Below are 144179 nucleotides of genomic sequence, written 5' to 3'. Positions count from 1 at the left end.
GGCCATACCATAAGAAATAGTAATGTTTATCGTTAAAACCCGCCCAGATGTTGTTATTCGCCAAAAATACGCTACATATCGGGCTTGTTTGGATGGTCTTGAGATATGGAAGCCAATGAGTGGGGCGGATTTTTCTGATGAGGGCCCCACCTGTGAAAACCGTGAGAAAACGGTATTTTAAAAAAAGAAGCAATGTAGCAGCAGCGCTGCCACTGTCAGTATGCGCAGGCAGCGCCTGCGGCTAGCTGGCGGACGGTCTGGCAGGGCCTTACGGCCCCAGTTGTGGGCCCCACCCTGATGCGTTTTGACCATCAACTCCATGCATTGGATGGCCCCCCTCAGACCAGGAGGTCACCCCAAAAATCAGCCGTATACGGAACTCAGGTGGGCCACGCCATTTAAAATCATGTGAAGACATGCCTAAACATACAAAAACACTTAGTGGGGCCTACCTGAAATTTGGATGCGACTGAAACTTGGTCTGGACCCTCAGCCAGGTGGGACACACATAATGGGTGGACTGGATTTGTGGACCACATCACAGTGAGCTCCCTGTCCATGTGACCTAATCAACAGGTTGGGTGGAAAATAAATATCACGGTGGGCCCAAGGCCCACGTGACCTTATAAACAGGTTGTATGGCAAGTAAACATTGCCGTGGGCCCCTGGCCCATGTGACTTTATCAGCAGATTGGATGCAAGTAAACATTGCAGTGGGTCCCATGATCGTGTGACCCTATCAACAGGTTGGGAGAAAAATAAATACTGTAGTGGGCCCCAAGTCTGTATGACCTTATCAACAGGTTTGAATGGAAATAAACATTACGGTGGGCCCCAGGTCTATATGACCTTATCAACAGGTTGGATGCAAATAAATATTACAGTGGGCCCAAGGTCCACGTGACCTTATGAATAGATTGGATTGCAAATAAATATTACAGTGGGCCCTAGGCCCATGTGACCCTATGACCAGTTTGGATGGAAAATAAGCATCATGTTGGCCCCAGTCTGGATGGACAGTATGTTGGGCCCTAGGTTGGGTGTAAAATAAACATTTTGGTGGGTCTTACTTGAGACCCATTTATGTATGTGTTGTGTCCACAATTATGGACCTCCATCACGGAATATGTGACTTATCTATACCTTCCATCCCTATGGGACCCACTATGATGCATGTGTTTCATCCAATTGTCCAACCATTTTTGGAAAATGGTTTTTAGGTTTGGGACGAAAATAAGATAGATTTATTTATCAAGTGGACCATAGTGCACGGTGAGGATTGAACGACTACCTTCGAAATCCTTGAGATCTTATGATTTGATTGGAAGGGAGATAAATGTTATGGCGGGCCTAGGAAATTTTAGTAGTAGAAATCATTATCACCACTTATATTTGAGTGTGGCTCATTTGATATACATGTGGCCCATGTGGTGTGGCCCACTTATCATATTTATGGCCCATTGTTAAGGCCCACCTTGTTATGTATTTGAGGCCCATGTGATGTGGCCCATTAGGTGTATTTGGGGCCCATGGGTCGAGGCCCAATATGATGTATATAAGGCCCATTTCAATGTGTGATTTCTCCATGATAAATGTATTGTATATCTGCACCATTTAGCCCGCTAGATGGTGGGACTCCCCCCTCGATGTATGTATTTTATATCCACACTGTCTACCCGTCTTGATGGCACAGGGCCCGCTTGCTGCATGTGCTGGGCCCACCTACACTGTACAGGCCCACCATGCTATGTGTACTTCACCCATACCGTCCACTTCTGCGGCCCGCCTAGATGTACGTATTTTGTATCCACACCGTCCATAATGTTGGGATAGTGCTAGACAATGTTTGATTGGCGCCGATTTACATGGATATGTTTGGACAGTGCTGATCATCATACGTGGGCCATGAGTGGAGTAATACACATGTTATACCTACAATGATTGAAATGATTTTTTGTGCGGCCCATATAATGAGGCCCACCTTGATAAGTATATACGAGACCCATGTATGAGGCCCATTTGATGTACTAGAGGCCCATGGGTCAAGGCCCAATAGGACGTACATAAGGCCCATTGTAGTGCGATTCCACCATGGTAAATATGTTGATTTTATAGTGGACTATACCTTGGGAGCAATGATGGTTTGATGTCCACATTGTAAGGATGATGTTGGTTTAATGTCCGCATTGTCACTCTCTCCCTAGAGCTCATTAATAGGCCCATACCTGTAGCATATAGTCCGTCTAGGCCCATATTCGTTTTGATCAGAGCCCACCTCATATGTTCCACCCTAACCGTCCAGGTCATATAGGACTAGCCTTGATGTATGTTTTATTCACACCGTCCGTGGGATGTGTGACCCACTAGATGTATGCATTCTATGTCCTCACTAACCATCTGGTGGGGCCCATCTGCTGCATGTGCAGAGCCTACTATTGTGCATTTGTGCGGCTCATTAATGTGGCCCACTTGTTGTATATGAGGCCCATTGGTACGGCCCAATGTATCGACCCGTCGTGATGTGTAGGCCCATGTGCTTCATGTGTAAGGCCCACCTGTGATGACTAATTAAGGCCACTTATTGGATATTTGGGCCCACCTTATGTTTGACTCTATGCGGACCACTGCTTGGGAGCAGTGTTGGTTGAATGTCCACATTTTTAGATAATGATAGTTAAACGCCCACATGGTGACCTTTCCTTAAGCCTAGTTAGACCCATTCTCATCGATACCAATTGTATAAGCCGATTTATTGAGGTCGATTCTGATTGCCAAGGCCAAGTATCGAGGCCGGTTCCGAGTGTCAAATCCGATTATTAAGGCCGATTTCGATTGTCGAGACCTTATGATGTATATGCGACCCGTAGTTGAGGCCCAATGAGATGTGTATTCGGCCTGCGTAATGTATATGCAGCCCGTGTTTAAGGCCTAATATGAATAGGAGGTCTATGTAATAAGGCCCATTGTGATGTGTATTAGGCCCATGATGCATGGCCTATTTGATGTATTCGAGACTCATCTGCAGGGCCCATATGTCATGTATTTGAGACCCATGAGCAGGGCCCACTTATTGCGTATATGTGATGCTTGAGTAATGCTCATTGTGTTGTATATTAGGCCTTTATGTGAGGCTATGGGCCCATTATATGTTTGGCTTTATGTGGGCCATTCCTTGGGGGACAATGTTGGTTAAATGTCCACATTGTTGTGATTGATGGTCGATACCGATTATTGATACCGATTATGAGTATGTGACAGCATAACATCATGATACATGCCCATACGCATCATCTGCATGTTGGTTATGAGATGTGATTGATCATTGCATATGTCATTGAGCATGTTGTTATGAGACTCCTTGGTAGGCGGAGGTTATCTCACTTGAGCATGCGGTATGCGCAGGATTGATGCATGACTGAATTGTATGACTCATGCATCTCACATTATGATTACTGTATGCCCTAGCGACATCAGGGCAGTAGCCTCCACAGGCATATCGTGGATGGCCAAATGGGACACCGAAAATGTTTGGTTCTAGCATACGGGCGTCATAGATGTCCCTGGGTGAAAATCTCTAAACCTCCGTGGCCAGGAGATGCCCTAACGTCGAGACCAAGTGGATATATGAGCGCATGAGGGCCGTATACCGGTAGGCCGTATCTCTCACTGTGTCGTGGTCGGTTGGGAAGGGGAGTGACCTTACCCGCCTGAGTGAGGGGGCAATGTCTAGGTTGAGTTTGACCAGCTTGAGGAATGGGTCCGCTATTGACGAGCCAGGCCCGATATTGGCAGGTGGATAGTGAGGTCTCTTCCACTTACCCAGTTGTGCGCTCAGATAGGGGCGACAAGCTGGCGTAGAGTGTAATAGACCCCGGTGATGATCCCAGAGATGAACTGCACTGATATGTGGATTTAGTGAGTAGGAGTTGCATATTCATTCATGCATTCATTCATTCACTATCCACTCGGGTTGGTGGTGCGCAACTATTTGTTATGTGTGCCTTCGCAATGGCCAGGATTTCGGTTAGGGCGCGCGACTAACCTGAGATCAGGAGTTTACCACATTGAGTCTGACTATCCAAATTTAGGTATGGGACTGGTTTGGATAGAAGTCCCTTGTGATGGACCCTATAGCCTGCGATACTACGTATTATCATCTCGACTTCACACTCCAGTATGGTCATTCCATTCGTATCGCATATTGCATAATATCCGTGGCATACGACATTTTGGGTTATTGTGTCTCTGCATTTATATGGCCTAGGTACGGCTGACGCTACTGTGTCACTCATCAGGAATGTATGTTGTATTGCATCTAATATTTGGCTATCTATGATTCATCATTTGTATAGTTGTTCTACATTGTATATTTTGACATTGATTGATTTATGGACTTGTCCGTATTTTCGCTTACTCTGTTATCGTATGATATATGATCTTGTCAATATTCCGTTTCCTATGATAATTCATGCTCTTGTCAGTATTTCTTCTTATTTTGACATTATACAATTTATGGATTACCATTACTTTCGATATTGTGTGATTTATGGTATTGTATTCTCGGCATCTAATATTTGGCTCGCTTTGACTCCTCATTTGCATAGTTGATTTGTATTGTGTACCCTAATATTGTATGATCCATGGACTTGTTAGTACTTCCACTTAATCTGATTACTCTGATATTGAACACTTGGCACATACCTTGTGCACACACTCACACCACCCCTCTAAGCTTTCTACAAGTTTATGCATGATAGATGCGTGTAGGTGATGTTAGGTTGCAGCAGTGTTGAGCTTGGAGCGTGCGGTGGTCTTCTGGTGCTTGATTTTAGATTTATGTATTTCCCTTTCGGCATTGTACTCAAATGATTATATTAGTGGATGTATGATGATGATGTTGTTTTTATAAATTGGGTAATCTTGTGGTTGTGCTTATTACGAGTTAAATGTACAAAAAAAAAAAATTCTCCTTGTAGGATCCCAGGATCGAAATCCGGCGTATGAACACTAGGAGCCGAGAATGGGTTACTACGGAGGCTGTCGGCACCGGATTCGGCAATCGGGATTCGTGTGAGTCCGATTTCTGGGTTTGGGGCGTGACACAACGTCTGTTGCATTCATTTTTATTATTTTTTTTGAAATCGGGTTTTATCACGGTTTTCCATACATGGGGCCTGTTTAGGCTGAATCCACCCCAGCCACTGGATTCCATGGCTCGATACCATCCAAAGGAGTGCAATATCCAGTATGTTTTGGCATATAAAAATGTCAGGGTGAATTTCAACCGTGAAAAACACTGTTTGTTATGCTATGGCCCATCAGAAATTCGGATCAGCTTCATTTTTTGGCTTAACGCCTAAAATGATCTAAGGAATGAAATGGATGGCTTGGATTACAAACATACATCAAGATGGAGCCTATACAAGTGTCCCTTCCCAAGAGCTTGAAACAAGCTCATATTTGTGTTTTCATTTCAACGTTTAAGGATGTCCCTGGACGTGGACGGTCTTGCAGAACACATATAGCAAGGTGGGTCTTGCTCAGGTGGGCCACCAAATGATGAATGGTGTGGATACAATACATATAAAGTGGGCCCTCACCTATGGATCACTTGGATAAAATACATGCCTCATCGTCGGGTCCATCCGGGTGGGCCACACGGCCATATCATCACACGAAAACATGAAAAAGAGGGGGAGAGAGAGAGAGAAAGAGAGACACGTGATGATGGAGGGACCCCGGCACTATGGGCCCTCCCTTGCATGATCTATTACATACATCAAGTGGGTCCCATTTCAAATGGGCCCACCGATCAAAATCAACGGTGGAGATCCTTTCTCCACCGAAATAGAAGGTCTAGATGACCCTTATTCAAGCTAGAAAGTAAACATCATGATGGGGTCCATGGAGAATGGCCCCATCATGGAATGATATCGATAATCAAGGTGGGCCGTCGGCCACATCTTAGGGTACAAAGAGAGATCCATACCATCGATTGGTAGGCCTCACTTGGCCCATCATAAGAACATGACAATCTAGCCTATAGAAGCACCCACTGTTTGATCTTCTCGGTCCGTTGGAATGCCGGTCTCCTTGTGTTCCTCTTTGATGGTGGAAGATGAGAAATGAGTGGTTAGGATGAAGATTTATGAGATGGGAAGGTGGGCCACCAAAATCACTTTTCTCTCCATGGGAAGCTTGGACGTGAGCTCATTTTGGTGCTTGGAAAATGTGTTGAAAAAATGAGAGAGAGAGGGTTGTTGTAAGAGGAGTGATGGTTGATGAATGTGAGATGATGATGTACTTGACTAGCATAGGTGTGTAAGAGAGAGGGTGAGAAAGAGTTGACTTTGGGGTTGCTTGACTTGAGGAGAAAGAAAACATTGATTGATTGATTGATTGATTGATGGGACATATTATAGAGATTCTCTTTGGATTGTAAACGCGTGGCGTTTTCTTCGAACTGAATGCCGGCCCACATCTCCTTGTCAAGGTATCGAATTGGTGTACAAGACGCGGCGCTGGAATCGCGGCGACGGTGTGGTCGCAATGGTACATATCTCAAATTATGTTGACCCAAATCTACAGGATACGACTTAGGGTCGTGTGCAAACGTCGATCATAGGTCGCAGGTTGTCGGAATTTGATAGGAAGGATCGTGGGAGTCGACGGAACAGTATGGATTAGGATACAGGTCTTACAGCTCTCTTCACTTAATAAAAATTTCATCCTCAAAATTTAAAACACGACACGATCAATACAGACTTCATAAGAGAGGGAAATCCTATCGCTATAGATATAATTATCAAACACCTAAGAGATGGGGACAACGCCCATGAATTTCAGCCTCTTACTCCCAAGATGCCTTGTCAGCACTATGATGATCACATTGAACCTCCGATCCTGGAACAGAAACGATCGAAACTACGCAGCCTCACAATCTCAACGGTAGGGAGCTATATCAGAAAATCTCTAAGTTATTCGAACTCGGGGATCTTATCATTCTAAGTTTTCAACAATCATCGAGTGAATGATAGCTATCAGCAGATATGTGATGTTATCTTCAGGTATTCCCAAGTTATACTCTAATACCAACATCTGTCACGCCCTAAACTTGAAAAATGGGCTCATAAAATTCTCAATTGCTGAATCCGGCCTCGACAGCCTCCATAGTACCCCATTCTCGGATAGTGCCACTTACATGCTAGATTCTGATTCTGGGATCCTACAAGGAGGATTTTCAGTATGAATTTTTTTTTGTAATGGAGCATAACCACAAGCATAACCAAGTCACAAAACAACATCACCACATATCTACTATATCAAAAACTTTAAGTACAATGCGGTGCGAATGAAATGACCATGTTGGAATGTGAAGTCGGGGTGATAGTACGTAGTATCGTGGGCTACGTGGTCCACCACAAGGGACTTCTATCCAAACCAGTCCCATACTTAAATTTAGGTAGTCCGACTCAATGTGGTAACTCCTGATCTTAGGTTAGTCGCGCGCCCAACCGAAATCCTGGCCATATGAAGGTACACATAACAAATAGTTAGCACCACAAGCCCAAAGTGGATAGTGAATGAATGAATGAATGGATATGCAATTCCTGCTCAATAAGTCCACATATCAGTATGGTTACTCTCTGGGGAAATCACTGGGGTCTATTACAATCCACACCGACTGCCTCCTCCCTAGCTGCACAACCTAGTGAGTGGAAGAGACCTCACTATCCGCATAGTCAGTAGTCTGTCAATACCTACTCGGCTCATCAATAGCGGACCCATTTATGAGCTGGTGATACTCAGCCTAGCTTATAGGCCCCCTCACTTGGGCGGATAAGGCCACACCCCCTTCTAACCGACTATGACACAGTGGGAGACACGACCTCATAGTACAGGCAACGATGCTCATATTCCACTTGGTGTAGACATTGGAGTATCTCTTGGTACCAAGGAGGTTTTGAGATTTTCACCCAAAGACATCTTACGTGCCCATAGTGATAGAACCAACCATTTTCGGTGTCCCATTTGGCCATCCACGATGTGTCTGTGGAGGCCATGGCCCTGATGTTGTTAGGGCCTCCAATAATCAAATCACATATATACGAGATGCATGAGTCACACTATCTAGTCATGCAACAATTCTGCGTGTACGGCGTGATAATGTGGGCACTCCGTCTCATAAGGAGTCCCGTAAATAGTCTGCCCAATGGCGTATACTATGATCAAACATCCCTCATATCAGGCATACATATGATGCGTATGGGCATGAATCATGGAGTTATGCTAAGCATTTTATATGGTGATGAACTATCCTCACAACGAAGATGGGCCTTGATGGCCTACATACAACAAGTATGGGCCTATCAATGGGCCCTAGGGAGAGTTATAATGTGGACATTTAAACAACATTATTCTCACAATGTGGACGTCAAACCAACATTGCTCCCAAGGCATGGCCCGCTATAAATATCATTACATAACCCATGGTGGAATCACACAATGCAATAGACCTTGTATACATCTCATTGGGCCTCGACCCATGGGCCTTAGAATACATCAAAATGTGCCTCATCATATGGTCCTCATACACATCACGGTGGCCTCAACAACGGGCCTTGAATACATCACAATGGGCCTCAACCCATGGGCCCCAAATATATCACAATGGGCCTCAACCCACGGGCCCTAATACATCACAGTGGGCCTTACCAAATGGGCCGAAAATATATCACAATGGCCTCTACCCACGGGCTCTAATTACATCATAATGGCCTTAACCCATGGGCCCTAATACATCACAATGGGCCTTCACCCATGGGCTCCAAAATACATGATAGGTGGGCCCTGCACCTAGGCCTCAAAACGTACAACAGGTGGGCCCCGCTCATGGGTCAAAGATACATCCTGATGAGTCACATGTATATTAAAGTGGGCCCCTCGATTGGGCCATAAAAATACATCAAAGTGTGCCTGACGGATGGGCCATAAAGTACATTAAGGTGGGCCTCACAGATGGCCATAAAACACATCAAAGTGGACCTCAATGGATGCTCATATCACGGAGTGGCCCATCATGATGTGTTTGAGATCCAACCAATTCATAAGTTAACATAGAGCTAGATGAAGTGGAAGCAAAATATAAGCTTCATTGGAAGCTAATGTGGCTCTTAAGAAGTTTGAATGGTGGATGTCACTGTCCCCACTATTTCAATGATGGGGTCCACTTGAGCCTTAGATCTGACTCATTATTAGTCTCAAGCCTGTTAAGAAAAGCTCGCCAAGTGGTTGGACGGTTTGGATGCAACACATGCATCAAGGGTGGGGTCCACATGAACTATGGATCTGACTCAGTCTTTAGCTCATGCCATCAAATGAGCTTTCAAAGAGGCTGGATGGCTTAGATGCATCACATGCATCATGGTGGGGGTCCACATGAAGGCGCATCATCAAGTATACATTATATATAACATAATATATAATCTACATATAATATATATAATATATACAATATTATATATAATATAATACAATATTATATCTAATATAATATATATACATATATATATATATATTTATATACACACACACACACATACACACACACTGCACACACACACGCATACACACAGAGCACACACACACACACACACTGCACACACACACACACCACACACACACACACACATACACCGTCCCATAGGTGGGGGTGGGTCCCACCGTTCAGTGTGGATGGTGTGGATAGAACACATAAATCGGGGAGGGGGTTCCACCATCCACAGTCAGTGGAGGTGTGAATGAAACACATACATCACTGTGGGTCCCACGTGGGGCCCACCATAATGCTTATTTGCAATCCAAACCATTGGTAAGGTCACACGAACCTGAATGAAAAGGGAAAACAAATCTCATCTTGATTCAAAGCTCCTGTGAACCAGAAAAATGGTTTCAATGGCAGCCGTTCAATCTCACTATTTTCTATGATGTGGGCCACCTGAGTCTTAGATAGGGCTGATATTTGGGGATGGCCCACTGCCCTAAGGGGCCCACAGAATGGACGGAGTGGATATACAACACACATCATGGTGGGGCCCACGGCTGGGACCGTGGGTCCCTGCTCGTCCTCCCGCCCGTTAGCGCAGCAGCGTCTGCTGCATGCATATTTTTTTTATTGAAATCATGTTTTATCACGGTTTTCCATACGTGGGGCCCACTTAGGTTGAATTCACCACAGCCACTGGATTCCATGGCCCAATACCGTCCAAAGGAGTCCAATATCCTGTATGTTTCGATGTATAAAAATATCGGGGTGAATTTCAATGGTGGAAAACACTGTTTGCTATGTTATGGCCCATTAGAAATTCGGATCAGCTTCATTTTTTGGCTCAACGCCTAAAATGATATAAGGAATGAAATGGACGGCTTGGATTACAAACATACATCAAGATGGGGCCTATACAAGTGTCCCTTCCCAAGAGCTTGATACAAGCTCATATTTGTGTTTTCATTTCAATGTCCAGGGACGTCCCTAGACGTGGATGGTCTTGCAGAACACATATAGCAAGGTGGGTCTTGCTTAGGTGGGCCACCAAATGATGAATGGTGTGGATACAATACATATAAAGTGGGCCCTCACCTATGGATCACTTGGATAAAATACATGCCTCATCGTGGGGTCCATCTGGGAGGGCCACATGGCCATATTATCACACAAAAACATGAAAAAGAGGAGGAGAGAGAGAGAGAGAAAGAGAGACATGTGATGATGGAGGGACCCCGGCACTATGGGCCCTCCGTTGCATGATTTATTACATACATCAAGTGGGTCCCATTTCAAATGGGCCCACCGATCAAAATCAATGGTGGGGATCCTTTCTCCACTGAAATAGAAGGTCTAGATGACCCCTATTCAAGTTAGAAAGTAAACATCATGATGGGGTCCATGGAGAATGGCCCCATCATGGAATGATATCGATAATCAAGGTGGGCCATCGACCACATCTTAGGGTCCAAAGAGAGATCCATACCATCGATCGGTAGGCCTCACTTGGCCCATCATAAGAACATGACAATCTAGTCTATAGAAGCACCCACCGTTCGATCTTCTCGGTCCATTGGAACGCCGGTCTCCTTGTGTTCCTCTTTGATGGTGGAAGATGAGAAATGAATGGTTAGGATGAAGATTTATGGGATGGGAAGGTGGGCCACCAAAATCACTTTTTCTCTCCATGGGAAGCTTGAACGTGAGCTCATTTTGGTGCTTGAAAAATGTGTTGGAGAAATGAGAGAGAGAGGATTGTTGTAAGAGGAGTGATGGTTGATGGATGTGAGGTGATGGTGTACTTGACTAGCATGGGTGTGTAAGAGAGAGGGTGAGAAAGAGTTGACTTTGGGGTTGCTTAACTTGAGGAGAAAGAAAGCATTGATTGATTGATTGATTGAGTGATTAATTAATTGATGAGACATATTATAGAGATTCTCTTGGGATTACAAACTTGCGGCGTTTTCTTCGAACTGAACGCCGGCCCACATCTCCCTGCCATGGTATCGAATCGGTATGCAAGACGTGGCGTTGGAATCGTGGCGACGGTGCAGTCACAATGGTACAGGTCTCGGATTAAGCTGACCTAAATTTATAGGATACGACTTAGGGTCATGAGCAAATGTCAATCATAGGTCGCAGGTTGCCAGAATTCGACGGGAAGGATCGCAGGAGTCGACGGAACAGTATGGATTAGGATACGGGTCTTACAGTTGGCTTATTTATGGATGAACCAAAGAGCTCACATTGCATCATGCTTTTTCTTCGCCTACAATATCTGACACATTCACGGAGGGGCATTTTCTCTCACCCATCCCCATGGCGCTGCCAGAGAACTATATATACGACATTGGTCTCACGCGTGGTTGGCCTTTGTAGACTTTTGGTCGCTTAGGGCTTTTAACCGCTGACTCTCTCCGCAGCTCGCATGAGTCTAAACATGTGATTGCCTTAATGGGCTTTTTAGGGCAATTGGCTTTTCATTGCTACACGCATGATATTTGATGAATTAACGATATAATAGGTCTTATGCGTGGTTGGCCATTATAGGCATTTAGTCGTTGGCGCTACTAGTGTCTTAAATGATAAATCACAATCACTAATGATATTGGGCTTATGTATGGTTGGTCATTATAGGCATTTAGCCATTGGTGCTTACCGCTGCCGTAAATGATAATAATAAGATCAATGGTATAATTAAGGCAATGTATCAGCGTGGCGATAATATCAATTTGGTGATAACCGGTGATAATATCGGTCTGTCGATAATTAGAGATAATATCGGTGATATTGCTTTGGCGAAGTAATTTGCAATAATGATGATAATGACTATCGGATGGCGATATCGGCTCTGATAGTATTGCTTTTGGCTTTGGTAATATCACTTCCCTGATGCTATTCACTCCAATATATAATGATGTCCAAGAATTAACTGTGTCTTAATATGTGATTGGAGATACTTTGCAATACTCTGCAATTAATAATAATTTCAAAATCGGTGATAATAGCGATAATTAATGATGTCTTTCAGTTATTGCTTTTATCATCAATTATTGATTCAAAAGGGTCTTTATGAAGCTTTAGGGGTGATATGTTCATGAATCTATTTTGGAGTGATATAAGGAGAATATAGGAAATACATGACTCTTAGCCGCTTTCCAAGGAAGGAATTCCTTACTACTCTAATACTATACTTGCCTTTCCCTCTTTTGATCGGGATAGATTTCCTTGGTGATTTTCTTGATTAAAATTGCTTGTCCTTCAAGGATGATATTTCCTGGTGAAATCTAACCCCTAGTCCGCGAAAGGCCGCGAAACTACCGATTGATGTAAATCTTCAAGAGGCACCTGTATAATGTCGTCATGCACTTGGAATTCGTGACATCTCTTCGCATAGGCTATTGCATATTTAAACATTAAAGGTCAATAGTATCCCATATGATGTACGTGGTGAAACAAATTTCGACCAGCCTGATGAGTTCCATATTCTCTTGAATGGGCTTCTTGTAATACCTAATATGATTATTTCGTGTCCAGGCATCATAACATCATCTTGTTATAAGATCTTCTATATTCATTATGCATAAGAAACCTCCTTGACCTCTAGTTAACCTATAATTTATGTGACTGATCTTTTGGGAGAATGTCATATTTAAGATAATCAATGAAGGATTATTGCCAATCATCTACAGTAACCTATAAGCAACACACCAGTAGTGCTTTGATATTCTTGTTCAAGAGTTTTGGTGACGGTAAAAATCTCCGTTCTTCAATTGTTATTTGGAGTAGACTCCTGTAGGGACAGGATAAAGCCGCAGCTAGACTAGCCAGTGCATCCGCCCTTGCATTCTCATATCGTGGTATATGCTTGATTTCAACATTATAGAAACCTTCCAACAATTTTTGTGCTCATCGACAATAAGGTAGCAACTCCATTTTTCTTGTTTAGAATTTCGTCGTCAATTGATTAATCCCCAGCTTAGAGTCCCCAAACATTTATAAGATTCGCACATTCATCTCATGCGTTATTTCTAGTCTTATAATGAGAGTGTGTTACTCAACTTCATTGTTAGTACATGTCATGCCCAATGTAAACAAATACGATAACAAATTTCCTTAGGGACTGATAAATATTATTCCAGCGCTTGCTCTTAATGTTTGGGAGCCACCATCAAAATACATTTGCCATGAATTGGGTGATTCAACTAGCATTACCTGTTCATCTGGTAACTCATTAGAAATTCCTTCATCATCAGGAATGGGGTGAGCTACCAGAAAATTCACGATTTCTTGTCCTTTTATCGCCTTTGATGGTTCATAAGTGATCATATATTCAGAGAGAAGCAACATCCATTTAGCTAATCTTCCAGATAACATTGGCCTCATTATTAGAAATTTATCAGATCTGCTCGGGAGGTCAGAATTATTTCATGGGATAGGTAATAATGCCACTACTTCTGTACTGCAAATACTAAAGACAGACATACTTTTTCGATAAGCAAGTAATAGACTTTACGCCTGTAAGGTTATGCTTAAATAATAAAGAGCGTTTTTCTTTCCTTGTTCATTATATTGGGCTAATAGGGCCCCTAAAGAGTTTTCAGATGTAACAATATATAAAAGTAGGGGTTTACCCTTCACAGGGGCTGTTAAGACACTGGACTGGGGTTGCTTCAATAACTTCTTAATGGAATCGAATGCATTCTGACATGCCTAGTCAGATATAAACTCTGCTCCTTTCTTCATAAGGTGAGCAAATGGTTGACATCTTCCGACTAAGTTTGATATAAAACGTCGTATATACCCCAATTTTCCATGTAAACTCTTGAGTTCTTTCAACATTTTTAGAGGTGGCATTTTTTGAATAACCCTGATCTTTCTTGGATCCACCTCGATTCCTCGATGCCTGATGATAAAACCAAGAAATTTACCTAACGACACACCAAAAGCACATTTTGTTGAGTTCATTTTTAGTTGTTTCTTTCTAAGCTGATGAAAGACTGAAGATAGATGTTCGCGATGTTCTTCGTGGTCATTTGACCTGACAACCAAATCATCAACATATCACTCCACATATTTGAGCATCATGTCTTGAAAAATATTTTTCATTGCTCTTTGATACGTGGCGCAGACATTCTTAAGACTAAAAGGCATGACCTTATAATAATATATTCCCAAAGAGGTCCTAAATGTCGTTGCTTCTTCATCCTCTAGTGACATACTTATTTGATTGTACCCAGCATAACCGTTCATGAAGGATATGACTGCATATTTTATTATGCTATCGATCAACAATTCTATCATTAGTAATGGAAAATCATGTTTCAGGCATGCCTCATTTAGGTCTCTGAAGTCAACACACACCCTAATCTGTCCATTTTCTTCTTTATTAAAATAATGTTAGAGATCCATTTGGGATATTTGATCTCCCTTATGAAACCGACTTTGATAAACTTATTTACTTCTTCCTTTATCAAAGGAGGTTAAGATGGAATCGCCTCTATGCTTGTTTGACCGGTCTTTTATCTTTAGAGATATTAAGTCGGTCCATTGCTACTGACCATTCTAGACCTGACATTTCTGTATATGTCCATACGAACATGTTTTTATTCTTTTTCAACAATTTATTGTATTGGTTAGACTCCCATTCTGATAATCCTGCGCTTATACACACACACACACACACACACACACACACATCGAAGTTCTTTTTCTATTTCCAGATTTACTTCTTGTAGCGCATTAATAGTCGGTTGCCTCCCATCTTCTATTTTCTTAGGAGTTATTTTAGGATGTCTAATTTCTTCACTATAATTTCCAACTGTTTCTAAGCTTATTTCTTGATCAACTAGCACCAGTCATATTCACTTATGCACATGGAGGAGATATCTTCAGAGCCTTTTATAGACTTAAGTGTTCTTCACCTTTCACGAACTTAACCAATCTCATCGATTGCGATCTTTCGGGTACAGACTCACATGATGATGGTATTTGCGACGAAATGACTGTGACAGGCCTTTGAGAGGATAATTTTCTGGTCGTAAGGGACTTTCTTTTCTCCTTTTTGATCCATTGGGCAGAGATGACCGGGAGAGCTAGAAAGTCTCACGGAGTAAAAGAAACAACTTTATTTTTCCCCGAATATAATGATAGTGGGGCTGGTGCGGGATTTCGTTTGGTTGCATTACATGTTACTGGCCCCTGAACTGTCTGTAATGGTACCAGGCTCATGGTAATGGGAGATTGAGTCTTAGATCTCCTTGGCGATATCACAGTCCTTCCCTCCTCATCATCATGTTGTATCGGTGATGCAGAGATCACTGCAGTCATGACCGGCTGTTCATTGCTTACAATCGAGATCGACAGGGTATAGTTTGTGACAAATCCAGTTCGTGTGAAGTAGAGGATTGTTTGACTGGAGAGAAAAAACATTGCAATCAAAGGAAGGTTGTACTTCCTAAAACAAACAACGACATGTCAGTTAAACTAATTAAGAATACACTTTGTATCAAATATGAGGAGAGGATATTCCTGTTGAGAGTCGCCATTTTGGCGTCATTATGACGCCAAATAATGATAAAAGTTCTTCAAATAATTTTTGAGTTAGCATTAAATAATGATAATTCCCAGTGGATTCACCATTTTGTTTCAACAATAAACAAAAGTATTTTGATTGGAGAATTTCATTCAATAATAATAAAGAAAAATATGAGAACAATCATCATAAGATATTCTATTAATTCAAAGGTTTATTTACATTCCCATATTTTCCTTGATTCCAATACAAAGTGCTTGTAATGAATGAAATGAAATTATATGGCACACTCCGGATAATGATTTCGTCAACATTCTGGCTTGTAGCGTGCTCTTTATAATGAATGAGAGTTGTGTGGACTTGGGAATCCTTTATTTCTCCTCCTGTTTGCCTAAAATAATGATCTTGAGAGATATATTGGATTTCCATGGCGGACCGCTGCGAATAACACAAGAGTGAAAGAATACATATGGCCCTTGGGGACAGACTGTGCGCAACAAGACTATTGCGCGGTGCACAATGTCCCACTATTGCACGCCTTTGGCGCAATGGGGAGTCCCTCGGGACTTTTTCTTCTCCTTCTTCTTCCCCTACTATATACCTGAAGTATTTCTGGCAGAATCCCAAAGGTCTTTGGAAGTCTTCTGGAGCTTGACACCTGTGAATGAATGAAATAAGAAGGGTGAAGGGATATTTATAGGCATTTCACATGTGTGGCCTCAATTTTCATGCCACTCACCTTCATTGCCTAACCCTAAGTAGGTGCTCATTGCACTGCATAGTGTCCGGCGCAACACACCCATTGCGCATGCGCAATATGTCTCTCTTCTTCTTTCCTTAAAAAATCTCTCTCCCCTCTTTCTTTTATGCTTTATTTCTTTTACTTTTTCCACTTATTTTTTCTCTGATTTTATGCCCCAACAACAACATTAGCTTTGAAGTTGAAATGTAATAGAATAAATTGAAAGGCTAGAAGTAATCGAGAGAATATAAGAGACCCAGAGAGCAGGAGCCTCTCTCTCAAACTCTCCATCTCTTTCTCCTTGCCCTCCCTCAATGTGAGGAAGAAATCCTCTTTTAGAGGCATTTGAGGAAGAGACGCATGACTAGATGGTAAGGTTCGGTTGCTCAGAGCCTGAGCTTTGGAATTAATACCAGGTTGGGCAGACCAAACCACTATTGAAGAGAGACAAGCAATCGAGCCTCAGAGGAAACCTTCGCGAGCTTGGGACGGAGCTTGTGTGAGCCTAAGACAGAGCCTGTGGTCTTGAGAAGGAGTGTCATATGCAAAAACACCAAAGCCAGAGCTGACATTACTGACTTTGTGTAAAAAGCCGACACTAAGCAAATATAACACTTAGCCTCTTGTGATGTGCGAATTCTAGCTCAATCATGACTGTTGCCTTCCTGTGGTGATTTTAGGTGCTCAGATTGAAGACTCACCAAAGTTATAAAGCCAAGTCATCATATTTTGATTGCCGGGTGTTTATAGGTTACCGACCACTGCTCCCTGTGTTATGGTCCACTTGAAATTTGTATCTAGATAATTTTTTAAGACCATGCCCCAAAATATTTGGGCTAAATGGATGGACATCGTGGATCTATAATACATACGTCAAGGTGGGTACCACGGTCAAGGTCCTGTCACATATCTGGTTTTGGGATCGTACCTACACATCCAAACTAAAAGGGAAAACCACTCACGCGCTTTCCCCAAAGGCACCACAAACTATCCGATCTCCAGTCACATCATCGATCCATGTCGCTTCATGCTGGATGACTGAGCACTTTTAAAGTTTTCATCCCTATTTGTCTTCTTCCTCTGATTTTTTTTTTTTTTGGAAATTTGGATTTTCTATATTTAATCCAAAATTTCATGTCAACTTCTTCATCTCTCTCTAAACCCGTGTAGAGAAATCTCGCTGAAAAAAATCCTCATTCCTCTCTCTCTGTGGTAGTTAGAGCAGGGCATTGGACCGAGTCGGACCGGATTCAGTCCAACTCGATTTGGCCTGAAATCTACATATGCGGATCTGAATCCGATCTGATCCGGAACCGCGTCCGAAACATCTGACTCGAACCGATCCGAAGCACGTTTAGCCTGACCCAAACCAAGCCCGACTCGGTCAGAAAAATCGGGTCGGATCAGATTGGGTATGATCCTCATCGAATTTTTTTAACCGTGAAAATCATTATCCTCGCTGCTATTTTTGGTGTGGTCCATTTGAGCTTTAGATATGATTCATTTTTTTTCGAAATGCTCTAAAATGATCATGAAAAATGGATAAACGGTATGGATATAATAAATACATCATTGTGGAGGCCCAGTTGATCTTGTTTAAGCAGTTCATATAAATTGGATCTCAAGGCGCTTACACCTATTTACATGCTATGAACGGCGTGCACTATGATGTGCTGTGCACGAAAGTGCCATGCACACTGGTGGTGTATAATGTATTGATGTTAGCAAGTTAGGTGGGTTTGATTATGGTGTATATGTTATATCAAAACCGTCCATCCATTTTGTGAGCTTGTTTTAAGGCTTGAGACGAAAAATAAAATAGATTGAACTATCAAGTGGGCCACACTGAAAAAAGCAGTGGGGATTGAATGTCTATCATTGAAACCCTTTTTGGAGTCACAGTCTCACAGAAGTTTTGGATCGATTTCAAATTTGTTTTTCCTCTTAATTTAGGTCTTTGTGACCTTATGAACAGATTGGATGGAAAATAAATGTTATGGTGGGCCCTACTAATTGTTTAAAGGTGAAAATCATTCTATGTTGCTATTTGTGGTGTGCTCCAGATGATCTTTGGATGTGATCCATTTTTTTGATAATGCTCTAAAATGATCTCTAAATATATATGAATGGTGTAGATATAATAAATACATCACTGTTGGGCCATATAACTTTGATCTCCTTTGGACCGTTCGTACAACTCGCAGCTCGAGGAGCATCAGTGCTCATCCTGGCACGAAATCGGATTGCGTAATGAGTTACTCAGTACGCTCTTATCATACTGAGTAAACTTAGTTGGCCCCACCATGAATGTATGTAGTATATCCACGCCATCCATCCGTTTTTCCATATAATTTAAGGCGTTGAGCCCAAAATTGAAGAATATCCAAAGATCAAGCATATCATACTACAGGAAATAGTGGGAATAATGATTTCCACCATTGAAACCTTATTAGGCCCCACAGTGATGTTTGTTTGTCATCCAAACTGTTCAAAAACTCTTACAAACATGGATGAAGGGAAAAAATAAAAATAAGCTTAATCAAAAACTTCTGTGGCCCCCAAGAATTTTTCAACGATATATCTTTAATTCACATTGTTTCCTGTGGTGTGGCCCATTTGAGCGTTGGATATACTTTATTTTTGGGCTAGAACTCTAAAATTATCCCATAAAATGGATGAATCGAGTGGATAAAATACATAAGTCATGATGAACCTTACAAAGTTTACTCAGTACGCTAATTGTACTGAGTTACTCAATACGCAATCTGCTTCATCTTGGCACGACACGTACCTACAGCTAGGCTCCTGCAGCCCGCTACATAGTTGTGTGTGGTACACCAGGAAATCCTCTTCCTATTGTACACCCTCAACTCTATTGGGGCCCACCTTGAATGAATGTGGTTTATCCACGTTGTCCATTCATTTTTACAGATCATTTTAGTGGTTGAACCCAAAATTGATGCATATCCAAAGCTCAAGCGGACCATACCATAGAAAAAAATAGAAGTATCAATAAGAAGTACTCCGGATCGGGTAGGATCGGATCGGTCCGGATCCATTCGGATCAGGTTTTTGGGTCGGGTCAGGTTGGATCAGGGCCAATCCGAACTCAACTTGAAAATATTTCAGATTTGGATGGGGCTACCTGATCCGCACCGATCCAGAACATCGGTTCGGTGCTGATTGGGTCGAATCGGGTTGGATCCACCGGATCGGGTCTGGTTTGCCCAACTCTATTGGTAGTTCTTGGGTCAAGCTTGGGCTTGGGTTAGGCCCTACATATGGACGTCGGGCTGGTCTTGAGCTGGACTATTTCAAGCCATCACAGGACCGGGCTTAATTTGGACTTACATTCAATATTTCGGACCGAGCTTGAACAGTTAACCGTGCCCATTGATACTCTTGGTCTGGATCATCAAAAACAATGGCTCACTTGTTGTAAACCGCGTATGATCATAGGATTCCTCTAATTTGAATGCCATACGACAGTGTGGATCATCTATGTCGAAGGATAGGAAAATTCAATGGCGTGGCTTCTCATTGGTCCATGTCATCACCGATGACATGAGGTTAGAAACATGCCTATTTTCTCTCTTCGAATAGATTGCATACTGCACAAATCAACTTTTATCATGTGGAACTTTTCTGACTCCACAATGATTGATATTCTAGATCCACACCATCTATTAATTTTTAAAGATTATTTTAGAGCATGAGCTCAAAAATGAGGTACATCAAAAGCTCAAGTGAACCATGCCACAAAAAGCAGAGGAGATTGAACGAAGGACTCCACTCTGAGGTTTATTTGCCATCTAAACTCTTCTTAATGTCACACAAACCTAGATAGAAGGAAAACACAAATATTAGCTTAATTAGAGCCTTTTGTAGGCCCAAGAAGTTTTCAATAGTACCAGGCGTCCAATTCCCACTTATTTTGTAATGTGGTCCACTTGATATGGAAAATGAATAGACAGTATGGATCTGATACATATGTTATTATGGGGCACATGGAAGTTCCTCATGCCGGTTCTGGCCGCAACAGCCTCCGTAGTACCCCATTCTCGGCTCCTGAAGCAGGTTCCGATCCTGGGATCCTACAAGGAGGATTTCCATAACAATATAAACATTTCCAATACGAGCATACCCAATATCACAACAAGTAAATCTGAGAATAAAAAAGGCACTTATCACAAAATTCACTAAGAATTTGAACTTTTACAAGCTTACATGAGGTCCAAAAGGACATACATAAGATAATAGAAGAAAGAAAGGAAGGATGCAATACTGGGTCCTCAAGCTCAGCTCTAATCAATGCCCCACCGCTATTGCGCCGACTTAGGATCTCCTGCACGCATCAATCGTGCATAAGCTTATAGAAGCTTAGAGGGTGGTGTAAGTGTGTGATAATAGTGCACAGAAGAATAATAGGAGATACAGGAAGGAGACATGCTCAATGAGAATATCACTAGCCTTACCAAGGCTTATCATGAATATGATGCAATGAGTACTGGACGCCATACCAAGGCAATGCATGAAGGGGCTTACATAACCAATACTAATGCGATGCAAGTAATGCCAATGCTCATAACCAAACCAAATGTCAAGTATATTTCCAATCATAAGGAAATCACCGGGGTCCGTTACACTGCTGGATGATTGCCGCTCTACAGACCCCGCACAGTCAAACGAGCGTAAGAGACCTCACTACCCGCCTGTGGACAACCAATCACCAGCAAGGCCTGACGGTAGCGGACCCATTCACGAGCTGGTCAGACTCAGCCTAGCAATGCCCTCTTACATCAGGCGAGTAAGGCCACACCCCTATCCAACCGACTACACGACAGTGGGAGTCGCGGCCTAATAGTATAAGGCCCTCGTGCGCTCATATATTCCACTCGGTCATGGCGTTGGAGCAGATCCTTGGTACCATGGAAGTTTTGGGAATTTCACCCATGGGCATCCTATGCACCCAGTATGCTCAAGTAACATTTTCGGTGTCCAAACATGGCCATCCACGATGTATCTGTGGAGGCTACAACCCTGATGAAGCAAGGGTGATAATGCTCATATATTATGCAATGCCAGATGCATGAATCACACAATCAACTATGCATCAATTCCAAGCATCCAACATGCTCAAGAGGGAATATTACGTCCCTCGGGAAGACAGCATGCAATGCCCAATGGCACAATCATAACCACACACAGTGTCATCCAAGCATACAATGATGCACATGGGTCATGAAGATGGGTCTAGGCGCATCATGCGGCGATATACAAAGTAAATGACATTCCTCCTATCCAAGAAGGAACCAAGACTAGGTACTTAGACAATATCCATAAGGAATCCCACCTCTAGTGGGGGCCCATTTACCAGGGTAGCCCATAAGACTAAGCATACAACTACGGGTCTAAGTAATATAGAAATGAGCTTAACAACCTGTCTAAGATAAGTATCCAATCACTTTTAAATACAACCAGACCTAGAGGGGTCCATAATGGGGACATTTAACCACCATTCCCCAAAAAGGCATATCAACCATGAACTATATGGATAAAAGGCCCAAGGCCTACATTTAAGATAAAAATAAAAGTAACCACATACATATATTCCTCATAATAGGCCATAAAAAGATATAATACCACTTTTAACAACATGGGCTCTAAGAGGAGAATTAAGGCCCAAGGCCCAATTCCCAATGGCCATAGAATCCATGCATTAAGTTGGACTTGGTGGGCAGCCCGCGTACACAATATACGGCCCAAAAATAGGTTTAAGTTTGGATGAAATGGGCCCCACTACATCAGCCTAATAATTAGTAATTTAAGTAGGCAACCGAGGGCCCAATACTATCCTTACCTCAGCCCACAAGTCCATCAAAATGGTGGAAGTCGGCCCAATGTATGGTTGGGCCAAGTTGGGATGTCCCTGCCCAATCTGGGCTCACTGGATGTCCCAAAATTCTGATCTTAAGATGGGGTCTTCATAAGATCACTAAAAGTGACCTAAAAGAATGCACTGATTAAGCCCAAGGATTATAAGAAAGCATAAGCATGTAACACGTACACAAGTTCTCAATATGGTGAGCCCCACCAAATAAAGTTGTAACCATAAAATTGTACATTGAAGGCCCTTTGATAAACTTTTGGCCCGTTTGACTTCCTGGGCCTGCTAAGGTCCAGAAATTAGTTGAGTATGTGGAAATAATCTCATGAAGGCCAACTATACTCTCTGGTGGACCCCACCAGATTGATAGTGTGTTTTTATCAAGAAAAGATCAAGTAGGCCTACTACTGGATTGTGAGTCCAGCAGCAACCCAAGGCAGAGAGTGCTTCCACAATCGGGCGATCCAAGGCTTGGACGGCCTGGACCAAACATGCATTAAGGTAGGTTCTACATACATGCATATTGAGCCTTAAATAAATAGCCTAAGGTCTATGGCGGGCCTTTAACCACCCATAGAGAAACCTATGAGCTTACCTTAGGATCACCCAGAGGACATCCAACCTCAACTGGTTTCCAAGAGGTAGCTCACCACTACCCATATAATGAAAGATCTAAGGCCTAAGCAATGTGTGGACTAGTAGGCCATACACCAAGCCCAAATCATAAGCCATATAGTGGGCCCTTAAGTAAGGTTTGGGCCCAACCACAAAGGTCATAATTCCACATATTGTGGTGGGCTTCATGGGCAGCCCAAGAATTCATTTACATGGGCAAGTTTCACATTTAACACAAGTGAGTTGGGCCTCACTTTTGGCCTAAGTACTGGGTCAGTTTAATGGGCAGCCACGGGCCCGACGTCTTGTGTATCATTGCCCCTAAGCCCCTCACAATAGATAGGAGAGTATAGGCTCAAGATCGATGGACCTATCCAAAAGAACTGAGTCCACAAGGCCTACTTGCCAACACAAACATGCATATACTATATCACATAATGGGCCCTAAAGAAATGGCCCAAAACAAAAGTCATCCAATTCATACATTATGGTGGGCTTGAGGGCAGCCCATAAACCCAAGAATATATATAGGCAAGGCCTATACTGATAGTGTGGGCCTTGCCACATCAGCCCAAAAACTTAGTAAGGCCCTCCACAATATACATTTATGTGGGCCCCGCAAGTCAGCCCGTAATTAAGCATTTCATGAGGGCATCACGGCTAATAAATACACACGGTCAGCTGTAGACGGCCCGTTGGGCCCGTGAAATAATAAGGTCAGGCCCTACACAATCTTGGGCTCAATAAATAAGTTTCCAGCACATTGGGCCTATAAACTACCAAAAATCTGGTTAAGGCTAACCCACAACATCACCACAAAGGTGAGCCTTAAGAGCCACTAATTACGGCCAAAAATATCTAAGGAAATAAGGCAAGGAGTGTGTGCAATACTCCCTTAAATCTGGTGGGCCACAACAACTCCAAAACAATCCACTATGGAGCAAATTTGGGCCCCTTGTTGGAATTCCAGCCCACCCACTTCCTGGGCCTACTGGAATCCAGAAATTTACTTAATTCAGATGGGTTACTGGCCCATGGTGACCCACACATATCACAGTGGGTCCCACCAGATGAGAGGGGAATACACAACACACATTAGAAGTGGGCCATGCCGCTGGAATACAGGCCCAGCAACAGCCCAAGGTAGGGGCGTCCCGTGATGGGTAGTCCTACGGGCCTGAGTATCTGGCCCAAAACTGACCCAAGTTTGCAGCCACACCACGATCAGTACAGGGGCCCGATGGCCATGAAAATTTACAAGATGGTTCTCCCATAGGTGGACCACGAATTCTAAAAATTTTGTGATTTTTGGACGATCAGAAGTATTTTAATTAATTTAAATAAATCAGACCATTAAGAAAATCTGGTGAATCGGGACACCTGGACGTGGTGAGCCATTCCAGCACTTTTCACGGTGTACACAGGGCTCCATTGGCCCCAAAAATTTGTAGGTGAGTCCCACCATGGGTGGACCACCTCTCTGTAAATTTTCATGATTTTAGGATACTCAGAAGTATTTAAATTAATTTAAAGAATACAATCTATCCAGGGTGAAATATTGCTGGAATATAACTGTCCTGAATTTGGGCCATCCAATGGGTGGGTTCTGGGCCTCTAAAATTCCTGAAATTTGGACCCAAGGTCTTTCATCAAGCCTACAACAATGTGGGACCCAGAAATATAGCCCAACTTCTTAGAAAGTATTTTTAAAACTTTATTTTTCATGGGACTATGCTGCTGGACTGCACAACAGAAATTTCTTGCAGTCCAGTATGTTGGCCCACCCTTTTGGATGCCCAAATAGGATTCCTTGGCCCTGATATTTTGTGGATAGGTCCTACTATGGGTGGGACACCTCCCTACAAAAATTTAGGATTTTTGGGATAGTAAAAATATTTTATTTAACTCATGCAATTTATGGACAGCAAGGTCCAGATTTTTATTTTCCTGCTGCAGCAATGCTGCTGTCCCTGACTTTAGCACCCCATTTGAGTGGGCCCAGGTCTATGTAAGTTTGGAAAAATACAAGGCCAACCTTCCTATACAAGTATACATTAAGGTGGGGTCCACAAAGGTGGCCCAGCATTTCAGAATCAGGCTGATATTTATGAGTTTCCAGCAAACAGTGTAGCTGGACAGTCCAGAAAAATCTGGACCGTCCACCCTCCTTGGCCCACCCTTTTGGGTGATCAAATAGGGACATTTGAAGCTGAGGTTTAGTATAATTTTAGGTGGGGTCCATACCTCAAAGAGAAGTCTAAGAAATCAGGAAAAATGAGACCACAAACAAGGCCTACAACACATATATTACAGCATAAAAAAAAATTCCAGCAATCTGGACAGCAACATGTTGCTGTCTAGATCAGCCCAAAAATTTAATAAATGGGAAATAAATCATAGATTCCATAAGGTGGGGTCCACCCTGATGTGTCACACAACTCCCAAGCCCAGCACCTCCCCAAGAAAATCCATAAAATCAGGCCCAAAGGCTTTCCAAATCAAGCAGCAAAACTAGGCAGCACAGTTGGGCCTGGGTGTCCAACAACTTGGGCCTGGATGTCCCAAAATTTAAAAATTCTGGTTGCATGGCACATCAGGTGGGCCACATAATCATTACATCCAAACCATAGAAAGTGGAGAAGAGAGGAATAAAGGAAATCTCATCAAGATGGGGTCCATGGAGAATGGCCCCATCAAGATCACATGCATGCAAGTGATGGCTAAAAAGACCTTATCCAAGGAGTGGTGGACCTTCACCATTGATGTGGTGAGTCCTACACTCTCCATATGAAGCAACAAAAGATCTATGAAAAATAAGAACCATGCAATCTATCCTACATGCTCACCCACTTGTTGGATCTTCAAGATTCTTCAACCACCATGCTCCTTAAGCTTCAAGGAAGGAGGTTCAATGGTGATGATGGATCTTTGATGGTTAGATCTAGGGGAGAAGAAGAGGATAGAGGGCTGGAAAATTTCAGCAATGGAGGACATTTGCAAAGAGGAGAAGAGAGAAATGAAGAAAGAGAGAGGGAGATGAGAGAGTTTCTAAGGTTGAAATGATTGCTTTCTTAGAAAAAGATGAGTTTTGAAAAGAGAAAATAATCATTGCTCATGGGATAGGGTGGCTCATCATTGCCTAGAGAAGCCAATCTCATCATGGTTTTCTTGAGAAAAGAAGCCATTATTGCTAGCCTAAAGGTGGCTTACATTGGGAATAGTGCACATGGGGAAATGTGCAATCAGGTGGGTCCCACCAAAAATGCAATCAACGGTCCAAATAATGCGCGGCCCATAACTTTTGATGGACATGCCGGATTTACACATGAGACGCGGCACTGGAATCGCGGCGACGATGCGGTCGGAATGGCATAGGTCTTGGGTCAATCCGAGTTGGGTCTACATGACCAAACTCGAGGGTGACCGCAATCACTATCCGAAGGTCGCGGGTCGTTGAAATTTGACCGGTAGGACCGCGGGACCAAAATACATGAGATGCATACTCACACACACAAATGCACACATGCGAACTCAGGTCAGGATCTGATACATATGTTATTATGGGGCACATGGAAGTTCCTCATGTCATTACTTCAGGTTTTCTTCTCTCGACTAGGAATGTGCTAAACCACGCATCAAGCTACTGAATTTCTTGACGTGTAAAATTTATAAGAGCCACACAATGATGTATTTCTTAGATTCACATCATTCATCCAATTTTCAGGTCATTCTAATGATACATGCCCCAAAATAATGTAGATTAAAAGCTAAAGTGGACCACACTATAAAAAAGAGTAGGAATTGATGCTACCATTGAAAAATTCTTCAAGCTACAAAAGGCTTTGATAAAGTTGATATTTATATTTTAAGTTCACCCAGGTATGTGATCTTATGAATAGATGGAAAATAAGCCTCATGGTTGGCCCTAGAAAAACTTCAATGGTAGTTTGTGGTGTGATCCACATGAGCATTGGATGTACCTCATTTTTGGGGTCTTGTTCTAGAATTATCTGAAAACTTTGATGTATAATGTGGATGAAACATAAAAATTACCTCACCTTTGGGGCCACATTCTAAAATTATGTGGAAAAATTAATCGACAGTGTGGATGTAACATAAAAATCATGGTGGTGTTGTTGTTGTTTTCGACACTAGGTGCGCGGGCATGCTAGGATTGAAATTACAGCTTCAATTCAAACCGAACAACAATGACCCTAGGCACCAAGATAGACAAACACTTAGTGTATGATCGGGATCTAAGGAGATTAGCTGCCTATTCAACGACTCACTCAATGTGTAAAATTGGATCAAGCAATATTCAAAGGGTGGGGTTCATCTTCTGATGATGGGTTGCACCTTTGCCTTCTATACAAACGGATTTTTCAATACAAATAAAATGTAATGAGAAAAGATATTCTTATAGTTGGTCGCAAAAGATGGCTATAAAACGCCTTTCCGAAGGATAAACTGAATCCAGTGCGCAAGTTTAAACTCTAATTACAGCTAGAGATTATCAGATACTCGGTTACTACTACGGATTACACTATGGAATGTAAAATATAAGCTGAAAAGTAAAGATTACATTAAGAAATGTATTTTGCTTAATAAAAAAAGTAAATGATTACACTATGGAATGTAACTGGGCTAGATAATTGAAAGGATAATTTGAAAGATATATATATATATTTTTTGGGTTGGTATGAGATGATCTTTCTTCTTGCATTCATATTCTATTTATAGTTTTGATCTAGCCATTTAGATCTTCTCATGTTCTGATGGTTACCATAACCATAACCATTCTCTATTACTGCTCTCTGGATGCTTCACACGTTCTACCTATAACTGCTTAGCACTACTACTTGATTTCCTCTACTTGTCCTCTTGCTACCTATCCTGTAACCGTTCACGCATGATTGCTTCTTCACCAACCGCTTAAGCAATATAAAACATCTTACACTTCCCACCTACACTTATTGAGAAATATCCTCTATACATATCTGCAAATTTTTAAATGTACCATGTAAATCTGTACAAATAACATGCAACTCCCCCTGATTGGTTATTGTAGGAAATGGCTATAATGGGGATGAACAGGTGGGGCCAGGAAAAATTTCACACCTTAAAAGTTATGTTGTGAAGCACGAAATTTATTTGGATAAAGAAATCAGGTATATCTTGTTAGTTGAAGTCATCGAAAATGACATGGACCAATGAGAAAAGATGGCATAGGAATTTTTTTTGCCTTCAACATAGACATCCATGCTCTCACGCAATCCTATCCATCGCACATGACCTTTAATAATTTTTGTTTTCCATGGAAGCAGATTCTCTACAAATGCCTTTCATAAGAAGTTCCTCGTTTAACCTAGGTGATGCCTACTTTGATGTTTGTGAGAAATCCACGTCCATCCACTACAAAAAAGAGGTTTTTTGCCAATGACACTTTTAGCGACAAATTTTTTTTCATTGGTAAAAGTTTACTTTTAGCGACGAACTTTTTTTTTCATCACTAAAAGTAACTTTTAGCAATGGAAATTTTTGTCGCTAAATTCCTTTTAGCGACGAAATTAATTTAGTAGCTAAAGGTGGGCTTTAGTGACGGAATTGTTCGTCGCTATAGGGCGTTTTGAATTTTTTTTTTTATAAATTGAGACGCTTCCTTTTAGCAATGAAATTAATTTTGTAGCTAAAGGTGGGCTTTAGTGACGAAAATTTTCGTTGCTAAAGGGCGTTTTGAATTTTTGAAAAAAATAAAAAATTGAGAAGCTTCCTTTTAGCGACGAAATTAATTTCGTAGCTAAAAGCTGGCCTTTAGCGACGACGCTAAAGGACGTTTGAATTTTAAAAAAATAAAAAATATAGAAGCTTCCTTTTAACGACGAAATTAATTTCGTAGCTAAAGGTGGCCTTTAGCGACGAAAATTTTCGTCGCTAAAGGGCGTTTTGAATTTTTGAAAAAACAAAAAATGAGAACTTCCTTTTAGCGACGAAATTAATTTCGTAACTAAAACTTGGCCTTTAGCGACGATAATTTTCATCGCTAAAGGACGTTTGAATTTTTGAAAAAACAAAAAATCGAGAAGCTTCCTTTTAGCGACGAAATTAATTTCGTAGCTAAAGGTGGCCTTTAGCGATGAAACTTTTCATCGCTATAGGGTGTTTTGAATTTTTGAAAAAAACAAAAAAATCGAGATGTTTCCTTTTTAGCGACGAATTAATTTCGTAGCTAAAGGTGGCCTTTAGCGACGAAAATTTTCGTTGCTAAAGGACGTTTTGAATTTTTGAAAAAACAAAAAACAAGAAGCTTCCTTTTAGCGACAAAATTAATTTCGTAGCAAAAAGTTGGCCTTTAGCGATGAAAATTTTCGTCGCTAAAAGTCTCTTTTTTAAAAAAATTTATTTCAGCACAAATTCCGCACAAAATTCCTCATATACACCTGTTAAAATATATTTCATCATATTCATCTTGATATACACCTGTTATATAATATATTTCATTATATTCACATTCACATCCATCTAAACCCAAACTAGTAAATCCATCCAAACATAAACTACATTCATTCAAACATTAACTACATCCATCCAAACAGAAACAATCTTATCCACATCACATTCATCCACGCATCGAGGTTATAGGTTTTGGTTAAGGTTTAGGTATAGGTTTAGGTTATAGGTTATATAGGTTATAGCTTTAGGGAATTGAGAATAGGTTAAGGTTTAGGTTTAGGAAATCGGGTTCGCGTTCGGGATCGGGTTTAGGTTTGGGTTTTCAAGTTTAGGCTTAGGTTTAGGTTAGGGAGTTGAGATTAGGATTAGGTGTAGGTTTAAGTTTAGGGATTTGAGAATACATTTAGGTTTTAAGTTTAGGTTTAGGTTTTAGTTTATAGGTTTAGGTTATAGGTTTAGGTTTAGGTTTTAGGTTTAGGTTAAGGTTAGGTTATAAGTTATATGTTTAGGTTATATGTTATAGGTTATAGGTTATAGGTTAAGGTTTAGGTTTTAGGTTTATGTTAAGGTTTAGGTTTAGGTTTAGGTTATAGGTTATAGCTTTAGGGAATTAAGAATAGGTTAAGGTTTAGGTTTAGGAAATCGGGTTCGGGTTCGGGTTCGGGTTTCGTATCGGGTTTAGGTTTCAGTTTTCAAGTTTAGGTTTAGGTTTAGGTTAGGTTATAGGTTATAAGTTTAGGTTATAGGTTAGGGTTTAGGTTTAGCTTATAGGTTATAGGTTATAGGTTATAGCTTTAGGGAATTGAGAATAGGTTAAGGTTTAGGTTTAGGAAATCAGGTTCGGGTTCAGGATCGGGTTTAGGTTTGGGTTTTCAAGTTTAGGTTTAGGTTAAGTAGTTGAGATTAGGATTAGGTATATGTTAGGTTTAAGGATTTGAGAATACATTTAGGTTTTAGGTTTAGGTTTAGGCTTTAGGATTAGGTTAAGGTTATGGGTTTAGGTTAGGTTTAGGTTTAGGTTATAGGTTATTGGTTATAGCTTTAGGGAATTGAGAATAGGTTAAGGTTTAGGTTTAGGAAATAGGGTTCGGGTTCGGGTTTAGGTTTGGGTTTTCAAGTTTAGGTTTAGGTTTAGGTTATAAGTTTAGGTTTAGGTTTGAGGTTTAGGTTAAGGTTAGGTTATATGTTATAAGTTTAGGTTATAGGTTATATGTTAAGGTTTAGGTTATAGGTTTTGGTTTAGGTGAAGATTATAGGTTTTGCTTATAGGTTATAGGTTATAAGTTATAGCTTTAGGGAATTGAGAATAGGTTAAGGTTTAGGTTTAGCAAATTGGGTTCGGGTTTAGGTTTAGGTTTAGGTTAGGGAGTTGAGATTAGGAGTAGGTGTAGGTTTAGGTCTAAGGATTTGAGAATATATTTAGGTTTTAGGTTTAGGTTTAGGTTTTAGGTTTAGGTTAAGGTTATTGGTTTAGGTTAGGTTTAGGTTTAGGTTTAGGTTATAGGTTATAGGTTATAGCTTTAGGGAATTGAGAATAGGTTAAGGTTTAGGTTTAGGAAATCGGGTTCAGGATCGGGTTTAGGTTTGGGTTTTCAAGTTTAGGTTTGGGTTTAGGTTAGGGAGTTGCGATTAGGATTAGGTATAGGTTTAAGTTTAGGGATTTGAGAATACATTTAAGTTTTAGGTTTAGGCTTAGGTTTTAGTTTATAGGTTTAAGTTTAGGTTTTAGGTTTAGGTTATAGGTTATAAGTTTAGGTTATAGGTTACAGGTTAAGGTTTAGGTTATAGGTTTTGGTTTAGGTTAAGGTTATAGGTTTTGGTTTAGGTATAGGTTATAGCTTTAGGGATTTGAGAATAGGTTAAGGTTTAGGTTTAGGAAATCAGGTTCGGTTTCGGGATCGGGTTTAGGTTTGGCTTTTCATGTTTAGATTTAGGTTAAGTAGTTGAGATTAGGATTAGGTGTAGGTTTACATTTAAGGATTTGAGAATACATTTAGGTTTTAGGTTTACATTTAGGTTTTAAGTTTAGGCTTAGGTTTAGGATTTAGGTTTAGGTTAAGGTTATAGGTTTAGGTTAGGTTGAGGCTTAGGTTATAGGTTATAGGTTATAGGTTATAGCTTTAGGGAATTGAGAATAGGTTAAGATTTAGGTTTAGGAAATCGGGTTTGGGTTTAGGCTTGGGTTTTCAAGTTTAGGTTTAGGTTTAGGCTTTGGAGTTGAGATTAGGATTAGGTGTAGGTTTAGGTTTAGGGATTTGAGAATACATTTAGGTTTTAGGTTAAGGTTATAGGTTTAGGTTATAGGCTATAGGTTTAGGTTTAGGTTTTAGGTTTAGGTTAAGGTTAGGTTATAGGTTATAAGTTTAGGTTATAGGTTATAGGTTGAGGTTTAGGTTTTAGGTTTAGGTTATAGGTTTTGGTTTAGGTTAAGGTTATAGGTTTTGGTTTAGGTTTGGGTTTACATTTTAGTTTAGGTTAAGGTTATAGGTTTAAGTTATAGGTTTATGTTAGGTTTAAGTTTTAGGTTATAGGGTATAAGTTATAGGTTTAGGGAATTGAGAATAGGGTTAAGGTTTAGGTTTAGGTTATAGGTTATAGGTTTAGGGATTTGAGAATACATTTAGGTTATAGGTTTAGGTTTAGGTTTTAGGTTTAGGTTAAGGTTAGGTTATAGGTTATAAGTTTAGGTTATAGGTTATAGGTTATAGGTTAAGGTTTAGGTTATAAGTTTTGGTTTAGGGTTAGGTTTAGGTTATAGGTTATAGCTTTAGGGATTTGAGAATAGGTTTAGGTTATAGGTTTAAGGTGTGGTTTAGGTTAAGGGTGTGGTCCCTGCAAATACAGATATAAACACAGCCTGTCCAAATGGCTAGACCCCTCCAATGCTGCCATAGGAAATGGACAGCTTTATCATGGTCATAACAGCAGTTCCCACCTTCTAGGAACCTTGCTCATCCGGATTGCTCCGATGCATATCCGGGTTTTCTCCATTAATTTTGAGCAAATACAAAAACACGGCCTGTCCAGATGGTCAGGCCCCTCCAATGATGTCCATAGGAAATAGATAGCTTCATCATGGTCATAATAGCGGTTCTCACCTTCCACGGACTCCCGCTCATCCGAATATCTCCGACGCACATCCGGGTCTGCTCCATTAATTTCGAGAAAATACATAAACATGGCCTGTCCAAATGGTCAGGCCCCTCCAATGCTGTCCATAGGAAATGAACAGCTTCATCATGATCATAATAGCGGTTCCCACCTTCCAGGGACCCCCGCTCATCCAGTTAGCTCTGACGCACATTCAGGTCTGCTCTATTAATTTCGATCAAATATATAAACACGGCCTGTCCAAATGGTCAGGTCTCTCCAATATTGTCCATAGAAAATGGACATCTTCATCATGGTCATAACAGCGGTTCTCACCTTCTAGGGACCCCCGATCAATATCTAGATAGCTTCGACGCACATCCGGGTTTGCTCCATCAATTTCGAGCAAATACATAAACACGGCCTGTCCAAATGGCCAGGCCACTCCAATGCTATAATAGTTGGACATTGAATGATTAAAAGCATTAACCACTTCTGTTACTTTTCTAAATATACACAATATTCATAGGCTGAAAAATTACCATTGAGTTCGTGTTTTATGTTCGGTTAGTAGAGAAGGACAAGCTCTTTATACCAGATGACCTACAGCTGATGAAAATTTCTAAGTAAATTGTACAAGGTTTACAGTAATCTATAAGTGTAGAAAATTTTCAAGTATGTGAATTTCAGTTCGAGTTATTTCTCTAATCACGATAGCTTTGGGAGGGTTAATACGAGGGATGAGTTGATTGCAAAAGGGCTGATTAAAACTATATTGGGTTATCTTGCCAGACATAATGATTTCAGGACCAACAAGATAACCCAATATAGTTTTAATCGGCCCTTTTGCAGTCAACCCATCCCTTGAATCAACCCTCCCATGGCTATCGTGATTAGAGAAGGAACTCGGACTAAAATGCATAGACTTGGAAATTTTCTACACTCCAAGATTACTATAAATCTCGTACAATGTATATTCAATGATGTATATAATACAATGTATAAAACATGAAATGGTACATGAGTGAGACAAGACAACGTAACCTTTTATATAGAAGCCAGAAATTGATAGGTTAAGATTGTCCTATCGAGAAGATTCTTAGGCGTAGTCCAAACAGGCATGGGTTTAGATGATTGGACCATGGACCCCACCTGTCATTGAAAACCAAGGATTAAAATCAGTGTATTAGGTATCATATCATTCACCACCGATAAGGCGGCCAATACTTTAAACCTTGTTCAAAATTATTTTATTTTGTACAAAGATATAACATTGCTACATGATACTTGTGATTGTGGCTTAAATCCAATGTTTGTTGCTATGAAGTGCTAAATTGTGCAGCTCATCCATGTACATAGACACCATTATAGATGCTGAAATTTGGGCTGTTTGTTGCTAGTTTCAGGGGCTAAATGTCAGATACTACATTTACTATTTTGGAAGATAGGGGCCTATTTTGAAGATACAATTGTTGACTCTATGAAGATTTTAAGGATTACTTAATTTTCTATATCTGTTCTTAGGCCATTATAATATGGCTAAATCTTGGTAGGTAGGATGGTTGTTATCGTAAATACATCAGACTCATCAGATTGATTTGAAATCAATCTAATAGTTAGGGAGATCCTAATTGAAGATCTGTAGAGATTTTATCTTGTCTTTAGAGCCTATAAAGGGGGGTGGCATAGGAGGTAAGGCATTCCAATTTTTTGAGTTTTGTGAGTTTTTACGCAAGTATTTGTAAGAAGAAGCTTGAAAATCAATAAAGTTGTTTGTTCCTCTTCTCCATTCTTATGGGTGTGTGATCTCAATGATTAGATCAACCAGGCTGCATCAAAAGGGATAATGGTTGCGAATTTTCAACTCTGAAAAAGCATGTTCTAATAACTTTTCGAATGGGGTGACACAAGAAAAGTTTGTGCAAATAATCCAATTAATCCACGCACTCACAAAGTGAGTGAGTAAACTCACACATATGGTAGGCAATCTCACTAATCAAGTAGGAAAACTCCAGCGTAGGTAGAATCCAAAGAATGAAGTTGGAGAACAAAGACACATAGGAGAAGATACACACTAAGGTCCAGCTAGTGAAGAAACCAATGACAGAACCTTCAATTGTTGGAGTGTGACAAAGAACCCAAAATTCTGCTAACACATTAGCATAATGGGGCGATCTCGGAGCCGAACAAATCCATCTAGGTAAAGGAGAAAGTCACGTCATAGGACAAGATGAAAAAGAAAGTTCCTACTAACGACTTGTGGCCGTGAGGTCCATGACACCTATCGAAGATGTCACAATCTACATTATGGGTATCATTCAGTGAATAAATAAGTTGAGGAATTACATATCTTAAGATTTCAAGATGTCTCAGAGCCAAGTTCCCATCGATTGGATGGTCTAGCATACAAAAGTTCGGAAAAAGAAGCCCTTTGCTCATTTGAGATAGTTTGGTTGATGCCAGGGTCAATCATTAACTTTTTTTCCTTACACGGAATTGGAGAATCAATGTCAAGAGGAGCTTGTGGAGATTTTTTTGTCGGGGTTTGGGGGTTCTATTCAATTTGGAAGGAACAAAATATTAGAACTTTTAACAAGTGGAATCACCAAAGAGGTCTTCTACAGAGCAAGAGTAAAAGTGATAGATTGGGTGTTGGATCTTGAACTCTTATGACATTCATTGGATTTAGGTTGTGAAGTATAGGTTCTTATGGGCAATGTTATAAGACTTGACGACTCAAACCGACTTGTCAATTCTCGAGTCAAGTTGCAACTCACCTAACTTGGGGGTGAGTCGGCCCGACTCAATTGAATTGGCGGTGAACATCTAGGTGACTCGGGGTATTGAACCAGATCCAGTCCAACTGAGTCCAAGTTGACTTGAGTCATGTGGTACGTATCCAAGTTTTCAAACCATGCTTCTAGGTTGGATGATTTCTCACCATCCTTTTCCTTGTTTTCCCTTGGGTCTGTTGCTCTCTTTTGTTTGGTTTCTAATGAATTTATTGTTACCATTCAGAAAAATAAATAAATAAATCACACACCAAAACATAGCAAAAAAAAAGAGCATATAACAACAAGCCATGAATTATTTTTTTCCCTCTGACAAAGAAGCTTGCAACTATCTCAACTGTACGCATGGCGATCGGTCTAGGGAAATTGTCCTGCATCAGGTAGTGGGAATCCATCAAGAATTTCAAAATGGATTTTCAAATGCTTGTCAAGAATCCTATTCACCGTTAGTGAATGATGGGAGATGTGCACACAAAGTCTTGGCGCACACGGCGCATACAATCTTTTCCCAAAGTTATAGTCTCACTTATAGACATTGTTCAAGAACTGGAGTTTTAACTCAAATGTTTAGCCAGATCAAGTCGACTCAACAAATATTTGATACTTAATAATGAGTAATGATCTAGTGGGCTAAGCGCATAGAAACCTCGCCATGCACATAGTTGCATTTAGCCTTGTTGCCATCCATGTCACCTATCTGAACTGTCCATTAGCTTCAGTCCCTTTTTTGCCCCTCTGATTGGCAAAAATCACATCAATTAGATGGTTCTAAACACAACAGACAACGATTTTAATTTTTCTTTACAATTGCTAATATTTTTAATTTATACATTACTGCATATAGAGATTTAATTGGCATCCAACCCTAAATCCCCAAATACCAAATCAATAGTATTGAGATTGAGAGAGAGAGAGAGAGCGAGAGATATACCTTTACAGTCAACTGAGCTTCAGAGATAGAGAGAGGGTGTGCGTGGGTAGGGCATCCGGCAACGGTCCGCGAGATAGAGGAAGAGAGATAAAGAGAGAGGTGGTAGAGGATGCGAGAGAGACATGGGACAGGGTGGAGAGATCAGAGAGAGAGGAAGAGAGAGTCGGCAAGAGAGAGGAGGGAGAGGAGGGATAGAGCGCTGGAGGAAGAGAGAGTTAGCGATAGAGAGAGGGAGAGGCGTTTTGTGAGTCGCTGCAACGAGTAGCGTCTCCTCTGTTTGACGTCGGCATTTTCTGTGGGCCCACTATGATGTATTTGTTATATCCACACCGTCCAACCATTTTAAGATATCATTTTAAGTCATGAGCCAGAGAATGAGGCAGTTATAAATCTGTAGTGGACCCCACCACAGAAAATAGTGGGGAGAGTGATTCCCACCGCTGAACCTATCTGAAGGCCCATCGTAATGATTATTTGAAATCCAACCTATTCAAAAGTTAAAAAATACTTTAAATAAAGGAAAACACAAATATCATCTTGATATAAAACTTTTCTTGCCTTTAAAAGTTTTTAATGGTGGGCGTCACTGTCCCATTGTTTTTTGTGTTGGGGTCCACTAGAGCTTTGGATTTAACTCGTTCTATGGATATTGCCCTAAAATGAACTCTACAAATGGATGGAAGGTGTGGATATAAAACATACATCATGGTGGGGCCCAAAAAATAAGACTATATAAATATCAGGTGGACCATACCACATGAAAACAATAGTGATTGGATATCCATCATGAAAGTTTAATTGGATTGGATTTCACCTTAGGTGATCTTATAATTGGTCACATGTCGAATGGCTTTGATGTTTTCCAAAAGCAATATCGATATTGTAATTACATTATAAATTATTTTATAAAGAGATTTTTATTATTCTTAATAATATTTTCTTTTTTTAGAGAATTTTTTTTTAAAAAAAAATTTGTTACCATGTGGATTTTGGGCCTATTTGGTTTTTCAATTAGAACGGTAATTGACTACAAATGGATAATGGTTAGTTGTGGTGATATGATCACTAGCATTTAACTGCAATTATTATATTCGTCTATTGTTTGTTTTGTAAAATAGTAATTTTATAATGTAAAAATCTAGTGATTGCAGTTTCACTTGCCATTTATTTTATAAGGTGTATTTGACTTCAATTTTTGTGTCATAATTCTCTCTTAAATAAACACTTGAAAGGATAATTATCGCTCATTTATTTTGAATTATACTACAAATTAGAAAACCAAACATGCCCTTAAGGTTTGAGGTTTACCAGGAAGAAGATAGTGATAACTTTCTCTTCCTTTCCACTACCCATCTGCAACATTATGTATAGTTTATGATAGCCCAAATTAGATCCATTTAAAAATTGAGCCGGGGTTGGGGTTTGGTTGGGTTGACTTTTACAGGTTCCAATACTCAATCTATTTAGTAATTTAAATCAAAAGGAATCAGGCTCAGTGGGCTTAAGCACCTTTCTTTAAGTTAAGATGGACTTAAGTTTGCCAAAAATTACTCTATTTTTCTCAATTTTATGTTGGTTGGATGTAGCCTACTTGCTTAGGTGTACACTCTCCTCAAATGTACGAAGACCTAAATAATCATAAATTCTCAGAACCTCAGAAAATTCTGAACCCGTAATTTGAAATATATTGAAATGAATTACCACTCAGCATGCACTAGTTAGAGAGTGGCGACGGAGGCGAAGACGATATTGTTACGGACGAGTTCTGCTAATGAAGTGACGCCAACAAGTTTTAAATGCCCCACCATGATGTATGTGTTGTATCCACACCATAAATTCATCTATATATATATATATATATATATATATATATATTTATATATATATATATATATATATATATATATATATATCATTTTAGGGCAAGGGTCAAAGAATGAGGCAGATCAAAATCTCAAGTTGACCCACCACAAAAATAAATAAATAATAATAATAATAAATGTGGGGATTGAACGCTTACTAAAAAAATTTTCAAAGAGCTACAGAAGTCTTGGATCAAGCTGATATTTGAGTTTTCTCTTCATCCATGTCTTTTTTTTTTTTTTTTAACTTATTAATAGGTTAGATCTCAAATAAACATCATAGTGGCCCTAGGAAAGTCTCAACGGTGGGTGTCACTGTCCCCACTGTTTTCAATGGTGGGGCCACTTGAGATTTGGATCCGACTCATTCTTTTTATCATCCCATAAAATGATCTCTCCAAATGAATGGACAGTGTTGATACAATACATACATCATGGTGGGGCACACAGATCTGACTCCTTTTTTGGATCAACGGTTAAAATAATTTGCTAAAATGAATGGATGAAGTGGATAAATAACATACATCATGGTGGGGCCCACAAGACTTAAAAATGGAAATCGGATTGCGTACTGAGTTACTTAGTACACTCTTATTGTACTAAATAAACTCTATTGCGCCCACCGTGAATGTATCTGGTCTATCCATGCCATCCATCCATTTTTCCATCTTATTTTAGGGGCTAGACAAAAATTTCAGCATACCCAAAGATCAAGTGGACCATACCACAGGAAACAGTTGGAATAATGATTTCCACCGTTGAAACCTTTATAGGGTCCACAGTGATGTTTATTTCTCATCCAACTATTCATCAGATCACAAAAACATGGATGAAGGGAGATCACAAATACAAGCTTGATCCAAAACTTCTGTGGCCCCCAAGAAATTTTCAATGGTAGATGTTCAATTCACACTATTTCATGTGGTGTGGCCCAATTGAGGTTTGGATATACTTCATTTTTTGGGTCAAGCCCTAAAATTATCAGGTAAAATGGATGAACAGAGTGGATAAAATACATAAATCAAGGTGGACCCCACAGAGTTCATTCAGTACGCTTAGTGTATTGAGTTACTCAGTACACAATCCGCTTCCCTTTTTCATTCTAGCGCCCCCATTTCGCGCCCGATTTTCATTCCAACGCCCATTTCTCTCTATCTTCTCCCCACCTCTCTCTCTCTCTCTCTCTCTCTCTCTCTCTCTCTCCATCTTGACTCCCCATCTCTCTCAATCTCTCTCCATCTCGACTCCTGACAGACATAACCCCGTCCTCGACTCCCCATCTCTCTCCCTGCTGATCCTCGTTTGGCTGAGCGGTGGTCCAAGGCCCTCCCTGTCCACACACCACCTTCATTCCTCTCTCATTCACGACCTCCTTTCTCTCTCTGAAGCTTGATTCAATTACATTCACGAATGCGAGGTATTTCTCTATCTCTCTCTCTCTCTCTATCTCTCTCTCCCCCTCTCAATCTCTCTCAATCTCAATGTTGATTTATGAATTGGTGATTTAGTAATTTGTGGATTTCCAATTCGAATGTGGACCCTCATTTAGGGATTTGGGGATTTTAGGGCTTACATATTTGAATGTGGACCCTGAATTTGGTTTTTCTAATTTTACAAATTGGGGATTTGGGGATTTTACGATTTTGGGAATTTGAGAATTTTAAAATTAGGGATTTCACTTGAAAAATTTAGATTCGGTAATGAGAAATCGGATTACGACTCAGTACACTCTTATCTTACTAACTTTATTGGGCCCGCCATGAATGCATGTGGTTTATACAAGCTGTTCATCCGTTTTTTCAGATTATTTTAGGGGTTGAGCCCAAAATTTAAGTATATCTGAAGCTCGAGTGGACCATATCATAGGAAATAGTGGGAGTATTCATTTCCACTGTTGAACAGTGATGTTTATTTGTCATCCAATCTATTCATGAGATTACAAAGACATGTACAGAAGGAAAACACAAATATCAGCTTGATCCAAAACTTCTGTGGCCTCCAATAAATTTTCAATGGCAGCTGTTCAATTCTGCTATTTCTTATGGATGGAAGGAGTGGATAAAATACGTGAATGATAGTGGGCTCCACAACTTCCTAATAATGAGTGTTGTGGGCCCACAATGATATGTATTTTTTTCCATGTCAGCTCATTTTAGATTATTAAACCAAAATTGAGTAGATCAAAAATTTCATGCAATTAGACCACATCGTAGGAAACAATGTTCATTGGGCACCCACCATTTAAAAATTTAGCAAAAGTCAATGATCATGTTGATATTTATGTTTTTCCTTGATTCACGTATGTATGACTTAATTAAGAGGTTGGATGACAAATAAATATTATAATGAGCCTAGTAAAATTTTAATAATAGTATATGAGAAATCACCCAGTCCATCCATTTTGTCAACTCATGTTAGGACATGACCTCAAAATGAGACAAATCCAAAACTCAAGTGGGCCCCATGGTAGGAAATAGTGGGACTTAATGCCCACCGTTCATACATTCATTGGAGCTATAGAAGTTTTGAGTTGAAGTAGTTGATTAAGTAAGAACCTTCTCCAAATAGCTGATTAGTTTTGGTAAATGTTTAGCATTTTGTTCTCAAGGCATGTGTCACCTGATGAGTGGATAACTTGTTTTTTTGGATAAGGACATATGGACTCGTGGGATCATATGATGGACTTTTGAGATCCCAAATAGCACACATCCTAAGTGTGTGTTGCATATGTGCTTGGCATTAAATATATTGAAATGAATATATTTTTTCTAAGGCCCAAAAAAGGGATTTCCTTATTAAAAAATGAATAATACACAACCATAACCAATGACTTTATTGCATGAGACTATTACAACGTGAATGTTTGTAGACAACTAAATAATGAGCTTGTCAGATGGGAATCCAGGTGGCAATGGAGCTGCCATACACCTATACCATTTAGATGGCCAAGGGGATTCATTAGTATGTCAGTTTCCCATGAAAAAAGAAAAGAAAAATAAGAAAGATCACATCTTAGATCACAACATTTAGTGTTATCCCTAGATTAAGTGAATCATAATCCAAACTTAATTACACCATACCACTGGAAATAATAGGAATTGAAGGCTTACTGTCGAAAACTTATTGAGGCCGGTAGACTTCGATCAAGCTGATATTCGCTTCATCCATGTCCCTCTATTACTAATGCAGCTTATATTGTTCCATTGCCTTCTGTTGCCTATAATTGTCCTTGCAAACCTTAATGAGCTTATATATTACATTTTTTTACCTTAAATTATTATTGTGATTAGTTATTTTGTAGCTGTGACTTGTAAGTTATAGATTTGTAAGTTAGATAATTAGTTACTTGTTTGAGGATTTCTATGGGGCCATACATAGATATGGTGTATTTTTGGTGGCATAAAGATTGATCAAATTGTCCCATTTTCGACAGTTCAAGATTAGATGGATAGTACGCTTTCATATAATCTATTTAAATATTCATGCCTGATCCGCGGTCCATCTCCTCGTTTCTCTCTGAATATGTTTCTTCTGTTTCATATCCAATGCCAAATATCTTTACATTGCTTTAGATTTTTGGCATCGAAATGTAACGTAAGATCAACTTATCTGGAGAGGCATGGGGAGATGCTGCCGAATTTTCGGTGTGGACATTTAAGTAGGAATATGAAAGTATTACAATCATCCAACCTTGGATTAGTAACTAATTTAAGATTTAATTATATTAGCTCGAAGTTGATAGAGTAGACCCGGATGTGCATCGGAGCTATCTGGATGTTGAGTAGGGGTCCTTGGAAGGTGGGAACCGCTGTTATGACCATGATGAAGTTGTCCATTTCCTATGGACAACATTGGAGTGGCCTGACCATTTGGACAGGCCGTGTTTATGTATTTACTCAAAATTAATGGAGCAGACCCGGATGTGTTTTGGAGCTATCTGGATGAGTGGAGGTCCCTGGAAGGTGGAAACCGCTGTCATGACCATCATAAAGCTGTCCATTTCCTATGGACATCATTGGAGGGGCCTGACCATTTAGACAAGAGATGTTTATGTATTTACATGAAATTAATGGAGTAGACCCGGATGTGCGTCGGAGCTATCTAGATGAGCGGTGGTCCCTAGAAGGTGGGAACCACTGTTATGACCATGATGAAGCTATCTATTTCCTATGGACAGCATTGGAGGGGCCTGACTATTTGAATAATCCGTGTTTATATCTGTATTTGCAAGGACCACACCCTTAACCTAAACCACACCCTAAACCTATAACCTAAACCTATTCTCAATTCCCTAAAGTTATAGCCTATAACCTAAACCTAACCCTAAACCAAAACCTAAGCCTTACCTTATAACCTATAACCTATAACCTATTCTCAAATCACAAAACCTATACCTATAACCTAAACCTATACCTTAACCTAAACCTATAACCTAAACCTGAACCTGAACCTGAGTTCCTAAACCTTAACCTAAACCTATAGCCTAAACGTAAACCTAAACCTATAACCTAAACCTATTCTCAAATACCAAAACCCATAACCTAAACCTAAATCTTAACCTAAATCTATAACCTAGAACCTAAACTAAAACCTATACCCTAAACCCGAACCGAAACTCGAACCTGAACCTGAACCCGAATTCCTAAACCTTAACCTAAACCTAAACCTAAACCTATAACCTAAACCTATCCTCAAATCCCAAAACCTATAACCTAAACCTTAACCTATAACCTATAACTTATAACCTATTCTCAAATCCCAAAACCTATACCTATACCTAAACCTATACCTTAACCTAAACCCAAACCCGAACCCGAATTCCTAATCCTTAACCTAAACCTAAACCTATAACCTAAACCTATTATCAAATCCCAAAACCCATAACCTAAACTTAAACCTTAACCTAAACCTATAACCTATAACCTAAACCAAAACCTATACCCTAAACCCAAACCGAAACCCGAACCCGAACCTGAATTCCTAAAACTTAACCTAAACCTATAATCTAAATCTAAACCTATTCTCAAATCTCAAAACCCATAACCTAAACCTAAACCTTAACCTAAACCTATAACCTATAACCTAAACCAAAACCTATACCCTAAACCCAAACCGAAACCCGAACTCGAACCCGAATCCGAATTCCTAAACCTTAACCTAAACCTATAACCTAAACCTAAACCTAAACCTATAACCTAAACCTATTCTCAAATCCCAAAACCTATAACCTATAACCTATTCTCAAATCCCAAAACCTATACCTTAACCTAAACCTATAACCTAAACCCGAACCCGAACCTGAATTCTTAAACGTTAACCTAAACCTATAACCTAAACCTAAACCTAAACCTATAACCTAATCATATTCTCAAATCTCAAAATCCATAACCTAAACCTAAACCTTATCCTAAACCTATAACCTATAACCTATAACCTAAACCAAAACCTATACCCTAAACCCGAAGCGAAACCCGAACCTGAACCCAAATTCCTAAACCTTAACCTAAACCTATAACCTAAACCTAAACCTATTCTCAAATCTCAAAACCCATAACCTAAACCTAAACCTTAACCTAAACCTATAACCTATAACCTAAACCAAAATATATACCCTAAACCCGAACCGAAACCCGAACCCGAATCCGAATTCCTAAACCTTAACCTAAACCTATAACCTAAACCTAAACCTAAACCTATAACCTAAACCTATTCTCAAATCCCAAAACCTATAACCTATAACCTATTCTCAAATCCCAAAACCTATACCTATAACCTAAACCTATACCTTAACCTAAACTTATAACCTAAACCCGAACCCGAACTTGAATTCTTAAACGTTAACCTAAACCTAAACCTAAACTATAATCTAAACCTATCCTCAAATCCCAAAACCCATAACCTAAACCTAAACCTTATCCTAAACCTATAACCTATAACCTAAACCAAAACCTATACCCTAAACCCGAACCGAAACCCGAACTCGAACCCGAATTCCTGAACCTTAACCTAAACCTAAACCTAGACCTAATCTTAAATCTCAAAACCTATAACCTAAACCTTAACCTATAACCTATAACTTATAACCAATTCTCAAATCCCAAAACCTATACCTATAACCTAAACCTATACCTTAACTTAAACCTATAACCTAAACCTTAACCTAAACCTATAACCTATAACCTAAACCAAAACCTATACCCTAAACCCGAATCGAAACCCGAACCCGAACCCGAATTCCTAAACCTTAACCAAAACCTATAACCTAAACCTAAACCTTAACTTATAACCTAAACATATTCTCAAATCACAAAACCTAAAACCTATAACCTATACCTAAACTTATAACCTTAACCTAAACATATTCTCAAATCCCAAAACCTATACCTATAACCTAAACCTAAACCTTAACTTATAACCTAAACCTATACTTATAACCTTAACTTAAACCTATAACGTATTCCCAAAACCTACACTTATAGCCGAAACCTAAACCTAAACCTTAACCTTAATGTATAACCTATACTTATAACCTTAACCTAAACCTATTCTCAAATCCCAAAACCTATACTTATAACCTAAACCAAAACCTTAACCTTAACCTATAACCTATACTTACAACCTTAACCTAAACGTATACCTATTCTCAATTCCCTAAACCTAAACCTATAACCTAGCCTAATCTTAAAGTTATTTCCGTAAACTGATTGTAGTCTTTTCATTGTAGAGATGGATAAGAGTTGGATGCGAGCTAAGAACAGGTTTGGCCTAGAATATAAACAAGGGGTTCAAGAGTTCATGGAATTTGCGTGAAATCGGGCAGATTCAAGGAATAGGATTAGATGTCTATGTCGAAAATGCAACGACATGATATATAAGACTTTAGACAAAGTAGATGATGATTTGTTCATAGTTGGGATTGACCAGGGTTACACTTGATAGATCCATCATGGTGAAGATATGACCCATAGAGTTGAGGCCAATGAAGTCCTTGCTGACCCAATTGTGCCAGATGACGAGGATGAAGCCGTTGATGAAATGCAAGATATTATCGGGGATATTTTTAGGGTAACAGCTGTGGATACTGATTTTGCGGTGACAAGTAGTAGCCACAATAATCCCCCAATGGGTGATGTCGAATCAGAAAAGTTTAGTAGGTTGCTGAGGGATGCGCAACGTCCACTTTATCCGGGATGTGAGAACTTCTCTAAGTTGAATTTTCTTACAAAGTTACTTCATTTGAAGACAATAAATCGTTGAAGTAACAAATTGTTCGATATGTTGCTTGAGTTGTTGAAAGAAGCATTACCAAATGGTGAGACATTGCCTAAGTTTCATTACAAGGCAAAATCCTTGATGCGAGACTTAGGCCTTGGTTACAAACTCATATATGTATGTATAAATGATTGTTTATTATATTGGAAAGAGCATAGAAAGGTTGAAGAGTGTTAAGAATGTTGAGAGTCTAGGTGGAAGTATGACAAAGCCAGGCATAAGAAAATCCTGCAAAAGGTGTTTAGGTACTTCCCATTGAAACCTAGATTGCAAAGATTATTTATGTCTCGTAAAATGACTGACGATATGAGGTGGCATAAGGAGAAACGTGTTTATGATGATAATACACTGAGGCACCCTATGGACTCTGAAGCCTAGAAAAATTTTGACAAGCAACATGATTGGTTTGTAGAGGATTCTCGTAATGTTCGACTAGGTCTTGCAAGTGATGATTTTAATCCATTTGGTAATATGAGTAGCTCGTATAGTATGTGGCCAATAGTACTTATGCCTTACAATTTACCTCCTTAGTTGTGTATGAAGGAGCCATTTTTCATGATGTCATTGCTTATTCCTTGACCCAAGCCACCTGAAAATGACATTGATATGTATTTATGACCGTTAGTAAATGAGTTAAATGAGTTGTGGAGTCAAGGTGTACAAACACATGACACATTTGCAGGACAGACATTTCGATTGCATGCTGCGGTCTTGTGGACAATAAATGACTTTTCCGCGTATGGAAATTTGTCTGGGTGGAGCACGAAGGGTAAGTTGGCTTGTCCTACATGTGGTATTGAGACTTATTCATTGTCATTGAAGCGTGGTAGAAAAATGTGTTATATGGGCTATCATTGCTTCCTTCCGAGCGATCATAGTTGGCGCAGGAAGACGATGATCTTTGATGACAAACAAGATCATAGGTCACCCCTGAAAGAGTTATTTGGAGAAGATGTGATACAGCAACTAAGTAACATTGGAGAAGTTAGATTTGGTAAGGCATCACACTTGAAGAAGAGGAAACGTACAGTATTAGACTATAACTGGAGGAAGAAGAGCATTTTTATTTAATTACCCTATTGGAGTGATCTGAAATTGTGACACAACTTGGATGTCATGCATATTGAGAAAAATATATGTGACAATGTCTTTGGAACATTGATGAACATAGAGAAGAAAACAAAAGACAGTTTCAATGCTTGATTGGATCTACAAGCAATGGGTTTAAGGAAAGAGTTGCACCTGCAACTACATGAAAATTCGTATACTATACCAGTAGCCTGCTACACGTTGACAAAACTAGAGAGAAGCGTTTATGTAAATGGTTGAGATCGGTGAAGTTTTTCGATGGGTATGCGTCAAACATATCTCGGCGTATAAACGTTACGGACTGTAAGGTAACAGGAATGAAAAGTCATAATTGTCATGTCCTTCTGCAACGCCTACTACCGGTTGCGATTCGTGGATTCTTGAGCAAGGATATCAGTGCAGTGCTGATTAAGTTGGAGATATTCTTTAAGGATTTGTGTTCAAAATCGTTGAATGTATATGTTATTAAACGACTGGAGAGGGACATTGCCATAATCCTTTGCAAACTCGAATGTATTCTCACTACCAAAAAAACGGGCAAAGGCTACGGATTTAATCCGTAGCCATAGGCCTAAGGCTACGGATTAAGTCCGTAGCTAGTCCGTAACACGACCGTCGTCATAGGTGCCATAACGATAGGTCTGGAACCTATGGCTACGGATTAAATCCGTAGCCATAGACCTATGGCTACGAATTAAATCCGTAGCCTTTTCCCCTGTAGCAAAAAAATAAACAACTATAGATATTATTTGTAGCTGAAAGTCCATAGCAATAGGCCAAAATTTAAAAGGCTACACATATCTGATTATTGGCTACGGATTTAATCCCTAGCTATATGTTAAATAGCTACAGATATAATCCATAACAATTATATCTGTAGCAAAAACTTCAAACAACTACGGATATTATTTGTAGCTGAAAGTCCGTAGCAATATGCCAAAATTAAAAAGGCTACACCTGTCTGACTAGTGGCTACGGTCAGTATCCGTAGCTATTTTGTACATTGAAAAATTAAATCACCTGTTCATTCAATTACCACCTGTTCATTCAAATACCACCTGTACAATCATTCATTCATTCAATTACAATCATTCATTCATTCAATTACAATTACAATCCTTCATTCATTCAATTACAATTACAATCCTTCGTTCAATTAATTACAATTACAATCAATTACAGTTACAAATACAATAATGCTGAAAATACAAATCTTTGGCTTCATTAAATAAATGTGCTCGACTTCACCGAATTTCAGCAGCTTCGTATATTCCATCATCCTACAAACAGTCATGTCATTCATAAATTAGAATGCCCATTAGAGAAAAGAAAGACAGTGAAAGAAGTGCATCACGTATAACCACTTTTTTTTTCTTAATGAATTAAAAAAAAAACTCAAAGAGGAATGAAATTGACACAAAAGAAATGGTCTCACCATATGATTATAGGTTTAGGTTTGGTTTAGGTTTAGGTTATAGGTTTAGGTTAAGGTTAGGCTATAGGTTATAATTAAGTTTAGGTTATAGGTTAAGGTTTAGGTTATAAGTTTTGGTTTAGGTTTAGGTTAAGGTTTAGGTTATAGGTTATAGCTTTTGGGAACTTGATTACAGGTTAAGGTTTAGGTTTAGGAAATCGGGTTCGGGTTTGGGATCGGGTTTAGGTTTGGGCTTTCAAGTTTAGGTTTAGGTTAGGGAGTTGAGATTAGGATGAGGTGTAGGTTTGGGTATAGGGATAGGTCAAGGTTTAGGTTAGGTTATATGTTATAAGTATAGGTTTAGGTTAGGTTATAGGGATAGGTTTAGGTTATAGGTCAAGGTTTAGGGATTTGATTTTAGGCTATAGGTTTAGGATTAGGTCTAGGTTGAGGTTTAGGGAATTGAGTTTAGGTTATAGGTTTAGGTTTAGGTAATAGGTTTTGGGATTTGAGAATAGTTTTAGGTTATAAGTATAGGTTTAGGTTAGGTTATAGGTTAAGGTTTTGGGATTTGAGTTTAGGTTATAGGTTTAGGATTAGGTCTAGGTTGAGGTTTAGGGAATTGAGTTTAGGTTATAGGTTTAGGTTTAGGTTTAGGTTAAGGTTTAGGGAATTGAGTTTAGGTTATAGGTTTAGGTTTAAGTTTAGGTAATAGGTTTTGGGATTTGGGAATAGTTTTAGGTTATAAGTATAGGTTTAGGTTAGGTTATAGGTTAACGTTTTGGGATTTGAGTTTAGGTTATAGGTTTAGGATTAGGTCAAGGTTGAGGTTTAGGGAATTGAGTTTAGGTTATAGGTTTAGGTTTAGGTTTAGGTTTAGGTTGAGGTTTGGGTTTTGGGATTTGAGAATGGGTTCGGGTTTAGGTTATAGGTTTTGGTTTTGGTTTAGGGAATAGGTTTTGGGATTTGGAAATAGTTTTAGGTTTTAAGTATAAGTTTAGGTTAGGTTATAGGTTAAGGTTTAGGGATTTGAGTTTAGGCTATAGGTTTAGGTTTAGGTCTAGGTTGAGGTTTAGAGAATTGAGTTTAGGTTATAGGTTTAGGTTTAGGTTTAGGTTTAGGTAATAGGTTTTGGGATTTGGGAATAGTTTTATGTTATAAGTATAGGATTAGGTGAGGTTATATGTTTCGGGTTATGTATTTGAGTTTAGGCTATAGGTTTAGGATTAGGTCTAGGTTGAGGTTTAGGGAATTGAGTTTAGGTTATAGGTTTAGGTTTAGGTTTAGGTTGAGGTTTAGGGAATTGAGTTTAGGTTATAGGTTTAGGTTTAGTTTTAGGTTTAGGTAATAGGTTTTGGGATTTGGGAATAGTTTTAGGTTATAAGTATAGGTTTAGGTTAGGTTATAGGTTAAGGTTTTGGGATTTGAGTTTAGGCTATATGTTTAGGTTTAGGTCTAGGTCTAGGTTAAGGTTTAGGGATTTGAGTTTAGGCTATAGGTTTAGGTTTAGGTCTAGGTTGAGATTAGGTTATAGGTTTAGGTTTAGGTGTCAGTTTGGGTTTAGGGGATTTGAGAATGGGTTCGGGTTTAGGTTATAGGTTTTGGTTTTGGTTTAGGTTATAGGTCTTGGGATTTGATAATGGGTTCAGGTTTAGGTTATAGGTTTTGGATTTGAGAATCGGTTTAGGTAATAGGTTTTGGGATTTGGGAATAGTTTTAGGTTATAAGTATAGGTTTAGGTTAGGTTATAGGTCAAGGTTTAGGGATTTGAGTTTAGGCTATAGGTTTAGGATTAGGTCTAGGTTGAGGTTTAGGGAATTGAGTTTAGGTTATAGGTTTAGGTTGAGGTTTAGGGAATTGAGTTTAGGTTATAGGTTTAGGTTTAGGTTTAGGTTTAGGTAATAGGTTTTGGGATTTGGGAATAGTTTTAGGTTATAAGTATAGGTTTAGGTTAGGTTATAGGTTAAGGTTTTGGGATTTGAGTTTAGGTTATAGGTTTAGGATTAGGTCAAGGTTGAGGTTTAGGGAAGCGAGTTTAGGTTATAGTTTATGTTTAGGTTGAGGTTTGGGTTTTGGGATTTGAGAATGGGTTCGGGTTTAGGTTATAGATTTTGGTTTTGGTTTAGGGAATATGTTTTGGGATTTGGGAATAGTTTTAGGTTTTAAGTATAAGTTTAGGTTAGGTTATAGGTTAAGGTTTAGGGATTTGAGTTTAGGCTATAGGTTTAGGTTTAGGTCTAGGTTGAGGTTTAGGGATTTGAGTTTAGGTTATAGGTTTAGGTTATAGGTTTAGGTTTAGGTAATAGGTTTTGGGATTTGGGAATAGTTTTAGGTTATAAGTATAGGTTTAGGTTAGGTTATAGGTTAAGGTTTTGGAATTTGAGTTTAGGCTATAGGTTTAGGTTTAGGTCTAGGTCTAGGTTAAGGTTTAGGGATTTGAGTTTAGGCTATAGGTTTAGGTTTACGTCTAGGTTGAGGTTAGGTTATAGGTTTAGGTTTACGTTAAGGTTTAGGAGTTGGTTTGGGTTTTGGGGATTTGAGAATGGGTTCGGGTTTAGGTTATAGGTTTTGGTTTTGGTTTGGGATTTGATAATCGGTTCAGGTTTAGGTTATAGGTTATGGATTTGAGAATGGGTTTAGGTAATAGGATTTGGGATTTGGGAATAGTTTTAGGTTATAAGTATAGGTTTAGGTTAGGTTATAGGTCAAGGTTTAGGGATTTGAGTTTAAGCTATAGGTTTAGGATTAGGTCTAGGTTGAGGTTTAGGGATTTGAGTTTAGGCTATAGGTTTAGGTTTAGGTTTAGGTTGAGGTTTGGGTTTTGGGATTTGAGAATGGGTTCGGGTTTAGGTTATAGGTTTTGGTTTTGGTTTAGGGAATAGGTTTTGGGATTTGGGAATAGTTTTAGGTTTTAAGTATAAGTTTAGGTTAAGTTATAGGTTAAGGTTTAGGGATTTGAGTTTAGGCTATAGGTTTAGGTTTAGGTCTAGGTTGAGGTTTAGGGAATTGAGTTTAGGTTATAGGTTTAGGTTTAGTTTTAGGTTTAGGTAATAGGTTTTGGGATTTGGGAATAGTTTTAGGTTATAAGTATAGGTTTAGGTTAGGTTATAGGTCAAGGTTTAGGGATTTGAGTTTAGGCTATAGGTTTAGGATTAGGTCTAGGTTGAGGTTTAGGGAATTGAGTTTAGGTTATAGGTTTAGGTTTAAGTTTAGGTTGAGGTTTAGGGAATTGAGTTTAGGTTATAGGTTTAGGTTTAGGTTTAGGTGTCAGTTTGGGTTTTGGGGATTTGAGAATGGGTTCGGGTTTAGGTTATAGGTTTTGGTTTTGGTTTAGGGAATAGGTTTTGGGATTTGGGAATAGTTTTAGGTTTTAAGTATAAGTTTAGGTTAGGTTATAGGTTAAGGTTTAGGGATTTGAGTTTAGGCTATAGGTTTAGGTTTAGGTCTAGGTTGAGGTTTAGGGAATTGAGTTTAGGTTATAGGTTTAGGTTTAGGTTTAGGTTTAGGTAATAGGTTTTGGGATTTGGGAATAGTTTTAGGTTATAAGTATAGGTTTAGGTTAGGTTATAGGTCAAGGTTTAGGGATTTGAGTTTAGGCTATAGGTTTAGGATTAGGTCTAGGTTGAGGTTTAGGGAATTGAGTTTAGGTTATAGGCTTAGGTTTAAGTTTAGGTTGAGGTTTAGGGAATTGAGTTTAGGTTATAGGTTTAGGTTTAGGTTTAGGTTTAGGTAATAGGTTTTGGGATTTGGGAATAGTTTTAGGTTATAAGTATAGGTTTAGGTTAGGTTATAGGTTAAGGTTTTGGGATTTGAGTTTAGGCTATAGGTTTAAGTTTACGTCTAGGTCTAGGTTAAGGTTTAGGGATTTGAGTTTAGGCTATAGGTTTAGGTTTACGTCTAGGTTGAGGTTAGGTTATAGGTTTAGGTTTAGGTATCGGTTTGGGTTTTGGGGATTTGAGAATGGGTTCGGGTTTAGGTTATAGGTTTTGGTTATGGTTTAGGTTATAGGTCTTGGGATTTGATAATAGGTTCAGGTTTAGGTTATAGGTTTTGGATTTGAGAATGGGTTTAGGTAATAGGTTTTGGGGTTATAAGTATAGGTTTAGGTTAGGTTATAGGTCAAGGTTTAGGGTTTTCAAGTTTAGGTATAGGTTTAGGTTAGGGAGTTAAGATTAGGATTAGGTGTAGGTTTAAGTTTAGGGAATTGAGAATACATTTAGGTTATCGGTTTAGGTTTAGGTTTTAGGTTAAGGTTATATGTTCAGGTTTAGGTTATAGGTTTAAGTTAAGGTTGAGGTTTTGGGTCATAGGTTAAGGTTTTAGGTCATGGGTTTTGGTTTAGGTTATAGGTTATAGGTATAAGTTAAGGTTTAGGTTTAGGTTTAGGTTTAGGTTTAGGTTATAAGACATAGGTTTAGGGAATTGAGAATAGGTTAAGGTTTACGTTTAGGAAATCGGGTTTGGGTTCGGGATGGGGTTTATGTTTGGGTTTTCAAGTTTAGGTATAGGTTTAGGTTAGGGAGTTAAGATTAGGATTAGGTGTTGGTTTAAGTTTAGGGAATTGAGAATACATTTAGGTTATGGGTTTAGGTTTAGGTTTTAGGTTTTAGGTTAAGGTTATATGTTCAGGTTTAGGTTATAGGTTTAAGTTAAGGTTGAGGTTTAGGTTATAGGTTAAGGTTTTAGGTCATGGGTTTTGGTTTAGGTTATAGGTTATAGGTATAAGTTAAGGTTTAGGTTTAGGTTTAGGTTATAAGACATAGGTTTAGGGAATTGAGAATAGGTTAAGGTTTAGGTTTAGGAAATCGGGTTTGGGTTCGAGATGGGGTTTATGTTTGGGTTTTCAAGTTTAGGTATAGGTTTAGGTTAGGGAGTTTAGGTTAAGGGTATGGTCCCTGCAAAGCAAATACAGATATAAATACGGCCATCCGACATAAATACCAGGCCCCTCCAATGCCGTCCATAAAAAATGGATAGCTTCATCATGGTCATAATAGCGGTTCCCTCTTTCCAGGGAACCCCGCTCTTCCGAATAGCTCCGACGCACATCCGGGTCTGCTCCATTAATTTTGATCAAATACATAAACATGGCCTGTCCAAATGGTCAGGCCCCTCCAATGCTGTCCATAGGAAATGGACAGCTTCATCATGGTCATAACAGCGGTTCCCACCTTCCAGGGACCCCCGCTCATCCGGATAGCTCCGACGCACATCCGGGTCTGCTCCATTAATTTTGAGCAAATTTAATGGAGCAAATACGTAACCACTTGGTCCCAAATACTTACTTTATATAAGAAAATCTCCTCTGTTTTCTCAAATTTTTCATTTCGATCTTTTTTAGCCCAAATCCATGTTAATGCATGAGAATCATGCATAAACATGGATTTTAAGCAAAATACATGAGGAAAATTACAACATAGATATCATGCACACGATATCACATAATGTATTGTTTGATGAACTACACATGTGCATTCTTGACAAGAGACGTACCAGATGCTTGAATCTGAAATATGCAGCTCCAACCCTCCCACATGCAACATTCACCTGAAAGAATGCGCATAACCGTCATGCTTGAGTAATCAATACAGGAATGTACAACTTCCACCTGTACTTTAAAGCAAATAGCACCCTGCCAAATTAAATGCTTCTTGGAAGTTGAAGTTATTAGAGATCCATATACTTTAAAGGTATTAATAGATAACACCAAATCTGGTCACTGTTGACATTTTTAGAAGCATCGCCTCCTCAAGATTCAACAATGACCCAACATCGCCTGGTGCACATTTAGTTTATTAAACTCCATGGTATTGATGCAAAGATATTGTTGGTTTACAATAAGAAAGAGGAAATGAAAAACTGGCATTTACCTTATCATCTTTTAAGTGCGAATCAAGCCAATTCCCTTTTGAAGCTTTAGACTGTGACAATGACTCGGTTGGGCTTAACAACCACCTTGCATTGCTCAGGCACAATCTCCTTGTTCAACTTCAGTATGGCACAATGGTAATTCTTCCCTTGAATGCCATGGAATTTAATATCAACAAACATTGGCTTGAAAACAGTTTCCACCTTCTCTTGCTCCACACCCTCTAAGGAAACATAAATCTTAAAGGAAAAAAAATAACGAAAAACAAAAATCAACTTTTACATTTAATTTCTATCAACCACAAACTCATCTTCCGCATAAGTAAAAGCTCTGATGAAATTCTAAAGACAAGATGGCAATATGTTCATTGCCAAAAAAAGGAAGGTCAAATACAAAATAAAGGAAAATGGAAAGCCTAAGATTCATCTTGAGCTCACCATTGTTAGCTTACAGAATTCCCTTCGGTAGTCAGCTTGGAGAAAATTTAAAGGAAACCCATTGTTTTAAAGTGTGAAAAAGGCTTTAAATATTTGTTTCTTTAGCAATTGAAGTGCATTGTAAGATTCTAGATCTTAGGAGAGTTGTTGTCATGCCAGTATCTTGAGGATATGTACGATCAAGTGCTAGGTGACTGGTGTCTTATGGATAGATGGGGGAAGAAATGGACCAAAATCTTTTCACAGAAAGATGCACAAAAGGTTAAAATGGATATCACTGATGAAAACAATCTTAACCATTTGATCGGTGGCCTATAAACTGAAACTAGATAAACAGGTCAAAGCAAATGCACTCAATTTGAATAATGTGACAAAATGAGGCAAGTTTCAAAGGCTGAATTTCCACCAAACAACATTGCACCACTGGTAAAGTTTCAAAGGCAAGAAACAGATGAGAGTTAGAGTCATGACTCCAATACTGCTTCAAACTGGATGAAGGAAAAACCACATTGAAAGCGACTCCAATACTGATTCCAAGCATAGGCATCGGTTGGAAAAGCAATGCCAAGTCGTTGTCTATGAAGGGCATATCTAGAGTGGGATGCCTTAGCTTAAGATTGTAGTAGACAGTTGAGGCTACTACTCCCATGATCATACATGTTCAAACAGAGGCTAGGACCCCAACACTTGCATTAGGCAGTTCAACAAATATCTCCAGCCTGAAATTTGGATTGAAAGATCTTCCATCTATTTTTTATGGTCCATTTAGGACTGGTTACCTAGAATGGCTCAAGCAACAAACAAATGAAACACCTATACAAAAACCCAGTACAATTAGGTCCATTGGGGACTGAGTACCTAAAACCGGTTGCATTGACGACAGAAGCCATGTCTTGCATCTGAAGAAGAGGCTGACAAATTGGCTGATATAGATCAAACAACTAAATGCAGGCAGTCTAGGAGCATAAGCATGCATGTAATAACTATAGAGTTCCAAACAACTAGGACCCCAGAAAGAAAACCTGATCTTTGGCACGTAACATCACAAGCTTAGTGACAACTCCAAAAGGATGCACTAGCTGAAGCAGATCACTCTGAAAAACAGAAACAGGTACAAAGGCAACAACTGTGAAGACAAATTGCAATTAGAGTTTCAACGCTCAAAATACAAAGAGATGGTTTGAAATACCTCAGATATTTCATGGCCAACGTTTCGGACATGAATAAGCTTAGAAGGCTCTGTCATCTTAGCAGATCTCTGCAGCAAGCAAAATGGTAGAGAATCCAGGAATTTCACTATTTACTATTTACATATAGGTAAAATATAGTTGAATTCAATGTAAAGAAAAACAATCACTACCAATTCATGTCATTTACTTCAACATATAAAGTTAGGGGAAAAAACCAGTAATCTTTATAGATGAGGGCCATGTAAGCCCAACTTTCATTGATCCAGACCGTACATATGGTGGTAACTAGACACTCTAGATCTAGACCGCTGCTAGAAACTAGACACTCTACCCACAGAAGATTCCAGCCAATCCATGTCCATGGAGAGACCTTTTGAATTAATGAACAATCAAAACTTTCAATTAAGGGAATCGCAAATTAGGTGGCATGGCATGCAACATGGTTATTACATGCCATCTCACAAAGACTACAAAAAAGGGTGGGCTAAATCAGATGATCCCAGCCCTTTGAGTGTGGGTTTATTTTCTCACCACCATCTGTTTTTACATATCATAGATAATTAGCATCATCAAAACCAACAACATATAAGTATACATGTTATCAAATGTACAGTAAGATCTAATCACTTTAAGACCCGACTGAACATCGAATCTAAGTTCTTGAGTTTTTGAACATGTCAGAGTTTCTCTGATGGCAGCTCACTATTAGGATTTTATAATGAGGATGGTGTTAGTAGCTTCCATTGGCCTTCCATGTATACTGAACAGTCCCATAAAGTGGCACACATGAAGAAGATGAGATCTGTACACCATGCATCTAGTGGCCCTGTTATGGATGGTATGATGGACCATACAAAAATCACATTGCACCAGACAATACAAACTACTAATTGCTAAATTACATTAACCAATAGATTAACCTTTTGACACTGTGTCAAAAAGGGAAACTCTGTAGCCTAATCCAGATAAAGCAATCCAAGAGATACTGAATCAATGAAAAAAGAAATCCAAACTCACTTGGCTTGTAGATGTTTATAGAACGACACACTTCCCCTTCCTTCATGAGTCAAGATCAACATTGGCACCATCTTCCTCAGCTTCATCTTCTAGGTCATTTCCAAGATGTAAAAAAGTCAATGAATAACCATTAAAATGCTTCATCTTCTAGGTTCATTTCCTGCAACATCCTTTTGATTATAAAAATCATTAATTAGAAATGGAACCAATTCTCTGCAAAGACAAAGGTTAACATAGATTCTCTTGAACCATTTAAGCAACACTTCAAATACATGAATACTCCAGCTCCAGCTTCTTGGCATTCATGATGCATTACATTCCCCAATAAAGGTGCCTAAACTAGCTAACAAATCAAATATTTAAAAAAGATTGCTTCTGGATGAAAAATTGCATGTGGAATCATGAAAGATTTGAAAATATTCAAACATATAAGAGAACTATTCTTCTGTTATTGAGGTAGCATTTGGAGTTACTGGCAAATCATGGATGACAGTTGGTAGGGCTTTCAGCTACCCACCCAATCATAATCATAAACATTTAAAGAATAAATATCGAAATATATAAGGAAAAAATGAGATAATGATGTAAATGTAAGTTAACTTAGTGAAACATATTTTTCCAAACATGTCATCTTGGCCTTTGGATGAGATAATGATTTAAATGTAAGTTCCTAAGAACACTTCCTTCTTAGGAACTTGCAAGCTCCACAAGGAGATCTAAACCCTGTCATCTTGGCCTTTGGATGTTTGGTTTTGATATCTTTTCCAAACCAGCAAGACCAGTGCAAGCACTTTCACCATGTTTATAAACACTAGAGAGATAGAAGGTGGGTCACCTTATATAGGTGGGTCACCTTATATGGATATTTTAAGTACACCTGGTCTGCTAAGTGGCCTTTTTTTTTCCTGGGTCGACCTTGTCGACTTGCCAAAAACCAATCAGCGAGTGGATTTTTTTAGCTCCCATTTGACCCAACAGAGTTGGCAGAAATGAATCCATGGAGGTTGGCTCAAAACAGCAATTAGCCATCAAAATGCCCCTTTTGAGGATGCGTTGAAACATGCCCTGAATGAGCAAATATGCATGTCCATGTGTTGATAGACAAGTTTCCATCAATGTTTCATGCATTCCAATCACTGAAAAACTACAAACTAGTGTTGATAGACAGGTTTCCATGGATGTTTCATGCATTCCGATAACTGAAAACTACAAACTATGACTATCCCACATCTACAATCAAAGATTCACCACCATTTTATAAATGGTCATGGACTATCACATTAGTCTAGACCCATTTTGATTTTCTTCCTCCATGGGTCTTGCTTTTTGACAAGTTAGCCCTTTTTTGGTAATTTCTAGTACATTTTCCAGGGAATGTTTACACTTATGTCAAAACTGTATAAAAGCTCTACAAAGATATCTAAATATATTTGGGTTTTGGGGTCTAGTCAATTTGTCACCTAAATCATAGGTGACTACCAAACCGGCAATTGCAGGCTGGTATCGAAACAGGGCTCAAAACCCTCATTTCAGATTGATGCAGGGGTTTCATCTCTAAACACCACTTTTGACATTGTGTTAAAACAGCATAAAAAATTCACAAACCGATTCACCTTTCTCTGAACTGCTAGCATGCTTTGCAAGGCAGTTGCATCTTTATGCATGTATCTCATCTTACCTACAGCTCCAATTGCAATGCCCTCAAATATCGAGTGAAAACAGAGTGCAACAATCAGCAAAACGCTATCACCTTGTTACCAGTACTATTAGAGCGTGGCCCATTTCCTGCATAACATGCTCAACCAAAATCCTAAGATGTACGGAGTAAAATTCAGTGGTCCATTTCAAATAAATGCATCAAATCTCATTCATTTTATGATATATAAATAGATTATGTACAATTCCAACTCCCAATTACAATTGATCTAGATAGATGGCTATAGAAGGGTCTGTTTGTGTTGACAAAATCCAGAAGGATTCTGATTTCCAATCACCAGCAGTTTCTGATATGGGATCCATGTTTCTGTTGTCTGGTGGGAATGTGCCAAATAATACAAATGCATTCCATTTCCCAGAATAAACCGAAACCCGACTTAATCTAACATGGCTCCCATGTCAGATAATGTGTGATTGAAATTCATCTGGATTTTGTTTACATAAAGACCATAAAAGAGATGCATATCTTACAAAAATCAATCAAATCAACCCACATTCCTACAAAATTCCAACCGTGCAGGCAATACTCAAATCATTACTTGAGCAGCAGTCTATCTAGTCTCAAATTAACCCATGAATAATACAAGGTGAAGATAAATCAAGGAAAGAAAAGTATACCTATTACATGAAGAGTCTCCAGCCGTGAAAAGCCTATGCTCCATTCTCTCATAAGACCCCAACACCATTAATTCCGACAAACCACACCATTAAATCCGGTGACCTAGTCGCTGAAACCCATCGCCCAAAGAAGTATATTTGTACATTTTATTACTCCGTCCAGATCTCCCCACATCATAAGTGGCCATCGGCAGCTGCAATAAATTAAAACTTCATTGGGATTTTTGATCCATCTCAGAGAGAGAGAGACTAACCGTTCTTCTTCTCCTTCTCCTTCTTCTTCTCCTTTTTGCAGCGAAAGGGGGTTTTGAAAACCCTAGCGAGAGAGACAGAGAGGTTGGGAAACAGAGGGAAATGGGGCTGAGAGATAAAGAGATGGTGAAGGAACGCGAGAGATCGAGAGAGGGTTGAGTGCGAGAGAGAGAGAGAGAGAGAGAGAGAGAGAGAGAGAGAGAGAGAGAGAGGAGACAGGGAGAGGGAGGGTGAGTCGCGGGCGGGCAAGAGAGAGAGAGAGGGAATTGCTTTCGTGAAATGGGGGAGCGCGAGGGAACTGCTTTTCTGAAATGGGGTGCGCGGGAGAGGTTCGCGGACGAGATTCTAGGGGTGATTTATTTTAGGACACGTGGGGCCCACCATCCTGTATGTTAATTATCCAGTTCGTCCATTCATTTTAACGGCTCATTTTTAGGGTTTATCCAAAAAATGAGTCAGATCTAAGATATAGGTGGACCACACCAAATATTAACGATATAAATTTATTTTTTCATTTTTTCTCATGGTGTGGTCCACTTAGACTTTTGATCTTTCTAATTATTGGACTCATGTACTGCAATAATATTTCAAATTGATGGACCGATTAGATAAAATAAATATATTGCAATGGGCCCTATGGAGCCCCTTAAGCATCGTCAGTCTCTAATAAGGTCCCATGGGGAGGTATGTTTTAGCTACAGATTAAGTATGTTTTAGCTACGGATTAAATCCGTAGCTAATTAGCTACAGATTAAAGCCATAGCTATAGATCTCTATAGTCCGTAGCCTTTACTCATTTTTTTGGTAGTCCACCTGCATTTTTTAATGTCATGGTATACCTAGCCATTCACTTTCCACACGAGGCAAAGCTTGCAAACCCAGTACAATATCGTTGGATGTATTCGGTCGAAAGGTGGTAGAACTTATTAAAATTTTTATTTATTTCATAAACTACATATATCCATATTTTCATACGTATAACATAGTAGTTTTGTGTACAGATACCTTCACACACTCAAACAATTTGTGAGGAATAAGGCACGACTGGAGGGGTCGATAGCTGAAGCAAACATTGATAATGAGTGCCTTATATTTTACTCCATTTATCTTCATGGCATAGAGACTAGATTCAACCGAGAAGATTGGAATGCTGATGAAGGGTAGGAGCATGAACAAGGACTCATATCTGTAGTTGCACATAACGTTCGTCCTTTAGGATTCTTGACGTTTCAGGATATGGACCTTGGGGATCTAGCAAAGGCGCGGTGGTATGTGTTGCATAATTGTGAAGAAATAGAGTCGTACTTAGAGTAAGTCTTCCCTTGATTATTGTTTTCTCTACATACGATGATCTTAATGTTTCTTGTTAATGACGTGCCATTTATGTGCAGCAAACACATAGACGAGATGAAGTCCAAATTCTCCACAAATTATGATCGAATGCATCAAGATCAGTTTTCAGAATGGTTCACCAAACGTGTAAGATTTCATATTGTATCTCACCACACTTAGAATTTTTGTTGTATTGCACTTTATTTCAACCTAAGAAAATTTCTAAATAATTATATTCTGTACATGATAATAGATGAAGACGTTGCGCATGAGCAACTCTATGGATGCGTCTGATGCACTATACTCATTGACTTGTAGCCTTGATAGACATGTATCTAGATATACAGGTTGTACTGTAAATGGGATTCGGTTCCACACGAAAGAACGTGAGAAGTACTGGACCACACGAAATAGTGGGGTGGTTGTGAAAGGAACAAATGAAGAGGATGAAATTGACTTTTATGGCATTTTGACCGATATTATTGAGCTGAGTTATTGTATGAGAAAGCGGGTGTACTTATTTAGTGTAATTGGTGGGACATTAGAAATAAGAAGTTGGGAATACAAACTGACAACTACTTTACGAGCATAAATTTATCTCGGAAGTGGTTTAAGGATGACCCATTTGTCCTCACTAGCCAAGCCGAATAAGTATTTTACCTCGTTGACACTAAGTTAGGCGACTCTTGGCACGTGGTACAGAAAATAATGCCTAGGAATGTATTTGACGTTCCTGTACCAGAAATTGAAGATAGCAAGGACAGGGGAAATGACACGTCTAGGGTTGAACAAGCATATCAAGAAGACATGCCATATAGGAATACAGGGACTGATTCAAGTGTTGATATTGATGTGGTGTAATTAGACAGAGATGATGTGCCACCTGATCATGTTGATGCCTCAATAATACATGACATTGTTAGAGATGATAGTGGTTTCATTGATGACGACGTTGCAGACAATGAGGAGGAAATACTGATCAACGATAGTGATGTTGAAGAAGAAATAACCCTAAGCGATAGTGATACAGACGACGACTATTAAATGTACACATCATTTACATGTCATTTTTTAATTCGAATAATTTATGTATTCCATGTATACGTGAAAATTACAAGTCATGATTAATTCCTTTTATTAACTCGTTTATAATCCACATTTACAGTTGAGTCAATTTCTGATCATGTCCTCCTCAAACTGGAGCGTAGAAGAAGCACGCAACATACTTCATTAGCTATTGCAGATGGACGTTTCGGTCCTATCTTCTTCTAGTAGGGCCATCGAGATACACGGTCTGCTCGATGAGTGTAGAGTGGAATATATTGACGACGATTCAGAGGAAAAATTATACCATCTCAAAGAAATTTCGGGGCTAATGGAGATATATAACCGCGGGAAACAAGATATGAAAGATGCGACTTTGTCACTTACACATCTGAATGGAGTCCCGAGAGACCAGATTTCTCCTATCGTGACTGGTATGTTGGTTGTAAAAATGTCGAGTTCTTTACACAATATGACATATGCTTCTGAAGTATACGATAACTTACGTAAGGAGTACTTCAGATAGTTTACCTCAAAGTTATTTCGTATTACAATGAAATATGTGTATTTAATATAGAATGACAATGTGCAATGAAATTTTCAATGGTTATAGATTAAAGTTTACAGTTTTATTATATTCTGCTTACATTATAGTGTAATGGTCTAATCATATTTTAATCATCTCTCTAAGCATAATCACAAATGCATTGCCGTCAACACTACTTGTATAATATTTTAGTATATTTCACTTGTATTGACATTATTTTGAATTTATAAGTTCGTAGCTCGCACATATTCAGTGATGACATCAGGTGGGAGAGCACGTCGTTCGCACACTGGATCTAGCCCTTCTACCCGTGATGCGACGGAGCCAGCATCACCGTCACATGTTGCATCGCAGGCGTTTGATCCTCAGTCATGCATACACCAGGCACTGCATGTAAGTCTAAACATATATTTCTTTTAATGATTTCTATTTATGTTTAGACTTACATATTTCTTTTGCAACAGCGTCATCAACCAGCCGATGAGGACGTGGACCCACGTGTGGGTTACTTTTAGAGTGAATTACGCGTGAGGGTAGAGTTCCCACAGGACTGCATTAGACCTGTTGGGAACAATGCCATATTGTTTACGTTGGAGATCGGTGTCTTATGCCGATCTCTGATCCCCCCACCACCCCTCGTTGGGGAGACGTGACAGATGATGTGCAGCAGCTCATCCGTTAGTGCCTTCAGGTAAATTTTGGTAAATTAGAATTTATTCTATAAAAGTTCATTTACGGTTAAGTTATTTTCTTAATAAGTTTATTGCCTTACTTTACGAAACTGCAGGATAAATTTGACTTAAATTTGAGTGTTCTGCACATCTCCCATGCCGTCGACGACATGATCAAGGAGTGGTTCAAAGATTACAGCGATAAGTTACACCAGCGGTACAAGCGGTGCGCGAGCCATGAGGAGGCTGTACAATCCGCACCGCCGCACGTGACCGATGAGCACTGGCGGATACTCTGCAATAAGTTTTCATCTAATTCTTTTCAGGTAATATTTACATATTTACGATATCTTAATGTAATAATTAAATTCACAATTAATAACAATGTATTATGAATAATGTGTTCAGAAGAGGGGCAAAATAAATTCTGACAACAGGGGAAAGTTAGAAGTGAACCACGTAGCTGGTTCAAAGTCATTTGTATGACTTTGTCATAACATGGTAAAAAGTACTGGTAATTATTACGTTTATATATTCTTTTTATGCATTTATATTAACTCTATTATCCTTTCGATTGTGCAGCGAGATTCCGTCATTGGCTAGGAGCCCGGACCAGTAGACTTTTACAGAAGGACTAATTGTCGGCAGGCGACGGGATCTTGGGTACATCATAGAGCCAGCGAGATTTGGGTAAAAATTCTTACATTATAAAATTTAATTATATTAAATTATAATAATGTCATTTATTATGAAAATTCATATGTTTTCATTACAGGAGGAGATGAACACCTTATGCAGTCAGCCCACTCCTGATGGTACTCAGTGGAGTGAGCCAGAGATCCTGAGTCAGGTGCTTGACACCAGTTCTGGATATATGCGTGGGCTTGGCCATGGTGCCAAGCTCATGGCACCCGTTAGACCTGCCTCCAGCCGATCCATCATCGTTGGCGACAGCGCCGTACGCCAAGCTAATACCACAGAGAGAGAGGTTCAGCAGCTACGGGTCATCGTCGATGACATCAGAGATCAGTTGGACAGGTAGAGGGAGGAGTAGGAGAGGAAGATGATGGATCAGTTGGCGAGGCAGAGGGAGGAGCAGGAGAGGAGGGTGGAGGAGGAGCTGGCAAGGCAGAAGGAGGACCAGGAGAGGAGGATGGAGGATCCGCTAGCGAGGCAGAGGAAGGAGTAGGAGAGGAGGATGGAGGAGATGCGGGTGGAGCATGAGCGACGGATGACGGAGATGTTTCAGGCTCTCGTTGCACGCTTACCCATCGATGCCCCACCACCTCCGCCTTTATCTTTGTGATTTTTTGTATATTTGTTTATGATGTTAAGTTTATATGTATTTATGCGTGAATGAATGTGATGTGGATAAGATTGTTTGTGTTTGGATAAATGTAGTTTATGGTTGGATGGATTTAGTAGTTTGGGTTTAGATGGATGTAAATGTGAATATGATGAAATATATTATATAACAGGTGTATATCAGTATGAATATGATGAAATATATTGTAACAGGTGTATATCAGGAATTTTGTGCTGGAATTTTTTTTTTTAAAAGAGACTTTTAGCGACGAAACTTTTCGTAGCTAAAAGTTTTGTAAATATTTTTTAGCAACGAAAATTTTCGTCGCTAAAAGTTTTGTAATTATTCTTAGTGACAAAAATTTTCATAGCTAAAAGTTTTGCAAATATTTTTTAGCGACAAAAATATTCGTCGCTAAAAGTTTTGTAATTATTTTTAGCGACGAAAATTTTCGTAGTTTTGCAAATATTTTTTAGCGACGAAAATATTCGTCGCTAAAAGTTTTGTAATTATTTTTAGTGACGAAAATATTCGTCGCTAAAAGTTTTGTAATTATTTTTAGCGACGAAAATATTCATCGCCAAAAGTTTTTATGTATTTTTTAGCGACAAAAATTTTCTTCGCTAAAAAGCTTGCCTTTGCCGAATTTTTTGTTGATAAAAAACTCTTGCGTCGGTCTTTTAGCGACAAAAATTTTCGTCGCTAAAAGTTTTTAGCTATAAAAATTTTCGTTGGTAAAGATGGGATTTCTTGTAGTGATCCCTTTTTTAAGCTCATTTTAGGACGAGGCCAAAAATCAGCCGGATCCAATAATCAAGTATGCCCAACACGTAAGAATTGAATTTCCACAATTGAAATATTTGTGGGCCACATAAGTTTTTAATCAGGTTAATATTTGTGTTTTTGGTTCATCTAATAGGAATGACCTTATCAACGGCATGGATGGCATGTAAACTTTACTGTCAACCCCGGGGAGGTTTCAAAGGTAGGAATTTCCATACCCACATTTTCCTTTAATGCGGCGCACTTGAGTCCTGGATTTGCTCACTTTTGGTCTCAACTCTTAAAATAAGCTCCCAGAACAGATGTACAGAAGATTATACAGACATGGATGAACGTAAAACACAAATATAAGCTTGATCCAAAACTTCCTTGGCCTCAGGAAATTTTCAACGATCTAAGTTCAAGTCAACTGTTTCCTATGGTGTGGTCCATTTGAACATTGTATGTATTTTATTTTTGTGCTCAAGCCCTAAAAATTATATGGGAAAATGGATCGGTTGGAGTGGATAAAATACCTAAATCAGGGTGGACCTCACGGAGTTTACTCGGTACGCTAAGGGTAGTGAGTTACTCACCACGCAATCCGCTTCCGTGCCCAACGGCCAGTGTTCACACGTCAACGGTCAATAACAATACCGAAAGAGACTGACAACCACTCGTTTCTCTCTTTCCTCTATCGTCTCTGAGGAGGTTCTTCCTCTCCTTCTTCCTGTTTCCTTTGTCCTTCTCTCCTGTGTTGTGACGGGCCGGCCACGACCATCTGGGAGGCGGACGAGATGGACAATCCATCCGCCATCCTTGATGACAAAGAAGGCCACTCTCGGTCTATGGTGTGCCGGCCCATGGCTGTCTCCGGGATCGTCTCTCATGGAATATGGGTAGGGGAGAATCCTTTGAAGTATGGGTTACCTCTCTTTTTAATTCAAATCTCTCTCATCTCCATAATCACGTGGGTTCTGTACTACCTTCTCAAATCCCTCAGACAGCCTAAGATCATCAGCAGTTTAATGGTAAGCTTTCCATCTACATCGTCCTCTTCCTCTTCTTACACCACCAATACAACCATTTAGATAGGCTAACATGATGATTTACATGTGGACAGGGGGGGGTAATCCTAGGTCCATCAGTCCTTGGCCGCAACAAGCGTTTTACAGAAATGTTCTTCCCACGAGAAAGCCTAAGGCTGGTGGAAACAGCTGGGATGTTAGGTGTAACCTTCTTCCTCTTTATAGTGGGAGTGAAGATGGACCCCTCCATCATTAAGAAATCAGGGAAGCAGTCAGTGTACCTAGCCATTTCAAATGTATTCTTCCCTGCAATTCTTCTGTCATTCGTCGTCTTAACCTTCAATGAATCTATCATCCCGGCCGCCCTAACGATTAACCATGTCATGAAACTGTCCTTGATGTTGTCAATGACCTCGTTCCCTGTCATCGCAATCACCCTCACTGAGTTTGGGATGCTCAACTCGAACATTGGCCACCTGCTCATGTCATCAGCGATGATCGTAGAAATATTCAACGTCTTGTCTGTATTGGCCACCGTGGCAGTTAATGTAGCTGCAGAGAACCAGATGTACGCCATAGGGATGGTGTTGTCAATGATCGTTCTGATAGTCTCCATCATCTGCATGTTCAGGCCCATATCATTGTGGATCATCAAACAGACCCCAGAGAATCACCGAGTGGCAAATGCCCATGTCTTCATCATTATCATCGGGGTCCTGTTCACCGCTTTAATCGGAGAGTTTATTGGGCAGCAAACATCCTTCGGGCCGTTCATCTTGGGCTTGGTCATACCAGTTGGGCGTCCACTAGGATCGGCTATGGTAGAAAGGATTGAATCCGTGGTTTTGGAGATACTAATGCCACTCTATTTCGTTTCGATGGGCTTGAAAATGAATGTGTCTGCTATACGTGATTGGAGGCTACTTGGGTTCATAGGGTGGATCACGATCATCAGTTGCCTAGCGAAGATTGCGGCGCCAACCATGTTGTCGACTTACATCAACATCCCCAAACAGGACGCTCTCGTGTTTGGCCTGTTCATGTGTTCCAAAGGTATCATGGAACTCATCGTTTTGAATATTTGGAGGAATGAGAAGGTACCACCTCATTTCCATGTATACTCTTATTCTTACTTGGGATTTTTGCATATAACTCTTACTTGGGTTTTTTGCCCTTTTTTTCTCCATACCTGAAAAAACCTTTCAATTTTATATATTTTTAAAAATTAAAAAATCTTTAAGTTTTATCTAGCGTGTGAAAATTACACCCTAAAATTATTTTGTGTAACAGAAAAAACAACACTGTTAACTAACTTTCTGAGAAGATTATTTAGCATTTTTATATAACTGGACAACTGAAAGAGGCCAGGCTTTAGAGTCCTCAATTAGCAACAGCTATCACTTGCTGAAAAGGGCAAGTGAGAAAGACTATTTCCCCTCTACATGAAATCCTTCATTACAGATGACCATCACATAAATGGTTTTGGTCACCAAATTGTAGGTCTCACATGTAGCTGAAGTAGAACCGGGTCGAGTTTGTGTTGAGTTGGCGAGAAAGAAGGCAGCAATAAAGGGTGAGAGAGATCCTTTGGGTGAAACAAAATCCACTTCTTTAATGGGAGGAGTATTTTGTCTGTAACTGTCCAAAAATGCAAGGATGTTGTTTACAAGTAGTGGAAACAGAGGGTATTTTTCTACCATAATACTAAAATGGGAGGGGAGCATGATCTGTATTCCAAGGTTTGGAAAACAAAATGCAAATCCACCATAGAAAAAAGTGGCATTTTGATTAGAGGAATTACGAATTCATTAGGCACTTGTCCCATTGGGCCCATTTCATCTAATTTATCCAAACCATTGATTTGATATTGATGCAACCCACTGTCAACAACAAGGACCTCAAGTATTATGGACCAAAATACCTGAACATCCAACCGGTTGACAATCATTGCCAAGTCATAATTTAATTAAGTTACCGTAAACAGCCCCACTCCAATAATGACGGACCTTATCTTAGACCACATGAAATGACCTATGAAGCTTAGAAAACCCTAAGAATATAGCCTAACTAAACCATGAAACGCTAATGCCTGTGAAGCTTAGAAACCCCTAGGCATATAGCCTAACTAACCCACGAAACACCAAACCACAATAAAGCCCAATGGGCTGGACTAGGCTAGTGGGATCCTCATGCAACTTGGAGCACCAACACACACCTGGGGGAGCCTGCATCTCCCCCAAGCCACTCATCATGGACTATGGCCCACTATGAATTTACTATGAGTAGTGGTGGCTATTGGGCCATTGGTCGGGCCTAATCCAACAGGCCTATATAATGAAGAGGGCCTCCAGAGTCCCTTATAATCGAAACAGCAAAAAACTGCAAATAGGCAAAAGTCACATTGTTGCCCGAATCTTTGCAAATCTGGAAAAATATTAGGACCTCTCCCAAGATCTTCCTGGATGGTAATTTAGAAAAATCAGCATCTAGGCAGCAATATGATTCCGCCCTCCGGTGAAATTTTCATTTCATCCTCCCAAATGGTGAAATTACCTATTTTACAACTTATCAAAGGAAATCCATGGTGCCAAGTGTTCTCCAACTAATCATTTCATGCAATGTGACCATCTTTGCCTTCCAAATTATTAGAATTTACAAGAAAGCAAAGCTATCATCTATAAATAGAGGCCCACCCCTCTCATTTCAAAGGGGAGAGAAGAATTGAGCTAGAGAAAACTCTAAGAGCCTAAAAGATAGAGAGATATCTAGGGAAGAGAATACGAGCTCCTTGCAACATTTAAAGGCCATAACATCCAACCCATCTTAGTTGTCCATCTCAAACTATTTGTACATCCAACCCATCTTAGCCATCCATCTCAGCCCACACATGCATACAAGGCTATCTCAACCATCCATGACAAGAGCAGTAGAGTCAAGATCTAAGATCTATGGTCATCTTCTCTAGGAGTGCCTTAGTTCTCATTTTCACCTCCCACACCTCTAAGTACGTCGGTTGTGATTCGGTCATCCCTTTTGCTTTTCTATTCATACTTTGCATATTCATCCTCTTATCCCCCTCCTGCTCTTAGTGAGTGATCCTTGTTCGCATGCTCTGCAGCTTGCTAGTCTTTCTAGATCCTAGTGTACTAGAAAACGAGTTTACGTGATTAATTTTTCCCTTTTCTTTAGTCATTAGCATACTGCATTTGTTTTATTTTACTAAGTAATTATCAACTCCTCAAGTTCACCCAAGATCGAGACACTACCATCTCCCTAGCCGATAACTTAGGTGGAGTGGCAATACATTTAGTTATTAACATACTCATGCGTGCGTGCGTACACACACATTATTGCATCCTTCGTGCATCGCATTTTGCATTTATGTTCTTTCTTTATTGCAATTATCTCTTCCAAACATACCCTAAGTTGATACATTGTGATCTCCTTGGTAGTGGTTTGGGGGCAGTAATGATTCACCAGCCAATTTCTGACCTTGTTGGTAATTAGATTAGTCCATAAAAAATCCTTAAAACTCTATGTCCGTTAAAGTAGAGGTCGTGTAGAGGCGCAGGTGGTTGAGGGTGCCTAAACCCATCCATCACCATCATTGAGGTCGTTGCTATGAATCTCTAGCTCAAACATTATCTAAGAGTAATCTCTAATTGGGGAGTCTTTGATTTCCTAATCCAAGGCGATTCTACGGGTCCAACCAACTGTATATTCTAGGTCTTCTTCAGCTAGTGGTGACTCTAAGTCTTTTAAATGTAATATTTTGAATCTATGCTCTATCCATCTAAAACCAAGATCAAAACATGTAAGACACATTTGAGCGCACCCACCCGCCTTGTGGGAGCAGCGTTCACAAACTGGAAACTATGCTGGGGAAGTTTGTTTCCAGCTACTAGTTAAACTTAAAACACGTGATTTAGGGGGGTTTAGAAACTTTTGAGGTTCTGACTCCTTAACTTTCAATTTCGTCTCTCGTTGTTTTTATTTTATGTAGTCTAATTTTTAGCAATTTACATTCCAGCAGTTTAATTTCTTGTATATATTATTTTTTTATACATATTTTCCTCTTGTAAACTACGAGCATGGGCACCACTTGCATTTGCATATCATGAGAACAGACACCGTGTAGGTTGTCCCATTTTCGAACTTGTAGGGAGAACCTCTCTAGGGTCTCTATTGAGAAGGCCTTCCAAAAAGTCCACCCTAGCAATACCAAAGATTGGTCCATTTAGAATGAGAGGTATATCGATTTAGCAACCTTTCGAAGTTGCAAACCCATAGAAGCATCTATCACTGGCACACTCCCAGCAGTTTTAAAAAAAAAAAAAAAATCATTTAAAAAAAAAAAAGAGGAGTGAAAACTTGCATTGTAGGAGCAGGATCAACATGCCTCCATCATAATGCCTAGAAGTAATCAGCGCATTCGGTGCTCCCAAAGGATTTTAACCATGACATCCCACACCCCGATCCAAACTTGATCTGAAACCATTGTGGAAGTTCAGGAAGGGTGTCAAATGACCTTCTATCTCTCAAGAATTATAAAATGCATGGTTATTAAGGCAGTGGTGGAGGATAATGCAATAGTTAATCAACCCCTATCCCCCAACAGTTCCTAGATGTAGTATGAGATCTTCCGACAGGAGATTTCGACCCTTAACAAAAGCGTCCCGACTTCAATGCTCAACCCATTTCTTCCCTAATTTCTAAATCATAATTCATTTCTAAACATTTAGTGAACTCCCAACAATGAGAGCAACACCCATTTGAATTTGTGGTTTTACTGCTACAAAAGAAGCTTGAAGATATATCTAATGTCCTAGAAGGGGGTGAATATGACTTTTCAAATTTTATTTTAACAATTAACATGCACTTACTTCTAGATACACAACTAAAGAAATATAAGTGAGAAGAAATGCATGCATGACAATAGTCTATTTAGTGAAACACATCATCAATGCATTTTGTCAAACATATTTACTGCAAAAAATAAACAGAGTATATTGTTAAGCCAAACATAACAAATAAAGATTTAGATCAAAAACCATAATACACACGATGTATAGTGGTTCGTCTATGTGCTTACACTACTCTTTACTAACTTACTCTCTCCTAGAGTGCCGGATTTCGCTATTCATATGGTTTTAAATAAGGTTTACCATAAACCTTCACAACCTACATTAGGTCCACCTTTTCCACTCGTCGATGGCTTATACAAGGTCTTATTAAGTCCTACACAAGAACTTAAGAAGTCCTATATAAGGACAACAAAAACATACTCTCTTATCAGAAGCCTACATAAGGACTTGTCGATTTTGGACAAAATTTGAAACCCAAACCTACAGAAGGAATGGTTTCCAGGCACAATGGACTCTTAATATATACTTACTTAAAAGTGGATGAGCCCCATCAAGCACTTGATGAAGATTTTCTTGAATGATGAAGGATCTTTAGCTCCCTTGTACCACAACTGTATGATGATGTTCCATTGAAGATGCTGAGGCCGTTGGGTCAAGGGTTTAGTGAATCCTGACTAGGTATTGATGGTATTTAAGAACTAGTTAAGGATCTCCATGGCTGAGCATTCAATGCTAGCTAGCATACAGATTTGTCAATGAATGTGGTTGCTAGAGAATCAATAAATGCTTGAGTTCATTATTCAATCTAAGCTTTAAATGTTTCAATGATTGCCTTTAAGATAAGGATTTAATGATGAACTCCATGAGGAAAGAAAGCTTGAGAAGATGAGAAATAATAATAGGTATTCACTCTCATAAAGCTTTCTCTATTACTCACCAAATTTCTAAGAATCTCTTTTATTGAATATATAGAAAAGATTTGCAACGGTAAAAAAACATGGGATGCATATCAATCCGCATATGGAACCATAATCTCTGTTGCTATCTTTACACTCGGAGGATAAGAAAATGACACTGAATTCTCGACAAAAATTTGTCAAGTTTGATGTCATTGAAGGGTGTTCGATGTCATCTAAGTGTCCCTTTAATATCATCAAGCGACCTTAGATGGCATCGATAAATTCAGCATATAATTCAAAATGTTGTTAGACAGTTTCTGCATTTCTGATGATGTCATCGAGTGACCTTCGATGTCATCAAAGAGGTCCTTCGATGCCATCAAAAGCTTTCTTGATGCCATCGTAAAAATTTAAAATTTTAACTTTGAGGTTGTTGGACAATTTAGGGTCCAAGTTCGATGCTATTAAGCTTACCTTCGATGTCATTAAATGTTGTTTCGATGCCATCACAAAAATCCAAAATTAAATTGATTTCTTGATGGACTATTTGAGCACTTTCTCGATGTCATCGAAGATATGTTCGATGCCATCGTAAAAATTCAGATTTTAAGTTGATTTCTTGCTGGACAATTTGTGCTCTAAGCTCGATCCCATCCGGTTGTCTTTGATGTCATCGAAGGTAGTTCAATTGCACTTTGATGCCATCGAAGATGCCTATTTTTAAAGATAATTCTTTTACTCAGATATCAACCCACTTAACTTTCTAACACACTTAAAAATATATTTTCCTAATAGTATTAGCTAGGTATAGGGCTTTATTTGGTGGTTTTCAGTATAGGGTTTGATGAGGTCTTGGAATTTTCTTATCTTGTCTTGAATCGGATGCCTTTAACCTTTGAGTGTTTAATCTTGGTTCTTCTTTGGGGCTCACCTGACTCTGAGACTCACAATTCATGTTAATTGATAAACTAGGATACTTACACCATTCAATTCAACATCTCGTAATCTAGGACTTGTTTTAAGCAAACACTTCTCCTAACAGGAGCCAGCATTACGTACTTGCAAGTGCCCTAGGTTGGGACTAGTTTCAACTACCAACCTACCCTCTAGTGAGTGAGATTCAGGTATGGGAGTACCCCATGAATAGGGTCCAATTCCAATCAAATCCTACTCAACCTCACTCAAATCCAGTTCAATTCCAGTTAAATCCTACTCTACTTCAGTCAAATCTCATTCAATTCCAGTCAAATGCTACTTAATTTAAGTAAAATCCAGTTCAAGTTCAGTCAAATCTTGCCCCTAAAAGGAGTCCAACACAAATTTAGTGTCAATATTCCCTTGCCAACGGGGTTCATTTCTAGAAAATTTCCCAGTATACAATCCCTAATGAGAGCAACAGTTAAATCCATCATCCCCTTAAGGGAAGCCATAAGGGGTTTTAACGAGGTTAACCATTATGAAGAGGAAGCAATCCAAGTGTCATAACCAGCAAAACCCCTCTAATCCAAGCAACTTTGAGAACAATTCCAAGAGCACTTTATGCCATGGAGGCCAAAATCCAAAGGCAATAATGTGTGGATCTGAAATTCGTAATGTTTGGGGGGACCTTTATCCCTTTTCAGACACACAACTACCTCAAAACTTTAAACTACCCAAATTTTAGATGTATGATGGTATTGGGTGTCCCATATCACATCTTAAAGCAATTTGTGGCAAGCTTGATATTGTGGGTGGGGAATGATGGAGCAATAATATGCCTATTTTAAAAGTCCCTTAAAGGTGACACATTAGATTTATTCCAATGCAATAAATAGGTAAAAAATTCATCGAATGACAATCAACAATGATACCTTTGCCTCCTTGGAGCCATAATAGTATAGACAGTAGGTAAAACCATTAAGATCTTTAGGGTTGTCCCCCAAAGTAGGTAAGATAAACTGGAGGCAATTCCCTGACTGCAGTAAACAACAAGCCTTTAGGGCTCCCTAGAGAACGTGTAGTCATTGTATGGCCACAACAGACAGCAAGTTATCAGGATTTCATAAGACACTGATGGCAATCCCCCAACCACAACAAATAGTGAGCCTATAAAGCTCCCAAGCAAACTGTCAGTGATTCCCCAGTTGCAACAAACTGCAGGCCTCCAGGGCTCCCCAATAAACTAATTGTGATAGTATGACCACAACAAGTAGCAAGCCATTAGGGCTTCCCAAGACACTAGCTACAATCCCCCAATCACAGCACAGAGAGAGAGAGAGAGAGAGAGAGAGAGAGAGAGAGAGAGCAAAGAAGACAAGGGAGCTATCACGCCCCAAACCCGGAAATCGGATTCACAGGAATCCCAATCGTCGAATTCGGTGCCGACAGCCTCCGTAGTACCCCATTCTCGGCTCCCAGCGTCCATACGCCAAATTCCGATCCTGGGATCCTACAAGGAGGATTTATTTTTTTTAACGTACATTTATTTGATAACAAGCATAACCACAAGTTTACCCAAATCACAAAGGCAACATCATCATCACATATCCACTAATATAATAATTTGAATACAATGCTAAAGGAAATTACATATATCGAAATAATCAAAGCTCCAGAGATCCGCTGCATGCTCCAAGCTCAACATTGCTACAACCTGACGCCACCTGTACGCATCTATCGTGCATAAGCTTATAGAAAGCTTAGTGGGTGGTAGAAGTGTGTGCCCAAGGTAAGTGCTAAGTAAGTAATATAAGAGAAAACAGAGTAAGCGGAAATACTGACAAGCTCATAATTCGTACAATATCAGAAATACTGGCAAGTTTATAAATCAAACAATATCAGAGTAATGTGAAAACATACTGAGAGACCCATAAATACCATTAGCCTTATCCAGGTTATGCGATGCAGAAATACAATAAAAACAACATCATAAACTAATGAAGTAATATAGATTGACTATGCAATGCGGATATAGCAAGCCAAATATCAAATGTTGATGATGCAATACAAAATGTAAGTCCTGATGAGTCCACGAATACCGTTAATCATATCTAGGTCATATGAATGCAGAAACATAGTAACCCAAAATGACATATGCTGCAGATGTAATGTGATATGTGGTGCGAATGGAATAAACATGTTGAAGTGTGAAGTCGGGATGATAGTACATAGTATCGCAGGTTATGGGGTCCATCACAAGGGACTTCTATCCAAACCAGTCCTATACCTAAATTTAGATAGTCAGACTCAATGTGGTAAACTCCTGATCTCAGGTTAGTCATGCGCCCCAACTGAAATCTTAGCCATTGCGAAGGCACACGTAATAAATAGTTGCGCACCACTAACCCGAGTGTATAGTGAATGAATGAATGTATGAATGAATATGCAACTCCTGCTCACTAAATCCACATATCAGTACAGTTCATCTCTGGGATCATCTCCGGGGTTTAGTACACTCCAAATGGCACTGCTGCTCTCCTAGCCGTACAGTCCAAGTGAGCGTAAGAAACCTCACTATCCGCCTGACTAATAGTCTGCCAATACCTATCCGGCACGTCGATAGCGGACCCATTTACGAGCTGGTCAAACTCAGCCTAGTATTGTCCCCTACCCTCGGGCGGGTAAGGCCACACTCCCTCCCAACCGACTACGATACAGTGGGAGATACGGCCTCCTGGTATTCGGCACTCGAGTGCTCATGTATTCACTCGGTCTCGACGTTGGGGCGTCTCCTGGCCACGGAGGTTTAGGAATTTTCACCCAGGGACATCTATGACGCCCGTATGCTAGAACCAAACATTTTCGGTGTCCCATTTGGCCATCCACGATATGCCTGCGGAGGCTACGACCCTGATGTCACTAGGGCATACAGTAATCATAATACGAGATACATGAGTCATACAATCCAGTCATGCATCAATCCTGCGCATACCACATGCTCATGTGAGATAACCTCCGCCTGTCAGGGAGTCTCATAACAACATGCTCAATGACATATGCAATGATCAACCACATCTCATAACAAACATGCAGATGATGTGTATGTGCATGTATCATGATGCTATGTTGTCACATACTCATAACCGGTATCAACAACCGGCATCGACAATCGACCTCGACAATGTGGACATTTAACCAACATTGCCCCCAAGGAATGGCCCACATAGAGCCAAACATATAATGGGCCTACGGCCTCACACAAAGGCCTGATATACAACACTGTGGGCCTTACTCAAGGGACACATATACACAATAGGCAGGCCCTGCTCATGGGCCTCAAATACATGACATGTGGGCCCTACTCATGGGTCTCGAATACATCGAATGGGCCATGCATCATGGGCAATGAATACATCACAATGGGTCTTTCTCATGGGCCTTACATACATCATAATGGGCTCCATAGCCTGGTCCTCAAATGCATCCCAATGGGCCTCATCGCATAGGCCTCATATACATTATATTAGGCCTTAAACACGGCCTGAATGCACATCACAACAGTCCTCAGATATGGGCCGCATATACATCGCATTGAGCCTCAACAATTGGCCTCGATATTCGGTCTCAATACTCGGAATCGACACTCAGGATCGGCCTCGATAATCGGAGTCGGCCTCGATACTTGGTCTCGACAATCAGGATCGATCGATAATCAGAATCGACAAATCATTCACGTCAATTGGAATCGGCAATCGGCCACGACAATCAGGATCGATTGATAATCAGAGTCGGCAAATCGGTCACGTTAATCAGAATCGGCAATCGGCCACGACAATCGGGATCGATCGATAATCAGAATCGGCAAATCGGTCATGACAATCGGGTCGATCGATAATCAGAATTGACAAATCGGTCACGGCAATCGGAGTCGGCAATCGGCCACGATAATCGGGATTGATCGATAATCAGAATCGGTAAATCGGTCATGACAATCGGGTCGATCGATAATCAGAATCGACAAATCGGTCACGGCAATCGGAGTCGGCAATCTGTTACGACAATCGGGATCGATCGATAATCAGAATCGGCAAATCAGTCATGACAATTGAAATCGGCAATCAGCTACAACAATCGAGATCGATCGATAATCAGAATCGGCAAATCGGTCATGACAATCGGATCAATCGATAATCAGAATCGGCAAAACGGTCATGACAATCGGATTGATCGATAATTAGAATTGGCAAATCAGTCACGACAATCAAAGTCGGCAATCAGAGTCGGTAATCGGGATCGATCGATAATCAGAATCAACAAATCAGTCATGACAATTGGAATCGACAATCGGCCACAACAACCAAGATCGATCGATAATCAAAATTGGCAAATCGGTCATGACAATTGGATCGATCGATAATCAGAATCGGCAAATCAATCACGGCAATCGGAGTCGGCAATCGGCCAAGACAATCGAGATCGATCAATAATAAGAATCGACAAATCGGTCATGACAATCGGAATCGGCAATCGGCCACAACAAACGGGATCGATCGATAATCAGAGTCGATAAATCAGTCACATCAATTGGAGTCGGCAATCAGCCACGACAATTGGGATCGGTAAGAATGGGCCTAACAAGGCCTAATGAAAGGTCACAATGTGGACATTAAACCATCATTGCCCATCAATGTGGCCATTTAATCAACATTGCTCCTAAGGAGTGGCCCACGTAGAGTCAAACATATAGTGGGCCCATGGCCTCACACAAGGACCTAATACACATCATTATGGGTCTCACTCATGGGCCTCATATTCATCATAATGGGCCGCAGCATATGGGTCAAAAAAATACATCTCATAGGGCCTTACCAAATGGTCCAAAAATACATCATAACGGGCCTCCAGTACGTCGTAATGGGCCTTGGCACATGGGTTATGAATACATCACATTGGTCCTCAAATATGGGCCTCAAATATACATTAAGTGGGTTATATCCATGGGTCGCACCAATGGGCCTCATAACAGGTGGGCCCTACTCATGGGCCTCAAATACATAATATGTGGGCCCTACACATAGGTCTCGTGTGCATCAAACGGGCCACGTATCATGGGCCTAATACATATTACAATGGGCCTTACCCATAGGCCGCAAATACGTCACAATGGGCCTTGCCCATGGGCCTTAGATTCAAGCAGGTGGGCCCTGTCATATGGGTCGCACCAATGGGCCAATATGCATCAAGTGGGCTACATCAATGGGTCGCACAAGTGGATCATATACACACATCATAGTGGGGCCACTGGGACATAAAAATCTAGTCAATCCATGGCTTGTGTGGGTCACACCACACACATCAGTTAAGGGCTTTACCCTCTATAAAACATTCATAATCATTCATTGGGCCTACCAATCTGTAGTTCACAAATCCAACCCATTCATAAGTTAACATATTGATAGATGAAGTGACGACAAATATCAGCTTAATGAAAACTACTGCGGTCCTTAAAAGTTCTGAGCGGTGGATGTCACTATCCACGTTGATGGTGGGGTCCACTTGAACTTTAGATCTGATTTATTTTTAGTCTCTAGCCTGTAAGACAAGCTTGCCAAAGGATTGGATGGTTTGGGTGCAACATATGCATCATGGTAGGGTCCACACATGTGGCCTACTAATTAAATGGACGGTGTGTATACACGCCGTTTGGATGGACGGTTTATACGAGGGGTCCACCTACCGGGCTGACGTCTGATACGTCAGCTCACCTTATCAGCCCACCTTATCTCAAAACAGGTGGGTCCCCACGTGGGGCCCACCATACTATATTTTATAATATATAAATTATACTATAATATATTATATATATTATATAATTAAGTATATATATCTAGGCCTGTCCAGCGTGTGCGTCCAGACGCTGGACATTTGGACGGGCGGTGTTGCAAAAAAAAATAAAAATGGACAGCGTGCAAAATAAAATAAATACATCAAGGTGGGTCCCACGTGGGGCCACCATAACATTTGTCTACCGTCCAATTTGTTAATAAGGTCACAGGGACCTGAATGAAAGAAAAGAAAACAAATTTCATATAATCCAAAACTTCTGTGACAATAGAAGGGTTCCAATGGCAGATGCTCAACCCTCACTCTTTCCTGCCCTGTGGGCCACCTGAGCTTCACCTACATCTGATTTTTGGAGGGCCCACTGCCCTAAGGGGCTCCATCAAAATGCACGGTATTGATGTTCTAAGCACATCAAGATGGGGCCCACGGATGGGATCCACGGTCCCAACCTCCAGCGTCCAGGACACTGCTCTGGCGTTAGCGGTAGTAGCAGGCGTTGCTGCCTTGCATTATTATTATTTTTATTCATTTTTTATTTTTATAAGGTTTTTCATATGTGGAGCCCGCTTTAAAAAAATCCAGCTCAGCCATTGGATTCCATGGCTCAAGACAGTCCGAACGAGCCCAATATTTGAGGTATTTTGGTGTATAGGAACGTCAGGATGGATTTCAACGGTAGAAAATACTGTTTTCTATGGTATGGCCCGCCAGAAAATCAGATTCACTTCATTTTTCAGCTCAACGCTTAAAATGTGCTGGGGAATGAAATGGACGGCGTGGATTTGACTTATATATATCAAAGTGGGGCCTACATGAATAGCCCACCCAAGGTATGGAATTAAGCTGATATTTTTGTTTTCATTGCTGGACGGTGTGTGTATACACACCGTCAGTTCACACTTCACTAAGCAGCCATGTCCAGCGTGGACGGTTTGGGTAACACACACACACATATATTTAGGCCCACCTGTAGGCGTGCTATAGGTGGGCCACCAAATGGTTAGATGGCGTAGATAAGACACATCAAGGTGGGATCCATCATTACATAAAAATTAAAAAGAGAGGGAGAGAAAGAAGCACCCACCTCTTATTCTTCTTCCTCCCTAGCCTTCCAATGCTCCAAAAGTGCTCCTTCAACGGTGGAGATGATGATCCAAGGGTGGAGATGGGAGATAGGGTGGTAGGGAGTGGGCCACACATGGCTCTTCTCATGGAGAGTTTGGACGTTTCCTCTCCTTAGGAGTTGCTTGGGAGAGTGAGAAATGAGAGAGAGAGAGAGAGAGGAGTGGTGATGGAGTGGAAAGGGATGGGTTGTTTTGACTTTGTAAGAAAAGAATGAGCTAAGCATGGGTTGCATTGACTTTGAGTAAGGAGAGGTAAGGGTGAGTGATGGCTTCTAATGGGATGTACTTGACTTATGATTGATGTGATTGATGGGACATCGTAGAGATTCTATCGAAATTCGCAAAGTGCGGCATTTTTTCTCGAATTACACGTGGGCCCACATCTCCTGGCCTGGATATCGCCTCGGTGCGCGAGATGTGGCGTTGGAACCGCGGCGACGGCACAGTCGCACTGGTATAAGTCTCGTGTCAAGCTAACTCTAGATTATAGGATTGCGCGCAACTGCTATCTACGCGTCACGAGTCGCAGGAATCCGACCGGGAAGGCCGCGGAAGCCTACAGAACAGTTCAGGTTAGGATACGGGTCTTACAGATGCAGTGGCAGCCATCTCATGGCTACAATAGATAGGGAGCAAAGCTAATTCCTAGAAGGCTAGATGACCATTTTTGTGCCATAGTAGACAATGCACAAAGTACAACCGTGACAACTTATCAACCCCTTGGGCCATAAAAGGTGCATCTTCATCAAATTTTGCATGGCATGCATGTGTACCTATTCGACATCCATACAACATTAAATGGTGGCACAAAATGAGAGGCATTAAAAGCATTTATCAATAAAAGGGAATTCAAGAGCATGGAAGATTAATGCATGAACATGTGTATACAACATAGTCAAAATCCCGAAATCAAAGAGGAAAGAAGGGAGAAAATATATGTGATGACCACCTAAAAAAAGAATAAAGGAAGGCTTCTAGTATCATCTTCGTAAACCCTGGGAGAATAAATACACATCCTAAACAAATGAGGAAGAAAGTAGAAAATTGTAGTGGGCTATGAATAGTCGTCATCATCTTTGTTGTCCTCCTCTTCATATTCTTCTCCTTCATCTTCATCATCTTTCTCTCCTCGAGTGCCTTCAATCTCAACAACTAGTTCTTTGACCTCATCCTTACTCCCACTACCCATTACCTATTTCCACGATGATAAAATTTAGGAAGGAGTTGACCCACTCCATATCCTCAATACCACACCTAGTAGTTTAGGACACGAAACACTAAGAAAATTCTTTAAATTCCCTACAAGGCCACTATATATTCTCCCAGAGTCATCTTATTCCAGTTTCTTAGATGCTAGGTGGAAGGAACATGTGTCTTGTCCTTAGTCTGTCGGCAAAGCCTTTCCTTAAGGTACCACTTTTTTACCTAGGAAGACTCAAGGTGCAAGCAATATTAGGAAAGTTGAATAGCATGAGTAGCCTCCTAGGTGGAATAAGGAGGTTCACGACTATATGGTGAGTGATGAAACTGCCTGAATTAATTCAAAAAGAATGAGTAAAAACCATGGATAAGCAAAGAAGAAATATGCAGTGCAGTAACACACATTCTTAACAAGAATATTGTCTAGTTCTATTCACTACACATCCTTAAGTCAGAGGAAGGGGTAATTCTAGTTGCTCTACCTCCACATTTTTAGCGTAAGAAAGGTGCTTATTTGGTCCTTCAGTGAGGATGCCCATTGGGGAAAGTAGATGAAGAAGGCGGCCTTAGAAGAAAGAAGCCCATATATGGGAAGCAAGACAAGGCATAGTTGCAGTGAAGGAGGGAAGTAATGACCACATTACCTCCAAGATTAGATAATAATCATAAATTGAGTGGGAGCGATAGTGGACCATGACATCCAATCTATCATAAAGGTGGGCTTAGACAAGCAACACCCAATTGCACTTGTGTAAAGTGATTAGGTTCACTCGTAAAGGGATCAAATAAAGGGAGACCCTCTCTTTCCCATGGTAAAAGAACATTACTCCTAGCATGCAAAGGATGAATACTCTAGTTTTCCATACAACCTCCTCCAAAAGGGTCGGTTCGCTCCTTGCAAATGTCCCATGAAGCTAAGTTAGCTCCAAACCCTCACTAACTATGCAAGAACTAAGGGGACAACCTTGAACAAATCTTTAAAAAAAAGCTCGATAAAAGCAAGGGCAATGTTACTAAGTCAAGGAAGCGGGCCTCTAAAGCAAGGGATACCCATATACATCGACAAGTCTGTACGAGTAAACCTCCACATGCTAAAGGGGAGGTGGAAAGTGTGCATAGAGGATTGACATTGCTCTAAAAGGGCAACCAAATGTGGCCAAATAGAGGAAAATATCTCTACCAATAGCATTCACCCAAATGGTATCTCTAGTATGAATTGAATGAAGAGAGGATGGAGGTTCTCTCTAATGGACGAGACTTATCCACTTCCCCTAAATCAAAGTGACCAGTGTGGCCCCTCACTGTGATGTGGCTAGAGAGATGGTGAGAATTGTCATGGATCAAAGTAGCAGGATCCTCAATGCCCAGGTGGATCCTAGGATATAAAGCTCTTACCCTATGAAAGAAAGTGAGTGCTAAGATGAGGAGCCATGCTATAGGCAGCATATAACAAGGTTAAGGATGCATATTACCAATAAAAAAATGGAGGGTAGATTCAAACTAGATGGTCCATTCTGGCATGACTGAGCCCCACTGACTTGTATCATCCCCAATCACGTATTGATGCCAACCCGACGACCCAATTTACCCTGTTCAGCCAAAAGGGTCCTAGGTCTCGAAGTGAAACAATCATGATATACCTAATTAAATCCCGACCCATAAAAAAGTCTAAATGAAGGAATTACGAGGGGCTCCTATAAAAATCTAATTGAAGGCAAGGGGACCTAGGTCAAGGTGCGCTGATTGTGCGAACAATCAAATGCTCAAGGGTTGAGGCAATTTGACTCAACCTAAAGAATTGGAGTAGTATGAATCATTACACTAAAACCATTGTGTAGACCCAAAAAAAAAGTTTACATGTTTAAGCAGCCTATCACCTTAACCAAGATTAAATAAGAAAGACAGACCTGTGGGGGTTGTGGCATTGATCGAAGTGCACTGTCAAAAGAGAGGTTATATGTAAGAAGAAGAGTACGGACCCCATTACCCATGATTTTGGGAAGACTACAAAGCCCATGTAGACAAAAGAAAAATTTTCAGGTTGACCCAATTAAGGACCTCCAATCCTAAGAAATTGGTTAGCCAAATTATGAAATTGTTGTTTTACTACTACAAGTGAAGCTTGAATATATAGCTAATATCCTAGAGGGGGTGAATAGAATTTTTTTTTTAAAATTTTAATTGAATAAGTTACTTGCACTTACTTCTAAATACTTATATAAAGTTGTATAAACAAGAAGTGCAAGTCTTCAGTCTACTGAAGTGAAAACATCATTCAGGCATTCTATCAAATATATTTGATACAGTAAAGTAAATAATGTATATTGCTTAGAAAAATATAACTGATAAGAGATAAAATATTCAGCCCATTGCACAAGATGTATAGTGGTTTAGGTACGTGCCTACTCCACTCCTAGCTGACGCACTCTCTCCTATATTGTACAAGGGATCTCGGATTCATACAATCTCTATATTGCTCTAACAGACACCTAGCAAGTTGAAATACTGCCGAAATAGCCATTGAACTGCTTCTCTTTTCTATCATTGTATTGATTTATTGTAATTTATTTTGGAATCAAGGGAAACATGAGAATGTAAATGAACTTAAAATCAATAAAATCCATGATGATGAATGTTTTCTACTTTTCATTTGCTAATTTTAAATATGAATATCTTAACGAAAATGCTTTTATTTCATGTCAAAACAAAATGGCGACTCTACTAGGGATCGAACTTAGAATCTCTAGTTAGAATATCTATGTTTAATACTAACTTAAGAATAACTAGAAGAACGTTTACTATCAACCGACACCACGATAATGTCAAAATAACGACTCTCAATGGGAACATCTTCCCCTTCATCTCTAAAACAAAGTATAATTTGATTTAATCAAAGTAATTAATGCTCCGTTCTAAATAACACATATTTCGTCCTTACACAACCACAATAACTTTTCTCCCAATTGACATATTTGTTTACTTCACGCCTAATGAATTCGTTGTGGATTACATCAACAATACGTGATCACTACTACAGAAAGTACCATAGAAAGTTAAATCAGTAATGATCAATGATAGGTAATGTCAGGTGATGTCCGGAATGGTCTCCGCTTCACTGACAGAATAACAGGACGATGAAGGATGGATAGTGATGACATCTAAAAGACAAAGGGTTCGATCTCCTCCCTCAAGAAGTATAATCCTACTAAGTATGGTTAAAAGATAGATTGTAGGGAATGCCGCAAGACACAGCCTTGCGCTGGTTACACAATAATTTTATTCAAGAAGGACCGAAAAGCCCGTCACCTCAGAAGGTTTTTCAGTTCTGCCAGTTATGATCGTAAAGACAACTTCTATAGAGTCATTATGAGTCTAGAAGAATAAAGAGAAAGCCATCGCGGCAAGCAAATTTTCTCTTACAATACCCCTCGCAAAGAATTTAACGCGAGCTCATGCATCAAGAATATCACAATTCGAGTCAGTTAGTATTTCGAGGTGACAGTATACTAGTTTCGAATTAAACAATAATTCGCCTTCCTCAATGTCACTAGTGATGCAATGCTCGTTTCCTCCTTTAATATCAGGATGATAGAAGAATAAAGGAATAAAAGTCTTGTCAACAGACATTAATCAGCCTTCACCAGAAGAGCACATTGCTGAAAAAATCCCTAATCTTCCAACAACGACTGTCGTGAACACATTGAACCACAACTAAAAAAGGCCACAACCATGAGTAGTTAGATTTCATGGGCTTGCGCCTAATATTTCTCAACTCATAATGCCGGAAGAAACTCAATAGATGGTCATCAAAACCATTCATCTAGAAAAGGAACAAAATCAAAATAAAAGGTTCTGATACCAGATACCATATCCCCCACAAGAGTAGAAGAAGTGTCATTTCCCACTAATTTCAAATATCCAGACTTTCAAAAGTTTTGTGGGGACGGGTCACCATAAGAACATATGATGTACTTTGTAACAATGATAGAAAATTTCTCTAAATTTCTTCAATATTGTTTACGATTATTCAGGTCATCTTTAACAGGGAAAGCCTTTAGATAGTATTTAGCTCTGGATCTAAGGTTTATTCATACTTGGGAATAGATGCAAGATGCTTTTATGGAAAACTTTTTCTTTTTTAGCATAGAAGTCAGTTTGAATGAATTGACCGATATCCGTCTAAGGGAAGATGAATCAGTTGAAGAATTCATCAGTTGATGGAAAGACTTGGGGGAATCATGCCGATATCTTCCGAGAGAATTAGAACATGTCAAGTTATGTTTAGGAGGTATAAGACCAAAAGTGGCATGCAACTTAATTGGTGTAGATATACAGATTTTTCGTAATCTTGCTACAAAGGCTCCTACTCTTAAAAAGATGTTGAAAAAGTGTATGCTTTTTTACATAAAGTCAATATACCAGAGTTTTCATGAAACATTGGCCAATGTCGCTAGCAAATAAGAATAAAAAGGAAATTATCAAGATAATGAAATATATAGTGATGAAGAAGATAAAAACATTCATGCGACTATGATGACCTATAAAAGGTCTAGACAATATAAAGACCATATGAAAGTATGCATTCGCGAGGAAAGGCATACTTCCTATGATGAATCAATTGTTGGCTATGAAGAGTATCGAATTACCTCAGCTAAAACACCTTGGAGTTATTAAAAAGATGAGAGGAAATGATTATTATTATTATCATCGTACATTTTGACATGATATGAAAAGTTGTAACACCCCTAGGAAAAAGCTACAAAAGATGATCAATAAGGAAAAAATTGTGATGGAAGAACATGACAGAAAGAGAAGAGTAGTAAGTCCAAAGCATTGACAATCTTTTGAAAAAAGGAAAAAGTTTCTAAAGTTGGTACGGTTCATTATGCTTATGCGCATAAAGAATAGCAGAATCGCTATATAACAAAATAATAAGACAAGTAATTTTGATACAAAGTAATCTTCAGTCATATATCTTCATGAGTCTTCATTCCTTGGTGAAGCATAGATAAAGAATGATTAGTAAATATAAGACTCAAAGACACAATGTTTAAAAAAATCTCTTCATATACTTTTTAAGTAGTGGGATGAAATTCTCAATTCACCTGATCCTAAAGAAGGTAATTGTTGATTTTCTGAGATGAAAATTATCGATACTAATTTTTGCAAGTAAACATTGGAACCAAAATCATTATTAATATTGAATTATTACATATCGACGCTCAAGTTTAGGATTAATATTGCAATTGGATTACTGTTGTGTCCGTCAAAAGTGTCTTCAAAACTATATATTCTGAAAAGGCTCGACTATCTATGAGCCTTGACCAGTTATCTGCAAAGATTTATTAAGCGACAACTATATCTAGATTATTGCCAATTATCAAGCTTATAATGCTAACCAAGACACACACACACACACACACACACACACACATTCTTCAAGAAAGGAGATATATTGTAACCTATTGAAGGTCACTTATGAGACCAGGGCCAAGTTCAATCTTAAAGGGGACAATCAATATATTATCACTAAAGATTATATCAACAGGACTTATCGGGTCATAAATTAGAATGAATAGGGTATCGAAATGCCTACAGATATGCATCTTATAAAAAAAATTATAATTCTCAAAAGGTAAAGGATTTTTTATTGTGAATATTCTCAAAGAAAATCTTACTCAATTAAAAGGGGGTAGATCAGTTAACAGTTATACAATAATCACAATAAGCACACTATCACTTGAAGCCCTATCAAGTCGCAAGCCCATATACTATTTTTAGCAAGGAACGATTATAAAGGAACAATATATAAGCATGATCCTTATGGGACCAAAAATTGGTACTAAGACGATAGTCACCTTACATCATTCTTATGATAGAATATTATATCAATGAACTGGAAGAATCATTCTTACAAATTGCCTAAGAATTATCGCCTTATATATATATATATATATATATATATATATATTACAAAGCATTGTCGATTATCACCAATTATCACCAATTATCACTAATTATGAAATATTAGTATAAAGCATCGACGATCATCATCTATTACAAAATATTATTACAGAACATTACTAATATTGCCACTATTATCGCTAAGCTGATATTATCACCTCGACAAAAAAATATTATCAATAAGCTATTATTATCGTCGAGCATTGCTGAATGGGTATTATTGCTTATTATCAAAATATTGATATTGTAGCCGTGTTAATGATATTTATCGATTATTGATCATCGCTGACTACACTGAATTGATTATTTTATCGATATATCATTCACAGCAGCGAAGAGCGTCCATGAGGCCAACTGCATATAAGCCCTATATTATCAGAAATGACGATATATCATTTACAACAACTGTAATGCCTCGAAAATTGATACCCGAGTACATAAACTCTGATCCCGAGTTCCTAGGTGTTAACAAAATGAAAACGCACGTGTGTCTTCATTTAGATTCAAATTCATTTCTCACACAGATAATTGAATTAGCGCAATTTAAATTAGCGGATCTGAAGTGAGGTAGAGAAAACAATAGTCAATAAATATAGGGCTAATAGTAAAAATACAATCTCAATAGTGGTGATTGCCCAAACTGGGGGTTATACAAGCCATAATATATATACCCAAGATAATTAAAGTATAAAGCTTTCAGTTTATGACCAATTCTCCAAAACATAACAACGTTGGCACAACCCGATATAAATCAACCTGTCTGAGGTCTCACTAGTGTTCACAACCCTAAGTGCAGGATCGCGATATAGTAATAACTCGTGAGAACGAGGTCGAATCCATAGGGACTAAACTTGTACGTATTCTGAAAAGAACTAGAGCTAGAACTATAAAAGATCTAAATCTAAATATATGTGGACTAAAAGAAAGTAATTATGAAGGATTTATCAAATATCAAAAGTGAACTAGAGCATCAAGGATCCACTTGTAGTGATCAGGGAGTCCTCTTACTTGATTCAAGTAGCACAATTAGAATTGGAGTCCTATCCTATCCAATTGGAAGATATAACAATTAAGATCAAATTTGAACTGTCCTTGACATAATTGTCAGTGGAGGAGAATTGTGATAATTAGAAGGGATTCCATCATCAAACCATGCCCATGGGACTATGACCAACAACAGGATTTACCAATCTCACAATCTCAAAATCAGGAAAAAAAAAGATACTCAAAGCTATTGCAGATCTACTGTAATTTGAGTTACAATAAACCATTAAAAACTGAAAGTATTCCTTAAATATCAAATTAGAATCAAAGAAGGTTCAACATAAATATGAATCAAAGTAAGAGAAACATCTCATCATGCTACAAGCTGTACCTCTTAACCCTATCTAAGAGGTTTAGCCAAGCATAGACATGATTGGACCAAAGTCTCTTAAGAAAAACATGAAAACAACTAAGGAAGAAGAAGAAAAACTCTTTTTTTAAAAAAAAAAACTTTGAGTCCTCTTTGTTTTGAGAAAGCTCGAATGCTGCCACCATCTATCATTCACAATGGAATAAAAAATTGTACAGCCATTTCGGGCGTGCCCCAATAAAAAGGAGGGGGACTCGCCTATCATATGAGAAAATAAAATCATGATAAGGAAACATGGCGCCTGACTCTAGAGAGAGAGGAGATGGCCCGAGGGAAGCTTATGAGACCCTCAATGAGCCCAAGCCCACCTTATTAAGGAAAACCAAGCCTTTGATCGAGGCCGAAAGCGAGGCGGAGCTTGAGAAGAATGACGAGCCTTGAGCTTCGCTCCTAATATGCGCTAAACCATCAGCTGGACCATTACCTTCTCGAAGAGTGTGAATGAAGGACAACTGCCCCAATTACTTTAGATTACAGATTCTCTCCCTCCATTTGTTCCACTTCCATGACGGATTGGCAGAAAGATTGAGAATGTCCATAACCATTTTAGAATTGGATTTTACCACAATCCGTGAAAATCCCATTGAAAGGCAATGGATCAACCCGTCCCAAATTGATCTAATTTCTGCTTGGTTGTTGGAACCCAAACTGTATCTTACCAAAAATGTAAAGATAAATGAGCCATTATCGGCCCTGTATATACCACCTCCACCAGATGGGCCCGAGTTGCCCTGAGAGGACCCATCGGTATTGAGCTTAACCCAGCCTAATGGGGTCGGGGCCCACTTGACTAGAGAGGGCGTGGGGTGAGGTTGAGAGTGGGTTACAATGTTGAGATGCCTAAGGGTCAAAAGCTCTGCTGGCTTGGACAACGTGGGATCTTTAAACCTTCCCCGAGCTACTTCAACCACTATTTCACACGAGCAATGGCGGAGGCAATGTTCATGGCCTTGGCGTTGAATCTCGCCTCATTCCTAGCCTTCCAAGTTTCCCACAACACCAACCATGGGACAAGGAATTAAAGGGAAGAGATTAATTTACCAGTGCTAGAGGACAGTCACCATTGGTTTAATCTAGCTTCAACCGACATCGCTTAAAGGAGAGGAACGCCAATGATTCTGCCAAAGTGGTCCCAAAGCTGAACCGTGATTAAGAAGAAGAAAAACTCTTGGCGACGACTTCTCCACGCTTTTTCTCCACTCCTTAAACCCTCGAAGATGCCTAGGAACATCCTAGGGAGTCTTATTTATAGTTGTGGAACTCCAACTTTCGCACCTAGTTGGAAAACTCTAGAAACCGTCTCAAATTTATACAGTTTTTTAAAATAAACTTTACTCTGCGCAATTTCACAGAATGACCCAGAGTTTTAGAATATGCTTCTTCAGGACAATTTCAGGATTCCCTTCCTTCACTTCAAACATTTGATTCTCTTCATTTCTCACTTGGTTTTCTTGGATCTTTGGCATGTGAATTCTTCAATTTTGGCTTCCTAATATCCATCCCTTGCCTTGGTGATTCTTGAGCATCAAATTCATGCTTTTAGCACCTTTTTTAATCCAAGCTTTAAATTCACCTTGCAACACAAACATGAATAAAATAGAAGCATTATCATGTTCATAAAACCAAGATATAAATGGGGGATAATATGCAATATTTGACCCTCAACATAATCTCTAACCAGCATTTTGCTAGTCCCGAGCAAAGTATGCATGAAATAAATCTTAATGCTTAATGTTCAAAGCCACTCTAATCTTTTGTATACTCAAGTATGAATAGGTAGAATTAAGATACGAAGGTGGGGTTTTGAAAACTTAGAGTCGAACTACATAAGCAACCAATTAAGTAAATTTTTTGTCCATTAAATTGAGTAAAATTTGCATATCAACTTTTTCAATGTGCTTAGTGAAAATCAACTTATTTCCTGTATGAATACTATTAGTTCATCATGTTAGTCATACTCACCACTTCAAGATCAGGTTGAAACTCAAGTACTAATTCCATACTTATCCCCTTTTTCCTTCTTTTTCCAGTCTTTGATTTTATATCGACGCTCAATTTTTTATTCTTTTTTATAAAAAAAAATTGCATTCTTTTCTATATTTTTCACTCCTTTTATTCTTTTTCATAACCTCTTTGTCGATCTCCTGTTTTTTTAGCTGGTTCTTTTCTTCTTTTAAGGTGGATAAAATTCTTCAAACTTGATTCTCACCATCTATTAATAATTCACATACTAATAATCAGAACTTCTAGCATGTCTTGTAGAAGACAAATTGAATGTGTCTTGTGATTTAGATTAACATGATATTCAAATTATCTCTTAATCAATTGAGCACAAGAACTTAGGTGATAGATTACTTAGTTGATCAAACTCTAACAATTCAAAATTCAATCTCTATTTTTATCATACCCAGCACATTCTTAAGTACACAATTCATCGCTTCCAAAACATATTTCAACTTCAAAACATTGAAAATTTTAAAATTTTTTGCTCAAAACTGAGAAAACACTGATTAGTTCACCTAATCCTCCATCCTCAACTGAAAAATCTACATTGTCCTCAATGTGAAAGAAATAAGCATGTAATGCAAAAGAGGCAATGAAAAGAGAAGAGAAGTGATGGAAAGATACTACCTAAAGAAGGAATTTTGAGGCTTTTCGAATGGTCTCAGTGTGAATATGGGTTAGCATAAGAATTAAAGTAATAGAAAGAAACCTATCCTAAATAGTAGAAAAAAACTATCTTAAACAGTGGAAAGCAAACTATCCTAATCTTAAATCATATGAAAGCAAATAAATCTACCTATACCTCTGTCAAACTAGGAGGTTAATCCTGGTAAAAAGGGTCAATCAGAGGTATTGATATGTCCTTTGAATCAAATTTTTCAATAAATAGCTTTAAATGATATCCATTTACTTTGAATTCATTGCCATTGTTTGGATTTCAAATCTCGATAGCCCCATTAGGATAAACATTAGTAACAGTGAAAGGGCCGGTCCAACGAGATCGAAATTTATCTAGAAAGAGATGTAATCGAAAATTGTACAAAAGGACCTTCTAACCTGGTGTGAATGATTTTCGAAGAATGTGTTGGTCATGAAACACCTTTATTATGTCATAGGTGTTTCATCAATGATATACCCGCATCAATGATATGCCTGATTGGTGTTTTAAAACACCGTCCCAGGTGGGAGTGAGTAGCTAACTCAGTGGTTCTATTAGTTCTAAGTTACACATGTTATCAACCCAATCAGCGCAGGTAATGATAAAACAAGAAATTAAACACTTTCTATATACTCTTGTTAAATGCGCATATGAAGATATGACATGATGCATGCTCTCACTATTTGACACTCCCTCAATATGTGACTCTGACCGCCTAGTTTGCAAATCACAACACTTCCTCAACATGTGAATTCAACGCATGTTTCACCACATTCTAAACTAATGCGATGCGATGAATGATTATGTTAGTCGAGTAATTATTAAGTTCAATTCATCCAGTATATTGGTGAAGCCAGGATACCGACATTATATCAAGAGTCCTTACCAGTGTCCTTTAATCCAAATTTAGGTGTCACCCATTTATCTCACAAATCAACATTCCAAAGGTACGGTATGATACCTAAATATATGAGGATCAACCCGGTCTAGGTCATCACCCAAAACGAGTATGATCACTCAGTACTACTGGCCATCACGTTGCCCCAACCGACTGGAGTACTATTTTCGAAGGGGGTCCGGATCAAACGGCTCACCCCAACCCATGCTCGGACTATAGGCCAGATGAACAGTAGTTGGGGCGTTACAGAGGTACGAGATTATCACATGAAGCTAAATCACAACAAAAAAATGGCTCATCACCCAATTCCATTCACACCTAGGTCATTCGAACGGTACTCTAGCACGTAACCATCAACTGGATAATTTGATGGGGGCCATTCGAACAATGATTTATCACCTCCATTAGTACTCATTGGTCACTATGGGGAGGCTCGTCACCTCAGCATAGGCCGACAGCTCAGACATGGTGTCTCATACCACTATGTCCAGCTCATGAGTCTTAGTTGCTCACTGATCAATACGAGGAGGTTCGTCACCCTAGCATAGGCCAACAGTTCGGACACAGTGTCCCATACCACCATGCTCGGCTTATCAGTCTTATTGAGATCGTATCACACTAACGGTTATGAATGGACTCATCCACTAGGAACGGGGTATCCTAGATTCGATTTGATCTTATCACACATTATGAACATACATGATTAGTCAGCTAGTGGACCAATTTGATTGACCTGGGAGAACCCTGGCATTATTGGCATTGGGTGTAAGTATCCCGTGTAGTCCAACTACTGTCGGTCTTTCATGTTCAACCTGAGTCAATCGAGCAAGCATAGGGTGACCGCCTTAATTTGGGCCACTACTTTAGTTTAGAAGGTTAGCTAACTGACCCAACATCATAAAAAATCATAAGTATTGCTATGGACCAAAAATTACATCACACAATTATAGCATGGGTTCTACTGCATAACCACTCAAGCATTTCATCGAACACGTGAGCATCCACAATGTACTGCATCCACTAAAGCATTAAATCAAACATGTGGGCATGTGTAAAGTAATACAATCACTTGGGCAATAGATCAAGCATATAAACATTGATAAAGCAACACATTCTACCACTTAGACATTTCATCAAACATGTGAGCATCCATATCCAACTAATAACATATAATACAATCAAACATGAAATATGAACATGCTATCTATTATAACCCATTCAGCACAAGACAACATTAACTGAGACCCTCAAGGGTCAATAAATGAAAACCTAGGTATAATGGTCTACACCTTTACAATGATCTGCCTAACTCAAATCGCTCTTAGGATTACGGTGTTGGGAAAGCTCGTCGAAATGCCTAAACAAGCATACAAGCTCATGAGATTAGGGACAAATACCTATTTAAGCTCTAAATTACAAGTATGATTCAACACTTACCTCCAATTATTGTTGATAAAGCTTCGACAATGGCTTTTGTTATGGCGAGGCGGCTAAAGAGGGGATGAAAGGGTGGAGGTGCACTAACATTCACACCCCAACATACCTCTCTCTCTCTCTCTCTCTCTCTCTCTCTCTCTTCTCCTTTCTTGTCTTTCTCTTCTTTCTCCCCTTTTATTCTTCTTGAAATTCGTATGGGAGGAGTGGGTGCCTAAATAAGGCCCTTATATAGTGCCAGAAGTGGTGCAAATGGCCCCAATGGCCCTTTACTCATTATATTAATCATTAAGGGACTTGTTTCTCACTAATGGGACCCACAGGGAGGTGTAAGGGTCAATCTAAGCCATGTGATAAGTGTCTCAATAGGTGATATATATTTAGATACAAATATACGATGATCAGGCATACCGATCAACCGGGAAGGCCCTAACTTAGATCGACGGTCACCAATGATCAATCAGGGCCGTGGCTATACAGATATGTGTGGGACAATATCTTTAGTTGGTACCCCAACTTTGGCCATGAATCGATGGCCTAAAAGCTATAACTTTATGAAAGAACAAAGTGGCTAGTTTCACTTAAGTTCCATATTTTCATCTAAGATATTCACACAACTCAAGCACTCGCCTTGTGAGTCCAAATTGAGCGATTCTATATGTAACCTCACCTCGATGTCTCATGATGGATGTCAAGCTCATTAAGAAGAACGTCTTTTTATAGTCTTAGATTTTGTGGCCCACTAACGAGTGGTCTAGAGCTTGTTTGGATAATTAGGGAATTTTTGAAATGAATTAGGTATCAAGATTTCTTGTGTGCAATTATTATGGTTTAGATTAATTATGTTTATAGTGTGACCTATTTATAATTTGTGAAAATAGTGATTCGGTCTTATTAACCCTAAAGCATTGGTTTTTGGGCTAAAAGAATAACTGGATTGATTTGGTTTGTTAATTAAGATCTAACCCCTACTTGTCTCAGCTTTGGGTAGATCTTTATTTAGTTACAGTTGTCTCGATCAGTCAGTAATAGGTCAGCTAAATTTGGACCCTACGTGAACAAATCCCAAGGCTAAGCTCGATTTTAAGTGATCGGGCGGATTCGTTGACTTCCTATGGTTGATTGATCGAATTTGTGTAGTTCTTTACTGTTACTACCAGTGTATAGGCTTACTTCGAGCGTTAAGGGCCAATAAGCAACAATGTAGGCTGGTCACATTGAAAGTTTCAAGGGTTTTTAAAAATCCAAAATAGCGAAAATCCAGGATGTTACAGCAAGGGAGAGCGCCCACGATGCCAACCACGTATAAGCACCATATTATCAGTAATGACGATATATTATTTATGTCAGCAGAGAGCACCCACAAGGCCAACCATGTGCACGCCCTATATTATCATCGATGACAATATATCATTTACGATAGCGAAGAGTGCTCACGAGTCCAACCACGCATAAGACTTGTATATAAAGCTCCAACTTCTCTCACATTTACTCCTTGAGCTCAACCCAAAATTGGCGGTAAACTACATTTTCTCTCTTAAGCCCAGCCCGAAATCGGTGGTAAACTATGTTTACTCTCTTGAGCTCAGTCACAGTATGTCCAATCAAGTTGCGTCTGCTTCAATACCATACGAACTTAAACTGTGTTTGCTATTACGAGCCTGACCCAAAACTAACATGCTAATCATACCGATATGTTTAATATTACTAACTGAACTCTAAGATAGAGAATGCGATACAAAGCATTGACAAGCATGAAAAATGGAATGACTAAATCATTGACATGATATATAGTTAAAAAGAGAGACACTCCATTAAAATATATTAAATTGCAATCATTTTAGAATTGTCAATCTATTATGACCATTTCAGAATCATCAATACATCTACTTGAAGATTATTTTTGAAGATTATCAATGCATTTTGAATTTATTAGTATGTAACGAAATTAGATCAAATAATTACACAACCCTGAAATACTAATCATGGCTAACTTGGTAGGAGAAATCACTACTCAAGGCTCTCGAATATCTTGATTAAATGACATCTAACAATATATGAATAGTTGTAGCTGTCGCTGGAACTACAACAGGAGTTGTATTAAAAGATGACTCCCTAATCCGATCAACCATAATGCAGACGGAACGTTGTTTGAAGAAAATAGCGTTGCCATTATTGACTACATCGCCAAAGCACCTGCTTGACCAGTCGGCATCGCCGGGAAGAAAGAAGTCATTAAATGCTTTTGACTAGGGGCATCCAGTCATCCATTTGAGTACGATTCCTTTGACCGTGATTCCTTCAACCACGATTCCTTGGTACATGATTCTTCATTCGAGAACGATTCCTCATCCAAATGTGATTCTTCAGTTATTCATTTAAGCGAAATTCTTTAGTTTTCTATTCAAGTGCAATTCCTCGTCCGGACATGATTCTTCAATTTTTCGTTCAAGACCCAACTCTTGAGTTCTCTATTCGAGCGATCCTTCTCCATTATGCGACCAGCTCTATTTTCATAGAGAGACCTTCTCTATCATAGAAGAATTTTTGTGTAGAATAAGATCAATAATTCATTTGATTTCGTAAATCAATTAAAGAAGGATCGAGGGGGTATTTGTTGGGGCACAAAAAATGTATCCACTTCCCTAACTTTCCTTACCTATTGCATGCTCCCTACCTGGAGTATACTCAACCTGTTGCACAGGTTAAGCCATTGCGTGGCTAACTTGTTACGTCCCATTCACCAAGCCACTCGGTCCATGGAGCACCCAGCCTCCCAACTTCTCCATTCCTGTTGTGCACCCCCCTGCCAGGTTGCAGTCCAAACCTGTTGTGCGCTCCCTACCAGGTTGCACTCTAAACCTATTGTGCGCCCCCTGCCTGGGGTGCACCCAACTCTATTACAGCAATGCGGCCAGAGGCATAGGGATCAAGGTTCCACACATGCAGGAGCCTATAAATACACCTTCCCCTCTTCATTTGAGAGCATCAGAAAGTTTTGGAGAGGTGTCGGGAGTAAGGAAAGAGTGAGAGAGAGAGGAATAGGTATTGGGAAGACCTTGTTATGCATGCAATAGGTGTGTATTGTACACTTATGCAATTGGATCCCCCAATTCGCACAATGGGTATTCCCCTATACGCACAAGGGGTTTCCTCAGTCTACACAATAAGTCCCTCATGTTTGCATAATAAGACTCCCAAAAGTCTATTTGTTGTGCGATTCATCTATCTATTTGCAACTTGTCTTCATATGCGCATATCTCATGCATATTGACATAAAACAAGGGATCTCATATCCACACAATCTCTCTATCGCTCTGACGGACACCTAGCAAGCTGAAATGCTGCCGAAATTGCCATTGAACTACTGCTCTTTTCTATCATTGTAGTGATTCATTGTACTTTGTTTTGGAATCAAGGAAAACATGAGGATGTAAACGAACCTAAAATCAATAAAATCCATGATGATGAATATTCTTCCACTTTTCCTCTATTAATTTTAAATATGAATATCCCAACCAAAACACTTTTATATTTCATATCGAAACAGGGATCATACCAGACTTATCATTCCTAATTAAAAATTTGGTATTTGCCAAAGCAAGAGGGTGAACTAAGAGAATACTTCTCCAACCCAATACGCATCAGAAGAGATCCTTAAAAACTATCTATCATAAATATACTTAGCTTGAACCTAGGATCCTCACAAACTTTGCTATTTAGTAAGGACTTTCCATAATTAATTTATAAGACAAGATTTACTAAAGAGCTTTGAGAAAATGACTCCCAGATGGATCACATTTTTATTGGACCTATTTTTGTGTTAATGATCTTGACCATCTATTACTAATTTAAAATTTATCAATTTAGGAGTGAAGTCAAGTAAAGACTCATCTGAATCAACTCGACCCTATTGAACATCAAGTTAAGTCTCAGTTTTGAGTTTTGAACTATGCTCTCACTTAACTTATCTATACTTGTATTTTTTAAATATTAAAAATTTGTATAAATCTAAAACAGATCATCAAATGGGCAATATCCCAATATACGCATGTGTTGGACAATTCCAACCTTTCAAAGGACCATAACATTTAGATTGAGGGCATATTATAAACTGAACTCTTACTACTTATTTCTTGGTCGAGGTGTGTGATCCTATGGATGGCAGCTAAACATGCCGATTGCATGATCTAAGTCGGCTTGTGATCAGTTAGAGCACACCGGATTATTAATTAGGCCTACGAAGTATTGGAGCCCAGTTCATTTCATAATCCGGCCATTGATTTGAGGGCACAATCCTATACTTTTATGTTTTTTTTTTTTTTTTACCTTCCAAAAAAAATTCTTCTCCCATAAAGATTGCTTCTAAGATTGTGACAAAGATCAACGAGTGAGGATTAAACATGGAAGGATAGGTGGGCCCTCCTTTCACAATAGCTCATGATATTAAGTAGAACTTTGAGCCAGTGTTGTTTTATTTAAAGAAGCATTTTATTAACAAAGTGATGGATTTATACACCGGGGAACAACAAATTCGGGCAAGCTAAAACAACCAAAAACAACTAGGGCTCGCCTATCATATATATATATATATATATATATATATATATATATATATATATATATATATATATATATATATATATATATATATATATCCCACACCCTATACTAGGCCCACATATATAATTATTTACGCTTCTTAAGATTTGCCTCAAGGAACTCCCTTTGACATTAAGGCTCGCTTCCCAAACAAGCCAAAACGTTTGCTACTCCGTTGACCTCTCGTAAGACATGAATTAAGATAATTTATGCCCCCTTAATTAGAGACTTGAATCTAGCCTTCTAAAACCGCAAGTTCCAATTGGTTGAGCAAACATTTTTGAACATTTCCACCACTGATTTAGAATCATTCTCCACGGCAATCTTGGGGAACTCTCGAGACACACATAAGGCTAGCCCTTCAGTAATGGCTTTCACTTCTACATGCAAATTTGAACTCCGACCATAATTACCAGAGATAACGAGAAGGAATTTCTCTCCCGCCTTTACACACACACCCACCACCTGAGGGTCCCGGATTACCCATTGTTGAGCCATCGACATTTAACTTCACCCATTTCTCCTTCAGGACTTTCTATTTAACTAACGAAAGGGGTAGCCTCCTGGGAAGATCAACACCAATTCCTAAATCAAAGAAAGTAGCCTGGTGGGAAGAGACCGACTTGTTAATTGACTACCTTTAATTTGTTGCAGAGAGGCAATTGTCCATTCAACCAAAGCCTCGGTTGGTTCGACCGAAAATTTTAGTTTTAGAAATTTTGCTCACTGTGATGTTTTTCAATTTTTTAGCTTGACTAAATATGTGTCAGTCGATTCGGTCCAATCCAATCGAATGTCTTATGATTTGATCATAAGTGCAAGTTTTATTTCTAATTCTGTATAGGGGTTATAAATAACCTTGTTAATATGGATTAGGATTGCAGAAAAAAAAAACAGAGAGCTTGAGAGCTAATGGTCTTGAAGAGGATATCTAGGGTTTTTCAGATTTGTAAGTTGTTCCATCTCTTGTAATTCTTCTGATTTAATGAATTAATCATCACTTTGTATTATGATCTTTTTCCTGAAAGGATTTGTCACATAAAATATTTGCGTTATCTGTGATTGCTTAAATTTTTCTTTCTCTATTGCATTATTTGATTTGATCTGAGTTTGTTTGCGTGCCCAACAATCCACATCCGGACATGGGAGATAGCTCTCCCAACATCCACCAGAGTCCCATCAAATCTGTGCTCTTTACAACCTTTCTAGATTTGCCAAAAAATAAAACCAAGGAGAAGACCTCGCAGAGAGCAAAAATATTCGCCACCCAAGCCACAAGCCACCATTGGAGTGCATAGCCCACTGCCATTTGCCCCTCGAAGAAAGAGATATAAAACAACAACTGAAAAGTATTTCCATACATTTGATCCCAACTCTCCCCTAGAGAAAAGATAATCCAACGGCTCATCTTCATTGCTGAACTTGGGACCACAATAGTCACATTTCGATGCCAGCTGAACACCCTTTGTTTGCACTCTGATTTCAACTAAGACAGCTGTAATGCCCCGAAAATTGGCCCCCGAGTATAGAGACTTTGATCCCGAGTTTCCAGGTGTTAACCTTAAAAAATGCATGTGTGTCCTCATTCAGATTGACATTTATTTCATACACAAATAATTAGAGTAACACATTTTAACTTAGTGGAACCAAAGTGATGTAAAGATAGTCAAATCTAAAAAAATAGGGATATCACCCAAAAATTATAAATTTAAAAGTGGTGACCACTCATATGGGAATTATACAAACCACAATAATTGTAATAAGAATAGAAAAATAACTACTAAGCGGTAAGAAGCTAGAGATCTATTAGGCGCCCCGAGTGCGCCTCCAATTGGTCATATTCATAAGTTTTTTATATATGTTAAATTGGAGGCATCAAACCCCAACATAGTGAAGAAATATCCCCAAGATTGTTACTTGGGACATTTTAGTGATTAGCAGGTTCACAACGAATATATATATATATATATATATATATATATATATATATATTCATACACCCAAGCATGTTATTTTTAACACACAACTACTAAGTAACTTACACATGTTATCAACATAACCAAACACAAGTAATAATGGCATAATAAAGAAACAATTTCCTAATCTATTTGGTAAATATATTAATGCTATGATGAACTGATGCATGCTTCTTATAATCCAGCACTCCCTTACAAGCGACTTTCATGTCTATTTCACAAATGCCAACACTTCCTCCTAAGTGACTCAAACGCCAAATCGTAACCTATCCTAGGGAATGCATGATTAGCCAAGTTATTATTAGTTTCAGTTCATATAACAGGTTGGTGAACCTAGGATACCGGCATTATATCACGAGTCATTATCCGGATCATGTGGCTCGTTACCGCCCATGGCGGCTCCTCACCAGTGTCCCTTAATCTATATTAAAGTATCAATAAGGTACGGGTCATCACACAATACCGAGTATGAACCATCAATTCAGAGGTGCGGGCTTGTCACTCAAAACTAAATTAATACAAAAGAAAGGGCTCATCACCCAATTTTATTCATCCCCGGTCGTTCGAATGGTACTCTGATATGAACCATCGGCAGGGTAATTTGACGGGGGCTGTTCGAACAACATTCTATCACCTCTATCGGTGCTCAATGGTCATTATAGGGAGGCTCGTCACCCAAACATAGGCCGACAGCTCGAACACGGTATCTCATACCACCATGCTCAGCTCATGACTTTTTGGGGATTGTAACGCATTAATGGTTATGAGTAGACCAAGTCAATGATAATGATGGAATCCCAGATTCTATTGAATGTTATATAATCTGTAAACACAAGAATGGTAAGTATTTACGAGAATAAAATCAACTATTTTTATTATTTAATTAGACTAAAAGAATTCAACAAATTATCAAATGCCCTCTCAATGAGAGCTTATTATATTATCGAGTTTGCAACAAAAAGATAAAATTAAATCATAAAACTATCTTGTTATTTATTCAGTATAATCTTTCATAGGAGGATGGTCCTCTAGGTCTTTAATCTGTAAATCACTTACATCAATTATATGGTTGGAGAGGGTCAATGCCCTACTCATAATGATGGTTTTCCTTTAAGATTAACAATAATTTAAGATATTCAAAAAAGTAATGTAAGGGTTTTGATATGCCTCGTACTCCACTACTATGAGTGGTATCAGTATGCGCAACCAATATATATATGAATGTATGCCTAGCAAAGTGTATATGGTCCATCATACGTAGTGATCATCACAATGTGTAATATAATTTATAGAAAATCCAATGTCTTCTCACATTACGGAAATTCATTGGCATGCCCAATGTTAACATGGATTTATGTGAATCTCAAGGTGACACTGTTTGTTTGCCTCCAAGTGCAGAGGTTCATAAGTAGAATCCTGTGAATACAGGGTCGATCCCATATAGAGATGGTTTAGGAAAATGAAAAAAATTAAATGTAAAACTAAGTAATGGAAACTAAACAGATGCAACGATTTTAGAAGCTTTGAAGGTATGACTTTTACATGGAATTCAATTAAATTAAAAGCAACACACAAGCTTCAAAGTTCCATACATAGGTTAATAATCCATAAATCATGATGACTTTGATAACACAATTAGGATCCGAATACTATGGTCGGCTTAATCGAAAACTAAAACAGTTCAAATATTTTTAGTAAATAATATAAGATATTAAAGAATCATGGATTAGCACCATTAACATATATTCTCAAGCGCTAGTGTTTTTAAGCATTCAATAACCATGAGATAATGAATCAAATAATATAGTAGGTTAAGAATATCTCCCATCTAAGAAATCTAATTGATCCAGGTTAAGCCTAAGCATCCACCATATGGACATCACATAATGGATAGAAAAAACCTAAACTTAGATCATTGATAGCATGCGTACATGAAAAGGGCAATTTCTCAGTCCTAGAGACGGGGGGGGGGGGGGGACTATGCCAAATAAAAATAAAAGTGAAATATAAAAACAGATAGCTGAAACAAATATCAATCTCAATTGCAATAGTAATGAGAGGTTGATACAAACGTTATTCAAAGGACAACCTTACACCAAAAACTAAAGTTTATGATAAGACAACCTGATGTCTTGAACTCGGTAAGGATCAAAAACTCAAATTAAAACAAGAAGTAATAGAAAAGAATCTAACTATTACAACATTCGCCATAAGTACATGAAAGAGATATAAACATTCAACACACATACATCACATACATCACCATCATCATCATCATCCACCACAACTCCAAGAATTATAGTGGTTCGGTGCGTACACCAACTGTTCGCAAACAACCACACCTACTCCACTCCCAATAATCACAACCCACATGATATTGGCTTTCACTATGAAAGAAGGTTTTCAAGGTTCACCTTAAAACCTTTACAATTGCATTTTCAATGAGATATCACAATTAAAAACCCCGCTCGAGATTTTCTGGCTATCTTAGTCGAAACCGCAAAAGATTTTCTGGCTCATCTCACAAACTAAAATAGAGATTTTCTGGCTTATCTCACATACCAAGAAGCAATAAAAATATACTTATTTGAAGATTCTGCTTGATGTAGCCCAGTAGAACCGCTTCACTTGTAGATGAGAATATTAGTGTCCAACACACATATAGAAGGGTTGTAGGTTCTAAATGAATTTTAATTAAGCTTAAAACTGGGATACTTGATTGAATTCCTTGGATCTCAAAAGGGTAGAAAAGAACTCCCTTTTACAAAGTAAGATTGAAATCAAAGAGATCAAGAAATAATCAAATAAGCTATAAAAGAATCTAAAATTACCAGTTAATAGCTTGACGCTGATGGAGACTTTTCTCTTAGAGTGGTGGCTTGATTTAGCTTGGAATGAATGAAAATTACTAAGAAAAGACCTCTATTTATAGGCAGAAAAATGGTTCCTTCAACTAGTTTAAGGTCAGCCTTGACTGGTCTAAGAACAACCAGATTTTAAAAATTCTGGCGCGATCAGATAAAACCGACCCTCAACTGGTTGAGTGGCCGCTCGACTAGTTGAGCATAACACACGACTGGTCGAGTGGGGTTCAAAACAATTACTGTAGTTCAAGTTGAGCCCTTCTTGACTGGTCAAGTACTATTCACACGACTGGTCGAGCAGGGTGCTCGACTGGTCGTGAGCCTACTAGAAAAATTCAAAATTTTGAGATTTTTCCTGAATTGGTCGAGACAAACCCTAGACTAGTAGAGCCGGAGCCTGGACTAGTCGAACATAGGCTAAGACTAGTCGAAGCAAAGCCTATAATAAGCATAATAACCCATATAAGATATGCAATATGAATGACCTAATCCTAAGGTCTTTTTAGGGTCATATATACTTGAAAGTTGAGCAATGAACCATGTAACTTTAATTGCTTTCAATTGATCTTTGTACTTGAAGTTCTTAAACTTGATCTTGTATACTTGAAGTTCTTGAACTTGATATTGTACACTTGATCTTGAGCTTGTATTTGCACTTGGGCTTGAATTTGAAGTTGCACTTGGACTTGAAGTAATACTTGAAGTAGAACAAACTTCATGACTTGAGTTTAACATATCTTCACTTGAAGGCGAACTTTCCATCACTTCACTTGAAGGTGAACTTTCCATCACATGAACAAGTCCATCAAATCAAAGTGGCTTGTCACAACAAAAGTTGACAACAAAGGGTGCTTTATATACAATACATCACTTATAGAACACCATTCATCTCATCATTAGAAAAGGAAAAAAGAATCAATCATCATAACTTAAAGAATCATTATACCCAGGTGCTTCCCTTCTAGCTTGGGCTAGAGAGAACTAGAAAAACATAATTACATGTGTTCACTCCCCAAGTATAGGGTTGTGATGTAGTAATAAACTCGGTGAGACCGAGGTCGAATCCACGGGAACTGAAACCTGTACGTAATCTGAAACTAACTAGAACTAGAACTAGACTAAGATGAAATCTAAATCAAGTGAATATGAGGGAATAATGGTGAAGTATTACTCTAAAACTTGTGAAAATAAAAGTGGGAACTAGGGTGCCAAGGGTCCACTTGTAACAATTGGGAAGCTACCTTGTATTGATTTAGGGATACAACTGGAATCAGAGTCCTATCCTATCCAGTTGATAAGAAGAGATTTGTTAGATCTCTGGACTTCTCATGGATCTAATCATCAATAGATAAGAGTGGTGAAGATTTGGAAGTGATTCCATCACCTAACCATGCCCAAGAGACAATGACAAACAACAACAATTTACCAATCTCACAGCCAATCATGAGAGAATTGGGAAAGTTAGGAAGGATTCCATCACCCTACCATGCCCATGGGACAATGGTGAACAACAGGTCTTACTAATTTCACAATCTCAATAATGGGAAAAAAATACTTAAAGCTATCGCAGATCCATTGTAATTTGAGTCACAACAAACCATTAAAAACTAAAAATATACCTTCATAAATAACTAGAATCCATGAGAGTTCAACAAAACATGAATCAAAGCCAAGCAAATGTCCCAATTATGTTACAAGCTTCACCTCTTAGCCCTAGCTAAGAGGTTTAGCCCAACATGGTTAGGCTCAACATCTTAAAAGAAATACAGACAAAAAAAAAACTAAATAAATATTACTCTACTCTTTCTCTCCTCTGCCCACATCCCTAGAAAATTGAATGCCTTCTCTTTCTCTCTCGTCACCTTTTATAAGTAATAGCAGTCGGTGGGAGTGGTTGCTGTAACAGAGTCTGAAACCCACTCTGTTTATGCAACAGAAATTTCTAGAAACTCTTACGCATCGGTGATGATTGGTGGGCCTATAATCTGACTTATCAAAGAAATTCACGTCGTCCATTTATTTTCCCTTGAAAAACTAGTCCGGCTTGATCAGTTTTAGATCAGATTCATGGTGGCCCACGTGATTGATTTTGCAGCAAAGACTCTGCCATTCAATCTTACATTTGAGACTTTATGTATCTGCAATGCTTTCATGAGACAAAACGGACACCTAGGTGACGGTCACGCCCCCCTCTAGACACAATGGACGGTCCCGATCATTGAAATGGATGATGGGTATGGCCTAATGTCAAAACCTAACTGCAAGCACGACTGTCCCTGGACGTTTTGCGCTAGAAGACAGCTTTTGGAAAGTTTTGTTCAAAAACTAGGTGGGGCCCACTTTTGATGAGATTTTCGGAGATTTACTCCGCTCATTATTTTCTCAGTAATGTGTAAGCCCATGGGTCAAAATATGAAGTAAATCCGAACTCTAAGTGGGCCACACCATCCACCTATGATGAGTCAATACCGAACGTTGAAGCAAACCTCTTCTTACTTACGTGCATGCATATATAGTTTTGGTTATTTATAAATTTGCCACTCTCCCTTCTATAGACATATGTGGTTCGTTTCTCCCTACCGCACCATCCAAAAGAAGTGAAATTTGACGAATATCCACTGTTTTTCATGCTCTTTCCATCGGTTCAATATGGGTCCCGATCTCCCAAGGATGTCCAAGATGCTTTCTTAATGGTTATTATCTGATTTTGTCCATCGGGTTACTTAAACACTGATCCAAGGTCTGAATTTTGACGTGTACGGTTAATTTATGGTCCTTAGGCCATATATGAAGTTTCGAGCCCAACGGATGGTGGGAACCCTGTGATATTGTATTCTGACTGACTTTTTAAGCCTCTTTAGTGTGACGAACATGATTTTCTTGAATCTCGGCCATGTAAAATAGTCGATCTCGGTCCCCTAGAGTCCGTCCCTTGCCTTGATGATTCTTGAGCATTAAATCCATGCTTTTAGCACCCTTTTTCAGTCTAGGCTCCTAAATTCATCTTGCAGCACAAACACGATTAAAATATGGCATTGAACAATATTATGTTCATAAAATCATGCAATAACTGGGGTCTAATATGTAATATTTGACCCTCAACACAACTCCCAACCAGCATTTTGCTAGTCCCGAGCAAAGTATGCGAAAAATAAGTTGAGAATTACTAGACAATTTTTATAAACTCGAGTGATTTTTGAACAACAATCTAGCCAATAGAATTCTAGGATTCATGAATATTGGGCATTACTTTCTCCTAGACTAAGCGCATGGTAAACTTCATAATCAAGATCAAAGTATTAATCTTGCAATTAGAAAAAATTTTAAACATTATGATTTATGAGGGTATAGTGTAATCTCGGCTTATCATTAAGGTTCACTTCTCTATCTCATGATATCATTGGTAATCAACAAGAGCATTCAGGACAGTAAAAACCTAAACTAAAATGTGCCTCACAGATCATTTTTTTTCCTTTTTACCAACTTTTGAAGGGAAATCAAATCCTCACCTATAGGGAGCAAACCTATGGTGAAGATCGTACACCCAACCATTTTCACATATCACCCATGGGGAATTAAATCTACACCTATAGGGAGCAAACCTATGGTGAAGAGTATTCGCCCCACCCTTTCCAAAGGTTTCTTTTCTTTTCTTTTTTTTTCTTTATTTTTTTTTTTTATTGATCTTGACGGGTAAATTTTCCAGGCTGGTTCCTTACATGCTTAGTGATTACCAAGTTAACCCTTCAATATCAAACTCAAACCTTAATATGAAAGCGAGATGTGACATGTGAAATCACAACTCACTCAAAGTTTACAACTTCTAATTCTGTATTAACAATTCAAACTTAACTGTGAAATCTAACAGATAAGGAATCCAAGAGTCATAAATTACCAACATCATGTATCTTGAAATTCTAAGTGCCCTAGACGGCCGTCAAAATCACTTTGAATTCACAAGAAATTCCAGAAAAATTAAAAATTTTCACAATTTTTGTGCTCAAGACCAAGAAAATATTGATTAGGTAACCTAATCTCCCACCCCCAACCTAAAATCTACATTGTCCTCAATGTAAAAGAAATAAGCATGCAATGCATATGGAACAATGAAAGTAACAAAGGAGTGATGGAAAGATAATACCTGGATGAAAGAATTAAGAGGCTTTCTAAAGATATCAGCGTAAGAGCGGGCTAGCACAAGAGAGAAACCAACAAAAGTAAACTATCATAAAACAATGTATAAAGCAAACTAACCTAATGATATAAAACCGTCTATCCTAAAACAACATAAAGCAAACTACCCGAGTCCTATGAAAGCAGTAAATTTTAATCCTCAACTGTGAAAGCACGGAAAATCTACTCAATCATGTATCTAGGTTCTTCCGTCGGCCAGTATCTTGGTAAATTTCTCAGAAGGTTTTTCAACAGGATCATCCAAAAGCCCGTTTTGCAGTAGGCTTGGATGTCCTGGAACGTGAATGTCTAGAGAAATTAAGGGACCTCAGCATAAAGTTTTCTTTTAATCGTCTGAAGTGTCCAAAGTATATACGATTCACCTATAGCAGAAAAAATTTCAAAATTAGTACACCATGATGAATCAGAGACTACAAGTAGATGAAATTCAGAAAATTTGTAATAGGTGGTGTAGTCTCAACACACACCGAAGTTTCACTCTTTAGTTCAATTTTCAGCTCCTCCTCCATTAACGGTAACCATTCAGGATCTGGGCGAGGAGGTACTTCAAAATAAGGGTTCTCTCAGTCCGTGACAACTACCGAGGTATTGTCTTGTGAGGCATCCACTATTTCTTGTATCATGGGATCGTTTGAATCTACAAAGTGTGCCAAATAATCATCCAAAGCGTCGAAACATTCAGTTGAATGGAGTTCATTCATCCTATCGAGATCTGTGATGATATGTTCAATAACTCCTTTATCTTCTTCGAGAGTAGAAATGAACATACTCTCTTGTTTGTTCTCAAGGTGAGATGAAATCACCACTGTGTATGTCTCTTCTTGACCTAAATAGGCATATTCTAAATCAGAGAGTAAAGGTTTTAGGTCAAGCTTCGGTGGCTTGAGGTTAGACGACAGAGGCACGACATCAGTTTGGGGCAATTCTTCAAATTGTGGCCTCCATTGGTTAACTTCAAGTACCGGCACAGTATCAAGCAAGGCACACGTCTCCCTAATTACATCATCATCTAAGTCATGGGAGTGTGCTAGGCACATCTCTAGAGGGTCAGAGGATAAGGTCAAAGGCGTTCTATCTTCCACGAAAGAATCAATCATGTTAATGTCGTAGAAATCGTCATCATCCCCTGAGTTTCTACTGTTATTGAAAAAGATGTTTAACTCCAATGTCATATTTCCGAAAGACATAGTCATGACACCATTCCTGCAATTAATAATTGCGTTTGAAGTGGCAAGGAATGGGCGACTAAGAATGACGGGAATCTGAGAGCTCATGTTATTGACGGGTTCAATGTCCAGGATGATAAATTCTACAGGGTAGTAAAATCTATCGACTTGGACCTACACATCCTCAATTATCCCTCATGGTACACGAACAGAATGATAAGCAAGTTGTAGTGTGGTTAGGGTGGGTTTTAATTCACTCAAGCCTAACTGTTTGATACTGAGTAGGGAATCAAATTGACGCTCGCTCTTAAGTCAAGAAGTACGTGATCAATTCGATAGTCCTCGATTACACATGATATGGTTGGGCTACCGGGATCTTTAAATTTCTGCGGCACGTCTTACTTCAGGATGACACTCACTTTCTCAGTCAAGAAAATCTTCTTTTGAATACTCTGTCATCGTTTGGTTGTGCATAGGTCTTTCAGGAATTTGGCATATAAAGGTATTTGTTTTACGGTATCAAGTAGATGAATGTTGACTTTCACTTGTTTTAACACCTCTAGAATATCCTGAGAGTTAGAGAGAGGTTTTGATGCAACCAACCGTTGGGAAAATGGAACAACTGGCTTCTCTAGAAGTTCAGTTCTAATTTTTGTTGGGCATCACTAGATCCATCATTGTTGTCCTCTTTTGACTCGTGAGGCTTTTCAAGCCTAACCGGAAGGGTTTTATCAATAATCTTCCCACTCCTAAGAGTGGTGATGGATTTAGCGTGCTTCATTTGATTTGAAGAGCTTGGATTGCCAACTTCATATTGAAGCTTTGGTTTGAGAAGAGGTTGAGCTGGGAGGCTCCCCTTATTCCCAATCGTGTTTTTAGCCTTAAGTCCTTATAATGTTTTGTTAAGGTCTTGCAAGACTTGTAGCATACCCTGATTGAACTAATCTTGCTTTTCAAAATGTTTTAAAATCAGATCCTCTTAAGGTTTCTCTTGCTGTTGTTGTGAAGTCTGATTAAAGAAACCTTGAGGGGTATCAGTTTGTCCATTCCTTCAACTAAAATTTGGATGATTTTTTTCACCAGGATTGTAGGTATTAGAGGTAGGTCCATTAAAAGGTCTTTGATAGTTATTTACGGCATTGGATTGCTCAGTCAGTACCTCTTGAAAGGCAGATATGGTTGGACAATTTTCAGTTGTGTGACTGTTACAACTACAAATACCGCAAATAACTTCCTTACCCTTGTCCTTCCTTGATTTCATGGCCTTGAATTTCTTTATGAGATTTACCACTTTAGAATTGAGATCATCATCCTCTTTTAGAAGGTATACTCCGCCCATTTCCTTTGATTGAGTGGGCCTAGAAGTGGTATTTGATTTTGGGTATGTGTCTCATGTTTGTGTGTTTTCAGCAAGTCTATCCAAGTAATCCCACATATCATCGACATTTTTATTCATAAATTCTCCATTGCACATTGTCTCGACCAATTGACGCGTGGAAGATGTCAGTCCATCATAGAAAAAGTGTGTAATGTGCCATGTTTCAAATCCGTGTTGTGGGCATGAGCTGACAAGTGCTTGAACCGCTCCCAACATTGGAAGAATGTTTCATCCTCCTTTTAGGCGAAGTTCATAATTGACTTTCTAAGGGTATTCGTTTTGTGATATGAAAAAAATTTCTTTATAAACTCCCTTGTCATGTCATTCCATGTGCCAATAGATCGGGGACGTAGTGAATGTAACCACGTCTTAGCTTTCTCTTTCAAAGAAAAGGGAAAGAGTTTCAGCCTGACCGTGCCCTCAGACACGTTAGGAAAGTATAAAGTGGCTATGATTTCATCAAACTCTTTCAATAATAGATACGGATTTTCAGATTCAAGCCCATGAAACTTTGGAAGGAGTTGAATCACCCCTGGCTTGATATTCATGTGTCCCGTATTTTTGAGAAAAATCATGCATGAGGATATACTCACCCCCGCCTGTTGTAAATAATCTCGTAAAGTACGAGGTGGGGGTGCTTGATGCACCTCATTCTCATCCTAGATGTCTTCTACCCTAGGTCAGGGTAGAAGAGGTTAGTTTTCAGCCATCACTTCAATTAACTCAGGGGATTTCGAGTAGTGTCTAGTCCTGCGATGGATAGTTAACCCCTCAACCAATCCTCCTTCAGTCAAGAGACGTCGAGTGTTGTCACGGGCCCACTTGGGCATGAAACACTCACAGCCCTCAATCAAATTCGAAACCTAATCCTAAGAAAGGAAAAGAAAATTTAGAAAGAAAGAGTGGGTTGGAAAGAAGTTACCAAATTGGAGTCTCTAAGTTAAAAACCTTCAAAAGAAAACAAAACAAGTCAGTTTCTAAAGAGAAGGTCTAAGATTAGAAAATCCTTAAAAAGAAAGATAGAAGTAAACTAGTTTCTAAAAGAAGAAATTCCTAAAAGAAAGTGAAAATTTCTAAAATAAATTAGGAAAGTCCTAAACTAGAAAGTACGTTACTAAAAGAGATCTGAAAAATAGAAAGTAGAGAAAGAGCTTACCGAATTAGAAATTTCTATCTTAAAAGCCTACAAAATAGGAAAGTTAGTTTCTAAACAAAAAGTCTACAAGTAGAAAATTTCTAAAAATAAATTAGGAAACAAAGTTAGATTCTAAAAGAATTAGAATTAGAAACTTGCTAAAAAAAGAAAACAAATCCTAATCTAGAAATAGCAAGGAAGAAATTAAGAAAGAAATTACCAATTTAGAAACCTATCTCAGAATCCTATAAAACGAGAAAGTTGGGTTAATTTCTAAAAGAGAAAGACTTTCTATCTTAAAATTAGAAAATCACAATCTTAAACTAATCCTATAACTAGTTAATCTTAGAAAAACGTAGCCGTCAATCCCTGGCAACGGCGCCAAAAACTTGTTCACTCCCCAAGTATAGGGTTGTGATGTAGTAATAAACTCGGTGAGACCGAGGTTGAATCCATGGGAACTGAAACCTGTATGTAATCTGAAACTAATTAGAACTAGAACTAGACTAAGATGAAATCTAAATCAAGTGAATATGAGGGAATAATGGTGAAGTATTACTCTAAAACTTGTGAAAATAAAGGTAGGAACTAAAGTGCCAAGGATCCACTTGTAACAATTAGGAAGCTACCTTGTATTGATTCAGGGATACAACTGGAATCAGAGTCCTATCCTATCCAGTTGATAAGAAGAGATTTGTTAGATCTCTGAACTTCTCATGGATTTAATCATTAATAGATAAGAGTGGTGAAGATTTGGAAGTGATTTCGTCACCTAACCATGCCTAAGAAACTATGGCAAACAACAACAATTTACCAATCTCACAGCCAATCATGAGAGAATTGTGAAAGTTAGGAAGGATTCCATCACCCTACCATGCCCATGGGATGATGGTGAACAACAAGTCTTACTAATTTCACAATCTCAACAATGGGAAAAACATACTTAAAGCTATCGCAGATCCATTGTAATTTGAGTCACAACAAACCATTAAAAATTAAAAATATACCTTCATAAATAACTAGAATCCATAAGAGTTCAACAAAACATGAATCAAAGCCAAGCAAATGTCCCAATTATGTTACAAGCTTCACCTCTTAACCCTAGCTAAGAGGTTTAGCCCAACATGATTAGGCTCAACATCTTAAAAAAAATACAGACAAAAAAACTAAATAAATATTACTCTACTCTTTCTCTCCTCTACCCACGTCCCTGGAAAATTCAATGCCTTCTCTTTCTCTCTCGTCACCTTTTATAAGTAATAGCAGTCGGTGGGAGTGGTTGCTGTAACAGAGTCTGAAACCCACTCTGTTTACACAACAGAAATTTCTAGAAACTCTTACGCATCGGTGATGATTGGTGGGCCCATAATCTGACTTATCAAAGAAATCCACGCCATCCATTTATTTTCCCTCGAAAAACCAGTCAGGCTTAATCAGTTTTAGATCAGATTCGTGGTGGCCCACGTGATTGATTTTACAGCAAAGACTCTGCCGTTCAATCTTACATTTGAGACTTCATATACATGTAATGCTTTCATGGGACAAAACGGACACCTAGGTGACGGTCACGCCTCCCCTCTAGACACAATGGACGGTCCCGATCATTGAAATGGATGATGGGTAGGGCCCAATGTCAAAACCTAACTGCAAGCACGTCCATCCCTGGACGTTTTGTGCTAGAAGACAGCTTTTGAAAAGTTTTGTTCAAAAATAAGGTGGGGCCTACTTTTGACGACATTTTCAGAGATCTACTCTGCTCATTATTTTCTCAGTAAGTGTAAGCCTATGGGTCAAAATATGAAGTAAATCCAAACTCTAAGTGGGCCACACCATCCACCTGTAATGAGTCAATACCGAACGTTGAAGCAAACCTCTTCTTACTTACGTGCATGCATATATAGTTTTGGTTATTTACAAATTTGTCACTCCCTTCTATAGATGTATGTGGTTCGTTTCTCCCTACCGCACCATCCAAAAGAAGTGGAATTTGACGAATATCCACTGTTTTTCATGCTCTTTCTATCGGTTTAATTTGGGTCTTGATCTCCCAAGGATGTCCAAGATGCTTTCTTAATGGTTATTGTCTGATTCTGTCCATCGGGTTACTTAAACACTGATCCAAGGTCTGAATTTTGACGTGTACGGTTAATTTATGGTCCTCAGGCCATATATGAAGTTTCGAGCCCAACGGATGGTGGGAACCCTGTGATATTGTATTCTGACTGACTTTTCAAGCCTCTTTAGTGTGACGAACATAATTTTCTTGAATCTCGGCCATGTAAAATCGTCGATCTCAGTCCCCTGGAGTCCGTCCCTTGCCTTGATGATTCCTGAGCATTAAATCCATGCTTTTAGCACCCTTTTTCAGTCTAGGCTCCTAAATTCATCATGCAGCACAAACACGATTAAAATATGGCATTGAACAATATTATGTTCATAAAATCATGCAATAACTGGGGTCTAATATGTAATATTTGACTCTCAACAACATGGCAAATAGAAAGCAACAAGAAAGCAAAAAGAAATTAATAAAGATCTAAAAACTTGTAAAGAAAAATAATTTCTAAAACTATGAAACTTAAGAGCTCTCTAAAAAAACCCTAGATATCCCAAGAAGTCTTAGGAAACCCATATTTATAAGCTAGTTTCCACAAAATCGTATAACCGCCTCAAATTTATGTATTCTGCGTAAATTCTGAGTAACTCTTCGATGTCATCAAATTATTTTCGATGTCATCGAAAACTGCATCCAATTTGTCCAGTAACAAAATTTGATTTTTTCGTAATTCTTCGATGTCATCGAAGATTGGCTTCAATGTCATCGAAACTAGTTCAATGTCATCTAAGCTCAAATCCTGCGAATTTCTATACTTCCTTCATTTTTCACTTGATTTTCTTGACTCTTATGGTCTTGAAATCTTCAATCTTGGTTTCTAAAGGTCCATTCTTTTCCTTGGTGATTCTTGAGCATCAAATCCATGCTTTTAACATTCTGTTCAATCTAATCTCTTAAACTCACCTTGCAACACAAACATGTATAAAATATACTATTAAGCATTATCATGTTCATAAAACCAAGATATAAATGGGGGAGAATATACAATATTTGAGTCTCAACACACCCCCCCAACTAGCATTTGCTAGTCCTGAGCAAAATAAGCGAAGAAATTTTTTAAATAAAAATAAGAATAAAAACTAATTTTAGAAATAAAATTAAAACAAAAACAAAAATTCTAACTATACTACTTTTGCAGGTAATCTCGATTGCATTTAGTATATGCAACAAACCTTTAAACCCGTAGGTTTCCCTTAGTGGACAAGTTATAGTCTCGTGAGAGTTTTCAGAAATATTACCCAAAAACATTAAAAAAATAGAAAATAGTTTAAAACTCAGAAATTTATACAATTATGCCTCCATTTATCATAAGAATTCCAAAACACAGCAATACTTATCCTAAGTCTGAAGTCAGTTAGAATCTCAATTTCCTAATCCATTACATCCTTAAGTTCAAAGGCCTAATCAAAATTTAAAATAATTATGATCCAATATACTTAAGTGCTCGGTGACACTAGTATAACTTTGAGAAATATGCATGTTCTCTATCCTAACTCCTTTCAATCATCCGAAAGTTATAACTTCGTGAAAGAGCAAAGGGCTAGTTTCACTTAAATTTTAGACTTTCACTTAAGGCATTCACACATCTTATACACTTGGCTTGTGAGTCTAAGTTGAGCAATTCGTGATGCAACCTTAGCTTGATGTCTTGCGATAGACATCAAGCCCACTAAGGCGAATGTCTTTTTATAGTTTCGAATTGAATAGCCCACTAACGAGTAGTCTAGAGCTTGTTTAAATTATCAGGATATTTCTTTAATGAATTTGGTATTTAGATTTCTTGTGCGCAATGATTAGGAATTGGATTAGCTAAGTTTGTAGTGCGGCCTATTCGTAATTAACGAAAATAGCGATTTGGTCAAAGTCACTTTAAGCCATTGGTTCTCAGACTGAAAGGATAATTGGGTCACTTTAGTTTGTTAATTAAGATCTAACCTCTAGTTGTCTCAGTTTTGTGTAGCTCTTTATTTAGTTACGGTTGTCTCGATTAATCAGTAATAGGTCGACTAAATTTAGGCCCATGTGAATAAATCATGTGGCTAAACTCAGTGTTTAAATGATCAGGCGAATTCATTGGCTTCCCATGGTTAATTAACTAGATTTGTACAGTTCTTTACTGGTACCACTCACGTATAGGCTTACCTCAAGCATTAAGGGTCAGTAAGTGATAACGTGGGCTAGTTATATCGAAAAATCTTCAAGGATTTTTTTAAAAATCTCAAACAGTAAAAATCTGGAATGTTACAACAGCACCTTAGAGCAATTTCCAGACAAAGACTGAAATCATGGGCCAAATCTTACTGTTGTGGAACATAGGGCGGGGCTGAGTTCAAACATGGATCTCTACTCAAGCCCTGAGTCAGACCTGTGTAGGGCCAGCCCGGCCGTTGCAACTCGTTGTGGACCAAACCACAGTTGGAAATACTCCATTTTAACTCAGTGTTATTAAGGAATAAAAACCTATGTAATTGGTTAAAGATTTAAAACTTGGTATCTTTCAAATATTTTGGCACAGTTTTTTTTTTAAAAATTTATTTAATTAAACTTTGTTTTATTCAAAAATCGAGTGCAATATAGAAAACATAAATTAATCCACATCATCCATTGATAGATTTTGATAGATTTGCATAGAAGGTGAAAATTTTGTGCAATTGGACCATTCATGTAACACTTATTTGAAAATGAAGGACTTGATAGAAGGAAAGAATATTAACCCATCATTTCATATTACCTTTGCATGTAGATATCAATCCATTTTATTTACAATTCTGTATTACCTGTGCATATAAAAATCTATCCATTTTATTTACAGTTTTATACTTTAAGCTTATTGGCGTACAATATATCAACACATATGTCCTCGCATACACAGATATTTTTTCAACTAAAAATAAAATAAAATAAAATAAAAAATAAATTTGTGCGTGTGTGATGAAATCCGATGCGGTTCGGCTAGTGATCCAACACCAGCCAACTAGCTAGCTGGTGTCAAACCTATGTGGGCCCACCATGATGTATGTGTTTCATCCATGCCGATCATCCATTTTGCCATCTCATTTCAGGCACCAGGTCAAAAATACGGAAGATCAATCTCAGGTGAACCCCACCATAGGAAATAGTGGGGATTGAATGTTCACCGTTGAAAACTTTTGGGGCAAAAAAGTTTTGGTTCAAACTAATATTTCGTTTTCTCTCGTCCAAATATGTGTGATCTTATCAACAAGTTGGATAGAAAAAAAACATAACAGTGATATGTAGTGGGATTTAGTAAGTTTTAATGGAGGAAGTTCAATCAATACTGTTTTCTTGTGGGCCCTAGGAAGATTTTTAACGGTGGACGCTCAAATAATAATGTTTTTCTGTAGTATTGGGCTCGTGCCATAAAATAAGATGGCAAATGGAATGGCAAAGTGAATAAAACTCATATATCATGGTGGGGCCCACAGAGGTTTGACTGACTGATGGTGTTAGGGTTAGAGTGACTCGGTGAGCTGTACATGTATGAGACAAGCTGATGTTCAGAGAGACAATCAACGGTCTCCATTGAACAGCCCTTTTTTTTTTTTTTGCTTAGTAAATGTTTACTTTAAGGCCCACCTTGCAATTGTCATATTAGATCTTCACATTTTTGCCATTGTGAATAGGGTTGCACACGGTTCAGTTCGGTCGGATTCTGGGGTGAAATTGGAACCGAACTGTTCCCAACGGTTCCAGGAAAATTAGAACCAGAACCGAACCATTTGCACCCAATAACCAAATTGGAACCGGACCGTTAAAAACAGGTTCAGTTCTACAGTTATAGGCTTTTTATAATTCAACCCAATTGCATGGTTTGTTTTTATAGTTGGCTTGTATGATTTTTTTTTTATAATCCAGCCCATGCTCCTCTACTAAAAATTTTCACATGGAATAATCTTGTCATAGTTTATTTTTATGACCCTTTCATGTTTCCAAAATGATTTTTTTGACAATGTTTACTCATGTTGTAATCCATTTGATTAATGGTATAAGTTTTATTTTTATTTTTATTTTTTTTAAATATATTTATTGACTAAGGGATCGGGTTCCAAGATTCGGTTCTGTGGTCTACTTGGGTTATGCATAACTCCAAACCGTAGACCGAACCGAACTAACGGTTCTTTGATTTTCGGAACTAGAACCTGAACCCACTGCACTTCAAAACTGGACCAAACTGTGTAGTCTGGTTGATTTCGGTCCGGTTTATCAGTTTACCGGTTCCATGTGCACCCCTAATCGTGGGCACATGTGTATATTAAGATTTTAATTTTAATTATTTTTTTTAAAGACTCAGTCATTTCTAACCTGGTATCATACGCAGGCATTAGACAACCAACAGCTCGTCTGTGTGGTTCTATCTTTCATGATGGCGACTGCCATTTGCACGCCGCTGGTGATTGCCATTTACAACCCTACGATGCAGTACATTGCGTACAGTTGGCGAACGGTACAGCACAGTGTTGAGAAGAGCTTAGGTCCATGTCTTCTTACATGTATCCACGACGAAGACAACGTCCCACCCATCATCAACCTCCTGCAAATGTCTAATAATTCCAGGTTTGACCCCCTAGCCGTCCATGTCCTCCACGTCGTGAAGATGGTAGGCCGCGCCTTGCCTTTGCTTGTGCCTTACAAACCATCCACAGACCCTACCACCACTAATAGAATAATGAACGCTTTCTACCAGTTTGAGCGCAACCACCGTGGGCATGTATGGCTGCAACCCTTTATAGCAATTTCACCCCACGAGACCATGCACAATGATATCTGTTCGCTTGCACATACCAAGCACGTATCGCTCGTGATCATGCCATTCCACAAGCAACCGGCAGTTAATGGTGAGATGATGATGGGGGCGTCAGGTCAGGCCATCAAGGTCATTAATCGTAGCGTCTTGGAGGAGGCTCCATGCTCGGTTGGGATTTTGGTGAACTGCATGACCTTGGGAGGGACTACGAAACCGAGACAGCATTCATTCCACTTGGCTGTCTTGTTCTTGGGAGGACGTGATGATCGTGAGGCGTTGGCTTACGCGGCATGGATGGCTAGTAACCCATCTGTCAGTATCTATGTAACACGATGTGTTCCGATGGATAGAAAACTCTATGATTCTATTGAGAAGAAGCTCGATGATGAGATGGTGGGGAAATTCAAGATGTGGGTGGCGGGTAATAACCGGGTTAGTTATCGAGAGGAGGAGGTGGCTGATGGTGGGGGGACGGTTGAGGTGATTAGATCGATGGGTGATATGTATGATCTTTTCATGGTGGGGTGGGGTTTAGAGATGGAGACGGTCCTAACGAAGGGGTTGAGAGAATGGAACGAGGAATCTGAGCTTGGTGTTATAGGAGACTTCCTCGCGTCGACGGATTACAATGGGGCAGCAGCTATTCTGGTGCTGCGACAGCAGGCTAGAGTGGCTAGCATGGATGGGGCGCAACCCATGGCGCACGTTAGCATAGCGGCCTCGAATAGGGTCCAAGATGTGCTGGACGTGCCAGGTTAACGAGAGGGAGGCACTTTCAGGGTTTTGATGAAAATGAAAGAGAGAGGATGACCCAATGTAAGGATATGATTTTGTTTATTAGCTTTTTTTTTTTTGTTTTTTTAATGACCACTTGCAATTAGGGCTATCTATCAGAAAATGGGCGGATACAAAACTCGAGTGTGATACACGAGAGGAAACACCGAGGATTCAGTGACTGGCATTGAAATATTCATGCGGTCACAAAAGCTTCATATAAGTATCTTTTTTTTTTTTTTTTTTTTTTTTTTTTTTTAATTTCGCCTCATCCCAATGGCAATGACCTTATAGACAGTTTGGATGACATATAAACATTAAGGTGGAGCCCAAGAAGGTTTCAATGGTAGTAAACTCTTTCCCACGGATTTCCCTCTCTCGCGTGCCCACTTGAGTTTTAGGTTTACCTCAGCCTATAATGACATGGAAAAACAGATGGAAAGGGTGAATATCTCTCAAACATCACACTGGACCCGAACCAGTATCCCAGCGCAGGAACTCACTGCTGAAAGAAAGGCTTTACCTGAAAACCGGACCTCAATTTAATCCTCAAAACCTTTTGCAGGAAGTTCCTGCGCTAGATGCTTAGGTGGGGCCCACCATGATGTTGGTAAGAAATTCACTTTGCTCATTCCTTTTGTGAGTTTATTTTAAGACATCAGATAAAAAATGAGCGGCATCCAGTACTCTGAGTTAATTTCAACACAGTCAAGGGTACGAGTATCCATAGGTGGTGAAAAACCACCACAGCGTGAGTGTGTGGTGGTGTGTGTGTGAAAAAAAAAAAAGAGATCAGGAAGAGGTTGACTTAATTTATTTCAAGACATAGAGATCAAAAATAACAGTATCAATACTCAAGTTAACCAAAAACGTGAGAATTAAGTGTTCGCAGTTGAAATATTCATGGGGCCAAAGAAGTTTTAAATCACGGTAATATTTTTGTTCTCAGTTCATCCCAGTAGAAATGACGTAATGAATGGTATGGATGGCATTTAAACATCACTGTCAACCCTGTGGAGGTTTCAGTGGTAGGAATTTCCGCACCCACATATTCCTTTAATCCGCCCACTTAAGTCTTGGATCCTGCTCACTTTTGATCTCAAGTCCTAAATCGATCTCAACAAATGGATGGAGGGGTAGATTTCTCACAAAAATCACACTAGCCCCACCTATGCGGAAGGCTTTCGCAGGAAATCTGACCATAGGGCACACCTTGATGCACGTAGATGCGGCCCTGACCATACGGCACACCTTGATGTACGCAATATCCACTCCGTCCATCCGTTGTTTCAGATGTACGTTTTAAGGGCACGGTCCCTAAAATAAAACCATTCAAATCTCACGGAGATTATAACACAGGAAACAATAGTGATTGACCATTAAAAAGATTTTGTGGCTAAAAGAATTTAAATTAAGCTGATATTTGTTTATTCTCTTCATCCGGGTCTGTGTGACCTTATCAAAAGGTTGGATTGAAAAGAAAAAAGAAAAAGAAGAAAGAAAAAACATTACAGTGGACCCTACAAAGTTTTCAATGGTAGGCGTTCAATTAGCATTGTTTCTTATATTGTGGGCCACCTGAGATTCATATCTTTTTTTCTTTTTCATTTTGGGGTATTCTCTAAAATGACCTGGTGGAACAGATGGACTGCGTGGACATATAATTACTGCATCACGGTGGGCCCACTGTCAGTGCCCCACAATGTTGGGTGAGGCCGGGATTGCACCTAATCCACTTCCAGGGGGAGATAGGCCATGAGTGTCTGGGAGAGGGGTGAGAAGATAGGTAGGGCCACCGTAGCGTTTGTGAAAAATCCACGCCTCCATCCGTTGTGCCGGATCATTTTAAGGCATTACAGTGAACCATGCATGCCAGGTAGATCCATTTTGTGTCCAGAGATTCACCGAGGCACACCTCTGATTCATCTATGCCTTGATCACACAAATACATAAAAGTGGGCCTCATGAATCTTCCACACACCCACCTCTTTTCATGCGGCTACCTTTTCCAATGTGGAGATTTTGACTGTACTAGCATTGAGGTATGGTAAAAATTTCTAAATGAGGGGAAGGTTTAAACCCTCCGAGAATAGTCATCTAACAGGTTTTGAGATTATTTTGCACCAAATTGTCCATCCTTGGAACTTGGTATATGTACCGAGTTTTTTTTTCTTCTCTTCTTTCTTCGTTGTTTTCCCGAGGCTTTTTCTTCTTCCTTTTCAAAAATGTTTTCTAATGACCTATTACCACTCCTTTTGACTGTTTTTTTCGACGTACATTCACTGCCATCAACTTCTCCAGCATATGAGCATCACTAAGTTATAAGGTCCTAAAAAAAGTGTTGTTTTTACTCCGACAACCACATTTCTTAGAGATAGAAGTTGTAACAACTCCAAATTTTTCGTTTCCTTAAATTTTAAATTTTAAATTTTTTTTTTAAAGGGATTAAAATGGTTGCAACCTCCCTCATCATTATCTTATCCATCTTATCTGAGCAACTCTCTTTTCTTTATAAGGATGGACATTTCTTGTCGATCAAAAAGAGAAAAACAAAAATAGGAGAAAAGATAAAAGGAGAAAAATTAGTGGAAGAACGGCTTGCACAAGTTAGTACTTATTTCATTTTAATTTATATTTTTATTTTTAATATGTTATTACGCTTTGGGTTATGTGATAGACGGTGTAGATCTACCAAGGGTGCAATGCATGTGCACATATATTAATATGTGCGCATATGCATGATGCACCTTGGAACACCTTACGCATGTAACAAGAATAAAAAGAAAACAGTGTAAGTTCTTTTTGTTTATTTTACTTGAATTACATATTGGACTTATTTTGCATATTCGGTCCATTAGGTTCTAAGGACCAAAATATGGAAAACTTCTAAAAATTAGGCTAAATTAACATTTTAGTAGGCCACAATATGCAAAATATAATTCATCATGCATTCGCCATTAGAATATCTATCGGGGCCATAGGGATTTTCGATGGAGATACCAATTATTTTGACCATTAAAAAATAATTGGGTGGACCAATGAACAACTCAGATCTTACATAGACAATTAGGAGGGTCTAAAATAAGAAATGTATGTATTTTAATGGTGGAAGAACGGTCGGTGTTGTTCATGGTAGTATGACCCATCAGAATAACGAATCCACCTAATTTTTTTACCAATGTCCTAAAATAATTTAGTAAAATAGTAAATGGGATAGATCTTATGCACACATATTCTGTATGGACTATCATGAAAAATTTTAATAATACAAAATGGGTGTAAAAACACTCTAGCGTGCAACAGTGAAGTTGATCTATTCACGGTACCAGAATTAGTCTGGATTAATGGGCCTTCTATGCAGGGCTTTCTTGATGTAAGTATTAAATCTTACCGTCTATTAATCTTGTCATTTAATAAGAGACAAATGGTTGAAAAATTTATTTGAAAGAAAACTCATGTGGACCATAACGCCTTAAACAGTGAAAATTAAATGGTCACCGTTGAGTATTCGTGTGCGCCACAAAAGTGTTATTTCGAGGAGATTTTTGGGCTCGTCCTTTATGAGGAGATTACCCATCTCATCCATGGTTTATATTAGTATGGGACCTATAAAAAAATTAAATAAATAAATAAGTACAAAAAAAAATAAAGTTTGGTTTCCAACGTTGAAACCAAGTGCAATTTCTAACGTTAGAAACCATCTTGGGTCATCAATTGTGGACCCACAGTGATATATGTATTGTATCCACTCCATCCATTTCATTTGAAAGTTTACTGTGGGTTAAGAATGTAAATTTAAGACATATCACAATGATCATTTAGGGTACTACAGGTCCCACAGATTTCAGATTGGATTGAAATTTCTTCTCAATGGTCAATATAGTGGTGGTAACCATATAATTAGTCCAGATCCTTGTAAGTAAGACCCACATAAAAAAAAGTGTGTAGGATATATATAATTTAATATATTTCAGCATTCAGATGCATAATAAAACTTATATAAGGTACATGCATGTTTAGGACAAAACATACATAGGCTAAATTATATATCATCATTGTCACGCCCCAAACTCAGAAACCGGGCTCACGAAATTTCCGATTGCCGAATCTGGTGCGGATAGCCTCCGCAGTACCCCCATTCTCGGCTCTTTACATTCATACGCCAGATTCCGATCCTGGGATGCTACAAGGAGGATTTTTTTTTCCATTTAATTCACAATAAGCATAACCACAAGCATACCCAAATCACAAAGGCAACATCAACATCACATATCCATTAGTATAATCAATTAAGTACAATGCTGGAAGGAAATACATTAAAAAAAAAAAAACCAAGCCCCAGAAGACTGCCGCACGCTCCAAGCTCAACATTGCAACAACCTAACTTCACCTGCACGCATCTATCGTGCATAAGCTTATAAAAAGCTTAGAGGGTGGTGTAAGTGTGTGCACAAGATAAGTGCCAAGTTTTCCATATCAGAGTAATCAAATTAAGCAGAAGTACTGACAAGTCTATGGATTATACAATATTAGGGTACACAACACAAATCAACTATGCAAATGAGGAGTCAAAACGAGCCAAATATTAGATACCGAGGATACAATGTCATAAATCACACAATATCGAAAGTACTGGTAATCCATAAATTGTATAATGTCGAAATAAGCAGAAATACTGACAAGAGCATGAATCATCATAGTAAACAGAATATTGACAAGATCATAAATCATACGATAATAGAGTAAGTGAAAATACGGACAAGTCCATGAGTCAATCAATGTCAGAATATGCAATGTAGAACAATTATGCAAATGAGATATCATAAATAGCCAAATATCAGATGTAGAGGATGCAATACAATATACAGTCCTGATGAGTAACACAAATAGCTTCAGCCGTACCTACACCATATGAATGCAGGGACACAATAACCCAAAATGTCGTATGCCGCGAATGTCATGCAATATGCGGTGCGAATGAAATGACCATACTGGAGTGTGAAGTCGGGATGATAGTCATAGTATCACAGGCTATGGGGTCCATCACAAGGGACTTCTATCCAAACCAGTTCCATACCTAAATTTGGATAGTCAGACTCAATGTGGTAAACTCCTGATCTCAGGCTAGTCGCGCGTCCCAACCAAAATCCTGGCCATTGCGAGGGCACACATAACAAATAGTTGTGCACCACCAACCCGAGTGGATAGTGAATGAATGGATGCATGAATGAGTATGCAACTCCTGTTCACTAAATCCACATATCAGTACAGTTCCTCTCCAGGATCATCACCGGGGTCTATTACACTACGCCAGCTTGCCGCCCCTATCCGAGCGCACAACTGGGTAAGTGGAAGAGACCTCACTATCCGCCTGCCAATATCGGGCCCGGCTCGTCGATAGCGGACCCATTCCTCAAGCTGGTCAAACTCAACTTAGATATTGCCCCCTCACTCAGGCGGGTAAGGTCACACCCCCTCCCAACCGACCACGACACAGTGGGAGACGCGGCCTACTGGTATACGGCCCTCATGCGCTCATACATATTCACTCGGTCTCGACGTTGGGGCGTCTCCTAGCCACGGAGGTTTAGGAATTTTCACCCAGGGATATCTATGGCGCCCGTATGCTAGAACCAAACATTTCCTGTGTCCCATTTGGCCATCCAGGATACGCCTGTGGAGGTTACGGCCCTGGTGTCGCTAGGGCGTACAGTAATCATAATGCGAGATGCATGAGTCATACAATCCAGTCGTGCATCAATCCTGTGCATACTGCGTGCTCAAGTAAGATAACCTCTGCCTATCAGGGAGTCTCATAACAACATGCTCAATGACGTATGCAATGATCAACCACATCTCATAACAAACATGCAGATGATGCGTATGGACATATATCATGATGCTATGCTGTCAGATACTCATAATCGGTATCAATAACCGGCATCGACAATCGACCTCGACAATGTGGACATTTAACCGACATTGCCCCCAAGGAATGACCCACATAGATCCCAACATATAGTTGTAAGCTCCGTATCCTAGATCGTACCGTTCCATAGGCTTCCGCGGTCTTTCCAGTCGAATTTTGGCAACCTTCGACCCTTAACCGGTATTTGCACGCGACCTGGATTCTCATGCCGTCAACCCGAGTCGACTCAACCTAGGACTTATACCTTAGCGACCGCGTCGTTGCCGCGGTTCCAATGCCGCGACTCGTGCGCTGATGCGATGCTCTGGTTAGGAGTTGTGGGCCAGCGTTCGATGAGAGAAAACGCCGCGCATGCGAATTTCAAGGGAATCTCTGCAAAGTGTCACATCAATCCCATCAATCCCATCATGTCAAGTACACATCACCTTTCACCCTTTCCCAAGCAAGCCCCAAAAGTCAAAAAGTTTCTTACAACCCATAACTCCTCTTACACCTTTTGCCAAAAAAGTCAAAAAAGCTTCTTACACCCATCCCTCTCTATCATCCATCACTCCATCACCCATCACTCCCTCTCTCTCTCTCTCCCTTACAAGTCTCTCTCTCATTTCAACTCTCCCATAAGCAAAAATTTATACGTATGAGCCTCTCCCATTTCCTCCCAAGCTACATGTGTGGCCCACCTTTCCATCCTTAGATCTCTCATCTCAACCATCCATTTCTCATCTTCCTCCATCAAAGAGAAGCACAAGGAGCTAAGGAAGCCAAGGGAGCAAGAAGATCAAGTGGTGGGTGTTTTGATAGGGTAGATTTTGATGTTTTTAAGATGGGCCAAGTGAGGCCAACCGATCAATGGTTTGGATCTCACTTTGGACCCTAAGATGTAGCCGATGGCCCACTTGGATCATCATGATGTTTATTTCTTTACATGCTTAGGGTCATATAGACCGTTTATTTTAGTGGGGAAGGGATCTCCACCGTTGAATTTAATTTTAATGGACCCACATGTAATGGGACCCACTTGATGTATGATTTAGTGCAAGGGAGGGCCTATAGTACCAGGGTCCCTCCATCACGCGGGTCTCACTCTCTATCTCTCTCTCTTTTATTTTATTTTATTTTATTTTGTGATGTTAATAAGGTTGTGTGGCCCACTTGAATGGACCCCACTATGAGGTAGGTATTTTATCCTAACCATTTATAAGTGGGGCCCATCTTATATGTGTAGTACCCATGCCATCCATCACTTGGTGGCCCACCTAAGTAGGGCCCACCTCCAACGTATATGCCAAGTCCAGCGTCCAGGGGACGCTGGACGTTTGCTGGAAGAAACACCAATATCAGCTTCTTCCCAAGTTTTGGGATGGTCCACTCATATGGGTCCCACCTTGATGTATGTATTAAATCCATGCCGTCCATTCCTTTCCCAAACTTGTTTTAGGCGTTGAGCCAAAAGATGGGACTGATCAGATTTTCAGGCGGGCCATAACATGGCAAACAATGGGCTTACCATTGAAATATCTCATATTGCTTCTATACACCGAAATATGCCCAATATTGGGCTTGTTTTGTTTGTCTGGAGCCATGGAGGGCCATTGGACGGAGTGGATCGCCTGGATGTGGACCCCACCTGTAAAATCCATGGGTTTTCTGAAAATTTAAAAAAAATAAAATAAAACAGCATCACAGCAGCTGCTGCTGCTGTGTCAAGGACGGCAGCAGGCGCTGCCTGCGCCCAGCGTCTGAGCGGACGGGCGACGTACAGCCACCCACGGCTGTAACCGTGGGCCCCACCTTGATGTTTATCTGACATCTGACCCGTTCATAGGGTGGGCCACCTCCTGACATGGGCCCACTCCAAAAAACAGCGAGATCCAAGACTCAGGTGGCCCACACCGTATGGAACAGTGGGATTGAACCTCTACCTTTGAAATCCATTTGGGGTCCACAGAAGTTTTGGATTAGGGTGAAAATTGTTCCCACCCTCCATCTAGGCCCACTTGGCCTTATCAATGGGTTGGATGGCATATCAACATTGTGGTGGGCCCCACATGGAGCCCACATAGATGTATGTGTTTCACCGTCCGCCTGGACGGTGGACGTGGAGCCCACTGTGATGCGTGGAGCCCACTGTGATATGTGGAGCCCACTGTGATGTGTGTGCGTGCGTGTGTGGGTGGGTGCATGCGTGTGTGTGTGCGTGCGTGTGTGGTGTGTGCGTGTGTGTATATTTATATATATATATATATAATATTATATTATATATAATATCATATGTATTATATATATATATTATATATTATATCATATTTAATATAATATTGGTGGGAGGCCCACCTCAGTGTACTTGTGGCCCATGGTTGAGGCCCACTTTGATATATATATATATATATAAGGCCCATCTCAGTACTTGTGGCCCATGGTTGAGGCCCACTTTGATGTATATGTAAGGCCCATGGGTCGAGGCCCATTTAATGCATTAGGGGCCCATGGGTTAAGGCCCATTAAAGGACCTATGGGTTGAGGCCCATTTGATGTACATATGGGGCCCAATTGGCGAGGCCCATTTGATGCACATAAGGCCCATGAGATTAAGACCATTTGATGCATTCTAAGGCCCATGGGTCATGGCCCATTGCAATGCACATAAGGCCCATTGACGTGGCCCACTTGATGAAAATGAGGCCCTTATGATACGGCCCATTTGATGTATTGAAGGCCCAATGAGATATACCTAAGGTTCATTGCAATGTGCAGTCCCAACATGATTTATGTGATGATGTTTACGTCAGGGCTATGCCTTGGGAGCAATGGTGGTTTGACGTCCACATTGTAAGTATAGTATGGTTAAATGTCCGCATTATGACTTTCCCTAGGGCCCATTGTTAGGCTCGTACGTCTAATGTGTAGGCCGTCTAGGCCCATCTTTGTTATGATTATCATCCATCCCATATAACATGTTTAATTCCATGATTCATAATCATATGCATCATACGTATGCTTGATATGAGAAATGACTGATCATAGCATATGCCTTCGGGTAGATGGTTTAGGGGCTCCCGTACAAGGGGTGTTACCCTACATGACCGCATGATACGCGCAGGATTACTGCATGATTGGATAGTGTGATTCATGCATTCGCATTGTGTGATATGGTTACTGTACGCCCTAGCGACATCAGGGCCGTAGCCTCTACAGACGTGTCGTGGTTGGCAGGATTGGATACCGAAAATACTGTTCTACATGGGGTGCGATAGATATCTCTGGGTGAAAGTCCCTAAACCCTTATGGTACTAAGAAGTTGCTCCAACGTCTAGACCGAGTGGATGCATGAGTGCTGAGTGCCGATTACCAGACGGTTGCGCTTTCCACTGTGTCGTGGTCGGTTGGAAGGGGGTGCAGCCTTACCCGCCAGAGAGTAGGGGGCAATGCTAGGCTGAGTCTGACCAGCTCGAGGAATGGGTCCGCTATTGACGAGCCGAGCCCGATATTGGCAGGCGGATAATGAGGTCTTTTCCACTCACCTTATTGCGCGCGATGGGGCGGCAATCTAGCTTGGAGTGTACTAGACCCCGGTGATATTTCAGATTTTGAGCTGTATTGATATGTGGACTTAGATGAGGATTTGCATGCTTGAGTTACATTTCGCATTGCATGGCCTTGGTATGGCCGACATCATTCTTTGCACCGCATGGCCTTGGTACGGCTAATGGGATTCTTGGCATTCATCAGCATGTTCCACATTACTCTGATACTGTATAACTACATTACCACCTTGAGCATACACTTTCACCACCCTCTAAGCTTTCTATAAGCTTATGCACGACCGTTGCGTGCAGGTGACGTTAGATCACAGCAGCGCTAAGGCTTGGACGCGTGGCAGACCAGTTTGGAGTTTTTGTGCATCATCCTTGTATTTCCCTTTATGCTCATTGTACTTGTAAAGTTTTTGATCATAGTGAAAATGTGATGGAGTTTTTGGTTGTTGTTTGTGGGTTATGCCTTTGGTTATGCTTATTACGAATTAAACTGATGTTGAAAATCCTCCTTGTAGCATCCCAGGATCGGAACCTGGCGAATGGGCGCTGGGAGTCGAGGATGGGGTTCTACGGAGGCTGTCGGCGCCGGATTCGGCGATCGAGAATTTTGTGAGCCTGGTTTTCGAGTTTGGGGCGTGACAATGTGGACCCATGACCATACACAAGGGACAAATATACAACACCATGGGCCTCACTCAAGAGCTTAATACAAATCACAATGGGCCTTTCACATGGGCCTAACATACATCACAATGGCTACATAGCCTAGCCCTCAAACACACCACAATGAGCTTCGTACGATCATAATGGGCCGCGTCACATGGGGCTAATACGCAGCACATGGGTTACATATATACATCACAATGGGCCACGCCCATGGGCCTTTATACATCACAATGGGCCTAACCCAAGGGTCCCAAATATATCGCAATAGGCCTCAACCCACGGGCAAAATATACATCGCAATCGGAATCCACAATCGGCCACGAAGATTGGCCTCGATCAATAATCGGCCAATTGGCCATGATAATCAGCCTCGATTGATAATCAGTCAATCGACCATAACAATCATAATCGGTAATTGGCCCAGATAATTGGCCTCGATCGATAATCGATCAATCGACCATGATGATCGGAATCGGTAGTCGATAATCAAAATCGGCAAATCAGTTACGTCAATCAGAATCGATCAATAATCAGCCTCGTTGATTGGTCGAACATGTCCTATGGGAAGGTCACAATATGGACATTCAACCATCATCGCACATCAAAGTGGACATTTAACCAACATTGCTCCCAAATAGTGGCCAATTTAGAGTCAAACATAAGGTGGGCCCAAATATCTAACAGGTGGCCTCAAATAGTCATCACAGGTGGGCCTTACACATGCAGCGCGTGGGCCTTACCAAATGGGCCATAAACACATCCTAATGGACCTCAACCATGGGCCTCTAACATATCATAACAAGCCTTGCATCAATGAGCCGCACTAATGGGGCTCATGCACATCAAGTGGCTTGCATCAATGGGCCGCACAAATGCACAATAGGTAGGCCCTGCACATGCAGCAGATGGGCCCCACCAGATGGTTAGTGTGGATATAGAATGCATACATCTAGTGGGTCACACATTCCACGGACGGCGTGAATAAAACATACATCGAGACTGGCCCTATATGACCTGGACGGTTAGGGTGGAAGATATGAGGTGGGCTCTGCTCACGGGTTCTAAATACATTACAATGGGCCTTACCAAATGGGCTTTGAATACATCTCAATGGGCCTCAACCCATAGGCCCTGATATATATCATAATGAGGTACCTGCCCTGGATGGCGTGGATAAAAATACATCATGGTGCATCCCATCTAATTAGTTGGGCAGTATGGATATAAAAACATATATATCACGTGGGATCCATATGTACAATGGATGCATCAAGGTAGGCCTCACACAGATGGACTGCATGGAACGAAATACATATATCACACGGGTTCCACATCCCACGGCCAGAGATTGGTCGGTGAGGATAAATAAATACATCATGCTGGCCCACACTGCATATGGACGGTATGTTTATTCAACACATATAATAACATATAGTAAGGAGGGCCCCACCGTCCAGTAGCTGCTGGACGGTGTGAATATGGAGTGCATGCATCAAGATGGGCACCTCGAATGGACCACAAAATACATTAAAGTGGGCCCAACAAATGGGCCATAAAATACATCAAGATGGGCCTCCTTACATGGTCATACGTACATCAAATGGGCCACACCAATGGGCCCTATGTATATCAAATGGGCCACACCCCAATAAAAGTGGTGATAATGATTTCCACCATTTAAGTTCCTAAGGCCCACCATAACATATGTTTCCTATCCAACATGTTCATAAATTAACGTAATGATAGATGAAGTGGAACAAATATCAGCTTAATAGGAAACTCCCATGGCCCTTAGAAAATTTGAACGGTGAACGTCATTGTCCACTACCTTAAATGGTGGGGTCCACTTGAACTTTAGATCTAGCTTATTTTTAGTCTCAAGCCTATTAAGACAAGCTTGCCAAATGGTTGGACGATTTGGATGCAACACATGCATCAAGGGCGGGGTCCACATGAGCTATGGATCTGACTCATTCTTTAGCTCACACCATGAAATGAGCTTTCAAAATGGATGGACAGGTTGGATACAACACATGTATTATGGTGGGTCTCATGAAGGCCCACTATCATGTATATATTATATAATATAATATATAAAAAATCTATATATAATATATATAATATATGCAATAATATATATACACACACACACATACACACGCACACACACATCAGCCCCACACGTGGGGTGGTCCCACCGTCCAGGGGTGGACGGTGCGGATAAAACACATAGGCCAAGATGGGGCCCCACCGTCCAGTAGCTGCTGGATGGTGTAAATAAAACACATACATCAATGCTCCACCGTCCATAGCCTTGGACGGTGTGTATAAAACATATAATTGAGGGTGGGTTTCCCGTGGAGCCCACCGTAATGTCTATTTGCAATCCAACCCGTTAATAAGATCACACGGGCCTGGATGAAAAGGAGAAACAAATTTCATATTAATCCAAAACTTCCGTGATACCCAAACAGGGTTTCAATGGCTGACGTTCAATCTCACTGTTTCCAATGATGTGGGCTGTCTGAGCCACGTGTAAGGCTGATTTTCGGGGTGGCCCACTGCCCTAAGGGGCCCACCCAAATGCACGGTGTTGATGATACAACACACATCATGGTGGGGCCCACAACAGGGACGCACGTCCCTGCCTGTTCACGTCCAGCGCAGGACGCCTGCGTGCGCATCCTGAGGTCTGCCAGCAGCAGAGGTTGCACCCTGCATTTTTGTTTTATTTAATTTTATAGAAAATGTGTTTTTCTAAGGTTTTTCATGTGTGGAGCCCACATCAGGAGAATCTGACCCAACCATTGGTCGCTACGGCTCAAGACAAGCCAAATAAGCCTAGTATTCAATGTATTTTGGGGTACAAAAACCTTAGAGTGCATTTTAACAGTGAAAACCACCGTTGTCCATGCTATGGCCCGCCAGGAAGTGAAATTGGCTCCATTTTTCGGTTCAACGCTTAAAATGAGCTGGGGAACAGAATGAACGGTTTGGATTAAATTAATGTATCCAGGTGGGGCCTGCATGAACAACCCACCCCAAAATCTCACTCATATGTATCAAATATTATTTTATTATTTTCCTTTTTGTTAGCTTGTTAGTACATACTCCAGTCAGTGCACGCACTCCATGTTAGCCTTCCCTATCACGTCCAGCATCTCTGGACGTTGGACGGCATAGATGGACACGGACATCATGGTGGGTCCCACATGTACGTGGCCCACCTGATAAGTATGACATTTGTGTATTTTTTTTATCCATCCAGGTTTGGACAGCAAGGTGGGCTCCACCAGTGGGTTGTAGTATGGTCCACTAAATGGGCAGCATGGATACAACATGTACATCATCGGGTGGGCCATCAACAATGAAAGAGAGAGAGAGAGAGAGGGAAGCACCCACTTTAGATCTTGGACTTCTTTCTTCCGCCAACGCGATCTAGAGCTCCAAAGGACGAACTTCAACGGTTGAGATTATTTTTGGAGGGTGGGGATGAGAGATAGGAAGGTGGGCCACACCAAGTTTTCTCTCATGGAGGTGGACGTTGGCTCTCATGGGTTGCTTAGAATGGAGTGAAGTGAGAGAGAGAGAAGTGATGTAAGGGAGTGATGGGAGAGAGAGATGGTGAGGTGATGGAAATTAATAAGTTTGACTTATGGGAAAAAAAGGGAAGGGGTGGTTGCTTGAAAGGAGTTAGGGCTAGAGGTAGGGTAGGGTGATGTCACCCCTAGGGTGATATCATAGTAATTATTTTTCTAGGAAAGTACAACAATAGGGATAGGTGGGTCCCACGATCAAGCAATCAACGGCCTAGATAATGCACAGGCCGGATCTCATAATCTGAGCGTCGCATTGACGCACAAGACGCGTCGTCGGAACCGCGGCGACGGCGCGGTCGCAATGACATAGATCTCATTTTGAGTCGGCTCGGGTTTACAGGATGTGACTCAAGAGCGTGCACCAATGGTATCCACGCATCATGAGTCATCAGAATTGACTGGAAGGACCACGGAAGTTTATGGAATGGTACGGGCTAGGATACGGGTCTTACAATCATGACATTCTATTACAAGATCCAAGCCATCCATGTGGTGGGTCATCTTATAAGATATCTAGTCTGCCCTTTTTAGCTAAGATAGATAAGATAAACCCTATCTATTAGGTATCTTACCTTGTAAAACCTAAGTATCACTCTCATGTATGACCTTAATTAATAATCAAAACAAATCAAATGTTTTATGAACTTAATATTTTTTTAAAATATTATGGTGTACTGCATAAGGATTATTTATAGGTATTCTTTGATCTGCTCTATCAGATTTCTCCCTAAATCATCAGGTAAGCAATCCAAACATGTTTCCTCTCCATATGATTAAAATAATTTGTTGTTGTGAATGACTTGATTGAATTGATTATGAACTGATTAGCGTTGAGATAATCTTGGATTATGAACATGTGAAATGCCTATCATAGGGAGAGATGTATATGAGTGTTGATATGATTACTGTTGCATCAAACATTCATGTCTGGCATCGTTAACACTCTTGTACGATTACCAAGGGGACAACCCATTGTACCCACTAGAAGCCCACTATATGTGGAAGCCTGCTCAATGGGGGGGATGCGGGCCTTGCCCATGCCTACCAACAGTAGAAGCCTACCGAGTGCAGATGCGGGTTGTCAATATCCAACTCAAGCAAGTGGATGGTTTCTATTTATACCCACTTGATGCATCATCAATACCATTCATAGCATACGCTTTAATTATTTGCATTGTATTTTTTATTTTTATGCTTTACTTATATGTATTATTTTAACTGTATTGTGCACGAACCATGATGGGTTCACTCACTGGGCCTGGCTAGCTAACTGTTTATTGATGAAAAAAAACCATACAGATGGAATTGAAGCAGATACAATGACTCAAGAGCAAAACATGAAGCCAAACCAATGGATGATCCATAGGATCAATGGTCGTATTTAACTGAAGACGAGATTACTTCGTTAGATCATTAGAATAATTAAATGAGAGATGTGTTTCCTATTATTATTTTATTTTTGTTTTTAAATGACTTTAAATTTATATTTTTTTTTCATTTTTGAATAACTTGATGATTCTAATGAGTTAATAAAAGTCTTAATTTAGTTTTAACTTGTGTTCTTGATTTATTTTTTTTTAGATGTGTGGTGGTGAATGTTTATGAATAGATTAAGTTGATATGAATGTATTGATGGATGTTAAAGAGAACATAGAATTTAGATTATATTATGCCTCTATTAAATAATGTGACTCACTGATTTAAGTACATTAAGCGTACGAGTCATGGATCGTGACTCGGGTCTGAGGGTGAACACTCAATACCTGAATTTTGGGGCATGACTAATATGTGAAAGATATTTTAAATGAATTCTTTAATTTATTTTATTTTTAAATAGCATTTTCTTATAAATGAAAACAATTATTTATTTATTTTTTATTTTTTTATTTTTTTGTGGATAGAGAGGGAGGGCCTCGGTTGTTGTTGTCATGAGGAGAAGTGATTGTCAAAAGGAATTTGAGGTAGATAAGGATGGTTGTGAATATCAAGTACAAGACAATGAAGGAGGGAAAATTCAAATTTTATAATGCATTACCTTGTAAGATAATGAACATGTATATTTTTTAAAGGGTTAAGGTTGTTTGTTAAGGGTTTGGGTCGTAGTTGTCATGTATTAATGACCGAGGTTGTCATGTATTAAGGGTATGGGTCTTGGTTGTCATGTGTTAAGAGTCGAGGTTGTCATGTATTAAGGGTTTAGGTCATGGTTGTCATGTGTTAAGGGTCGAGGTTGTCATGTGTTAAGGGTTTGGATCATGGTTGTCATGTGTTAAGGGTCGAGGTTATCAAGGTATGAGTCATGGTTGTCATGTGTTTAGGGTAGAGATTGTCATGTGTTAAGGGTCGAGATTATCATATTATACAGGTCAAGGTCGTGATTGTAATGCATTAAGGGTGTGCTAAGGGTCGAGGTTATCATGTTATAGGGGTCAATGTCGTGGTTGTAATGTGCTAAGGGTCGAGGTTGTCATATTATAGGGGTCGATGTCGCGGTTGTAATGTGTTAAGGGTTGAGGTTATCATGTTATAAGAGTTGAGGTAATAGTTGTAATGTGTTAAGGGTCGAGGTTGTCATGTTATAAGGGTCAAGATGATAGTTGTAATGTATTACGAATCGAGGTTGTGTTTGTAATGTGTTAAGAGTCAAGGTTGCCATGTGTTAAGTGTATAGGTTGTCATGAGCTTGTCATGGGTTATGTGTTGAATCCACCATTGATTTTCACCCTGACCGCCATGATGATTATATGAAATTCACTTTAACTATTAGTATTAGATTGTAAATCTCTCCAGCTATGTAATATCATATATTTAGCACCTAGGACTATATTTAGCACCTAGGATCTTTCTTACAACTATGTATATTGCCTATCAATAGGTTGTAATCATACTATAAAGAGGGTGTTCTTCCTCCAATACTAAACACACAGAAATTTTAAACGCATTATGGTATCAAAGCTACTTTGATTAAGGCCGTTGATCCAAATTTTGAACGGTTAGGATCTCTCTTGAATGATCAGAATATACATCATATGTATGCTTTATATGAGTAGTGACTGATCATAGCATATGTCATTGGGTAGATTATTTATGGGACTCACTGATAGGAGTTACCCACATGAGCGCGCGGTACGCACAGGATTGCTACATGACTGGACGGTATGACTCATGCATCTCGCATATGTGTGACATGATCGTTGTACGTCCTAGCAACATCAGGGCCATGTCCTCCACAGGCATGTCGTGGATGGCTTGATGGGACACCAAAAATATTTGATTCGAGCATCTGGGCACATTAGATGTCCGTGGGTGAAAGTCACTAAACCTCCAAGGCCAAGAGACGCCCTAACGTCTAAACCAAGTGAATACATGAGCGCCCGAGTGCCGAATATTAGTAGGTCACGTCTCTCACTGTGTCATGGTCAGTTGGGAGAGGGTATGGCCTTATCTGCTCGAGTGAGGGGGTTGTAAGCTAGCCTGAGTTTGACCAGCTCGCAAATGGGTCCACTATCGACAAGTCGGGTAGGTATTGACAGACTACTGATCAGGCGGATAGTGTGGTCTCTTCCACCCGCTGGGCTAGTAGCTGGGGAGGCAGTAGTCAATGTGAAGTGTACTAGACCCCGGTGATGATCCCAAACAGGAACTGTACTGATATGTGGACTTATTGATCAGGAATTGCATACTCATTCATTCATTCATTCACTATCCACTCGGGCTGGTGGTGCGCAACTATTTGTTACATGTAACTTCGAATGGCTAGGATTTCGGTTGGGCAGTGACTAACCTGAGATCAGGAGTTTATCAAATTGAGTCTGCCTATCCAACTTTAGGTATGAAACTGGTTTGGATAGAAGTCCCTTATGATGGACCCCATAGCCTACGATTCTATGTACTATCATCCCGACTTCACACTCCAGCATGGTCATTCCATTCACACCGCATATTTCATTACATCCGCAGCATATGACATTTTTGGTTACTGTGTTTCTGTATTTATATGGTTTATATACAGGCAACGGTATTCGTGACTCATGGACTTGTATATTATATGGAACTCATCAGGAATTGTATATTGCATTGCATCCTCGACATCTAATATTTGGCTCTCTATGACTCCTCATTTACATAGCTGATCTGTATTGCGTACTCTGATATTGTATGACTCATAGACTTGTCGATATTTTCTCTTACTCTATTATCGTATGATTCATGATCTTACCAATATTTCTGACATTGTTTTGCATTAAATACTTGGCACTTATCTTATGCACACACTTTTATCACCCTTTAAGTTTTCTATAAGCTTATGCACGATAGATGCGTGCAAGTAGTGTTAGGTTGCAACAGCATTGACCATGGAGTGTGCAGCGGTCTTCTGGAGCTTTGATTTGGATATATGTATTTCCCTTTCAGCACTATATTCAAATGTTTATATTGGTGGATATGTGATGATGATGTTGCCTTTGCGATTTGGGTAAACTTGTGGTTATGCTTATTACGAGACAAATGTACGTTAGAAAATCCTCCTTGCAGGATCCCAGGATCGGAACTGGCGTATGCGCACTAGGAGTCGAGAATGGGGTACTACGGAGGATGTCAGCATCGGATTTGGCGATCGTGAATTTTGTGAGCCCGATTTCTAGGTTTGGGCATGATACAAGTACTAAAAAGTACTAGGTGTTACAAGTTTTATGCTAGTAAGGTATGTGAAATTACATTTATTTTTATTTTTAATAACACATTATGAATTACATATCTAATATGTGGTATTCCTATACAGGCTATGAGTACATCGCCATGATTCATGGAGGAGGCTCATTTTAGGCTACCCATAGATACGGATGACATTGTTGGTCAACCTACAGATATGGATAAGGCTACTGGTCAGCCTACTGTGGAGGATAAGAGAGCGCACCATGTGGTTGTGAGTGAAGTTGTTTTAGACGAGGTTGTTGTTTAGCCCATAGTAATAAATAGGGCTGCTGGCTAGCCTGTAGATATGGATGAGGTGGGTCGGCAACCCACATTTGTAGATGAAGTTGTTGGTCAGCCTACAGTTATGGATGAGGTGCTAGCCACCTTACAGTTATGGATAACGCGATGGGGCAACCAACAGACATAATTGAGAGTAGTCAGCATATGGATGTTGACGAGGTGGGTGCGCAGGTTACAACTAACTTATGTGTTATTCTGATTGTGGCTATCGAGAGGCCCCAACGCAATGCACCCCCCATCAAAATGGGCATCCTCCCCTTACATGGTTTCCTAACTCCCCAACGACACATTTATTAGTGAAATGGGAACGAGTTCCATGTCATTTGCAATACTCAATCTTTTCTAATTCTTTAACCATAGTTATTTTATAATTTATAAGAAGTTTAATAAATTTTTTGGCCAACATTATATCAAAGATCGAATCAGCCTGGGTAATATCAAATGTATATGCCCTTTAAGTTTTCTATGTGGTTGGCAGAGTTGCTTCTGCTTTAACCAATGTTGACTAGATGAATGATTGCTTAGCCACTACTTCGGCCGCTACCACTTTGTTGTTAGGATCATAATAATAGGTTCAGACTGATGAATTTTTCTACCTTGTTCCATCTTAAAGAAGAGCTTCGTACCGAGATACCTTCTTCGTTAGATCATATAAAACTGTACACTCTGTTCCAATGAGATTTTTACGACATTTGTATTTCAAACCACCTAGGCAAGTTGTCCAAAATCATCTTCGGTTGTGACTACTTTGTAATGGTTTTTTGCTTTTTTAAAAAAGGCAATATAGTTTTCATATGATTCACCTAACAACTATTAGAAACTTGCAAGGTTGGCAATAGAAATTTTTCTATCCTTATGGAAGAATTGGGCATGGAATTTTTCTTCCATTTTCTAGCCATGTTTAGATAGAGTTTGGCAACAAATTAGACTACTACTACAATTAAAGAGCAGCCACACTGTTGCAATTTGTAATAATCATTATTCGTCAGTTCTCCACACTATATAATAAATTGACCTATGTGTTATATCATCGATTGACTAGTGTCACCTATAAATAATGAAAAATTAGGTCGGTAGTTTTTTGATAATAGATGTTGTCGATCAATCCATTCAAGATAGGATTTTTTTTTATAGACGGGAGTGTTGGTAGGGCAAAAAACTTAGCTTGCCACTTCTTACACCAATTGTAAAACTTGATCGCAGTCTAAATGGCAAGGTTCAGCCATTGGAGGTAGCTTAGACTTGCCAGATATTGTTTTCCATTGTGAGGGATATTTTTAGGAAAAGGTTGTCCCTGGGTATTCCTCGATTTCTGGTCTCAGGAATGAAATTCATGTTCTTCCATTCAATTCATTTGAACTCAGCATGTGAAGAAACATTCTGCACTTCTTGTACAAGAGCAGGATTTATGTTCCATTGTAAAAGAGGTGATGCTAGATTTATGAAAAAATTAGTCTCAATAGTTTCCTAAGGCACGAGAGGTGTTCTTTCAGCAAAAATAGCCATCATCCTATTCAAACTTTCGATCTGACTAGCCATCCATCTGTTAAAAGTTTTATCCTGAATTCGTGATTATTCTGCTTGAGCTTATAACTGCTCTGTAATATGTTGAATCCTCATTTGTATATTACATAACCCAGCTGCCATTATCTTAAGCGGATCGGTCCGAGTGAAGATAGCCTATCCTGATTGGGAGAATTGGGCGGGTTTGGTTGTGGATTTAACAGCTTAGTTGCTAGATGCACCTAAATTTCCTCATTTAGTGCAGGAGGTTCCTTAGCTCTAGAAGTATTACGAGTATTTCTTCAGCTCATATTTTACTATTGCACTGGTATGTTTACCAAAAATCTGGTGTCCCATCGGATATACCAAAAATTATTGGCACTTGATTTGTTTTTGTCAAGTGTGACATGTACGGGCGTGCCCAAACCAATTGTACAGATAGATTTAAAACGAACAACTTGACTCCAAGCACCAAGATAAAACATGTTGAGTGCGATCATATATGACTGAGACCTAAGAAGATTGGTCGCTTATTTAGCCATTCGCAATATGGTTGTAATAAGATCAGGCGATTATCGGAGGGCGGGGTTCCTCCTCCAAAGATGGGTTGCACCTTGCCTTTCGTACGAAAGAACTTTTATAAGCGGAAACAGTCAAATAAAAAGGAAACACTTATAGTCGGGTCACAAGGAGCAATTGCACGATGCCTTTCTAGAAGATGAATTGCTTGTATTAAAACTGGGAATAGTCCAACATATGAGCGTAGACTTAGATTACAGCTAAAGATTATCACTAATGAATTACAAGTAAGAATTACCACTACCAAATTATATAAACTCTTATGATAGAGCTAAGTTATGATAAGGAAAGATAATTTGATTGGTTTGGTGTGAAATGACTTACCTCGTTGATTTCCTTACTATTTATAGATCTCTTTTACGGTTATTTCTCATACTTTTTTTTTCTTTTTTTAACTATTAAGGGGGTTCATTTGTCACCACGTTGGCCTTCCAGATCCTTCATTTTCTTATTGACACGTATTCTTTTTAACTACTCTCTCTACTCAACCACTTCTTTTATATGAAATGACATGTGTACTTTTCCAATTGGTTATCTCGATCACTGATAGGTGATTTTGTATGAAGATGAATACCTAATGGGTTATATTCAAATCTAAGATTAAAATTCAGGATCATCGATGAAACATGATTAATAAGATTATAGCCTCCTCAATGCATGGGTATTGAGAACATGAATGGTTCAATCAATCTGAGGTTGCAATCAGCCGATCTAAACCAGACATCGTACGAAACTATGGTGCGGGGCCACCGTACCGTAGCAAAACCAGCTTACTTTTCCCTTCTAAAAGTTCCATTCGGATGCATTGTTTTGACCATTTCGCGATTTCTGGCTGCCAAATCACGATTACAACGAATTGTGAATTGATTTCTTTATCTCGGACCTCGATAACGTTCTTAACTCCCGAATAGTACGCACATCAATGCATAAGAGTCTTCGCGCATTATACGAAGGTTCCAATGTAATCCAGACTGTTGGTTTATTGTGTCGATCGTGGATGGACCATGCCCCAAAAAAATCTAGATTAGAAGATCCTGGCCATTACCGTTGGAGCATTTTTTAGTTGAACGTGGACTGTACACTGTTTCTCTTCTTAACCGTCTATTGGTAGGCCATAAAATCGAAAGGTTATGATTATCCTATTGACAACATTTTTGGGTATTCTCCATCCCTGGGTGATGCAACGTATCAATGGTCTGGATCAAAGAACCGTAGGCCCCACACTTCGAAATTGAAACCTTCTTTATGTTGTGCAGATCCTCGGGACGCAGATTTCAGATCAAAAATTCTACAATTCCTCGCCATTAATTCTCTCAATAAGGCGTTGACTCATTATTTGCACGTGCAATGGTTCGGGAGTTGGAACTAAGCGGCGAGGAAGAAGAGTTCGTTTTGCCTCAGTCGCGACACATATGCCAGAGTTTGTTGCCACCCACTGAGGCCCACAGTATGAGATGGTTGTATGATTTAAACCGTCCATATTTTCTTTACTGCCATAAATAAGCTATTTACCCAGAATCACACTTCATTAATGATCTTAACTTTTGATTTTTTGAGTTGAATGGAAGTGGTCGAAAATCATTTTCATCATTCTAAAATTCATCCATAGACGGTGATGGTTACAATCATCGGCTCAGGGTAAGTATCTTATGGTGGTCTTTATGGTAGAGGTTCCACAACATGAATAGTTCAGATCATCGGACCACTCAACATGTGGGCCCAATTTAGGCTAGGAAGTATACATAGTCTGGTTCATATGTTGTGTTGGCTAAATCTGGCATAAGTGATATGTTATGGTTGAGTTTAATAGTCCAAAAATTACAATGATCGAATAATCCTAGTACGTTAAAAAATAGTAGGTAAAAGTCATTGAAATCTAGCCAATGATTTCCATACACCATTTTTTATATGCTTATATTTTCTCCTTATTCTCGTCCCTTATGGTCAACACTCACCTCAATAATAGAGCTAGTTAGCGTACTCACGGTGGGGGAAACGGGTGGACGGCACGAATATAAGACACATACATCACAGTGTGTTGAGAGTCAAATATTGCATATTAGACCCCAATTATTACCTGATTTTACGAACATGATACTATTTAACGTCTTATTTTAATCGTATTTATGTTGCAAGGTGAATTAAGGAGCTTAGACTGAAAATGGGTACTAAAAGCATGGATCAAATACTCATAAATTACCAAGGTAAGGGATGGATCTTAGAAGACCGAGGTCAAAGAATTTACATGCCAGAGATCCAAGGAAATCAAGTAATTTACACTAAAGAGGCTTGAAAATTATCCTAAATGCATGATCACAGGGTTTCAACTATCCGTTTGGCTCAAAACTCTACATATGGCCTGAGGACACTAAATTAACCATACACGTCGAATTTCAGCCATTGGATCCTTATGGAAGTGGCCCAACAGATAGATCAACCCATAAAACACTAATCTGAGGCCCACCTAATATCTGGATATGCTTCAATTTTGGTCTCAACCCATTAAATGAGGCGAAAAAATAGATGGATGGAGCAGATTTCTAATAAACATCACAGTGAACCCTACATACGACGTTTGTATACATAGCACGTCCGTAGCCACAACACACCGGACAGTTAGCCCGGTCAAAGATGGCCTGACCCGACTCTTCTCCTACGTAAAGACCAGTGTGCGGACGATGGTCCGCTTGACGGATGTTGTGGCCCACCATCGGGGCCCATATGAAGGATCCGGACCGACCACTCGATCCAGGACGTGGGGTTGACCGCATCCATGTTGAGCTTTTAGCCCGATGCACGTGTTCACACATGGATCACCGTAAAACGTGGGATGAATGGCGAAAAGATTTGATACAGTAGGCCACACCAAACTCGACCAAAACCTCTCCCTTCCAATTGAATTCGCGCTACAAATCCAATAAACGGGGTGGATCGCTTCGAAAACATCACTGTGGGGCCCACCGAGCATCTCAGTGCAAGAACTTTCTAAAAACGGACATCCAGACGTACCCGACCTCCCTGGGCCATTGTATGAGCTTGGAAATGATCGTTTTGAGGATCTGGACCATCCAAAAGATCAAGAAGGGGTCCATGACCCTAGCCAAGAAGTCAGATTTCGACTTTGAAAGTTCACCGTCCTGAAAATCTACACCAAACGTAGCTACTTCTGCGTTTCTTTCACAGTTCGTCCTTGCTGCATAAACACAAGACTCCACCAACTTCCACCAACTCCCAGCCACTTCACCGACATCCCTTGGCTATAAAAAGGAGAAGAGGAGAGAGAGAGAGAGAGAGAGAGAGAGAGAGAGAACATCTTTGGGACGTGGAGCAAGAGAGAGAGAGAGAGAGAGAGAGAGAGAGAGTGTGTGTGTGTGTGTGTGTGGCCGGCGGCATCGAGTTTTCCCTCCCCTTCTTCCTTCTTCCTGACTTTCTTTATATCTTTCCTTTCAAAGATTTTATTCTAATCATGTGTATGATAGGCTAAACCTCTTAGCTAGGGCTAAGAGGTGAATCTTGTAGCATGATGGGGTATTTTCTATGGCCTTGATTCATGTTTGTTGAACTCTCTTTGATTATGGTTTGATTTTAAGGAATATTCATAGTTTTTAATGGTTTGTTGTGACTAAAATTACAATAGATCTGCGATAGCTTTGAGTATTTTCTGTTCCTTATAGGTATTGTGAATTTGGAAACCCTATTATTCACCATCGTCCCATAGACATGGTTGGATGATGGAATCCTTCCTAATGTTCATAACTTCCCTAGATTGGATTAAATTCTATTGTTTGCTTTGTCTCATGGGCATGGTTTTGTGATGGAATCAAGTCTAGTTCTCATACCTCTCATCTCTTAAAAACTAGATCAAAGGAAGTTTAAATTTAATTTTTAATGTTATATCCTCCAATTGGATGAAGACGGGACACTAAATCCGGTTGTGTTCATGAATGAAGCATAGATCTCCTTGATCTCTACAAGTGGATCCTTGGCACCCTAGTTTCCCACCTTTGAATTTTACTAGTTTTAGTTTAATAATTCACCATTATTCTCTTAAATTTTTCTAATTTAGATTACATCTTCTTCTAGTTCTAGTTCGAATTACTTTCAAATTGCGTAGAAGGTTCAGTCCCGGTGGATTCGACCTCGGTCTTACCGAGATTATTACTACATCGCAACCCTATACTTGGGGTGGTGAACAAGTTTTTGGCGCCGTTGCCGGGGACTAACAGTTACGTTTTTCTAAGATCAACTAGTTTTAGAATTATGTTAAATTAGAGTTTTTCTAGTTTTTAATTCTAAATTTAGGTTTTTCTATTTAATTTCTAGAAACTAACATGTCTTTCCTGTTTTGTATGACCTTGATATAGGCTTTCTAAATTGGTAATCTCTTTCTAATTGTTCTATTTTTCTATTAGAGTTTATTTTCTGTTTTGAGAAACTTTCTATTTTTAGGATCTCTTTTATTTTTAGAAACTAACTTACTTTCGATGTTTTAGGAACTTTCTAATTTTTAGATTTTCTATTTTTAGAAACTGACTTGTTTTGTTTTGTTTTGCAGGTTTTTAACTTAGGAACTTCTAATTTGTTAACTTCTTTCCAACCCTCTCTTTTCTTTCTATTTTAAGATTTCTATTCATTTCTTTCTCTTAGGTTTAGTTTAGAATCTGAATTGAGGACTGCGAGTGTTTCATGCCCAACTGAATCCGTGACAACACTTGACGTCTCTTGACTGAAGGAGTATTGGTTGAGGAGTTGACTATCCATTGCAGGACTAAACACCGCTCGAGATCTCTAAAGCTAATTGAGGTTATGGCCGCAAATCAACTGGCCAATCAACCATAAGGACAATCTCAACCTTAGGTTAGGGATGTGAGACTCGTATCCTACCCCGTACCATTCCATAGGCTCCCGCGGTCCTCCCGGTGGAATTTCAGCGACCTACGACGCGTAGATAGCATTTGCACATGACATTGAGTGTCATCCTATAATTTCGAGTTGGCCTGACCTAAGACCTATGTCATTGCGACCGCATCGTCGCTGTGGTTCCAACGCCGTGTCTCGTATGACAATCCGAGTTGTACATCAAAAGATGTAGGCCGCGCTTTATTTGGACCTTGATCGCATTTGTGGGACCCACCTATGGCATGGCACGCCACCCTATGCGTGCATGA

At 39.4% G+C, this 144179-nt stretch overlaps 2 protein-coding genes and 1 long non-coding RNA gene across 3 annotated transcripts; 2 read left to right on the top strand and 1 right to left on the bottom strand.

Moving 5' to 3' along the window:
• Nucleotides 1-54982: 54982 nt before the first annotated feature.
• On the bottom strand, nucleotides 54983-55799 carry LOC131254070 (polypyrimidine tract-binding protein homolog 3-like). Its single transcript, XM_058255101.1, has 3 exons — nucleotides 55719-55799; nucleotides 55552-55623; nucleotides 54983-55440 (listed from the first exon to the last, which is right to left on the bottom strand). Exons 1-3 carry the CDS (start codon nucleotides 55773-55775, stop codon nucleotides 55309-55311), a joined length of 261 nt encoding a protein of 86 aa, XP_058111084.1. The 5' UTR covers nucleotides 55776-55799; the 3' UTR covers nucleotides 54983-55308.
• A 7522-nt stretch (nucleotides 55800-63321) lies between these two features.
• Nucleotides 63322-64374, top strand: LOC131254069 (uncharacterized). Its single transcript, XR_009175476.1, has 4 exons — nucleotides 63322-63417; nucleotides 63499-63606; nucleotides 63692-63954; nucleotides 64090-64374. It is a non-coding gene; the product is annotated as an uncharacterized LOC131254069 (long non-coding RNA).
• A 1303-nt stretch (nucleotides 64375-65677) lies between these two features.
• LOC131253471 (cation/H(+) antiporter 15-like) lies at nucleotides 65678-118289 on the top strand. Its single transcript, XM_058254468.1, has 3 exons — nucleotides 65678-66015; nucleotides 66108-67109; nucleotides 117005-118289. The coding sequence occupies exons 1-3, from the start codon at nucleotides 65782-65784 to the stop codon at nucleotides 118187-118189; spliced, it is 2421 nt and encodes an 806-aa protein (XP_058110451.1). The 5' UTR covers nucleotides 65678-65781; the 3' UTR covers nucleotides 118190-118289.
• Nucleotides 118290-144179: the final 25890 nt, after the last annotated feature.

This window comes from Magnolia sinica, chromosome 8 (assembly GCF_029962835.1).
Source record: "Magnolia sinica isolate HGM2019 chromosome 8, MsV1, whole genome shotgun sequence".
NCBI classification, from domain to species: domain Eukaryota; kingdom Viridiplantae; phylum Streptophyta; class Magnoliopsida; order Magnoliales; family Magnoliaceae; genus Magnolia; species Magnolia sinica.
This window is presented reverse-complemented; position numbering and strand designations above follow the sequence as displayed.

What these genes read in the sequence shown, in the direction of transcription:
- LOC131254070 (XM_058255101.1), bottom strand. Translation starts at nt 55,775, where the DNA reads ATGACAGAGCCTTCTAAGCTTATTCATGTCCGAAACGTTGGCCATGAA. An exon ending in TTGGCCATGAAATATCTGAG is followed by an intron (nt 55,624 to 55,718) that starts GTATTTCAAACC and finishes TCTGTTTTTCAG; the next exon opens with AGTGATCTGCTTCAGCTAGT. An exon ending in TGTTACGTGCCAAAGATCAG is followed by an intron (nt 55,441 to 55,551) that starts GTTTTCTTTCTG and finishes CCAATTTGTCAG; the next exon opens with CCTCTTCTTCAGATGCAAGA.
- LOC131253471 (XM_058254468.1), top strand. Translation starts at nt 65,782, where the DNA reads ATGGACAATCCATCCGCCATCCTTGATGACAAAGAAGGCCACTCTCGG. An exon ending in AGATCATCAGCAGTTTAATG is followed by an intron (nt 66,016 to 66,107) that starts GTAAGCTTTCCA and finishes ACATGTGGACAG; the next exon opens with GGGGGGGTAATCCTAGGTCC. An exon ending in ATATTTGGAGGAATGAGAAG is followed by an intron (nt 67,110 to 117,004) that starts GTACCACCTCAT and finishes TATCATACGCAG; the next exon opens with GCATTAGACAACCAACAGCT.